The sequence below is a fragment of the Leptinotarsa decemlineata genome, unplaced genomic scaffold, assembly GCF_025532065.1.
Source record: "Leptinotarsa decemlineata unplaced genomic scaffold, Ldec_3_MD MMD2_tig00026307_RagTag_RagTag, whole genome shotgun sequence".
NCBI classification, from domain to species: Eukaryota; Metazoa; Arthropoda; class Insecta; order Coleoptera; family Chrysomelidae; genus Leptinotarsa; species Leptinotarsa decemlineata.
In genome coordinates this window covers 8,716,041-8,836,407 of record NW_027412681.1, presented here as the reverse complement: position 1 = coordinate 8,836,407, position 120,367 = coordinate 8,716,041, and the positions used below count along the sequence as shown (strand labels likewise).

The window sequence follows — 120,367 nt, the reverse complement described above, 5'->3', positions numbered from 1 at the left end:
TATCATTCGCGACAGCTCATCAAAGTACCAAATAAAATTCCGAGGAAAGATGAAATACAAAGTTTTTTAATGGATAATAATTCGTATTTTGAAGAATACCTTACCAAAAACCAACTACTTGAAATTTTACAGACAAAAACATTTGAAAACGTGTCTGTCCTTGAGAGTAATGCTGATAAGTATGGACACTCCATACTGAGACTTTCCACCTATTTTTGTGTTTTCAATCCCATCAAGTTGATTTGGGGAGAATTGAAACAAAGCATGAGGCGTAAAAATAATTTTCCAAAATTTGATAAGAAGGTAATAGAGCTAGGTAAAGAAGAAGTATCTAATATTACCGAAAAAGACTGACAGAAAAGGATTAAAAAAGTAATTTTAGTTGAAAAAGACTATATTTATGGAGATTGGACATTTCCATATTAATGGTGGAAATAAATTCATTATTGATTTAAATGACAACAGTGATGGTGAAACAGAGAATATTGACGAGGAATTATCAGAAGCTTTCGAAGAAAGTTAGTGAAGTGTTTTTGAAGCGATCGATTGTATATATATGTATATATATATATATATATATATATATATATATATATATATATATATATATATATATATATATATATATATATATATATATATATATGATGTGTTGTTTTTCCGGGTGTTCATCCGTTGTGTACTATTCGATAGTCGACGTTTCGCCATCATCTCAGATGGCATTATCAAGACGAGTTACTGCTTCGCTTCGAGAGGTGTAACTCTGCTACACACCTGCTACACCTCTCGAAGCGAAGCAGTAACTCGTCTTGATAATGCCATCTGAGATGATGGCGAAACGTCGACTATCGAATAGTACACAACGGATGAACACCCGGAAAAACAACACATCATATTCTACCATCCGTGAAAACCTACATTGTAATGTATATATATATAGTAAAATGGTTTAACAGGGTCTCTCAGTCAAAAAATCAAAAATTAAACTCTGCTTTACTTTGCCAAGCTTTCGCTTACAATGGGAAGCTTCTTCAGGGCAGTAAAAATGAGTGAAAAACAATAAATTGAAGATATGAATTGACGTGAAAGTTAACATGTATACGATTTTTTTTGTGGGTTTGACAAATGTCATACCATTATCCAATTCAAATATATATAAATATATATATATATATATATATATATATATATATATATATATATATATATATGTATATAAATATTATATTATATAGTTATTGTGATTCTTATATATATAATATATTATTAAAGGGGAGCTGTTGGAAGGTAGGTTGCACTATATCGTTTACTTGAACTATACCATGAGGCAGCTTTAGCTACTTGCGCAACCAAGTAGCGCTAATGAGGTAGAAACACCTGTCTATGGTTTGAATATCTTTTGCTTAAATTTTCCCTGTTGAAAAAAGATATATATAGTGCTTAATTGAAAATATATCTTATGAATCTAACGAATCTGTGAACAGCTACAAAGGTTTTATTCCAAACAGCCTGTTGTTCTCTCATGCATTAATTACAAATTGTTCTCCAAATTGGCATTTTTCATTACTTTTGTCTATTGCAAACTAGGAAATGTTTCTCCTTTTTGCTATCGACTGAGAAGCGAACGCCACTGGCTATTACAAATCCGCCATTGAAATATCCCACTGGAATATGAAAGCTATAACAAAAGCATAGAATAAAACTGATAAACGCTTCGCCGCCTGGCTATTTAAAAATAAACGCTGCCGCTTTCCAATTAATGTTCAAAAATGGAAAATCCTCCTAAACCATGCACCATTTCACTGAAACCAGAATTCGCAACGAGCCAGACCAATCTTGTATCTCGCACGTGTCTGCTATTTCGACGGATTGTCTGGCCGATTGCAGGGAATGAATTTCAATTTACGCGATTGAGTGATAAGAATTGGGCGCCACCACGTGCCGTTTTATTCTTTCCCGCTGGCAATTATTCTGTTAAGTTCGGATATCTCAGCGGTAATTATGAAATTGATCTGATTTCTATCAGAGACCGGGTCAGCGCTGATAGGTTTCCATAAGTCTACGGGTTGTTAGATAACTTATACGTACTTTAAGTAATTCCTACATTATTCAGAGTGGAATGAATCACATTCATATTTCCTGAAATATTTTATCTGTTGAGTTGAGAGAAAGGAAGTTGGCTTTGGATTTATCCATTTGTCACAGAAGATAACCATACTCATCGTGTTGTTTTTGTGATAGAGCAACTTCTATAGCTTGAAAGTAGTACATGGCTTAACCAATTTGTTTCTTTCACTATACTACCTTGTATATTATACAGGGTGTAACTGAATAAGTGTAAAACATTTAAGGAGGTGATTCCTCATCGAAAAAAAGATAGGATCTTTCATATAAAGAAACTTCATCAGAGCATTCCTTGTTAAGATACAGCCCCTTAAAGGAGGTACATAAAATTTGTATAACAATTTTTTTCATAAGAACTGAAAAAGTTACAATATTGAAATTAACCTGACGTTTTGTACTACCAAAAAGACACTTAGCCAGTAATTTATTTGGTTTACCCCATGGTTGTAAGGGGTGGAAAACGCAACCCCTAAAATTTATTTCCAATGTAACTTTTTGTCTTATTATTTGTTTACCATTTAAAAATTTATTTCCGATAGAATGTTTCATTCTGAACAAAAAATGTCTCTTGAGTTTTTTGCCCAAAATGAACCAGTTCGCAGCAAAAAATTACTTTACGAACAACTACAGAGATACATCGTCATAAATGCGAACTGGATTTATTGTTATTTTGTAGTTAGTACCTGCATTAAACGATTAAAGGGTAATGAACAAAACTAATTTATCAATAACAAAACACACAACATGTAGAAATCATAGTAAATGTTCAATATGTCTACTTTCAGACATTACGCATGCGTCTAGACGTCGGCGCATTGAGCCACGTATTCGCTCAAATATTCCTGGAGTCTCTCTGATTAACCTGCACGCATCGATGATGCGGTTTCTTAAGTCTTCTACATCGCGAACAGGAGTACGATAAACCAAATGCTGTAAATGGCCCCAAATAGAGAAATCGAGAGGATTGAGATCCGGGGATCGAGCGGGCCAGTTCTGTGGTCCTCCTCGACCTATCCACTGATTTGCATATGTTTCAGTTAAATGCTGACGTGCTACTTGACTAAAATGGGCGGAAGCCCCATCATGCATAAAAAAACATGTCCCTTCTGACGCCCAAAGGAACTTCCTCCAGCAGTAATGAATGCACTTCTCTTAAAAATTCAACGTATGACTCACCATTTAATCGAGGAGGTAAAAAATGAGGCCCAATTAAATCATCCCCAATAACTTCGAGCCACACGTTAAGAGAAAACTGTTCTTGATGGTTACTTCCGACAATAGCGTGAGGGTTTTCATCAGCCCATATGTGGTAATTATGAAAATTAATAATCTTGTCCCGAGAAAAACTACATTCGTCTGTGAATTCTATCGTCTTCAGAAAGTCACAATTTCTTCTAATCATTTCCAGCATCCAATTGCAAAATTCAAAATGGTTCGGAAAGTCTCGCGGTAACAGTGCCTGTATTCGTTGCAGATGGTAAGGGTATAAGAGTTGTTCCTTTAAAATTCGAAATATCGTCATTTGATCAACATTTAGCTGGAAAGCAATCTTTCTAGTATTGGTAGTAGGTTGTTCTTCAATCAAATTAAATACTGCTTTCTCAAGCTGTGGTGTTCGTCCTTCTTGATGACGACCACAACCATGCGTTCTTTTGTCGAATGAACCATATTCTCGTAATCGTTGATGAAGTCGAGCAAATATTCTATGTGAAGGATGCTGCCGTTGAGGATACATTTCAGCATATCTTCTAGAAGCTTCTAACTCATTCCCCCGCGACAGATCGTAAACGTAATGCATATCAGCCATTTCCTCATTTGTGTATTCCATTTTAATAACAAGTGAATTATTAAAGTAACAAGTTAAGAACAGAACAACAACACACAATTGGTATTAATTCAATTTCGAAAATTCACAAACTAACAGGCCATAGAAATACATAAACATTAGAATAGTTTCAACCGTTAGAAAGCGAGACATGGGTACCAGAACTTCATAACTCAATAATTGAAGAAGAGTCGGACCAATCGGACATAACAGCAGTCGGTCGTTCGACACCTAGTCCCATTATAAGTACAAACGCACTAGGATCAGGAAACATCGGACACAGGTTGTGAAATCCTACACACCAGAATGGGTCAGTGTATTCATAAGTTGTTTATTTTAATAAAACTTAGCTAAATATCATACGGAGCAACCAGTACCAAGAGGTAACTGAATGGTAATTGAATCTTTTGAAAGAAAAACAGGTGAGTTTTGCAAATTAGGTACAGTTCGCAAGAGTACCAAGAGGATGGAAACCAGTGCTCGTCAAGTACTGATAATGTATACATTACGAGATTTTCATTGTTAATGAGCTCTCTCACCGTCTAGGTAACTAATGAGTGGGAACATATCGATGTGTAGAAAACTCTTCCTACCTTCAACGAGCTACGAGTTTGATAGTTCCACAGCAGTATATCAATTTTTGATTAATCTAAATCTAGCCTAGAACTTGACCTAGCTATTGAGAACACTTTTCCTATACTAGAACAAAAATACTGTCTCTCGACGCGCGATTTGTTAACTACATTTGAACCCAACGACTCTCTTAGTGTTTTTATATGGATCCATATGAACCATCATCTTACATAATAGGAAATATCACAATAACTCCTATAGTATTTTATTTTTGTTTCTAATATTACTTACTACCTGTTTTAATATCTAATCTTGACCTTTTTTCTACTTGTAATTATTTCGTAGGAGACTAACAACGGACTGTCTGAAATAGGAACTTTGTCGCTATTCATAGATTCAATTCCATTCTTAACTTTTCAAGACTTGAAAAATTTGTTGTCACACCTCACACCTTTTTATCAATCCTTCCAGCTTATTTCTCATCTTCTGGGTTGCTAAACACTTGTTTAAACCAATCATGTGATGTAGATATGTATTTTCATGGACGGTATCAAAACAGAGCGAATAATGTTACGTTTCTTCCCGCGGGTTGACCAATAATTGACTACACTGAATAATCAAACTTAACTTTATTTCACTTTAAATACAACAAACACTCAAACTAAAACTTCAACTATTATTTGAATGTCTATCGCCTTACTAGATCACTTCGCGTACCGCACTGTAACGTCCACTTGACTGTGTCGATATCCTCGTGGCTAGCCTTTAAATATTGTAATCGATTGTCGTAGAAATTTTTCCGAAGTTCTGTCGAAGTCGGTAGCATTATTCCCGCTACTTCTCGAGTAGCGGGGAATCATCGTGCATTCGCGCGCTCTTTACAAAAATGATTAACAAAAATAACATATGTACAAAAAGAAAATACTAGAAATTAATTCAATATTATGTGGGGTAACAGTTGGTCTAGATTCATATAAAAACACTACCACCGCCGTAGAAATCAATTTTAGTTATCTCCTGGGAAAGGTAACTCAGCAAAAGGCGCGTCGAGAAACAGTATTTTTGTTCTGGTGTGGGAGAAGTGTTTTCAATAGATTCATTTCACGCCAGAGGTTTCAGTTCTAATTTCCAATTCGACCTAATTGGTGTAAGTCTAGGGACATATCCTTAGTTGAAATGAAAAATTCAACTCGGGTATATTTTCGAATAAGTGGTTTAGCGACATGCTTCCTGTTTTTTCGAAATCACATCAACGAATCAATAAAAATTAGACTGTTCACGATTCTCATAATTTAGTTTGTCGACTGATTAGTTACCTTTGCGAAATCGATAACAACAATCGAGAAGTTAATTGAAGCAATTACAGCAGTAGATTGGGATAATGCAATATTCGATTCAGTAGTTTTACAGAAACTTGATTTGTAACTGCTGAAACATATTTCAATAAAATGTTATGTCAGTACCTGATTTACAACAATATTTATCATCCATAATGAAATAATTAAAATTCATAGTGAGAGAGATATGAGATATCTTATGACAATATGGGAACAACAACAGGAAGTGTCATAACAATCCTTCATTAAAACTTGTAAGTGGATAAGTAATGTTACCGAAAAACCTTCCTTGAAAATGTTGATACCTCCATAGCATGCATAGGTGTATTTTCAGGACATTATTTTGGTAAATATAAATCATAAAATTATAAAACAACAAAAATTAATTGATTCCAGTGGCTCATTTTCTTTTTCAGCTGCAGGAAAACCCGGAAAAACCTGCAGCACCACATTTTATTTTATCGGGAAAGGAAGGTTTTGGCTTTCTACTTCGCCATCTTTATACAAAAAATGTGGGAATCTTCCAAAAAAGGAAAGGAAACAATCAATTCAAAAAATAGCTCTATATAAAGGTGTGTAGATCGTGCAAAAAAGTAACTTTCAGACACAAACTGGAAGAAAAGCGCACAGCTACTTTCATATAAAGATTTAATTACACGAAAAGAAAATATTTTCGAAACAAATAATTTTATATGAATACTGAGTTATACAAAAAACACTTTTCTATTCAGTTTTCAGGTAGGTAAGTCTAAAGTGCGACCCGAGAGCTTCTACTTTTTGGACGAGAATTTGGCAGCCGACATCTCTGAATGAGCTTGTTTTATGAATTTTGGTTTATAGTTCACTTGTTACTAATTTTGAATTGAAAAACAGTGCACTTTGTTTCATCTCTCTAAGTACCGTAGTTTTCCCGTAACTAATTATTAAAAATCGAATGTAGTAGGGTGATGACGTCACGCCCCTATTCCCGCTTCTTGTTCGATTGACCAATAGGAACAATAGAAATAATCAACATTGCCAAATCGTAAAATTTAGGAGGCCTATAATTATCAATTTAATTATGGAAGTGTACATGAACCCGTTAACGTTTCAATTGATGAAAAATTCTCCACATAGAATGAAATGTTCACGAAAAATCATGTTTTTCTATATCTAAAATCAGTACACAAAGTCGATAAATCACAAAATATTTACCTAAACTGTGATTTTATGCATTATTTAATAATATACAGTTATGAAAATCAAAAAATATATCAAACTGGATTGAAGAATCATTTCAAATATTCAATTTATTCTTCAACCCTCGATCTGTACAACTGCAATTTATTAGAAAAAAAACGATTCCTATATACATACGTCTTTCTAATATAGCTACTAAATTCAAGCGTTATAGGCTCGCTTGGGTAATCTGTTGAATCTTCCAAAACCTGAGAGGAAGGTTGAATGAGGTCAAGTATAGACAGAATTGATTGTACTCGAACTGATCCAACAAAAGCTTCCGAGGTAATAATACCATTAATCATATGATAAAATTAATTAAAATTTTCTGTAATTATTCATTCATTTCTTTTGAGAATAAAGCCAGCAAACTAATAAATATACAATAATAAGATCACTCGAATCCACGAATTAAGCATAAAAATGAAGAATAATATTCACCTTGATAACTGATATAGAACAAGTTATATCAGAATATAATTCTAAATAGAATTAAACGAGCTGTATTTTCAAAGGTTTTCGAATGCTCATGAACCCTAATAAAATAAATCAATTATGCATTCATGCCACCCACCAAAAAATAAGAAATTCAATGTTACTGGTATATTAGCCATATTGTCATTCAGTCAGACAGCACCCTCTGTATTGTATGCGACAATGTGCTCTTTTTAATGTCAATGGTTTCCACAAACTTCGTATTTTTGGTCAAATAATTTCAAAATGAATGTTGAGCCTAGTTTTGTTAAAGCTGACTCCCGACAACTTACCAAGAGTCGATTTTGAAATGATCGATGAATTTTACTTGAAAAATTTGCAATACTTTGGTATCGAAATTAAGAATGAAAAATTGTAATGGTAGGTGGTATATTTAGTAGGTCCCTTTTATTTATATATTTTAATTCAGACTTTGTCTTTTATCGAAGGATGGAAAGTTTTGATTCCATTTTTATTTTATCTCGGCCAAAGAGCAGTATGGTGACTGAAGAGAAAAGCAAAAATATGTACAGTGAAATGTAAAATTACTCCAGAACATATCAATCCAAAAATAACCTGAAAAATTATTTTTCGGAATGTAAACTAATGACACGGAATATGCAGTAAAATAGGTACCCGCTGAGACCTACCTTTTACAAAAAAACATTTTGTAATGTTACACATTCATGTATAGAGTTTCAAATTGATTACTTCCTTCCTTTCTTTGGAAGATTCTCTCATCCCTTTTTTTTGTATCAGATGGAGTAGTAGAAAGCCAAAAACTTTCTTTCACAAAAAATTAATCACTCCTAAAAATATAACCCCTTCAATTCAAATAACTTTCTTTCATTTTTGCCGACAAAGAAATCAAACTAAAAGTCTGTCAAAACCTAACGACAATTCCTGACCCTGATCAAATTTCTATAATCATTGATTAATATCATTCAGGAAAAATAAATTTACACCGTGGCAATAATGAAACCATCAGAAGAGTGAAATATAAATACAACTAGCACTTTTTCCAACCAATAGTGAAGACGCCAATTTGGTTGGTGAAACTCGTGTCGGAAAGAGTATTGCATCAGTGGCACCTACGGCCTGATGACTTCAACGATTGCGGAACTAGCCAAACGTCACACCCATGGTCAATCCCTGAAGAGATGGGATGGAATCAAAGGATGCAATCTTGCCAGGGTCACTCTGGGCGATCCTGGGAAGCTAGCGCTGAAGAAATATCTGGCGATGACCAGGAAAAATCTACGCTTAACAGTAGGATTTCTGACTGGGCACTGTCAACTAAGGAAACACCTCCATAATATGGGGCTAGTGGACACACCTCTATGCAGGATGTGTGAACAGGAAGATGAAACTGTCAGGCATGTCCTATGCGAATGTCCAGGGTTATCGTCAATGAGAGAGTATGTACCTGCACGTCGTCTTGATTTCAAACAGGTTGGTGCCTAGCTCCCTTACCCTTTGGACTGATGTTTGCCAGAAGGACAAACGGGTCATAACTGATGGTGAGTGTTGATGGTATGGTGGCATGAATGTCCTCAGGCATCAGTGCCGCCCTTCACGGTGTACCCCTACCTGGCTGGGGTGGGTTGGATGAAAGATTTGTTCATCTTTTTAACGGAGGACATAGGGGCCTCATTCGATAGAGTGTCGGGGCCTTCTATATCGGGAGGGGTCGTCTACAGTATAATCCATAGCTTCCCTGACTAATGGTTTTTCATGAGTTTCTGCACAATCAAAAACTCTCCGATTTCTCGACTGAATGGACTGCCGAATGGAAGGTAGCTGCAAATATCTGCGGATGGCTTCATTCCGCACGAACCAAGGAGCATTCACAATTATCAAAAAGATAAATAATATCTCCAGAGTGGAGATATTATATTTCGCCTCTTGTCCCCAGACGCCTGAAGCATACATTATGACAGGCTTGAACATCGTATTATAGATGGTAATCTTGTTCTTCAGACTCATTTTAGATCTTCTGTTGATCAGAGGTTATAGACGTGCTATCCGACCCTCGACCTTTGATTTAACGCACATTATGTGCGGGTTCCAAGTCGGTCTATTAGAAGGCCAAGGTACTTTACCCGCGCTTGCCAGTCAATCTCCCTTCCAGAGATTCTCACTTTTCCGGCCGGAGAAGATAGAAATCTTCCCATGGTTATCGCCTGAATCTTGTCAGGGTTCACTCGGACCAGCGCTCGAGGTCGTCCAATGCATGTTGCATGTAGATGACGCCGAGCTCCCGACCCATGGAAGACGAGAGGAGAGCCGTGTCATCGGCGTACAGAGATATCTTCACACGCTCGTGCCTTTGAAGATCACTGGTGTAAAGAGAATACAGCGTCGGAGAGAGCACAGCTCCCTGTGGCACTCCAGCGAGGATCTCTCTGTTATCAGACAGAGAGCCCTCTACTCTAACCTGAAAAGTTCTGTCTTTCAGGAAAGACCCGATCCACCGGATCAGGCCTCGAGGCAGGTCGAACGCGTTCAATTTGTGAAGAAGGCATTCGTGCCAAACACCGTCGAAGGCCTTCGAGATATCTAATAGCACAATATGCACTTTCTTGTTGTTGTTGAGCTCTTGGATGGTGTTTTCGACCAGCCTTAGAGCCTGTAACTCAGTGGAATGATCTCTCCTGAATCCAAATTGTTCATCAGGCAGAACATTTTGGTCCTCAACTTCTTCGTTGAGCCTTTGGAGCACAACTCTTTCAGCCAGCTCAGCCGCCGACGAGAGCAGACTGATCGGGCGATAGTTCTGTGGGAAAAGCGGGTTCTGACCCTGTTTTGGGATCATGACGACGATCGCGTGCTTCCACCTTCTGGGGAAGTGTCTGAGGACCAACGAACTGTTGATTATGTGTAAAAAGCATTCAACGCAGTTGTCCGGGAGCCTCTTCAATAACTTGTTGGTTATTGAATCGACCCCCGGAGCTTTCTTGGCCATTGCGGCCCTGATGTAACCCTTCAGCTCTTCCACAGAAGCTGGACGAATATCGTCGTCGTCATCTTCCCTGAAGATTCGGTGAACCCGGTCTTCCAACAGCATATCGCAGTCGATGTCGTCGTTGTCGTCAACGTTAAGCTGAAACTGACGTTCCATCGTGTCAGCAAAGGCTAACGTTTTGTCGGCGGGGGAGTAGCACACTCCGCGCTCTCCATGAATGGGTGAGACAGTCTTCTTTCCCTTGAGCTTCCCCTATTTGCCGCAATTTTGTCCCCTATGAAAAGGGTTGAGAGAGTATGTGTTTGGCGAATCTTGGCCTACACCTGCCGATATAAAGGAGATGTCTCCCAGAGACCTGTCCACCTTCCTAGAAAGGGCAGGATGGACGATGACCTAGGAGGACAACTCCTTGGGAGGATGTATAATGGGTCACATGTGGCCTAAGTGCTGTGGGCCTACACTCACCCTCCCTACACTATAGATACAGAAGTGTATTGCATTTCTGGTGTTTATCAGAAATCTAGAAAATCATATCGATTTTCTCGCGAAATTTTAAATTCACTAATAAATGAGATCATACTTTTTGTTATTATTGCATCAACAATTTTGACGTGTAGTTCTATGGATTTTTATATCCGTCTCGTCACTATTAATAATAATAATAAAGTTTATTCATCCTGCCAATTTACATGAATTATATAAGATTTATGTATGAATAAACAAGAAATCACAGAAGCTCTAAACGTGCTTGTTAGTGATAAAATAGTACTAAAACAGAAAATATATATAATGAAAGACGAAAGACAAAAAAGACGAAGACAATATCGATAAAATTACATTGGAGAAATATAAACTTATACCTATTACCTATAATTTAATGTTGTAATACATTAGGTTATATACTAGCGAGTAGTGAATGAGAGGAGAGATTAATGAGTATAAAAAGTACTTATCATCCGAGTCGACCAACAATGACTTCAACGAAATTTTTTCCGGGGTTCTTTATGTATGAAAGATTTTAATTTTTTTTTGAAGCGATGTGGATTCATAATCAATTTGATTTCATGTGGAAGACTGTTGTATAATTTTGGAGCAAGGTATTTATATGAGCGTTGGGATATTAGTTTTTGCATTTGTGGTGTGATATGTTGAGTTCCTTGACGTGTGTCATATTCATGTGTGGGTAATTCAAATTTTTGTTTTTGGTGGTAATACATATTTATTTTCAGGAAAGAGAGTTGCTAGATGTGTTATCATTTTCCACACTATGAATTCTATTTACAAGCTTCATTTACATACTTATTTACAATGATATACAGGATTAATCTTATATTTTACAGTTCATCATTTTCATGCACAACGTGCCTAGTTTCACCAAACGAAGCCAACATCTCCGTTTTTCCGTCAGTGTCAACTGTCATTTCATAGTACATATTTTAGCGACACCACTAACAACCGGACAGTACTATGCACATATACTACAGTAGACATCAAATACATGAGATTCCGCATAGAGAGCATCAGATGGAAAAGTGGGTTCTTTTTTTAAGATAATTTTAAAAAACCGTCTTTGGAGGACCTCTATAAGATATAAATGAGTTTTTAGGGCACCACCCCATACTAATAAGCCGTATCGAAGATGGCTCTCAACTAGGGCACAATACAGTGTTTTTACTTAGTGGTAGTGTGGCTGCCAGGACTTTAAACTTGTGGAGAATGAATCTCAGCTTTTGGCATAGAGATTGAATATGAATGTTCCACTTGAGATGCGTATCTATGTGTACTCCCAAATATTTTGACAACGAACTGTTCTGTTGGAATATTAACTTAAATTTTATCGAATTTTTCATGAAAAGGCTTCATTTTGAATATCCCACAGTTCATAGTATTGAAAACCATGAATAATAAATAAACTAATATAGGAATGTTGGCTTTCACGGCTGGCGTTAGTGTTTTGGTTGGTCTCTGGGTTTTCCATGATCTACTTTGGTTGAATCTCCAAACGTACTCTTCTTGACGTATCAACTGAACGAATTAATTTTGGTGACGCCATTAAAGATGGCTGCCGCAGTTGTAGTTAAAACTTTTGGAGGTTGTAACCAAAATAGACCATGGCAAAACCCGGAAACCAATCAAAACAATAAATGAACTTTTGAAATGAACTAAATTCTGGTAACTTCCTAAATATGCAGGAAATGGTGGGTTTAGGTGATCTTATGTTTAATTCCACACCATCTATGGATTTCTTGGCTTCTTAACATTATATTACCGTATTTACCATAATTGAAATCAACTGAAAAAAACATCATCACATAAAAACTTGCTAATGACTTCCTAACGAAAACAAACACCGTTGATTGTTATTGCAAGCAAAAAGTAAGAGAATAAATAAGTCATTAAAAGAAACACAAGACATACCCGCATACTCATGTGGATATAAGGAAAGTGACGTCTAATTATTGAAAATTCAAGTCCGATGTCAAAGAGCGATAGCAAATCGATGGCAGCAGTTATAAATTAGGTGTCACAGGAATAAGGGTATATTAAGAAAAATATCAATTTATTACATTGTTGAAGGTTGCTGTTGATTAGCTGTAATTTGTCGTTCATAATGGTATGTTGAAAAGTTGGTATTAATCGTAGACATAGACAAAATAGTTGAAAGAATTGATATATTGGATTTCTGAAAAGCACCTGATCAATTTGGTATCATACTACTGGTGGAAATTAAATTATATGCATACCTGCTTTACCATCCTCAGCTAAGATATATATACCATAGATACCATCGTGGACTTTTTTGTAGACAATAAAAAAAACAACCGTATGCAATGAATTGTTTTGACGTGTCTCCAAGAGATTAAGCGGCGTTTTCGATGAAAACTCGAAGGGTAGTACCACCGTCTTGACTTCTTTACGATAACATCGTCATATTTCAACCAGTTCGCATAAAACATACATGGCTTTCAACGAAAACTTGCCCCCCCCTGTAACCTTATGGTACTTACTTGACAGATGTTGCTTCTACAAGATGGCCGTTATCAATTGTCAAAGTTCGAAAGTCCCTGTGGAAAGACCTTTTATATACCATTCTCATCTAATGGGATGCAGAATGATATTTCAGTACCTTTCAACTTTTTTCCTGAATTTGTACGTCAATTATGCAGGGCATTCCAACGGAAATTTCAAAAATAACTTCAATTTTCATTTCTAGGGGGACTAATTCTGATATGGATATCATGCCCGAAACTTCACCCTCTTCGGTCAGCAACTACCCCTTCTATTTCCCCTTCAATGCCATATGGGGTCAAAGGATACATGGTTTGAAAGGCCTTTTGCCCCTCTGTTATCTCTGTAATTTTTTTCTGGATTGGTTCATTCGTTATTGAGAAATTAAATGTTGAACGTTTTATTTTAGAAAAATTTTCTGTCGTTCATTTTAATGAGGAAATCAACAACAAATAATATCAGTGGGAATAAAATCAACGGATAAATTGTTCAAAATGACCTCCACTTAGTTCCATACAATAATACAGTCTACTCTCGAATGCGTTCCGTACAGTATTCAAGATGTCCGCAGTCAACAATCGGCATTTCTGAAGAAATTTCTGTCGCAGGTCGTCTAGATTTATAGGCTCAGAGTACTCTTTCGACTTCAAGTGTTCCTATAGAAATAAGTCTATCGGTGTGAGATCAGGTGACCTAGCTGGCCACTCCACTGGACTGTCCCTCATAAAATATTTAATTCGCGTAGGTACCCACCATGGTTTACAAATTATACGATGAAGCAAATTAAATCAAAGAATGTGCTAGTAAAAAATACAGAAAACATGAAACAAGTTTTTATCTATCTCAGTTTAATTATTTCAGATCCGAGGTCAAAAAAAGTGTACACAAAGACTATCGTGAATTTATCTCAGAAGCTGAAAATGATATAAGTAACGATCCGAATCAGTTTTGGAATTTTATACGTAACAGAAAGGAAACCAGCAGAATCCCTGGCGTAATGAAGGATGTTGATTGTATACTATTAGACACGTAAGATGTTGTAAACGCTTTTGGGAAATATTTCTCCAGTGTATATCGAGTGGTCCAACGAAAAGTATGCACCTTGCTTTTCTCCTTTTTTTGTAACTAAACGCAAAAATGCTTGGACAGGTCAATTTTGCTTCTGAAGGGGACACATTTTAGATGTATTTTCCTACCTGTGCCTTCAACCCCCTAGCGAGGGTGAGTAACAACCCTAAAATTTTAAATGGAAAGGAGGGTCGAGTGATATATCATATATCATTTGAAAGGGCACAAAATTATCTTTCCAATGATACCTAATTTGTTGTATTTACTTGAATAGTTATAAAAAAAGCAAGAACATTTACTCGATATTTTTGGTGTTAATGAAAATGCGGAAAAAACGGCATTTTTATCACTACTACATTCCTCAATTTCTCTGCGTTTTTTGGTTCAAATAACAACAGCAGATAAGTGTACAAAAAGAATTTAGTTCATTGATTCAGTTCGGTTGCTTTTGAAATTATTTCAACTTTACTGTAAAAATGGTTTATTCCATTCCTGAACGAGTTGAAATTGTTAAACTTCATTATCAACATAATAGTGCTAGACTTACTACTCGCCTCTTTAATAACAGTTATCCCGGGAAAATGTGAATGATTCGTACGATGTCAAGTTAGTCCAAAAGTTTGTCGATACCGGATCTGTCTGTAATGTGAAACACCAGCCACGGAAACCGATCAGAAATGAAGCAGTGGAAGTCGCTGTTTTGGGACATGTTGAATTGGATCATACTCAAAGTACCCGTCAGCTTGCTGCAGCCTCAGGTGTCTCCCGTTCGTCCATAATACGGATATAAAAAGCCTATAAATTTCATCCGTACAAAATTAAATTAGTACAGGAACTCAATGAAGATGATCCTGATAGAAGGCTACAATTTTGTGAACAACTAAGCCAGCTACTAATTGATGATCCGCACCTATCATTCAACACGTGCTTTTCCGATGAGAGTATATTTTTTTTTAATGGAGCTGTGAATAGGCATAATTGCCGTTACTGGGATGCCAGTAACCCACACTTATTCCGAGAGGTCCATACCCAGTACCTTCAAAAAATCAATGTCTGGTGTGGCATATTAGGTAGTCATATCGTAGGGCCACTTTTTATTCCTGGGAATTTAACTGGTGAGGTCTACCTGAACATGCTTGAAGATACAATTGATCCTCTTATAACAGAAATAATTGAAAATGACCAATATCATAATGATGATCGGCTTCATTTCCAGCAAGATGGAGCACCTTCTCACTATGTTGCTCCGGTAAGAGAGTTTTTAGATGACCGGTTTCCTGGACGGTGGATTGGACGGAGAGGCCCCATCGAATGGCCTGCCAAGTCACCTGATTTATCGCCTTTAGACTTTTTCCTTTGAGGACACTTGAAAAATGAATGTTTTGCTACGCAGCCCGAGTCCATAGAAGATCTTCGCCAACGAATTACAGCAGTGTGCAGAAGTATAACATCTGATATGCTACAGAATGTTAGGAATAGATTTAAACAAAATCTGTATTATTGTATGGAAGCAAATGGGTCACATTTTCAGCACTTGCTGAAGTAGGATTCTACTAAGTCGATTACACATTTCAAAGTACTGGGTTGTAGTTGTTTTTCTTCATAATACCTACATGTTTGAGTGAAATACAACAAATTAGGTATCATTGGAAAGATAATTTTGTGCCCTTTCAAATGATATATCACTCGACCCCAATTTCCATTCAAAATTTTAGGGTTGTTACTCACCCTCGCTAGGGGGTTGAAGGCACAGGTAGAAAAATACATCTAAAATGTGTCCCCCTCAAAAGCAAAATTAACCTGTCCAAGCATTTTTGCGTTACAAAAAAAGGAGAAAAGCAAGGTGCATACTTTTCGTTGGACCACTCTGTATAGTTTGCCTGATTCCGATTTAGCCGATCGTTTACCGGAAAAATATGCTAATTTGCCCATCATCAGTTTCAATAGCATTATAGAAAATCATGTTATTCAGTCATCCAAACAGCTCAAGAATAAATTGATCTTGGGTCCATATCATATATCGAGTTTCCTAGTTAAGGATTGTATTATCCCATTGTCATAATCTTTGGTATATATTTTCAATTTGATGATCCAAACAAACACATTTCCTAACACGTGGAAACTTGCAAGGATCTCACCAATACTCAAAAAAGGCGATTCGACACAAATATAAAACTATAGACCAATTTCTGTGTAATGTAATTTTGCGAAACTTTTTGAAATGATTCTCTACAAAGTCATATACAATGGCAACAAAGAGTATGCTATCTATTGAACAACACGGTTTTGTTAATAAAAAGTCCTGTGTGACTAAACTCCTTGTATAAATCAATATGTCTGCGGAATTTTGAACCAGAGAGGTCAAGTAGATGTTGTTTATATGGATATACAAAAAGCCTTCGATAGAATTGACCTGAAAATTTTACTGCGAAAGCTTGGTTCTTTAGGATTCTCTTCTGAGCTATTGTATTTAAGTGAGTCATATCTCTTCAGGAGTACCACAGGGTTCTAATATTGGGCCTCTTTTATTCATCCTGTTCATTAATGACCTCACACTGGATCTTCAATGCTCTACTCTATTATATGTTAATGACTTGAAAATTTATCAACGTATTACAACTCAAGATTGCATTTCATTACAGCATGATATCAACACAGTACATGTATGGTGTACTACAAGCCACCTTGAGTTGAACATTAACAAATGTTCAACTGTTACCTTCTCGAAGAAAGAAAATGCATTGATGTTCCCATACAATATCAATAATACAATCTTGAATCATTTGACTCAAATGCGCGACTTTGGCATTTTGTTTGACCAAAAGATGTCATTCAATCCTCATATTCAAAGTACCGTGTCTTCAGCTAATAAAATGTTAGGCTTTATATTAAGGAATGGTAGGGAATTTGCAGATCCAGCAACTCTGTCATTAGTATTCAACTGTTATGTGCGCAGCACATTAATATGGTATCCCCATCATGCAACCCAAATAAGTTCCATAAAACGTTTTCAGAGGAAATTTTTAGAATATTTATATTTGAAAAAAATTTCTATTTACCCAGACCATAACATTGATTACTTTATACTTCTTAATGAAAGCAATTTCATCTCACTGAATACTAGACGTATCATACTAACAATAACGTTCCTTTATAATTTTCTACATAATAACATAAGCTGTGAATTCCTGCTAGCAAAAATTCCGTTTACTGTACCTCGACTAAATAGTAGGCACGCAAAGGTATTTTACTGTGATCGTGCTAGAAGAGACATATTAAAGAGATCGCCTGTTTCATTCATTTGTAATAATTTCAATCTGATATGTGGTTCATGTGATATTAATATATCTCCATTATCTATTATAATAAATTGTATTGTGACATTTACTTGCAATATGTAACATTTTTTCTCTCTTTTGTAGTATCAAATCCTGCTAACACTCACATGTGAATGTACATTTTCATCTAAAACATTCATTTTCTTTTTTTTTATATGTATATACATTTATCCAGTTTATACATTTTCTGTTATTGGGTGTACTTATACCTGTTGGAAATAAAGAACTATCTATATATCTATCTATCTATCTCACCCGAACGTCAAAATGTGTGAGTGCACCATCCTGCTAAAATGTTATTTCATTTTCTACTAAAGTGTCATTATTTTCTTAAATTTTTGTAATAATAGGATCTACATACTCTTGTAATAGATTTAAGTATGTGTCTCCATTGAGATTACCTTCAATGAAGAATGGTCCAACGATATGATTACCAAGACATTCAATTTCTGTGGAGTTTGTGAATGTGCTTTCATCACCAAATGAGGATTCACATTGCTCCAGTAACGACAATTATGTCTATTCACTTCACCATTCAACATGGAAGAACTTTCGTCTGAAAAACATGTATTGTATAATAGGTTTGGGTTATTGGTCAATTTCTCGCTTAACACCTCATAAAACTGAAGTCGACGATCAAAAGTATTTTCGTTTAATTCCTGAACTAGCCTTACTTTGAAAGGATGTAATTTGTCGGCTTTTAAAATCCGAAAAATACTAGTAGCTGATACAACAGATGCTCTAGCTACTTGTCTGATAGATTGTCGTTTATCTATTTGTACATGTCCTAAAACTGCAACTTCAACTCTGTCATTTCTGACAGGACGGGATACTTCATATTTTCTGTTGTGAACAGAACCTGAAGTTCAAAACTTATCCAATAACTGTGCAACGTATTGATGGCTCACGTTGTGGTCTGGATGATTCGTATTATGAATTCTTGCAGCAGCTTTAGCACATTCGTGCTAAAGCTACAAAATAAAAATGCATAAACAGCACTGTAATAATCAAAATACTTGCGACTGTCAGACCATAGAACAAGCCACATCTGTAAAATACCTCGGAGTTATTTAAGATTAGCATCTAAAATGGACGGAACATATCAACTTTGTAACAAAAAGGCTCCGAGTATTGATGCACAATTTTTATGAACTACGTGACGTACTGTCAAAAAAAAATCTTATGATACTCTATACCTCTCTTGTCGAATCTATAATAAAATATTGTATTCCTGCTTGGGGTGCAACTTTCAAAAATGCTATTAGCCCATTACAAATCGCTCAAAACATTTCATTAAAAATTATCTTAAAAAAAATAGACTTTTTTCAACAAGAGAGTTATATCAAAAAACTAACATGTTGAATATTCAATCACTATAGATTTATCATTGCCTAATAAGAATGTCCAATAAACGAGCAGATTTCGCGCAGAAACATTCAAGAGATACTAGATCAAAAATGAACCAGGACGTAAAAATTGAATTATTTAATAAAACGGTCACCCATAATTCTTTTTCATTTTATGGTCCAAAAATATTCAACGTCTTACCTAAAAATTTGAAAGATATAACATCCTTCAAACTATTCAAAAAAGAGGCGAAAAAGTATGTACATAATCACTCAGAAAAATTTCCAACTTCATACTTAAATAAATACTTATGATTTGTATATATTGTGTATATAAGTACTACACATACACTACCGAATTTTAACAATAATACGACAATAAGCGCTTATACCCCAATCGAAATGATTCAAATTATCCAATCTCATTTGAACCCCAATTATAAATTCTCTCTTTTATCGTCTTTCTATAAAAAATGTAAGAAAGCTTCACTAACCATATTAATACAATTATACATAAGACATACAATTGTACAAATGCCACGCTGATTTAGACATCACAAAACAGGTTATATTTGCCTAGCGTGAGTCTACTTCAGTGAGTCATTTGAAAAAAAAAACTCAAACAACTAATTAATATCCATTATTTTATTTATATTATTTATTTTCACATTATTGATTGTGTTGATATTAATGATTGTATGTAAAATGGTTCTGAAAATAAAATTGAATTGAATTGAGTTGCTGACCGCAGGGGGGTGAAGTTTCGGGTATGATTTCCATATCAGAATTAGTCCCCCTAGAAATAAAAATTGACGTGTTCTGTGGGGGGGGGTCAAGTTTTCGTTGTAACGCTCTGTATACATATGAACCTTCCTCTTGAATAACTCCGTTCATTTGTGAAAACTGTATGCAAATTCTCTTTTGAGTTTATTACTTTGAGTCAGTCAAACACTCAAGCAGTATGAGGACTTTGCTTCATAATATTCATAGATTCAAGTTTCTTTTTATATTCATTTTTCTGGTTCACGTCGTTTGCTATAGCTGTTGTCTGTTGCTTTATGCAACAAACATTTTTATTGAGAGGTTCATGTGTATGAATCATTGATGTTTTGAGTACGAGATTTTTTATAAGAAACCTCTTGATAGCTGTTTTTTTGGTTTAACAATCGAGCCAATTCTCTAACGTACAAACCCTCTCTAAATTATATTTCTTAACGATTATCATCAACTTTAGTACCATGCCAATCATACTTAATTTACATTCATTTTGCATCGTTTCATATTACATACTTAAGGTTGGTTAACGAAATCTCCTTGTTAAAAACTAGTTTGTTCTTCTATTTTTGCAAGGTGCTTACCTAAATTACTTTCCGAAAGTAATTTCGGCCAATTTTGAATCGGTTATTTTTTGTGTCGGACTGTCTCAGTCCCTACTGATTTGACTATCAGATTATAATGAAATTACTGCATGTTTTAATTGGAAAATGAAAGGCACGAGCCATGATCACGAGCGTACTCTGGATACCTACGCAAAAAATGAAAAAGTCGTTAATCGGCATATCTATACTGACTAGCGTGAGATGAAAGGATGGCCAGACAAGCATTTTATGGGGTCATTAATATACAGAGTGTGTGAGAAAACTTCTACAGGAGCTACTGGAATAATGCGTCATAGGCGATAATTAAAAAAGTATTGCATAAAAAATATTGGTAAGGAAGTGATCAGTTAACTGTAAATCGCACGTTGAGAGGTAAGGCCACGTAAATCCTTAGCTTGCACAATTTTTTTGGGGTTAGGTTAGTTTTGGTTAGGTCCAAAGTGAGTGGGTCTATTCGACCCTCCACCGCAACCCGCAAGGGTTTATTGTGGTTCACGCCTATTCACACTCGATCAAATAAACCCAGCTCAACGAAGCCAATTAGTTTGTAAGGTGAGGGGTCTTTCAGGTCAGATGGTAAGAGTACGGCTCTGGCAAACTCTAAAAACCTTATTCGGTCTTCAGCGGAGCAGGCACAAAGTATGTGCTCTGCTGTTTCATCATTATCCAAACAGAGGCGACACACACTGTCTTCCGACAGTTCGAGTCTCTGCATATGATGATTCAAATGACAGTGACCTGTAAGAAGGCCTGTTAGACATCGTAGTTCATCCCTACTGAAGTCCATCAACTGTTTGGCATCAAGCTTCGAAGGGTGAATAAACGCCTTGTAGTGAGTCAATTCTGGAAGATTCTACCAAAAGTCCATAAATCTTCTTGCCATCCAGGTATTGAATATTTGTTCAGCAAAGCCTAAATCGATGCCAATGACAGGTTCTGCTCCGATGAAACAGCTTGCAGCATATATGGGGACAACTAGTTAATTTATCGAATTTTGCTTCATGTTGCAGAACCTAGTAACTTCTTCACTCTACTAAGTATTTTGTTCGGTGGTGGAAGTTTCAAAATAGAAGATGAAAACAGAAATTTTATTCAATCATACCAAAAGCCTTATGTTACAGATGAAAGTTTTGAATTCGAGTTTTTTATATTTCTCATTTTGACTAGTATAAGTAGTATTTTTCAAAATATCTTGAAGTAGGGTTAGACAGTAACGGGAGTCGAGAAATCTAAATCAAAATCAAAATAGAAAAGACAACAGAAACGTACTATGCAATGAAGTAGAATTAACCCTGGAATATATTGAAAAGAAACAACTAGCGGATGGGGACATTTACAAAAAATGAATAACACAAGACCGACTGAATAGATATGAGAAGCAAAAACACAAAAAACGAAGTAGAGAGAAAGAACAAGAAAGACGTGAGACAGAGTCATGGGTGAAATATTGCAGAAAGAAGGATCAACATGAAGAGAGGCAGAAAAACAGCTAGAAATAAGAAAGACTGGGTTAATTTTGTACATAAAAGAAATATAATGAAAAATTGCAATGCAATAAACATGTATTATTCAAATTGTGATTACTTCCATAAAGGCCTGTGATCTGTGCTATGAAAATATTTTTATCTCTGCGTTTTTGCCGCATCTCTATGTATTAGGTATCAACTAGAAAATTTCAAATGAAACACCCTGAATTTAAGAATTTGGCTTCAAAATCGAAATCACTTTCGTGAAGCTTGCCCTATATCATCTCCAACCGTTCTTCAGATGTGATTTATTTTGTATTTGTATTTGACCAAAACAAGATAAAGTGAGTGAAAATTCCAAGTTGGTAATACACCGACGTGAAATTAATATTATGCCTTCACAGAAAACAGGATATTCTCCATTCGTGTCTTTGATGAACGACCATAATTATTTTTTTCAAATGAAACACCCTGTATATTATCCAATTTTTGAATTTGAACAATTACTGTGATTTTGATTTTGAAAAAAAAAATTCAGGAGATATTACTAGTTAAGAGGGAAATTATTGCCTTTTTACCCATTCATTATTAAAAAAGTGAAAACTTGTTAGTATGTGAAGATAACAAAGGTGCTTGTTTTATATATGAATTGAAGAAAAAAATTCTTCCGGAACAACTAGTTTCATACGAACATTGAATTTCACGAAAGAAAAAATTCCTTCCGAAACATCTACTTTCATATAAACATTCAATCACAGTTTGTTTGAAGGTGATTGACAATGTTTCATGATGAATTTCACTAGTTCGGACTTCCATTGTCTACTATATAAAATGATTTGAAATCCCTGAAACAACTAAAAAAGAAGAATTGAAAATGAATAGCTGAAAATAACAATTATATTAACCAGAATGAAACCTGAAATGAAATAATAGTGAAATAAAATACAAGTAAAAATAGAACAATTGAATAAATAAAAATAAAGAAATGAAAAAAGGAAAATGAAAATAAAAAATGGAGAGATTCCAAGTCATGTTAGTTCACGACGTTTCGATTGTTAGTATCTACAATCGTCTTCGGGTGATGACTGGACTGATTCCTCCGAGAGATGACTATTTATAGGTCGTTCGAGTACTTTCACTTATCCCCGCTTTCCATTTTCCGCTTCACTAGTTCCGTGGGAGATAACCGTTTTGGCGGGAGTTGGCCATTTTTCGCTTGATGATGGGTTTCCATATGTTGCGTATTTCTACGCTGGCTTGGCTGAATACGTTGTTGGACAACATGTATGAGAGTGTATGGAGTGGTTTGAAACTCTGGCAATTGAAGAAGCCCACAAGAAACCTTGAGTCTGGTTGAGATATGTTGACGATGATGTTCACAATGGAGAAGGAAATCCACAACGAATTGCCATTCCTAGACGTTTTGGTGAAGAGGACCGACACTAAGTGGAAAACATCTGTATACCGAAAACCCACTCATACGGGACAGTATCTGAACCACGAATCCAACAACCATCAATCGACTAAAAGAGGAATCATCAAGACTCTATTAGACCGTGCTTTTGGGCTCTGTAATACGAAGGAAGGTCTCGAGAAGGAACTAGACATCATCAAAAATGATCTTCAACGGAATGGCTACTCCAAAGCGATGGTAGAAAAGACTTTGGCTAGAAGACAGCAGGAGCCTCGCAAGGAAGAGAAGCCGTCACAACCAGTGCTTGCACTTCCCTACATCAGAGGATTATCGGAGAGGATAAGAAGAATTGCTTCCGAATACAACATCAGAACCTGATTCAGATCCGGTAACACTATCCGTAGCAGCCTCACGAAAACCAGGCCACCAAACGCGGACTGCGATTCCAAAAATTGCATTTACCGGATACCCTGTGAGTGCGGAAAATCCTATATTGGTGAAATTAAGAGGCCATTGGATGTTCGCATTGCCGAGCACAAGAAACACACACAGCGAGGGGAGACCAGCAAATCAAGAATAGCAGACCATGTTTGGATCCATCAACACAACATCGAGTGGTCCCAAGCTGAGATCTTGCACAGAGAGGAACATTGGTTTAGGAGAAAATTCAAGGAAGCCGCATACATGTTGTCCAACAACGTATTCAGCCAAGCCAGCGTAGAAATACGCAACATATGGAAACCCATCATCAAGCGAAAAATGGCCAACTCCCGCCAAAACGGTCATCTCCCACGGAACCAGTGAAGCGGAAAATGGAAAGCGGGGATAAGTGAAAGTACTCGAACGACCTATAAATAGTCATCTCTCGGAGGAATCAGTCCAGTCATCACCCGAAGACGATTGTAGATACTAACAATCGAAACGTCGTGAACTAACGTGACTTGGAATCTCTCCATTTTTTATTTTTATTTTCCTTTTTTCATTTCTTCATTTTTATTTATTCAATTGTTCTATTTTTACTTGTATTTTATTTCACTATTATTTCATTTCAGGTTTATTTTGGTTAATATAATTGTTATTTTCAGCTATTCATTTTCAATTCTTCTTTTTTAGTTGTTTCAGGGATTTCAAATCATTTTATATAGTAGACAATGGAAGTCCGAACTAGTGAAATTCATTCAATTACAGCTTTGATCACAGGGTGTTTTAAATCTAGATACCTAGAAAAATAACTGTGTGTAAATAGGTCGTTTTCGGGAAATCCGTTTGATGCGAATGGATTAGAGATATTTTTTTTTAATTTATAAAAAAAAACAAATCAAACTTTGTTGAAATTTCAAGGTGCCCGTCCTTTATGCACCTGTGTGTGTATGCATAGTCACAAAAAAATCATAATATAATCAATAATTCAGAGACGGTCAGGGATAGGTATCGAATATAGGAAAAAAAAATATTCACATTGAATTACATACAAGGTTTCCCAAATTTAAACTTGATAACGTCCGATATATACGAGATATTTGAAAAATGTTATGAAAATGGAAATGAAGCTTCAGGAACACAATGCATAGGGTCTTTCATTGAGCGCTATTTTCAAATTTGAATAAAACGAAGTGTGTGTGAGAAATCATCAAAATTTTTTATTGAATTGAACACCTGCGACTCAAGGAACCCTACAAGAAAAAATCTAACGGTGTCAAATCGCACGATCCCGGTGGCCAGTTCACACCACTTCCACATGAGATGACTATGCCCTCAAATCGCTCGTGCATTGTGTGGCGCTGTGTGGCATATAGCGCCATCCTGTTAAACCACATGTCGTTGGTGTCCATATCATTCAATTCAGGCCAAAAAATTGGTAATCATCGCACCTATAGTGCTCGCCGTTGACAGTGTTGGCCTGGCCAACGTTGTTCTCAAAGAAATAGGGACCGGTGACTCCGCCAGCCCAAAATCCACACCAAACAGTTACATATACCACCCTGATCTAATGGGGTGCAGAATGACATTTTTTTCTGAATTTGTACGCCAATAATATTGGCGTATGTGTGAAAGTGAAGTATGTGTGAAAAACTAAGAAGTAATGAACTAAACTATTCATTGGATTTTTGGTATCTCCCAATTTCCAGTTCAATTTGATGTCGTATGAAGAAAAGTGAAGTAAGTAAACAAAAACAAACTCAAATTAAAAGATTATGACGTAGTGGTAGAATATTTCACCAAAGACGAACACCTGCATGCGGTCATGAACCACAAATTTCAACTAATTATGTAGGTTGAAGATTGAATCAAGGTGGTCTTTAATTATCATCGACAATAATCAAAAGAGCACTGGCAACTGAATTAGGGTGATGATTTTTATCTAATGCATGATTCTTATCCCTAATTCATAGCTTCTTCATCGGTTTATATATTCGAGGTGGCCGAATGTATCGTAGGGTAGAGTTGATGGGGGGAATTTACTAAGTAATGAGTGGTTACGGACAATCAGAAATTAGTTATGCAAGAACATTGGGCTGTCGTATTCATTGACAAATTGTATACCCTATTCAGTTAGATATAAAACAAAACTGAATTACATTGTAGTGCAAGCACAATCTATACTTGCCAGATTACGAGGTATTTTCAAAAAATGATGTTAATTTTCAAATCTCGTGGGCTACGTATATTCGATTAGCGTTGTTTAAATTTTTCTTTATGTTAGTACACTCATCTCGAACATATGTCCACAGTTTCAGCTGGTTTAGCATATTTACTTTGTTGCTGAGAGGCATACCAAAATAATGATTAGACTTAGAAATTATACTACACCGCAATGCCATACAAATGAACTGCCGACGTTCGGTAACTATTTAGTTTTCATGCCATTCGAATTGACTTCGCATATACTATACAAGCTTTTCAAAGAAGGTCGAAAATATTTGACTGACAGGCTCATCCTGGACGCTCCAGCACATCAAAAACCGATAAAAATGTTGAGAAAGTGATGAAAATTTTTATGAAAAATCGTCGAATCAGTATTAAGGAAGTTGCTGAGGATGTCAGTGTATCGGTTGACTCATGCCATGCAATTTTTTCGTAAATTTTGGGCATGAAGCGTGTGGCAGCGAAGTTCTTTTCAAAATTGTTAAATTTTGACCAAAAGAATCGTGGAATGAGCATCACTCAGGAATTGTTGAATGGCGTCAATGGCGATCCAGATTTGCTTGAAAGGGTGTATGGTAATGACACAGAATACTTATATACAGTAATCCCACTTCGGGTGATTTTTGGTTTGAATTTTCTACACCCAGGAGTTGCAGTCTCAGGTCTGCGCAAACGACGTGTTCAAGACAGGCACGCAACCGTTCCATAGTTGTCGAATTTCATGGATTTCACCCAACCTACTGAAAATTTGAAAGGGTATGATGTACTAGTACCGAATACAATAAATCACTATCTTTACCTAGATAGCAATGATTACACGAATCTACAGTTGCCTGAGCAGAATTTTTTCAGTTACATAAGGTGCTATTTTATGAAAAAATTTTTCGAAAAACACAAATGTGACATTTGTATTGAGTATGCTAGAAAAAATAAATTATTAAGTGCAGAAACTTTGTACACGCAGAAAACGATACTTTTGGAAATCTACAAACTCCAAATAATAAGTTTATAGATTATTTGAACTATTATGGAATTATGGAAACTATTTTCAGTGAATATTTTCCAAATTGATCGAATGAAACTGTTGTTGGAAGAAGCATAAAACATAAACTCCAGGAAGTGCCTTTTTCTCATCCATGTTTGCATTTTCCAGCTGATTATTTAATTTCATTATATGTGCGGTTGAGAATTTATTATTCGATTAAGTTTATAAATCGTGGCTTTAAAACTACATCGAAACAAATACATTTGTAAATTTTGTCTAATACTTCTTAAATATCTAGTGTTTATATGTACACCCGACTTATTATACTTTAGCATTAAAAAAATTTGCTTGTTTTCTGAATAAAGTGTATTCAAAGCCTGAGGTGATTTCTTATTTAAGAAAGGTAGAAATAAACTATCGAAAGCTTGACGAAAATAAAGAGTCTTCTTTGACCTAAAAAAAAGCAAATTCAAATACAAGACAGAGTGGATGTAAACATTGACATGCCCTACCCACGTCATTTTGAAAATCCCAAGAATTGGTCAGGGTCGTATTCAGAACCAACATCTTGTTGATCGCAAATGCTATATCATACTTAGGAAAACTTTTTTATAATATCGAGTGAAATGCACAAGTTTCGCAGTTTAACGGGAAAAATGCAGATAATATGTGTAATATAAAAAGATTTTCATTGGATTTTTCACAGCGCACTTAAGCATTATATGAATAATTATTTCTTTATTGATATTTTTTATTTTATGTAAAATCAAAAGGAATAATAATCAAAATTATTCAACTGGATGAATTTTTCTCTTCATCAGTAGTGTCATCCTCACCAATCTGAATTATCAGAGGCTCGATTTGTGCCTCTATTATGTTATCAAACTTCCACATCTTTGTCTCGACTTCCGATATCACATGCCGAACACACTTCTCCCATTTCTCCGCTGTGAGCTTTTCAAAGCCTCATCAAAAAGTACTTTGAGATCTGCAAATTTGAATGTGGCGTTATGCTGAGCTACAAAATTCTTCACATCCGCCTATATTAACTCGATGGGACTGAGCTTGCAGTGGTATGGAGGCAGGCGAAGGACAATTTTGTTTTGGCCTGCTGCCATCTCATCGACTATATATTTTCGGTATTCAAGTGGGCGCTCCTTGACAATTTTTAGTAGCTGTACTCTTTTAGCATTGAGTCTTTAAAGCTAATATTGTCCATTACAATCACAGCATTATCGTCCAGATGGGGTAGAACTTTGGAAAACCACTGTTCGAAAGATTCACCGTTCATTTCTTCGTGATAATCTCCAGTTTTCTTCGACTCGAAACACCACAGACCTTCAGCAACAAACCCATTCTCATTGCCGATGTGACAAATGATAAGCCGTTTTCTTCTACCTGAAATTATGAAGAGGTATGTAAATAAATAAAACAAATACGAGGGTTACTTTTTATATATTGAAATTGAGGCAGGTCTTAATATAAATATAAGTTAACCTGATGGATTTGTTGATCCGGTGGATAGTCCATCTAGAAAGGCCCTACTAGATGAGGTCACAGTTTCATCTACCCATACTTTAGGGGTAGTATGACCAGCATTAACCCAGGTTTCATCCATATGATAAATTGTTCTCTGTTGTTCCCTATAATATTTCCTCTCTATCCAATAATAAACTATTGCGCCTTCGTTTTTTCCATACAAAATTCAAATGTTTCAATACTTTATGGAATGTTGACCGCTTAAAACATCGCAATGAAACATCTTCATTTATTTCTGTGAGTACTTTGTCTATCGTGGGTATTTCATTTCTGAAAAAGTACTCATGCACTTTCCTCCTGATTGCATGTTCATCAGCATCATCTATTGATTTTATAATGGTTTGACGATTCTGATTTGTATTCGGTTTGGAAAATGTATGATTTTGTTTATATTCCCGTAAAACATTGTGAATCGAAGCGCAACACACTCCAATTTTATTGGAAACTTTCGATACGACTTCGTCTACAGTCGATGTCTCAATTTTTTCCATCTCTTACTTGAACACATTTAAAATCACTTCTTTCATCTCAACACTCAAATGTCTTTTTTTGGATCGTTTCCTGGCTGGACTCAGAGGATAGCTCACAGTGTCATCAGCAGTGTCTGTTCTGGACATCTTGGAAAACAATTTCAGACAATATACTATAACGCACGCCACACAAACACGCAAACGACTGATTACAACCCTGTGCTGGTACCGAACTCGTACCAAGAAGGCGAATTCACTAATGAACGCTGCCCTTTCCATCTGACACTGGGCGATCAGGTGAACATCACGCTATCACGCTTCGGTTTTATTTTGTTTTACTCTATCTTGGATTTGGATAGACTTTAGTACCAAAAATGCTGATTGCAACCTCACTAAAGCTTTTGCAGATACACACAAAACAACTACTTCTCGGGCAACTATCCCAACAGATATTGAATTATATCTCGGACATATGTGCAAAGATCCTTTCTTTGAAGGAACAACTCTGCAACAGCTCTCTAGGAGGAATACCGAGTCCCTGTGTGTATACAACCGTGATAGCATGGTCTGCATTGATGAGGAACACTTCAAAACGGTCCGCAGTTGGTTCTTTGTTCGAATCAGGCGAAGTCCCACTATTTGTCCTAAAGAGCTCTTGCAAATTTGTTTCTCCAAAGTGAGAATCTTTGCACTTATGTCTGAAAAGACTTGGATTCCGAATCGTTAATAGTCGTAAGGTATTTTTGGTAGTCAAATTTTACATTATATAAGAAGTTGCTGACTAATAGGACATGTTTCATTTAGAATAACTGTTTTTAATTAACGCAGCAACTTTTTGTGGTTAATTAGACATCTACACTTGTATAGATTCCAATACCAATTGTACATTTTTCAATATATGTCGAGTTATTAGCTGAAGAAGTAGTTGTTTTCTGTCAGAAAACATATATAAAGTTATAGTCATTTAGGCTTGTCAGTGATTTTATTGTCAATTTTTACTTGGGTAAAAACTGAAAACAGTAAAACAATCTATTAATTATCATACGGTGTAAATAATTCATAACTTCAGACTCCGAAAACTCTCACATACATTTATAGTTATATATATATACATACAAAAAAATTATTTCTGTATGATTGAACACTAAATAGTACTACATAGTTAAACTAAATTTCGAAAAATGTGAATTCATTTTTCTGGATAAACAAGACCCTAACATCATCGATCAATTTAACCTAATAGCTCCTGGTAAACGAGTGATTGAAAAACCCAATTGATTTTTTCTTGGTGCCCCATTATCTTGCCTTAAAATATTGTTTGGAAGAAAAATTACAGTGTCAAGACGTTTATCTATTTTACCAACACATGTCGCATTCCATTCATTGAAGAATTCATTGGCCATTCCAAAATTATCGCATATTTTGAAGTGCAGCCTTACTTGGCATGACGAACAGGGATTACAAAATATCGATGACTAATCAAGAAGGATGCTGGAACTCATCACCAATAACCGTATCGAAGACGAAAGTTGGACAGGCATCACTTCCAGTTTCTAGAGAAGGATTAGGGATTCGTTGAGCCACTTCACTCGCCATATTATCATTTCTGTCCTCATTTTGCAGTGTTTCCAATCTAATAGAAATCATGTTACAATACCCAAAGCTATTATCAGATTTTGTTTTTGATCGGGGCAAATCTCTTTGGGAATCTAGAAAAACCAAAGGGCAGGGGTAAACCAATACTACATCAAGCAACTACTATTCTACTAAAGACAGCTTCTGACACTTTAAAAAATAAGACTCGTCGTCTCGCTGTTATTTAAAGAATCTGGTGCTTGGTTAAATACTGTTCCTGTAGCATCACTTGGGACTCTATTGTATGACGACTCTTTCAGACTTGCGATTGGATTTCGACTTGGTTCACCACTGTGTGTTCAACAGTTTTGTAAATGTGGTGCATTTGTAGATGAATCAGGTACTCATGGGTTGAGCTGCCATTTTAGCGCTGGTCGTTTATCTCGCCATTGTTCAATAAATGATCTTATCAAAAGGGCTTCAACTTCAGCAAAAATTTCTGCGATTTTAAAACCCATAGTACAAGTCGAGACGACGGAAAATGGCCGGATGGTATGACACTTGTTTCATGGAAAAACGGTAAATCTGTTATTTGGGACTTTACTTGTATGAATAGATTAGCAACATGTCATCTTCCTGCTACTTTTGCGAAAGACGGTGCTGAAGTTCCAAATTACGGAAATATCAGAATTTGGGAAATTGAAACTTTTTGTGTTTTTGGCTCTGAAGCATTATCTTTCATCAATGAAATTGGGAAAAATGTAACCAATTGAACCCACGAATCAAAATTCACATCTTTTCTCATTCAAAAAATCAGTGTACTCATCCAAAGAGGAAATGCGGCTTCGTTTTTTGGTACTCTTCCTGAGTCTGAAAAACTTGTTGATCCCTTGCTCTGTTGTCACATTCACATACATATAAGACTTGGAAACTTTGTGAACCCTTTTTTTGACTAAGAAGCATGAAGACAACTTCAAAATCTCCACACAGTTTTTAGTCATGAGCTGTATAGTTGATTTTCTCTTAAATGATGGATTTTCGTGAGTTTCCTTCATATGAATTGAATATGCCAAAGGCACTGAAGCATATGTATAACACACCTTTCAAGTTTGTTCGTGATAAGTGAATTAAAAGTCTCCATTCTTTTTTTTTGTATTCAATGTCAAATTTATTCATTAGACTGTCAATATCATGGCAGTAAACCAGACCTTGTCCTGTCGAAAAACTTGAGTGAATTGTTCATCCCTTGTTCTATAATGGCATTATTATGATGTTTCAGGTTCTAATAAATGTTTCTCTTTTTTTTACCATTTCTTCAGATCAAAAATATAACATACTTTGTTAGGAACCCAACACTTGTCTTAATTAATGGTTTCTATACCAAAATATGCGAAGTAAACTTTTTTCACAAAGTCAGTAATGTCCATTTGATGTTTTTTCTATTGAAAAATTACCAAAAATATAGCGTTATAAGAATTTTTACAATCACGTTTAACCGTTTTGATTTTTTAACAAAAAGCACACGGCAATTTGTGATTATATTTATACTAAACGGTGGTAAAATTTATCACAATTACCATCCTTAGAACATTTTATTTCATTGCCAACCCGAATACATTGAAATAATGTTCCAACTTCAAAATATTCAAGTATTTCAAAATGTATCTCACACATTTTGGTACATAAACATTATTTTTACTTAATAGTGCAATGTGGAAAATTGGTGGATGATACAACTTTTTTTTTTTGTAATCACGACACCAAATTACTAAGGAATCAGTTAAAATTATCGTGAAAGTTTTTAGGTTGTTGGCCTGTAATTAGTGAGATAATATGAATATGTTTTAGTATTATTAAATCTTTTTTTTCAGATTGATTCGGTCATTACTTGATGAAGATCTTCAATAATTTCATGAACTACACCTTACGATTTGATGTACACAAACTTTATTTGAGAAAAAGATCACGAGATGTTTCATCAATACAATAGCCTCTTCAACAGTGATTTGAATACTATAAGTTGTTTCTTACGCTAATATTTATATACCACAGGTAACTACAACTGGCAGAACATTTAGGTATCGGATCTAGGAACATCATATGACGTCAGTGATGTAACAATACCTCCTATCTTCCAAAAAATGAAAAATTCAGTTTTCCTAGAAAGTGACTTCTAACGATACTGCGCATGATTCAAAAACCATCTAACTTGCAAAAACTGTACTGTTGACAAATTTCTTCGTAAAAACAATACCTCCTATCTGTTTACGCTCTCATGTATCGGGCTAATACCGCCTATCTTTTTGCGTGTGTGAACCTGAACAGATCGTTCGCTGAGCTCGCATTGTTTTTTGCAAAAATTAAAAGTTTCTTGAGAGAAACTGTTTGTGTAGTGTTGTTCTAATCTGTATTCCACGAAAAAGCCGGTAAGTACATAATTTTTTCAGGTCAGGTTACATTTCATTCGATCAGAAATTTTCAAAACATCATTCGACATCCTTTTCTGAAATGCATGTGCCTATTTTCAAAATGGACGTTTTAAGAAGTTTTCCTAATTTATTTTATTTTCTGTTATTTATTCAATGATTGCTCAGTAAGATGATAGGAATAATTGAAAAAGTCACAAATTCAACCTGTACATAGGAGGTTTTTTTCAGACTGACTACATCATGAGTTCACGTACGTTGAAGAGTCTGAACCTAGTTTCTAAAGGTACGCAAAATAATATTGTACCCGTGCCAGAGCTTCCCAATCAAGAGCTTCCAGTACAAGAGCTTCTCACACAAGAAAATGGTTTCGTGATGAATATCAATGACATTCCTATTGTCTTCGAAGATCAGTTAGTGTCAACAGTTTCTTGTGGAAATATCCAAAGCCATAATCGAACCTCTGATCAAGTTATGGTAGAAAATAACAACCAGAGTTCGAATCATCCTAACGGAAGCATTCCTTATGCAAGTGGGAAAATAATATCCTCAAATTTGAGATCTGAAAATGTAACATTTGAGACTCCTTCCACTTCAGGCATATCTTATACTTCTAAGAGAATAGTAGAAGAAAATAGTGACTCCGAAAGTTGTTCTAGTGGGTCTGTTTATGAGCCGGAACAAAATGGTGAGTCGAGTTCTAGTGCTTCTGAAGAACGGCAGGAAATCAATTTGCCTGGGACTCAGTTGGAGCAGCCCATGTATGGAAATATGGAAGAGGGTCGTAAAAGGAAGAAGAAAGCTATCCAAGCGGAGTGGAAGAAAAAAAGGAATGCAAAATTGCGTGAAAAGGGAAAAGAGTACTTAGGATACAGCAGGAGTAGAGATGGAAGAATTAAACAAGAGAGCATGAGATTTGAAAGAAACACGGGACAAGCATGCAATTCGCGTTTCTGTAGAAAATCTTCCAGAAGACAATGTGGCGCATTTTCCGAGGAAAAAAGAAGAGAACTTTTTGAACACTTCTGGTCGTCATTAAGTTGGGATCAGAAGAAAATGTATGTTTGTTCGCACGTATCACGAGTGGTAACCCACAAACAAACTTACTCTGAATGAGATATCTCGTAGAGAAGGAAGTTTCAATTACACGTTGAGCAATGGTCAAATAAAAGTACCTGTGTGCAGGGAGTTTTTCTCAAGCACATTGGGCCGTCGACCTTTTACTGTACAAAGCTGGGTGAAACGAAGTATAAATGCAATGCGAGAAGAAAAACAACAACAGAACGAAAAAAGAAAGAATAAAAATTACCGTGTCAAGAAGTTTAAAGAACAGAATGAGTATTTGAATGCTTTTTTTTGAAGAATTACCTAAACAACCGTCCCATTATGTAAGGAAAAATACTATTAAGCTGTACCTTGAAGAACATTTTACATCTATGAAGCAGCTGTTTCATAAATACACAAACAAATGTCAAGAAGATGACGTAACACCTTTGGGAAGACACATCTTTGAAAAAATATTTAAGGAAAAAAATCTGTGTTTGTTCTCGCCAAAAAAGGATTGTTGTGATATTTGTATACAGTATGAACATAAAAATGTACCAGATAATAAATGGGAATATCACATCGATAAGAAAGAAAAAGTTTGCAGAGAGAAACAGAACGACGTTAAAGAAGCTGGAGAAAAGAAGTGCATTCTATTAACAATGGATTTGCAGGAAGTGAAAGTAGCTCCTTATTTAAATGCCACCTCTATTTATTTCAAAACAAAATTATCATGTCATAACTTCACTGTATACAATGTTGAAGATCACAAAGTGTTTTGCTACTGGTTCACAGAAATTGATACAAACCTCAATGCTTCTACTTTTGTAACTTGTTTATTAGACTATATCACAAGAAACTGTTTACATCGAAAACTTCCTATTATCATCTATAGCGACGGCTGTACGTTCCAAAATCGGAATGCGATCATGTCTAATGCCCTTCTTAACTTCTCAACTCTTCACAAGGTAACAATTATGCAGAAGTTTTTAGAAAAAGATCACTCACAAATGGAGGTAGACTCAGTACATAGCTGCATAGAGAGAAAATTGAAAAATCGCAAAATTCATTTAGCTAGTGACTATTTAACGGCAACAGAAAATGCACGACCGGAGCCTTATAATGCTATAAAATTAAAATACGATATTTTTAATGATTACTCAAATGTATCAAACTTTCAATATGCGTCTCTAAGGCCCGGATAAAAGTCATCAGATCCTACTGTTACAGACATTGTTGCTATAAAGTACTCAGATGGTGATTTACAGATCAAATTAGATTTCGGTAAGGAATGGGAATCGCTGCCTTTGAGAAGAAAAACTGTAGATCCTGACATAATATACCCTCAAACGCATACTTCCCAATTGCCACTGAAAAAAAAAGTGGTTACACTTGCAAGCATTGAAAAGTGTTATTCCAAAAGACTGCTGGTCTTACTATGATAATCTTTCTTATATAAACGATAGTTAGTTTGATATCTTCGATATCAAATTCATCTTGAAACTTCTCTGCACAAGTGTTACTTAAGTTTTATTGACGGGTATTAAATTCATTTTAATACCTCCTAACTTCAATATTTTCAGACGCAATATCTCCTATGTTAATTATGAATACTGAAAATTTTTAAAATACATGAAAATATAAATTTTCTGAGTTTTATTTCCTTTTTCAATGGTATATTTGCAGAAAATTACTTGAAATCGATATTGTCAGGATAATAAAAACATTTTTATCGATTCCTGTAAAATCATGTCAAAGGAAGATAGAAGGTATTGTCACATCACTGACGATGAGCTATGTGAATAAGAAAACGAGTTCAACATATTCAAATCATCTTTTAGAAGAAAATCATATCTTTAACAAAAAGTTAGAAATTTTACACTTAGAAAATAATGGTTTGAAACTGAATCATTTGGAAGCAATGGAAATAATAAACCTAAAAATTCAAATGAATAACCAACAGGATTTGAATAGATCACCATTATTGAACTTGTTTTCTTAAAAAAACCGAGGAAGTATTATTATTGATGTAAAAGTGAGGTAATATGCTTCAGGTGATCATAATTTCATATACCTCAGGTATATAAAATTTGTAGAGGTTTAGGTCATTTGATGGAGGTAGTCTCAATTATAGTTACCTGTGTTATATAAATATTAGCGTGAGAAGCAACTTGTAGTCATCACTGTTGAAGGAGAAGGAGAAGGTGTCTTAGGGAAACATGTCGTGATATATTTCTCAAATAAAGTTTGTGCAGATCAAATCGTACACTATATTAAAAAAATTGTTTCTAAATCATGCCTACAACAAGTCAAACATCTCTAATACAATCACGATTACCCAACAAAACAACCCTTATCGCAAAACCCAAATCGTCCGAACGCCGTCCCCAATTAGCTCACCCCCTTCGTCGACCACCCGTACGTTACACTCAAAAAACACCCTTAATCCCCCTAATCCCGGCCTGGGAAAGATCGAGTCGAGCAGAAGTCAACCGCAAATGCGAAGTATAGATATCCGTTCAAGTGGAAATCGTGACAAGAGGATGACAACTAGGTGTTATAGAAGGCGTAAATGGGTGTTGAGAGGGTCGCGTGCGGGGGTTGATCCGGTGACAAGGAACGGACGAACGAGCGCTATCTTAGGTGGCCAGGGCGTCCTGGGAATTCGAGGAAGGACACCAAAGATTTTGGGATCTGGGTCGTCGGTGGAGAATTAATGTGAAATTGATAGATAAATTGATGGATGTAGCCATTACTACGTGGTGGGAAGTCATAATGAAGAAAAGAGAAATGAAACTTTCTATGTTTTTTACCACTTTTATTTGTAACTAACGTTACTGCGGTTTCGTCCTATACGGACATTCTCAAACTTATACAATATGTTACGGTTTGGATGGTCCACCCCGTAACTTCAAAAACTAAATTGGTCCGATAAGCCGTTCGCCGTTCGCTCGCAGCTCGTTCAAGTGGAGAATTCGTTCCTTGAAAAGAAAAGGGAAAAAAAAGCGAACAGCTGATCTAGGTTTTGATAAACAAGTTCTCTTCTGGTCGTGTGTATGTGTTGGTATTTTCGAAATTGTACCTTTTTCTCTATTGTGCAATAAGATTTGGAGTAATGTAAACTTATTTACTTGATTTACAAGAATAGGGAAGGGCACTGAAGTGAGAACTCGAGTAGGAACGTTATGTAGGAGTAGAATGTGGCTTATTATAGTTAGTTGAGTGTTTCAACGTTAAGAAGAAATTAATTATCATCGTTGTCTCTGCTCCTGGTTGTGGAAGAGTCTAATATCTGTGTAGTGAAGCATTTCAAAGCGATATTAGGAAGAACTTTTCGCCAATAATATTCACTACAAGGTGGATAAGATACTGTGTAAGCAGTTGGGGCTTTTCCTTTGTTGCTCATTTTGGATACGAGAGGTTTTGTGGACGTAAGGACCCTCAAGAGGTAACTTAATACGTATTCAAGAACAACTGGTGAGTGACTTAATTTTTTTGTGCAATTTATAGGGTTCCAGTGAGGGGGCCACTATTCCCGATTGAACTTGATGTGGAAGTTAATGAAGTAGCCATTTGCTTCTACATGCAATATTGCTGTCTTTGGCAAGCGAAATCAGTAGCTCTCAACTCAATTTCCCGTCTGAATTCTCCGGAGAAAACTGTAGAACTTGTAGTTGTTAGGAGTGCTGACTTATTCAAATTGCAAGTTTTGAAATGGTCTTCCAGCTCTATTGAATTATTAGTCGATACCATTTTATTTAAGCCCTCTGATCCGTTAATTTAAGCAAGAACAATACAAATAAAATAGGGATTTTGAAGAGAATTTCAACGACGTTCTTATTTAAAAAGAAATTGTATTATGTGTTTTGGTCCTAAGGTAACGTGTAAGCGACAACGTGACGTCACTGCGGCGCGTTAACTGAGTTTGTTTTGCCTTTTTGTTGTTGTTATGAGTAAAAATATATTAGATGTTAAGGGGCAGTCCTTCCTTTGTGTGAATTGATTATTTAGTAATTTGTACCGATACGCGTAATCCTGATTATTATTGTAATATAATTGTTAATCATCTTTATATCGTTCCGATTTGTCTGTTCATACCCAGTCACCCTGGGCAGTCTACTAGTTAAGACTGGCTCATTGATAACTAGTGGCGCCCATTAAAATCAACTCAGAAAAATCTAATAAAATTGATCTCGTGGACCCACCCCGACCGACACTTGAGCTTGGGTACGAGTCACGCACCTCAGCTATTGGACAGATGAACAAGGGTACATAATATTATTTGAGTAGTGCGTAACACAATTTTGGCGCCCAACGTGGGGCCCGAAATGAGTTGAGAAGCTACAGGTTTTGTCTTAAATACCTATAGGTCGTATAATAAAAATAATATATATATATATATATATATATTTATTTGTATGTATGTATATATGTCTTTATATGTGTATATATTCGGTTGTGGAAGGTTGTGTCACTATTTTCAATAGAAGATTGGTTATTGTTGAATTGTAATTCACACTAGGGCTCAGAATGGATGTCAATAAACTTTTGAAGGATGAGGTGAAGTATGAATTGCTTGTTAGAGGGTTCTCAGGGCTTCAGGCAGAAACGGTTACATCCATGCGGCGTCAGTTACAAGAAATCATCAGAACAGAAACATTTGGGGATATTGTTACAGATGCTGGCTACAACCCGGTTCCGTTAGATGAAATTGAAATTATTACAAAAAAAAACGGAAAGTTTAGAACAGTTCGTAGATAGTTGGCGTAATAGTGGTAAGGAAAAAGGGGATGAAGTTGTTGATACGAAACTAAAACATTTGTACGGTAGAGTACAACGACTCAAATTAGAAGATAAGCCTGAGAATAGAGTTCTTTGTAGCGCTGTTTCAAACATAATGGCTCGACTTGAAGCCATAGAGGTGGACGCCGATAAAATCCAACAAGCACTTCAGATGGAGTTTTTGGCTCGTAGCAGGGGTAATGCACTCTCGCAACTACCCAGTGAACCTCCTAACTCTAACACTAGTACTATTATAACTAATATTCACAAACATCAATTTGAACCTAGGAAATGGGAAGTTCACTTCACTGGCGAAGGAGGTCTTAGGGTATCTGCTTTTTTGGAGATTGTTGAAGAGAAAAGGCGAGCAAGCAATATCTCCCATGGCGAACTTCTGACTTGTGTTAGCGATCTTTTACAGGGTGTCGCAGCCATTTGGTATCGTTCAGTTCAGAATGGCATTAAGTGTTGGAAGGATTTTGAAAGTTTGTTAAGGGAACAATTTCAACCCTTTAACTATGAACAAGAACTTTGGGCCGAGATCAAAAGTAGAACGCAGGGTCCAGAGGAGCGTGTAGGTATATATTTTGCTGTTATGGATAACCTGTTCAAACGCCTACCTACGATCCCTACAGAAGATCAAAGGCTGAACATTTTGCAGCAAAATATACACCCCTATTTTATTCACAATCTAGGTCTTGCCTCATATAGTACCGTCGAAGAATTATTGAAATTCTGTAAGAAATTGGAGGTGAATCGGGATATGGCGGGTAAATGTGAACCTCCTCCCACTCAACAAGATAATTTACTTGAGCCGGACTTGGCTTATCGGGGTGATTCTTGTATTAGTATCCCTGGTCCTTCTAGGAGGTTGATGGCTGTAGAGCATCGGAGTAAGTGTTGGAATTGTCTAGAAGAAGGACATCGGTTCTCGACCTGTTCTAAAAGTAGAATTAGGAGATTTTGTTTTGGCTGCGGACGTGATGGCGTCATAAGAGCTCAGTGTCCAAGGTGTTCGGGAAACGGTCATGGCGACGAAGCTACCGGACGTCGCTTCACAGGCCAATCCCGGTAGATCTTTCATGGCCGGTTTGGCTGGACACGGTTAAAACCGCTTTTCAAAAACCTAGAGTAGACTATCTTTTAAGTGAAGTATCTGGAGATCCAAGACCGTATGTAGAAGTATATATTTTTGGAGTTCGGTTTGTGTGTTTGTTGGATTCGGGTGCATCCCAGACAGTTATAGGCCGACAGGGTTGGAAAAAACTGCAACAAATGGGCATAATGAATTTGACTAACAAAACATCCGTTTCCGTCATGGTGGCAAATGGAGCTTCATGTAAGGCTATCGGCATGGTGAGTCTACCTATTGACTTGCAGGGTAAAGTGAAGGTCATCAACTGTCTAGTCGTACCAGAGGTGGATATGGGCATTATTTTAGGCATTGATTTTTGGAAATCTATGGGAGTCGTTCCATCCTTCTCTTCAGGATGTTGGGAGTTTGAGCAGTCCGGGTTGCACGGTATTTTAACGAAGGAATTATTATCTCCAGATCAGACGGAGCTTTTGAATCAGTTAGTTAAAGACAGTTTTGAGAAAATGGGTACCGAGTTGGGTTGCGCCAAGGGAGTGGAACATAAAATAGATACGGGAGATCACACTCCGATTAGACAACGGTACTATGCGATATCTCCGTACATGCAGAAGATCATGTATGACGAATTGGATCGTATGTTAGAGTTAGGAGTAGTTCAGCCATCGTCCTCGGCTTGGTCATCACCGGTAGTATTGGTGAAGAAGCCGGATAATAAGTATAGATTTTGTGTGGATCACAGGGCCCTAAATAAAGTAACCAAGAGGGACGCTTATGCAATTCCGTATATTTCAATGATATTAGATCGCCTTCGAGATAGTAAATTTTTGTCATCAATAGATCTCAAGAGTGCATATTGGCAGATAAAGCTTGAGAAAACTAGTAGGGATAAAACTGCCTTTATTGTTCCGGGGCGTGGCTTATTCGAATTTACCAGAATGCCATTTGGGTTACACAATGCGCCTGCAACGTGGCAGAGATTTGCGGAAAATACTCTGGGGCACGATTTGGAACCGTTCTGCTTCATTTACTTGGACGATATTATCATAGCCACCCCTGACTTTGAGACACATGCTATTGTGTTGCGGAAAGTATTTGAGAGGTTGATTAATGCAGGGCTAACGGTCAATCAGGAAAAGTGTGAATTTGTGAAACCTCAACTAAAATATTTAGGTTATGTGGTTGACCAAAATGGTTTGAGAGTAGACCCGGAAAAGGTTGAGGCAGTTGTTAATTTCCCTACCCCTTCTAAGGTAAAAGAAGTGCGTCGGTTCCTCGGACTCACTTCATGGTACCGAAGGTTTGTTCCAAATTTTTCAGCGAGAGTTGCTCCATTAACAGATCTAACTAAGAAAAATAAACGGTTCATATGGAACGAAGAAACTGAGGCAGCTTTTACTGATCTTAAACAATGTTTGGTAACTGCACCTATACTAACTTGTCCCGACTTCGGCCGTCCCTTCATTGTCCAGACGGATGCCAGTCAAAAGGCCTTGGGTGCCGTATTAGTTCAGGAGTTTGAGGAAGGAGAGAAAGTTATTGCTTATGCCAGCAGGACTTTGAACTCTTGCGAAACCAAGTACTGTGCAACAGAGCTGGAATGCTTGGCTGTCATCTGGGCAATAAAAAAGTTTCGCTGTTATTTGGAAGGGGTCCATTTTCAGGTTGTTAGCGACCACGCCAGTCTCAAGTGGCTAGCTAACTTGAAAGAACCATCTGGGAGGCTTGGACGTTGGGTATTGCAACTCCAAGCCTACGATTTTGAAGTGGTGCATAGGAAGGGTAAATATCATCAAGTCCCAGATGCGTTATCGCGAGTAGTTACTCAGTTAGATCTGATCGATGTTAACACTAGGGATCTCGATCCATGGTATTGGCGGCAGCTGGAAAATGTTGAGACCACACCTGATCGGTATCCATTATGGAAAATCGAGTCAGGTAAGCTCTTCAAGTATGTGTCGAGTAGAGGATCTCACTTAGAGGAGACTTTTGAATGGAAACTAGTGGTGCCAAGGACAAAGAGAGAAGAGGTACTCATTGAGTGTCACGATGACGTTACGGCAGGGCACTTAGGTATTTCCAAAACTTCACAGAGAGTTGCCCAAACTTATTATTGGCCGGGTATGAAGAAAGAAGTTGCGAAATATGTTCGAAGTTGCGAAGTTTGTCAAGCTCAGAAACCAGAGCAGAGGGCTCCAGCTGGTGTTATGGGTACAAGGAAGGTGACTCGACCTTGGCAAGTTGTGTGCACTGACATCATGGGACCGTTCCCTTTAACTTCTCACAGAAATAGGTTTTTGTTGGTTGTAGCCGATGTCTTCACGAAATATTCCTTATTATTTCCTCTCAAAACAGCTACGATGGCTGTTATTCAACGCCATATTGAAAATGACGTTTTTATGGTCTACGGGGTTCCCGAATATCTGCTGTGTGATAATGGTAGACAGTATGTAGGTAAATCATTCAGAAGTATGGTTAAGGGATACAACTGTACTATGATTCTCAACCCTCTTTATCATCCGCAGAGTAATCCTACCGAGAGGATAAATCGGGTACTCAAAACTATGATCAGATCCTATGTAGGAGACAATCATAGGAATTGGGACCTACACTTGCCTAAGCTAGGTTTCGCCCTTCGGACCGCAGTCCATGAGGTTACAGGCTATACACCGGCTTATCTCAATTTTGGGAGAGAGTTGAATCTCTCAGGGAAATCTCCACATGATTCAACGCCATTGGAAGGTTCACCGGCATTTGAGGTCGATGAAAGGAGTGCTTTAGCCAAACATGTTGAAGAACTAGAAGGCGTTCGTAATGAGGTGAAAAGTAGATTAAATTTGGCTTATAAGAAAAGCGCGGTCAGGTATAATTTGCGAAGAAGACCTGTGACCTATGGTAGGGGAAACACGGTTATGGTAAGAAATCATGTTTTATCGGATGCAGGTAATTATTTTGCCGCCAAATTGGCACCCAAGTTTATCAAGGCTAGGATTCGTCAGAAAATATCGAACAATGTATATAGATTAGAATCCGTTCATGATCAGAAACTATTGGGCGATTTTCATGTATGTGACATGAAGCCATTCATTGAGAGAAAGTAATGACTCTGACCCTGCGGGACGGGGCTTTATAATACCCTCGCGGTGAGACGCTGCCTTAATGCCCTCTAGTAACGTATTTGTCAAATCAAACTACCTTGAAGTTCCTGTCGGATCCGATGAGGTATTTACTGTAAGAGTGTAATGTGAGAGATTGTCCTAGCTTGGTACCTGGTTAAGTTGAGAGAGAAATAATTGAAGCAGATTAGCTTTTAGTTTTCGTATAGGTAGGTTGCAAGGGTATACTTAACGGAGAATTTTGATACAGTTTTTATTCTACTTATAATATTTTCCATAATTTATAGTAACGTGTTGCTTGATGAATTATTAAGGTGTAGTTGTACAATGGTGCTTAACTGTGTAACTCAGAAGGTATTGATTCTTGTCGAACCTTTGACATGGAGATACCAAATGTTAGTAGTATGGTCAGGGTTATTGTCCTGTACATAGTTAAAGATAGTTGAATTATCGGTTGGGCATAACTGGTAAATTTCATGGAAATTTCTGGAAGTAAGGGGGGAGTGTTACGGTTTGGATGGTCCACCCCGTAACTTCAAAAACTAAATTGGTCCGATAAGCCGTTCGCCGTTCGCTCGCAGCTCGTTCAAGTGGAGAATTCGTTCCTTGAAAAGAAAAGGGAAAAAAAAGCGAACAGCTGATCTAGGTTTTGATAAACAAGTTCTCTTCTGGTCGTGTGTATGTGTTGGTATTTTCGAAATTGTACCTTTTTCTCTATTGTGCAATAAGATTTGGAGTAATGTAAACTTATTTACTTGATTTACAAGAATAGGGAAGGGCACTGAAGTGAGAACTCGAGTAGGAACGTTATGTAGGAGTAGAATGTGGCTTATTATAGTTAGTTGAGTGTTTCAACGTTAAGAAGAAATTAATTATCATCGTTGTCTCTGCTCCTGGTTGTGGAAGAGTCTAATATCTGTGTAGTGAAGCATTTCAAAGCGATATTAGGAAGAACTTTTCGCCAATAATATTCACTACAAGGTGGATAAGATACTGTGTAAGCAGTTGGGGCTTTTCCTTTGTTGCTCATTTTGGATACGAGAGGTTTTGTGGACGTAAGGACCCTCAAGAGGTAACTTAATACGTATTCAAGAACAACTGGTGAGTGACTTAATTTTTTTGTGCAATTTATAGGGTTCCAGTGAGGGGGCCACTATTCCCGATTGAACTTGATGTGGAAGTTAATGAAGTAGCCATTTGCTTCTACATGCAATATTGCTGTCTTTGGCAAACGAAATCAGTAGCTCTCAACTCAATTTCCCGTCTGAATTCTCCGGAGAAAACTGTAGAACTTGTAGTTGTTAGGAGTGCTGACTTATTCAAATTGCAAGTTTTGAAATGGTCTTCCAGCTCTATTGAATTATTAGTCGATACCATTTTATTTAAGCCCTCTGATCCGTTAATTTAAGCAAGAACAATACAAATAAAATAGGGATTTTGAAGAGAATTTCAACGACGTTCTTATTTAAAAAGAAATTGTATTATGTGTTTTGGTCCTAAGGTAACGTGTAAGCGACAACGTGACGTCACTGCGGCGCGTTAACTGAGTTTGTTTTGCCTTTTTGTTGTTGTTATGAGTAAAAATATATTAGATGTTAAGGGGCAGTCCTTCCTTTGTGTGAATTGATTATTTAGTAATTTGTACCGATACGCGTAATCCTGATTATTATTGTAATATAATTGTTAATCATCTTTATATCGTTCCGATTTGTCTGTTCATACCCAGTCACCCTGGGCAGTCTACTAGTTAAGACTGGCTCATTGATAACTAGTGGCGCCCATTAAAATCAACTCAGAAAAATCTAATAAAATTGATCTCGTGGACCCACCCCGACCGACACTTGAGCTTGGGTACGAGTCACGCACCTCAGCTATTGGACAGATGAACAAGGGTACATAATATTATTTGAGTAGTGCGTAACAAATAAACTAACAATTTTCGTCCACATAGAAAATTTACCGTTGTACTTGTCAATATTTAGTTATTTGTTCTAAGTATTATGCAATTCCAGTATTCTTCTGCCTTCCATAACTGCTTGATGAAATCTAGCACACAACAGCTCACGTTATGGCCGGAACTATTCAATTTCTTCGTTTTTATTTCAGTTGTAGGAATCTCATTGCTTTCGTAACAGTCGTATATTGTTTTTTTTTCAATGATTTTATTAGATGAACATCTAAAGATTTTGGTAATCCTGTATCACATCGCGTCTTGCGTTCATAAGGTTTGTTTTTGACTATTTTACGTACAGTTGAGAACGGAATTTCGGTCAAATCTGATGTTGCTTGTAATAATAGTTTGTTTCCATCGAAACCAAACTCGAGATGTAGATTCTTATATACATTGAAACATAATCTCTGTGTTTAAATATTTAAATGCATGCGAATCTTATTCACTGGTATCTCTTTTTTGCATTGTTCACCATCGCTATTGGAATCACTACACTGGAAAAAGTCTGCGTTATTATCACGCCACTTTTCAAACAGATAACAAAAATTCTAAGTAACTATAACTGCACCAATACCCATGGGTTGGGCTGCCTATCGGGCGCGTCCCCAGGTGGTGGATAGGCGAACAGCCAGGGGATTGGAGGCCATGTCCGGAAAGCCAATGTGGTCTTACGGAAGGGGTCGCCTGACTCCTGGTCAGTGGCAGAAATGAGTAGGGTGAGGAGAACTAAAACTCCCTAGAAGCCTTTGCAAAACATGCCACCGTGGACCAGCCTACCCAAGCTAAGGTGCCGATAGTTGAATGGCCGCAGGGTGATATGCGGTTACGAAGATCCCTTTGGGGAACTGGACGAAATCTCATTGTAATCAGCCTACTTCTGGTAATATACTTTTGAGAACATTAAGTAGGTATTTATGTTAAAGGCGTATTGATGAAATTTTGCTCTGTATATGTTTTTATAGGAGGTACCGGATTTTAGCAACATGTTGCTGTTGATATTGGTGTACATCAAAGTAGCACTTCAGAACCCTAGGCGATATACTCATAAAGAAACAACTGGAATAAATTTCGAAACACGTGAATACTCCGTGCAAACAGAAATATCATATAATTTCTGAGTGTTCCACTACTTGAAAAAATAGTAGCCAATAGAATTCGGATCAGCAACATGGCTTCAGAAAAGCTAGATCGGTTGAGAAACCTATTGTTAGTGAATCTGAGCTCATTCCCAATAATGTAGATGAGGTAAAGTATGTGGTATCAATCTAGAGAACGCTTTTGATTCAGTGAATAATAAAGTTATGATCAGTAAATTTTCCTATATTGACAACAATTCTCCATTGAATTAGAAGTTTATGAATTTTTTTTCACAGAAACTCAATACTATCTTGATAGTCACTATCTCGGGTGGTAGTTTTGTGAATTTCCCTGAGCGTAGAAACTCGTTTCTCTTTCATATGAAAATTAATTATCTATTTGCGTGAAATTGCCAGCATCATCTATCACAATTTTGAAATTTTTGATAGATCTCTTTCATTTGTACAGTTCGCACGCAAACCACTTTGGTTTCAGCTACTCGTTCTTGAACCCTTCTAGTTAAAATACAAAATTGGTTACAATTTTACTCATCATTACTATTACTTCTCACCTTTGCGAGAGGAATTCTTCTTCCATCTGCCGCTGCTTCCGTTTGCATGAATCTTAATGCGTTGTTCACAATTTCTCTGATTTGTCCACTGAGAACTTTTTTGTGTAGGTGAGAGAACGGGTTGTCATAGAGCGTTGTTTTGGAAAATTGGGAAATTTCTAGATTGAAGTAGATATTTCAATGTTGTAGTTCCTACTCCAACAGTGTAGTGTTCTCTGCTCTAGTAGTAGATACTTAAGTATACGCAGAAAATGCTACGTAGTGGGTAAATACTTCTAGAAGCATTAGCATGTACATTTTACGCATACCACCCATTGTCTCAGACCAATACTTTATTCACAGTAACCTTTGTTTGAACCGACACATCAGACGAAAATCATCATAGTCGCTTGAAAACTTTAATAACATCATCACTTGTCTCCGAGAACCCCCATGTGCTCTATTAGACGCAAACAATTTACGGCTTATCAAGATCGAGGCCGCGATTGAAACCATAAAATATCTCTTGGTTTTTCGTCTGGCACGTGTTCGCTGCACCTTTGAATATTCAACGGACTATTAGCACTTCCATAAATAGATATTATTCCTTTATCATAGAGGCAAATTATCAAGTCGCAGGTGTAGTTTTCATGGAGGTGTCCCATTTGCGAAAAGCATATGTAGGTCGACGGGATTGAAACAGTCAATGAAGTCTCGTCGCGAATACTCGCCTGAGGCTCTCAATCGACTGGTAATAGGCAAGCTGCTGAATACGTTTTTGTTTTTTTCTCTTGAAGTTATTTTCCTGAATAGATAGGTTTATATCACACTCAGTAGTAATAATACTAATAATAATAACAACATTGTTGTTCTTCTTCAGCAACATTGAAAACCCAGGCTAATAAAAGCGCCTGACGTTCGCTTTCCTCAGGTCGAGTGGTCTGAAGTCGGAAACTGAGGGGTTCATTATGGCTTGCTAAGGTGGTGTCTTCAACGCCTCAGTCTACCGCAGTCGCGTGATGGGTAAAGTGACCCTAATGCACTTCCTCAGGCTCATATAAGCTAACAGGGCCTGATGTAGATCTTCTCTACCATGAGTGTTAAACGATTTCTTTCATGGAGTTGAGATTTTTTCTCCGAACTCCACAGACTACCCTCTAAAGGTATGTAGTTGTTTCGATTATTGTCGTCCTTGGTGGAATGATGATGATGATAGGTGAAATTGTAAACAATATAAATTCTGAGTCAGACTGGAGTTCAAACAGTTTCGACATAGTAAATTGTAAATTAAATTCTTTTAAACAAATAGACTTGCCGCAGTTGCAAAATATAATATTTTAAATAAATAAAATTAATAGATCTGAGATAATGAACAGTCTATTTCTAAAAGAGACATTAAGTTCAGTTATACTGAACTTAATTAATACGTCTCTTCAAACAGGAAAATTTCCCCAACACTTCAAAATGAGCACAGTAATACCAATACCAAAAATAAATAATACTTATGAAGCATGTTATTTTCGTCCTATCAATACTCTTCCAACCCTAGAAAAAGTATTGGAATTAGCAGTATGTGAGGAACTCAACAAATACTTTGATGAAAACAGGTTACTTTTAGGTTGTCAGTCAGGCTTCAGAAAAAAACATTCGTGTGAGGCTACCTTACAGTTCACAATAACAAATTGGAAAGAAAAAATTAATAAAGGTAATTACGGTGTGTGTATATTCTTAGATTTAAGGAGGGCATTCGAAACAATAGACAGATATATTAATCCAAAAGCTCAAATATTATGGTATTGGTGATGTACTTTTGAAGTGGATGAAAAGTTACCTCAGTTCGCGGAGTCTAATAATAAAAATTAATAGGTGCTACTCACAAGAGTTAGTGAATGATTTTGGAGTTCCACAAGGTAGTGTATTGGGACCTTTACTGTTTCTGATTTATATAAACGATATTAATTACGTAGATGGTGATCATGTGATTAACTTATTTGCAGGTGATACATTAATATATACCTACGATAAAACCTTGCAAGTCGCTATTGAAAAGCGAATTCATTGAAAAATATTGAGTTCTACCTTGGAATAAATAAACTGAAACTTAATATCACTGAAACTAGGGCGATGATCATTACAAAATTGGGAGAAGCACAGTCAAAATTAAAATCAACGAAACTAATGTAGAAATAGTGAGTAAAATTAAGTATCTAGGGTTCATTGTAGATAATACAATTTCATTGAATGATCATGCTGACTATATAATAAGCAAAATATCAAAGAAACTGTATTTTTTTTCTAGAGTGGCATCTGTATTATCAATGTATGCCAAAATAACGTGCTATAATTGCGTAATAAAACCTCATTACGATTTGTGCGGGACTCTCTTATATCTCTTGAATCAGAACAAATCAAATCAATTACAAAAATTAAAAAATCGTGGAATACGAATAATATTACTCTGCAATAAAATGACACCTATACATAATATGCTCTGTAGTTTAAGGTGGCTTAATGTCTCTCAACGATTGTATTATCAAACTATGATATTTATATTTAAAATAATAAATAAATTGCAACCAACATACTTAGTAAACCTTTTAATCACAAATAGTGAAGTACATCATTATGATATAGATCGAACACCAATTTTCACATCCCAAGGACAAATTCACGTAGCAGTATGAACTCGTTATTTTTTAAAGGTCTGGACAGTTTCAATAAACTACCAAATAACATAAAAAACTCTTCTTCTCTTCGTCTATTCAAGAGGGACTTGGTAACATTCATAATGAAAAACTGAATTGAAGCTAATTTATATATAAAAGATAATAATAACTAAGACTTTGTTTTGAATGAATATATAAGTAAATATGTAAACGTGTATCCTATATAGAATATGTGCGATATAGTTTTTTTATTTTTTGTAATTTTCTGTTATTTGGTTACAATAGACTAATTTATTTTGATTTTTATGTATTATATTCAGATAAAGTACATTAATTATGTTTATATTAGGCTTGCCTATCTGAAAATAAAGTTCTTCTTCTTCTTCTTCTTCTTCTTCTTCTTCTCTACTCTCTGATCTCAAGATCATGCCGACTCGCCGCACTAAAGAAATCTTGGCAGGACAAATACAGAAGGCTATCATTCTTGGCTCATTACGTCTGCTCAGGGCGCATGATTCTTGAACCCAAAGATCACTCACCCCACGATGTGGGGAGTGGTCATTGGTCAAGGATTTTGACGCGTCTTTCAGAATGTGTCGGAGCTTCGGGGATAGGACCGGCCAGCTCGCCCTTCGGTGAAACAGAACATAAATTGCCTTCATTGAATGTGATGGAGTTTATCATCAGCTACTATTTCACTCAACCACAATACATATATGTACGATAATGTGTAGATTACATTCAACAACATTATCAAATAACAACTAAAAGTTGGAATAGCGTTCCGAAACACAAATTATTGATAATGACATAATAGTATAAAATTTCAGGGTATTATATTCACTATCTACTGCGTGAATAATTCTTTTTTTTTTAGCAACGGTAGTGACAATAATTTATCTGTCCTACTAAAATATAATGCTTTCAGCACGACAGACACGCGGTAACTGCATGATAGGTGAATGCTCTCTTAAAAATGAAACTATTTAATAATAATAATAATAATATACTTATTGTAATTGAGAATAAATCTTGTGGACAAAGCTTGTGAAAAATAAATACAAATGTAAATATAGAAATATAAAATGTGAATATAAAAACACATAGAAAAAAGTAAAATTAGAACATACACTAAAGTTAAACTCCTAAATTTTGTATCAACATGGTTGTGTACATACTTGTTAAAAAATATTATCAACACTTATATATTACATAAATAAACACGCCCATTGCACTAGACAATCAAACATTTATATTCAAACAAGAATATAAACAAAAATCTCATATAACCCGTCTATCAGCCAAAAATGTTTTTACTGTTATTCTAAACATTTTGTTGGTCAATTTTTGCCTGTCATATATCTGAGGGCAAGTGATCAAATATTTTGACCCCATAGAAATAAATAGAATTCCTGACCAATTTTGTTGAAGGAATTGGCAATTTCAACTCGGTGGAACGGGTGCTATAAGAATGGCATGAAGCCTCAAATAGGGAGATATTTTTGTAAATGAGGCAAACCGATTCCAAAATGAACAAAGCACATGTCTGCAGGAATCATGAGGTTCAATCTTAGACATATACCTGATAGCCCGTTTCTGCAGTACTAATACAGACAGAAGTGCTGATGAATTGCATACTCCCCAAAACGGTATTCCATAACGTAGGTGCGATTCAACGAGAACGTTTTACACCGTTCTGGTAGTTTTGATTCCCAAATTTATTGAAGTTACTCTCACTGCATAACATCCAGAACAAATTTTACTTTTAACTTGTTTGATATGTTCAATAAATTTAAGCTTATTGTCAATGTGAATACTAGAAATTTAGATTGGGTTTCGTTCTTGATCACTAAGTTATCACTAAATGACCGGTCATCAAGAGCACATCTGAATGATAAAATGTTTGTTTTAGTGATATTGAAGAATAGCAAATTAGCATTACACCACTCCTTGATTTTTTTCATATCAGTAGATATTGCATTGTGTTTTTTGTTGTTCCACAATATCGTCGTGTCATCAGAAAAGAGGAGGAAAAAAGAGAAATTCTCAAATTTGCAATGTCATCGACATGTTATAAGAATAATATGGGTCCTGAAAGTGATCCTTTTGGAACACAACACGTAACCTTTTTTTTCTGAAAGTCCTGTTATCCTTACCATTTGATTCCTTCCTAAAAGGTAAGATTCAAAACATTTGAGCATCATATCTCTGCAACCGTATTGGTGAATTTTTCTTAGCAAGATCTTGTAATCAACGCAATCGAAGGCCTTAGAAAGATCACAAAAGACCGCAGCTGCTACATTACCAGAATTATATTTTGAATAAATATCATAAAGAAATGAAAAGATGGCATCGTGCGTATTTTTATTGATTTGAAAACCAAACTGGCTTTATATATTCGACGGACAACGGATGTTTTCAGAAAATCAGGAAAAATTCCATCGTGGAAAGAGGTGTTAACTTGAGATACCAATGTTTGCAGTGCCTCAATTGGATGATTTTGAATAATTTTTATGGAGATTACATCATATCCAGTTGCAGTTTTATTCTTTATATTTCTCGAGAGCTCAAAATTGTTTATATTTCGGAGATTTCTTGGAAGAATAAATGAATTAGTTATTTTCAATAACTTAAGAATGGAACGAGTGGAGTGGAATTATCTTCTGTTATGTATTTTCAGTGGCCAATTCATTGATGATCGTTGTCAAATGGTCCACGAATCCTAGTATGGAAACAGATCTAACTCACAAATTCTGAATGTTATGTAATCGATAGACAATATTGTTCTGAATCGTGCCCCGAAGAAAGTAACGCCGGCCGCCTCTGTTAACCATAATTCAATTGTGACGTGACCAAGATCACGCCTAACTCGACGTGCGCTAGCGGCCGTTCCAGACGTAGTGTTGGTTCGAGAATAATGCTCCCGATGTTTCGCGGATGTTCGACGTCCGCGTCGCTTCGATAGAATTCCGAAGAATTTTCCAGCATTTTCGATTGCCAAATATAAGCGCCATCTATTCGTCTATCGAGACAGTCACGTTTCGTGGACAGTGTCGTACGGAGTGATCTTATAAGGCGATAGATTTCTATGTGAGTATATCAATATGGTCAACAGGTTCAGACAAGAATCCATTTGGAGTCCGGCATTTATTAACGATATATAACAGAATTGGGATGAGAAATAGCAACAAGAGATGTAGGTAGATATATTATTTTGATGGAGACTTTATCCGATCCGATCGAAATTTATCAGTATCTATTTGATTAAAATCAACACACAAATCTCCTTCAAAACGTAAATCTGTTACGAGTTGCAATATCGGCTCGCAATCATCGTATTGAAAGCTCACTAATTTTTTTGAACCGTTTTATACAGCTTGCCCTGTTTGTTTGTTTGGGCCAAATTTAGTTATTTCAATTTTCACAACTACCTCAATATGGGTATCAAATGAGAGGGCCTGACTGGTAGAATAATAGTACACTTTGAAAAAGATGCAAATTGAGATGGCCGCAACTACAAAATGGCGGATTACACACTGTTTCACAACTACCCCAATATGGATATCAAATGACAGGACCTGACTGGTAGAATAATAGTACACTTTGAAAAAGATGTAAATCGAAATGGCCGCAACTACAAAATGGCGGATTACACACTGTTTCATAACTACCTCAATATGGGTATCAAATGACAGGACCTGACTGGTAGAATAGTAATACACTTTGAAAAACATGCAAATTGAGATGGCCCTAGCTACAAAACGGCGGATTACATACATTTTTACAACTATCTCAATATGGGTATCAAATGACCGGGCGTGACTAGTAGAATAGTAGTACACTTTGAAAAAATTGCAAATTCAAGATGGCCGCAGCTACAAAATGGCGGATTACATATACAATTTGGAATACTATACTACAATTGGGAATACTATAAGCAACTCAGAAATTCTACTTCATCAGCAATCAAAAGAGAGAAAAAATTTCGTGGTTGTAATACCAAGGAAAAAAGGAATGTGCTCAAAAAACTTGATATCATCAACGAAATTAATAAGTATTTTGCGAATCAGTCACAAGATAATCGAATACCTCCTAGTAACATTCTTGAATACTATTTTGACAATACAATGGATTCTGTTACTACAATACTTGAATTCTCTCTTACTACAGAGGAAGAAGTTTTGACAATTTTGCACAAAATAAAATCAAAGGCTTACGGATGTGACAATTTGAATATACAACTAATTTTTCTCTGTTGCCCTCATATTGTACCACATTTAACACATATATTCAATGAATGCATTACACATCATTATTTTTCAAAAAGTTGGAAACATGCTTTCGTGTTACCACTACCGAAAATTTCCCGACCCACAGAATTGTCACACTTGAGAAGTGTGTAAAAAATAATTAAAAAACAAATGAGAAAGCATATAGAAATCAATAAAATATTACCATCCAATCAGTCTGGTTTCAGATCTAATTACAGCTATTCAACAGCTTCAGCAACTATAACAGATGATACTTTGTATGCCTTGGATAAAAATGAGGTGAGTGTTTTGGTATCGATTGACTATTCTAGGGCATTTAACACGTTGGATCATCAAATATTAACTGCAATTTTACATTGTATTGGGTTGAGTAATTCTGCTTGTTCTTTTCCCAAATCATATTTATGAAACCGAACTCAGTGCGTTAAAATAGAGAACGAAATATCAAATATCATAGTGCTTTACCAAGGGGTTCCACAAGGTAGTGTATTGGGACCACTTTTATATACCTTGTATACTTCTAATTTTCATAATCATCTGATATTGCAATTACCAAATGATTGCTGATGACACGCAAATTTATTGTTCATTTAAATTGGAAAATATGAGGGAAGCTAATATAAAAATCATTCGTGATTTAGAAATCCTCCTTAATTTTTCTAATGATCATCTTTTATCTATAAATTGTAACAAATCTGTATTATTTGGTAGCGATACTCAGAAACATGAAGCTTTGAGTGACATGCAAATAAACTTAGGGGCTGATATGCTTACTTTCAGAGAAAGCTGCAAAAATTTAGGTTTACTCATAGATTCTAAATTACGTTTTAAAGCACATGTTACGGAAAAACTTCGATAGGCCTACGCGTCTTTGAAGTTGGTATATCAGCAGAGAATGTATTTAAGTTTGGAAGTGAAGAAAATGTTGAGCGATACTATTATATTGTCCCATTTCAATCACTGTGACATTGTGTATGGTTCATGTATAGATTGTAGTGACATACGTCGAATCCAAAAAGTTCAAAATTGTTGTTTTCGAATGATGTATCACATTAGGAGGAGAGAAAGAATTTCCCATAAGCTGAAAGACGCGGGATGGTTGAGTATGTATAACACACGCAAATTACACGCTCTCACTTTTTACTATAGAATACTTAAATTAAAAAATCCTGAATATTCATATAGAAAAGTTATGTATAAGACAGATGTGCATAACGTCAATCTTCGGAGGAAAAATATGATCCATATTCCTGCACACAATAAAGAAATTTATAAAAGGTCATTTACCTACCAGATATCTCTTCACGGCAATCTCCTGGATGTTCCCGAGTTCTCTAAATCAATTCATACTTTCAAAAAAATGCAAAAAAAACATTTGTTTGAGAAACAATGAAACCAGATTTTTTTTAGAATATTTCCTCAATTATATTTGACTTCAATTCATATCCTGGTGTATCTGTAGTTAGAAAATTATTATTTATTTTCGTTCTGGTTCATATGGTTTTAAGACCTATAGTCTATTTCAAAAGAGTGTAGAGTAATAAATCATGAAGTGTCATAAAATTTGCCTGAATTTCGTTGTCGTCCATGGGCGTAGGCAAATCTTAGGATTATTGAACTTAATAATTAAAGTAAATTAAAAATTACAGACATAGATAATAATAAAAGGTCATTTTTGGGAAGTAATTTGGTCTAAAACTAAGTACCTACATGTATTTAGGTAAGTAAAATTTCTTAAAAAAAGATTAAGATTAATTTTAGTGGTTCTTGTAAACTTATTTAATATGCAATTTGGGTTCATATACTTGAGCATGATTTCTCAAAAAAGGGTTAACACTTAGTTCCGAGGTGCCATGTCATTATAATAATCCCTTTTTGACCCTGCCCACCAATCATGCAATACCTATTAAACCCAGGTAATTAAGAAAAAGGGTTTAAATATATTGTAATGGTGTCTTAAACATTCGAGTTATAATAGTAATTGTTACTACACCAATTAAACGTACAGTGATATTGTGATATAGAAATAGTGAAAAAGTTATAAAATGGGGACATTTACTCCAAAGAAAAGAAGTGTAAAAAATTCTCCGCTATCTGTTTGCGAAAAAGTTATAATTTTAAATGTATATGATTGCATAAAACACGATCACCCTAGTTTGTCTGTGCAAGAAAGTGTTGAGCGATGTGCCCGAATGACTGGAATTGGACAGTCCACGATTTTTAAATTATTGCGAGAAAGAAAGATATCAGGCCAGGTAAGTCCATGCAAGAGAAAATCAGGAAGACCAATAAAAATCTTAGGTGAAGACACCAAATGTGACATTCGAAGAAAAGTTCATTCGTTTTATTTTAAAAAGGAAATACCCACTCTTGAAAAAATATTTATCGAGATAAGCCAAGATAACGATATTCCTTTGATATCCAGAAAACTTTTATGGAAAACTTTAAAAAGTATGAATTTTGCCTGGGAAAAGCACAATCGAAAGGCACTATTACTGGAAAGTGATGAAATTGTTTGCTGGAGACGAAAATATTTGACAACTATAAAGCAGTACCGCAGAGAGCAAAAGAAAATTTTTTATCTTGATGAGACGTGGATAAACGAAGGTTATATAGTCAAAAAAATGTGGCAAGATAAAAATATAACAAGTTCTCGCCAAGCTTTCATAGAAGGCCTTTCGACGGGTATTAAAGTGCCTTCGGGAAAAGGGAAGAGGCTTATAATTGCTCACATTGGAAGCGAAGACGGATTTTTAAAAGAAGGTTTGTTAAGCTTTGAGTCGTGCCGGACGGGAGATTATCATGAGGACATGAATTCGGATGTCTTCGAAGACTACTTCGGGGAAATGTTAAAATTTCTTTCAGCTGATTCGGTCGTGGTTATGGATAATGCAAGCTACCATTCAAGGCGCTTAGAGAAGGTACCAACTTCAGCTTGGAGAAAGCAAGAAATTATTAACTGGCTGTCAAATAAAGGTATTCAGTTTGAGACGAATTCAGTAAAGAAGGAACTACTAGCCATAGTAAAACAACATAAATCTCGCTTCATGAAATATGCCGTAGAAGATGTAGCAGAAAATTATAAAGTAACTGTGCTGCGCCTACCGCCATATCATTGCGAATTAAATCCTATAGAACTTATATGGGCACAAGTTAAAGGATATGTTGCAAGGCACAATACCACATTTAAAATGAAAGATGTCAAGGTATTGTTTGATCAAGCCATTATGGAAATCACATCAGAAAACTGGCAAAAAGCAATCCAGCATGTTTTAAAAGAGGAAGATAAAATGTGGGAACTGGACAACTTGGTCGATCAGGTGGTTGACCCTATAATTATAACACCAGGGGATGATGACAGTTCTTCGGATGAAGATGTAGATACTGATGATACTGATGTAGAATAATTTAATTGAATTGTAAATATACTGTAGCGGGATAAGCAATCTGGACAGAGACCAGTGTATCAGTGACAGTGACACTTTTGCTTAGGTTAGGGTTTAGAATTAAGGGTAGTCTGAATAATTATTTTCTCGGAAGGTTCTCGAAAATTGTACCTAGTAATCTCTAGAACATTCAATTAGGGTATAAATAGAGTGTTGTTAAACGTTAAGGGAAGTTCACAGTTTTAGTATTGTTCAAGTGTCAAATTGTAATAACGTATCCAGTAAAGTTCTTGTCGTTTTTGTGAATAAATTGATTTAAAGTCCCCACAAGTGTTTCAATACGTAAAGTTCGTTCGTGTGTGTTTGTGAGTATTTCCCGATTTCGGTTCGTATATATTTTATTGTTACATTTTATATTTTTTTAATAACACTGTTCTGCTGTATTAAATTTTTATTTCCTTTAATATAATTTTTATGAATGCATATTCTTTTGGCAATTATCCCACTAGCGCGCCTCTGGCTCAGTATTTATCCGTCGATAACAATGGACAAATCCCTTAAAACAGGGTGATACCTACCTGCTCTTTATGAAACGACATAATTTTGCAATGCGGACTAGGGAAGTGACAGAATTTATTGACGGATCACCCTGTAGCGCGTTTGAATACTTAATGAGATTTTATTACTCTACACTCTTTTGAAATAGACTATAACATAATCCATTTATTCACCTCATTATGTGATCTGAATAATATTTTATGTTATGGTAAATAATAAATCATTATTATTATCATTATTATATTACCATGTAATATTGAGGTACTAAATGAACTAAACAGAATAAAAAAAATTTAGTAAAAAAAATAGAAACTGAAAACTTGAAAATTTGATATATCTTGAACGGTTTTATTACAAAAAAATAATAATAATGATGTAGACAATGTACTAAAAAAATAATTCGGAAGATCCGAGGGATCAGGTATCAGTCACCACACCATTCTCCTCAGCAATCTACGGTATTATTCACACGAAAAAATAATAAAATCGCTGGGCGTACTATTTACATATTTACTCAGGTTACGCTACGCCCAACGATTTTACTATTTTTTATCTGATCAATACCGTAGATTATTGCTGAGGAGAGTGATGTGATGTATGGTTTGTACTACTACTAAAGATTTACAATTATGGAATTTGAGGCAAAGTTTATGACTGGATTTCGACATTCATAAAAAATAGGAAACAATATGTGAGCATTCAATTTGAAGAGAACGGTGAAATAAATAATATCAATTCGGAACCATTGAACTATCTCACTGGCGTACCACAAGGGTCGGCGTTGGGTCAAGTTTTATTTATATTATATATCAATGAAATCGATAAGCTGATGAAGCATTTTTGTCACTTATGCTGATGACACATCCTTATTGATTTCTGAAAAAAACGATTATATTCTCACCTCGCAATTTGCCATTGTTGTGGAAGCCATATCAGGTTGATATGGGTCAAATGATCTGTTCTTCAATAATAAAAAAGCACAATTGATTCGTTTCCATCATCGGCAAAATATTTGCTCGCGAATTGAGATACATGTCAATGACTCAATTTACAAAAAAACTGAAAAGTTCCTTGGAATCACTATAAATGAGAACCTCGACTCGAGAAGTCACTCTCAAAGCATCATAAGCAAAATTAATTCTCTAGGATATATGTTTAGAACTCTATGATCAGTTCTAAAACGTCCTGAAATATTAATTTTGTATCATACCTTAGCAGCTTCTACTATGAAATATGCTATATGTTTGTGGGGCAACTCAACAATGTTCAATGATGTATTCTTCACACAGAAGATGCTGATTAGAATAATTGCTGGGAAGAAAAGAAAAATCATGCAGATCAATTTAGGCAAACAAATTACTACTATGAGCCCATTTGTAAATACAAAGTGATAACCAATGCTCCTTCACATCCAGGCCTGAAACTATTCAATAAACTTCCCTGTGATATAAAACACAAATCAGTCAACACAGTTAAATACAAAAAAAAACTGGAGAATATTTTATTAGAAAAGTGCTTTTACTCAAAAGCTGTAGTTAATGTATCAACGATGTGTATTTGGAGTTGTTATTTGTACATACTTTTTTGTAATTTTGTATTTTCTGTATTTTTTTTATTATTATATTTTTTCAATTTTTTTCATGATTTAGGATAAGCATGACTATTCTTATACAAATTTTGAATTTATCAAAAATAAAATAAATCTTACTACTACTACTACATGGAGCCAAGTCAAGATAAAAGAAAGGACCAGAGTTATGGAGGGATACCATAATAGTCAAACCAAGGGATACTTCAGAAAACGCATATGTAGATCTACTCAAAAAAATGAAAAAGGAGATAGACGTAGATAAAATGGAAGTTAAAGTCAAATTTCTTGAAAAAACTAAATCAGGACACGTTAGAATAAATATTACCTCGAAAACAGAGCAAGTAACACCCTAAAAGAAGAGATAGGACGAATAGTGGAGGACAAAGCTGCAACAGAGATAGCGACAGTAAAAAAGGCACTACTGATAGGAAACCTGGATGAGGTAACAACAGAAGAAGAGGTGAAAGAGGCAGTGAAAAATGTAATACCAAAGATAGAAAACGAGCAGCTCACTGTGTATCTCAATAGAGGAAATGAAAATCGAAGAGCCCGCACAGCCACACTACTGGTCCCCAGAACAACAGCAGACAATATTGATAGACATGGGCAGAATAAAAGTGGGATGGACAGACTGTAGTATCATGGAAAAGATCAGGCCTACAAGATGCTATATATGCCTCAAATACGGACATGTAGCGAGAGTGTGCAAGGAGCAAAACCCCAAGCCCAGAGAGGAAACTACTATGAAGGGAAAATGCCTGAACTGCTGCAAGATGAGGCATCTAGCAAATGTATGTACGGAAGATCCACATTGCCTTGTCTGCGAAGTAGACGGCCACAGAGCGAATTCCATGAAGTGTCCAAGATATAGAGAGGCAGTGGAAAAAATAAAGGCTCGAGTAAGGAGAAGTCCGAAAAATAAGAAACAGGCAGAGGGAGAAAAAATGGGTCAACATAAAAATACTACAAGGAAATCTTATGAGAAGGAGGGTAGCCATGGACATAATGTTCAAAATATGTGAAGAGGAGGGAGTAGACCTAGTGATTATGTCAGAACCAAACAAAAAGAAGGTAGCCGAGGGTGGATGGCTGGTAGACACCAAAACAGACGTGCTGATCAAAGTCATAAACAACAAAATGAAAGTTCGCAAAACAGGAGTGGGACCAGGCTATGTCTGGATAGAACTAGACTCACTGGTCCTATACTCATGCTATATAGCCCCAAATATAGACATGGTAAGTTTTCAGACCTACCTCAATACGCTCAGGAGCGATATGAAGAAACATGTCAAACAAATAGTCGTTGGAGGGGACTTCAACTCAAAATCCTACCTATGGGGATCAAATGTGGAAGACAAGAGAGGACAAGCTCTGTCTGAATGGATGGCCGAAGACGATTTAAAGGTGCATAATACAGGGGAGGAACCTACTTTTGTGCGCGGAAGAGCGGAATCGCACATTGATGTCACCTTCAGTGCAAAAACATACAGAACTGGAGAGTTCTAGAGGAAGAGAACTTGAGCGATCACCGCCACATACTATTCAAAATAATTGACCAAACCAGGAAAAAAGACTCTAATGAACCAACAACAAAAGGCTGGAAAATAATAGAAGGGAAAATGGAGATAGTGTACCAGGAAGTGGGTAAAAAACTAAAAGAGGAAATCAACCCGCTAACACCGAAAAAACTCACAAAAATACTTACAGACTCCTGCGATAAAGTATTTCCAAGAAAAAAACAACACAACTATAGGAAACCAGTATATAGGTATAGGAGAACTCAGGAAAAACTGCCTTGGAAAAAAAGGAGCCATGGTGAGAGCAAATAAAAAAACGACGAGAGTCAAAAATCAGGTGCCATGAGGAATATGCTGGCTGCAGGAAATCTCCCAACAAAGCAATATGGGAGGCAAAGAATAGGAGTTGGAAGGTGCTCCAGAATGAAGTAGATGCAGATAGATGGGGAAAATGATACCAGATAGTGACGAAAAAAATCACAACCCCACAAACGATAACGATGACAGACAATGAACAGAGAGAAATAGCCAAAACCCTTTTCCCAGAGCATTCAGTAACAGAATGGAAAAAACCCATAGTGCACCAAAATGTCCTCAAATTTAGTATAGAGGAATTGTTGGCAGCAGTAAAAAAGACTAAGGTAAAGAAGGCTCCTGGTACGGACAGCAGAAGTGGTCAGAGCAGCAGCACAAAAGTACCTGGATAAAGTGCTGGAGACTATGAACGCAGCACTGATGGAGGGTAACTTTCCGAAGGAATGAAAAACCGCGAGGCTGGTACTAATCGAGAAAGAAAGTAAAGCAGGAAGCACAAACAAGGCGTTCCGACCCATATGTGTGTTGAATGTCCTGGGAAAGCTGCTAGAAAAAATGCTACTGGGAGGACTGAAGATAGAAATATAGAGAAATATCAGATGAACAGTTTGGCTTCCGAGAGGGACGATCTACAACGGACGCACTGGAGAGGGTAATGGAAACAGCGGAGAAAGCCAGAGACGGTCCATACCATAAGAGGAAGTTGTACACTCTTATAACCATCGATGTGCAGAACGCATTCAACACAGCACCGTGGAACAGAATACTGGAGGAGGTGCACAGGAGAAAGATCACCCCGTACCTCCTTGAAATGTTAATCAGCTACTTCGAAGAGAGATGGCTAATGATAGGAGTGGAAACAAAAATGAAAGTAACCTGTGGAGTTCCTCAGGGATCCGTATTAGGACCTACTCTATAGAACCTCTACTATGACAGCATCTTCAGTATCCAAACCCCGGATGGAGTCAGGCTAGTAGACTTTGCCGATGATGTGGGGATTGTAGTTACAGCCAAAACGAAGGAAAACCTGAAATGATAGCAAATCAGACTCTACAAAATAGTGCAGAATGGCTCCATCAGAAGCGATTGAGACTAGCCCCACAGAAAACGGAAGCAGTCCTCTTGGTAGCAGGAAGAAAAATCAAGACCATCAGCCTAGAAATTGAGGAAACCGTGGTGGAGAGCCGGGAAAAGGTGAGATATCTAGGTATGCTGTTGGATAAAAACATGACAATGGGGGCTCATGTAAGGAGAACAGCGGAAAAAGCTAACAAAGCCCTAGCGGCGATAGGAAGGCTGATTCCCAAAGCTAGAGGTCCGAGAGAGGCCACAAGAAAAATCCTGTGCTCAGTGGTGCATTCAATTATGCTCTGTGCAGCACCAATCTGGCACAAGGCTCTACAGAGAGAGGTCAACCGAAAAGTCTTGCTAAGCACTCAATGCCGGACGGCTATCTATATAACTGAAGCATACAGAACCGCGTCCACTAGGCCACTTTTAGTAGTAGCACGGATTCCCCTCATACACATATGGGCTAGACAAAGAATGGAAGAGAGGTCAACTGAGAAGACCAACGCTAACACGACTATGTTCGAAAGATGGCAGGAATGGTGGCAAGGAGAAACAGACACAGAACAGTGGACGCGCAGACTTATCCCGGATATAGCTCCCTGGTTTTCGAGGAAACATGGTGATACCACGTACCACCTGACACAGCTACTAACAGGGCACGGGTGCTTCCAGATTTACCGCAAACGCTTCCATGTAAGCAATAGCGACTCATGCATATACTGCGAGGCAGGTGACACCGTCGTTCATACATTTTTCACCTGTATGAGATGGCATCAAAAAAACAAGAAGTGGAAACGGTCACAGGTCAACTAACTCCAGACAACATAATCAACAAGATGCTGGAGGATGCAGAAATTTGGACTAAGATAAGCTCCCTGGCCAAATATATAATTGACACGAAGGAGAGAGATATCAGGGTGTGAGAAAATAGACAGCGATGAGGAAAAAAAAAACTAAGAACAATAAGCATCCTCTTTCTGAAGTGATGCCCTAAAGCAGTTCCAGAAAGAGCCACTTGAATGCTGAAGAGGGGTTTTAGTGGGTAGGCTATGACAGAGTCATGGAGTCCCACACTTCGAGCTGAAGCGTTTCCCTCTAGAAACGCTAGAGCTACCCTGGAGTAAAAAACAACTACTACTACTACTACTACTACTACTACTACTACTACTACTACTACTACTACTACTACTACTACTACTACTACTACTACTACTACTACTACTACTACTACTACTACTACTACTACTACTACTACTACTACTACTACTACTACTACTACTACTACTACTACTACTACTACTACTACTACTACTACTACTACTACTACTACTACTACTACTACTACTACTACTACTACTACTACTACTACTACTACTACTACTACTACTACTACTACTACTACTACTACTACTACTACTACTACTACTACTACTACTACTACTACTACTACTACTACTACTACTACTACTACTACTACTACTACTACTACTACTACTACTACTACTACTACTACTAATACATTATCTACTTCATTTTTGTCTTTTTTTTTTCAATAAAACCGTTTAAAATTTTTTATTACTTATTTCATCCTTTGCTCGGGTCACCCAGATTTCCACCTAAATATTGGTGAAATGTGGATTTTTTTCGTTTTTCCTATTTTTGAAAATGTTCCGTTCTTCTCGAGATCCAAAATATTCATTATAATATAGATACATATCATCTTCAGCTTTTTGAGTGGAATATTATTTAAATCGGTATATAAATATTATTGAGTGAAAGCATTCGAACAAAAATCAACAATTTTCATTGCCACAAATAATAGCGACAAATCGCCAAAGCACCAAGCGTCATATGGTAGATCAGTATAATAATTATAATTTGTAAGCAGCTCCGCAATCAGTTCCAGATGAATGATGTTGTACGCCATCATTATCATCGTCACTTTCACCTCTATAATGAGAGCATAAGGCATACGCGGTAGTATAACGAACTGAATTTCCTTGCAGAGGCCATAGATTTCTATATGAATTTAGAAACTGCGACTGATCCTTGTCGAACAGGTTTGATAAAATGAAACGTTTAACTTGTTAGTTTTGATATTTTGCATAATATTTACAAGAATACTTGTGGACATGTACTCGTTTTACTGAAGAGTCACATCTGCTACAAAAATCCCCATTCTGTTAGGACTCCAGCCAATTATCTACTTGTAAGTATCATTGAAATATCATTTCACTTTTTTGGTACTACCTGACTTGTATCCTGTACTGGTTCATGCAGGTTCATTGTTGGATGCCTACTGTTGGATTCAAAATGTATGTTTTTATTATTCCCTCTGTATATAGATTTTTTATTTATTTTATGTGATGTCTGATAATATTTTTAGTTAAATCAAGTTTGTTAGTAGAAAGAAGATGTTGATGACAGTTGTCAAATAAATAGAATTTAAAATACGTCAGTAAGACTTTATTTGATAATAAAATTATATCCATCCCATATTTAAAATAGTGGCGACCGTGACAGGACTAAATTATTGACGATGGATATTATGCAGAAAGAAAGAGAGCAGCTGCGAAGACATTTTCGCAATACTAGCAGCGACCTAGATGTAGCCTTGAGTACGAAGCAAACTAGTAAGGCACAAATACTATCACTCTTGAGACAATTGGAAGACAAGAGTGATAGAATATTCACTATTGATGAGAACTTCAAGGAGCAGTTATTTTCCGGAAAGTTTAACGATGCCGAAGTTCAACAAGAGTTCGACGATATGGAGTTTTATAGAGCTGAAGTAATCAAATATAAATCTGAATGCGAAATCCGATTGGCAGATAACCAAATGCGAGCAGATTGTGGAACCAGTTCACAAATTTCTTACGGTGAAAAAATCAATCGAAAATTCAGATTGCCAAAGTTAGAACTGATCAAATTCGACGGAAATGTGAAAAGCTGGATCGGGTTCTGGGGACAGTTTAAAAAGATAGACCAGGATGAAGACATCGATTTAGAAGACAAGTTTCAGTATTTGGTGCAGGCAATGGAACAAGGATCACCAGCACGGGAACTTGTGGAAAGTTTTCCTCCATCCGGCGCAAACTACAAAAAAGCACTTGACCAGTTGAAAGTACGGTTCGCTAGAGACGAATTTCTGATTGAGGTTTATGTGAGAGAGTTGCTGAACCTAGTTCTTCACCAGGTAAACAAAAATAAGTCAGGTATGTCATTATCATCTTTATACGATAGATTGGAGACTCAATTACGAGCGTTGGAGTCATTAGGTGTGACAACTGAAAAGTATGCTGCAATGCTTTTCCCATTGGTTGAATCCGCACTTCCGAGTGAGTTACTCAAGATTTGGGAAAGACATCGTAGTTCGAAGGTGAAAATACATACTAAAAATGAAAAAGATAATTTTGCTTCTGATAACTATCTCACAATGTTGTTAGATTTCTTGAGAACCGAGGTGGAATCAGAAGAAAGAATAAATTTGGCAAAAACAAGTTTTGGAATTGAAAAGGAGCAGCCGAAACATAATAGTAAGGGAAAACGTTTACTGCAAGGTGAGCCTGAACTCTATTCTGCTGCAGCATTGTATACAGTTAATACAAAAGATTCCTTCAAAGGTAAGAAACCTAACTGTATATTTTGTAATAATAGTACCCATGCAAGTCAAGATTGTTTTGCTGCACAAAAACTTTCTTTGGAAGAGAGAAAAGCAAAAGTTGTGGAAAAGAAAGGTTGCTTTTCTTGTTTGAGAACCAATCATATCAGCAAAAATTGCAAAGCGTTTATAAGATGTTTAATGTGCGCACGGAAACATTTTCCAATAATGTGTTGTGATTTAGATTCGAAGAAGGTTCAACCAGATGAAAATTCCAAACAAAAATTGGAAAATGTTTTGACAAGTAATTTTTCAACTGACACACTCTTACAAACTGTCATTGTCAAAGTGACAAATAATCATAAACATAAACTTGTCAGGGCTTTGCTGGATTCCGGTTCTCAAAGATCATATGTTTCATCGAAATGTGCAAAAGATTTGAATTTTAAGCCATCAGGAAAGGAAAATATTATACAAGGTGTTTTTGGTGGTTTTCAGTCATCTCCTAATCTCCATAATATATACGATATCGCAATAAGTAATATTAAAGATGAGTTCTCTTGCAAATTATCAGTATTGGAACAGAAAAAGATATGTAATTATATACCTAGATTGCGAGATTTAGCTGTTATAGGTTATTTGAAGAATAAAAACATTATTTTAAGTGATATTGGTATAAATAATCCTCCACAAGAAATCGAATTGTTGCTAGGGGCAGATATTTTTGGAAATTTAATAACAGGGCATATTGAAACTTTGAATAATGGACTTGTTGCCATAGAAACGTATCTTGGATGGACTATAATGGGACAACAAGTCCATAACACAAGTAACAATCCTATTTTTTCCGGTTTTACTGATTTTTCTATTGCTGACTTGTGGGAATTAGATGTTTTGGGTATAAAAGAGCCCGCAAATACCACACCAAAAGAAATTATTGATTTTAAAACGGAAAAGTATTTTAAAGAAACGGTTTTGCAGACAGATGATGGTAGATATCAAGTAAATCTTCCTTGGAAAGAAGGTCATCCAAAACTTTCTAACAATAAAGAAATAGCTGAAGCAAGATTATTGTCTTCAACAAAAAAGTTAATCAGATTAGGAAAATTTGAAGACTATAGTAAGGTTTTTGCAGAATGGGAATCATTAGGTATTATAGAAGAAGTTAGGGGAGATTCAATTAATATGCCAAGTCACTATTTACCTCATCGTGCCGTTATTAAAGAAAATAGTATTACTACTAAAATTAGGCCAGTATTCGACGCATCAACAAAGGATAATAACGGAAATTCACTAAATACGTGTTTAGAAAAAGGTCCTAATCTGTTAGAATTGATCCCTTCATTGTTGATAAAATTCAGAATAGGACTAATAGGAGTTACATCTGATATAGAAAAAGCATTTTTGCAAATTGGTGTTAATCCCAATGAAAGGGACAATTTGAGGTTTCTTTGGTGGGTAGATGAATCAAAAACCGAAAAGAAAAATTTTAGGCACTGTCGAGTGGTTTTTGGTTTGCGGCCTAGCCCTTTCTTGTTAGGTGCAACTATCAGTCATCATTTAGATAGGGCACCAATTCATTTGAAAAACACTGCTGATAAATTGAAAACATCGTTTTACGTTGACAACTGTGTCACCAGTGTCAACAATATTGAAGAATTGGACACTTTTATTAGTCAATCAGAAGAGTTAATGTCGATTGGAAAATTCAACCTCACACAATGGGTATATAATTCATCGGATAATTTTGCTGGCGATTTTTCCAATGAAAGAAACGTGTCTGTTTTAGGTATTTCATGGGATTCCAAAAGAGATATTCTACATTGTGATTTATCCAGTCTCATTAATTTGAATATTACACCTAAAACGAAACGAGGTTTATTGTCAATAGCTCAAAAGATCTTTGATCCCATTGGTTTCACATGTCCAGTAACGTTGATTCCGAAACTGTTATTACAGTTAACATGGACACTAAAAATTGGTTGGGATGAAGAATTACCTAGTGACATAATCGATAAATTTGAAGAGTGGATGAAACAATTACATTTCCTTAATGTATGTAAAATCCCTAGATCGCTTAATAATTTAAATCATTTCATTCAGGAAAATGTTTCTATTCATGTATTTTGCGATGCCAGCAAAGCGGCATATGCATCTTGTGTATTTTTAAGAACAGAAACAGATAAGGAAGTCGTTCTACAACTCATTCAGGCTAAATCTAGAATAGCACCAAAAAACACCACAATACCAAGACTTGAGTTATTAAGTACAGTCATTGGAGTAAGATTATGTCAATCCATTAAGAGAGTGGAAGAGATGAAACACTTGAAAACATTTTATTGGAGTGATTCCATGGTAGCCCTAACATGGATAAAAACCAAAGGGTCCTGGAATACATTTGTGGGGAATCGCGTGAAAGAAATAAATTCGTGCAGTAGTATTGATGATTGGTATCATGTACCAGGGGACCTAAATCCGGCAGATATTGCATCACGAGGATGCACTGCGAATATACTGATTAAATTAAAGTGGTGGGAAGGTCCTCAGTGGTTAAAACAGAGTCCAGAAAATTGGCCCCATACAGAAATAATTTGTTCAACGGAGGATATAAATATTGAACAGAGAAAAACGACTTCTGTTAACTTCGCACAAAATGAAGATTTTTCCAGACATTTCGGATACTTCTCCAAATATACGAAAATTGTGAGAATGATGGGTTATATTTTGAGATTTTATAATAACTGTTCAAAGAAAAATCAAATAAGAACCGGTGAATTAACTTTCGATGAAAAGGAAATGGCAGAACTTCGTATTTTAAAACTTATACAGAGAGAAAGTTTTGGTTTGGATAAAAAGTCGATTGGAAATCTTCATTTGATGATAGACAAAAACAATATTATACGTGTACAAACTAAACTTATACTAGGTGATGATAGTAATGATTTCAAGTATCCTGTTGTTTTACCATATAAACATGATATTGTTAGAAAATTGATCGAGGAACAACATAAAATACATCTTCACGCAGGGACTCAAACACTTCTTGGAATACTTCGTGAAAGATTTTGGATACTGAAAGGAAGAAAATTTGTTAAAGAAGTGATAGAAAAATGTGTTCAGTGCAAACGATTCAGAAGTAAATGCATAAATACGCCTTTTGCTCCACTACCGAAAGATAGGATAAACAATGTGTCCGCTTTTGAGATAACGGGAGTAGATTTAGCTGGACCATTGTACTTGAAAGGGGGAGACAAGTCCTGGATCGTACTGTTTACCTGTGCAGTATATCGAGCAGTGCATCTGGAACTGGTGAAATCTCTATCAACAGACGCATTTTTATCATCACTGAGGCGATTTATAGCGAGAAGAGGAAGAGTTTCAGTTATATATTCTGACAACGGAACAAATTTTATTGGAGCAAAAAACTACTTGAAGAAGATAGACTGGAATGAAGTTATGGACTACTCTACAGTTAGAAAAATCAAATGGCATCAGAATCCTCCAACAGCCGCTTGGTGGGGCGGTTGGTGGGAACGCATGGTCAGAGTAATTAAGGAATTACTTCGTAGAAACTTAGGGAAAGCAACTTTAACTTATGAAGAATTGATGACGACTTTATGCGATTGTGAAGCCATAATTAATGCAAGGCCTTTAACTTATATTTCGGAAGAAGATAATTTAAAACCGCTCAGCCCTTCTATGTTTATTTCGGATATATCTACCAGTGAAACTCCAGATTTCGATATCATAGACAGACATCATTTAGTGAAACGACATAGATACCTGCAAAAGATAAGAGATGGACTCCGAAGCCGATTCAGAAAGGAATATCTAGCGGAACTCGTACATACTGGTAAAAGGAAAATAGGTAGTTTAAAAATTGGAGATGTTGTTCTTGTCAGCAGCGACAATGTAAAGCGAATAAACTGGCCTATAGGAAAAGTATTGGAAATTTATCCTGGAAAAGATGACGTACCCAGGGTAGCGAAAATAAAAGTGAACAGTGGGGAACTTATTCGACCGTTTCAGCGTTTACATCCTTTAGAAGTGACGACGGAAGAGGACAGTAACAATTTTCTTCAAATTGAAAAGAAAATGAATGCAGTCAAAGGTGAAACTGATGAGGACTACATAACAGAAGAGCAAGGCATCAAAAAGAAAACTAAAGAGATAGTCACAAGAAGGGGGCGAAAAGTCAGAGCTCCGCATCGTTATGGTTTCGAGTGAAATTTATAATGTAATTTTGAAATTTCTCTTTTGTTTTTTATTTCAATTTCAAAATGGGGGAGAATGTTGGATTCAAAATGTATGTTTTTATTATTCCCTCTGTATATAGATTTTTTATTTATTTTATGTGATGTCTGATAATATTTTTAGTTAAATCAAGTTTGTTAGTAGAAAGAAGATGTTGATGACAGTTGTCAAATAAATAGAATTTAAAATACGTCAGTAAGACTTTATTTGATAATAAAATTATATCCATCCCATATTTAAAACCTACCTTCATGTTTCTTATTAACCTATTCTGATTCTAATTTTGTAATAATGATTTTTGTAACACCAGAGCCGGTTCCGGACTGGTTCCAGATCAATCTTCATGTCACTCTGAGATTCATCAATATTTATCATCCACCCTTTTCAGTTTGCTATCTCGAAATTTTGGTTGTCTGATCTCTGGTGGCTGAGTGAAAGGTTTGCTTTCTACTTCTCCATCTATGAATAGTTATAGTAAAGTTATAAGAAGTACAGTGAATATACTCAACTATGTTTCTAACGCTGCTGTTGGTATGGTTTTCACCACTTCTGTTATTCCCAAACAACCAAACATTTGCAACCTATCTATATTATTTTATCACTGGCCCGTGCTGAATCAAATTATCAATATGTTTGAAGGTGATTGACAGTGATTTGTGATTGACAAATCATTAGTTCGGGCTTCCATTGTCTAATATTATATAGAATGATTTGAAATTCCTGATAGAATCAATAAAAAAAATTAAAAAGAATAGCTGGAAATGACAATTATATTAAGCAAAAAAAAATTTGAAATGGAATCGCAATGAAATAAAATACAAATAAAAATACAACAATTGAACAAAAAATTGAAAAAAGTAAAATAAAAAATTGAAAGATTCCAAACCACGTTACGTCACGACGTTTCAATTGTTAGTATCCACAATCGTCTTCGGGTAAAGACTGGACTAATTCCTTCGAGAGATGACTATTTATGGGTCATTCGAGTACTTTCACTTATCTCTGCTTTCTTATTACCGCTTCACCGGTTTAGCAGGAGATGACCGTTTGCCGGGAGTTGGCCATTTTTCGCTTGATTATGGGTTTCCATATGTTGCGTATCTCTACGCTAGATTGGCTGGATACATTGTTGGACAACATGTATAAGGCTTCTTTGAATCTTCTCCTAAAGTAATGTTCCTCCCTGTGTATGATCTCAGATTGGGACCACTTGATGTTATGTTGTTGGTTCGAAACATGCTCTGCTATTCCTGATTTGCTGGTTTCCCCTCGCTGTGTGTGTTTCTTGTGCTCGGCAAGGCAAACTTTCGATGTCCTCTTAGTTTCACCAATACAGGATTTTCCTCATTTACATGGTGTCCGGTAAATGCAATTCTTGGAATCGGAGTCCGCGTTTGGTGGCCTGGTTTTCGTAGGGATGCTACGTATAGTATTCAGAAGCATCTGAAGCAGGTTCTGATGCTGTACTTGGACCCAATTCTTCTTATCCTTTCCGATATTCCTTTGATGTAGGGAAGTGCAAGCACTGGTTGTGACGGCTTCAATTCCTTGGGAGGCTCCTGCTGTCTTTTAGCCAAAATCTTTTCTACCATCGCTCTGGAGTAGCCATTCCATTGAAGATCAATTTTTGTATTGTCCAGTTCCTTGTCGAAACCTTCCTTCGTATTGAAGAGCCCGGAAGCACGGTCTAATAGTCTTGATGATTCCTCGTTTAGTCGATTGATGGTGGTTGGATTCGTGGTTCAGATACTGTCCTGTCTGAGTGGGTTTCCGGTATACAGATGTTTCCCACTTAGTGTCGGTTCTCTTCATCAATACGTCTAGAATAGCAATTCGTTGTAGACTTTCTTCTCCATTGTGAAAGTGATGGAAGATCCTATGCTGTTGATGTGTTTCAGGAAGGCGTCTAGTTCATGGTTCCATATTATGAAGGTGTCGTCAACGTATATCAACCAGACTCTGGGTTTCTTGTGGGCTTCATCAATGTCCAGAGTTTCAAACCACTCCATATATATGTTGGCTATCACTGGCGAAAGTGGCGATCCCATTGATAGTCCCTCATATTGTGTAAAGAATTTGTCCTTCACTTGGAAATAACAGTTTCGTACACAGCAACCTAGTAGTTCCATAATTACTTCTATAGTTATGATCTGGAGTGCTTCTTTGACCGAAAAGTTGGTGTAAAGACTTTTCACGTCGAAACTAATTGATCTTGTTCTGTGACTTCGATTGCCCCTAGTAATTCGACAAAATACCGTAATTTCTACAAAAAAGATGATGATAAGGGAACTGTTGGATTCCACTGCAGTAATTATCCCCAAAGTTGACGCAATGACAAAGTTCAAACCTTTTCTTAACAAGTATCCTTCTATTCCATTGAGCGGGACATCATCAAAAGGATGGTGGAACAGACTTTGACTAAAAGACAGCAGGAACTTCACAATGAAGAGAAGCCGTCACGACCAGTGCTTGCCCTTACCTACATCAGAGGATTATCGGAAAGGATAAGAAGAAATACAACATCAGAACCTGCTTCAGAAAACCTGCACGAAAACTACGCCACCAAACGCGGACTGCGATTCCAAGAATTGTATTTACCTGATACTCTGTGAATGCGGAAAATCTTATATCGGTGAAACTAAAAGGCCATTGAAAGTTCGCATTGCCGAGCACAATAAACACACACAGCAAGGGAAAACCAGAAAATCAGGAATAGCAGAGCGTGTTTGGACCCATCATCAAAATATCGAGTGGTCCCAAGCTGAGATCATATACAGGGAGGAACATTGGCTTAGGAGGAAATTCAAAGAAGCCGCATACATGTCCAACAATGTATTCAGCCAAGCTAACGTAGAGATACGCAACATATAACCCAAAATCAAGCAAACAATGGCCAACTCCCAGCAAACCGTCATCTCCCGCTAAACCGGTGAAGCGGAAAGAGGAAAAACTCAAATGACCCATAAATAGTCATCTCTCAGAGGAATTAGTCCAGTCGTGAAGTAGCTTCATCATTATTGCACGGACAGCTGTCGGATATATTCCAATGCCCTTCGTGCTATTAGCCAGGGGAGTAGTTGTTTTCTGATAGGTGGTGTCAGTACATCAACCTACAGTGTAGGAAGTTGCGACTGGCCTAAACAAATTGTTTTTTCAGATGATTTAATTTATAGGCTGTCTTTAAGTATGCCCTCTGACTATATGTGAAAATGAAATATAAACATTACGATATTTCTGCTGTCTTGCTTTCTCACTGGTTATGGCAGCAACACCTGCTTTTTTTTGGCCTTCCAACTAAATGAGAGGGAGTCAATATGTCCTCACACATGAAATCCAGGAAACAAGGGTCATTCCATCAGGACGTTTGCCATCATTACGTATAGTACCTAGTGGTTCTAGGATAGAGGGAATTATTGATTGAGATATAGAGCTACAAAAACATATGACATTAAAATGGACAAACATTTTGAAACAATTCGATATATTAGTGGATATTACATTTTTATCGAATTTATTATATTTCTGAGGAATGTAGTATAAAACTAAAATTTTCTATTTACCAAAACTGCTAGTTATAGGTTGAGATAATCGTCATCCATTTCAGATGGTTGTGAGAGATTTTCTTATTCCAAAAATTAACGAACACTGGTATTCTGAATTATTCAATGAATGATTTTGATTGTAAATATATCTTAACTTTTTCGTCTTCAGGTGGGTGGAAAAATCAGAGAGAAATCTGAAAGATTATTAACTTTCAATTTGTTCTGCTAGACAGAATTCCATACATTACCTAAAGATCTGAGTAGTTAGTTTAAGCCGATTTCAGAACCTCCCCCCACCACTTTCAACCTTGAAATGACCTCTACGTCACACGAAGTTGCGAAGGTGACTTTGAGGAGGTGTTATGAGTTTGTCCTTGAACGACCTTGACATGCGTCATACGGCAACGCAGACAAGGTGACTTTGAGGTGCTGTTTTGGGTTTAACCTTGAATGACCTTCATTCTTTTCCCATATTTTCGACAGGGTGACTTTGACTTCCAATGAATTCGAGCCAGTTTGGCACCCACACGATCTAACATAACCAAGGTGACTTTGAACGATTGTTTTGAGTTTGTCCTTGAACGACCTTGATCAACGTCACTCAACGCAGACAAGGTGACTTTGATGAGGCAGTGTTTTGGGTTTGACTTTGAATGACTTTCATTCACTTCCCATATTTTCAACAAGGCTTTCTTGAAGTTTTGAACCTACACAACACAACATAGCCAAGGTGACTTTGAAGGAGTGTTTTGAATGACCTGCAACTACGTCACGCGATAAAGACAATATTATTTTGGAGTAGTGTTTTCGGACACCCAGCTTGTGGTGAAGAAGTACCCCCTCTTCTTCAGCCACGTTCTATAAATGTTCGGAGGATCACCATTTCACATTCAGTTTGAATAACCCAACGTACTCGAATAGATGAGTGAAAGTAGTGCTGCAAAGTGACAGAGAGTATTACGTCAGGAGTATACACAGCAATCCAGGTGAACATATTTTATATTTGTATACCATAATTCCACTATATTCGAAATGGATCATTTGAAATTTAATATCGAAAAGATCAATTCTGCAATAATTCAACAAACTGTGGCTATGGAGCAGAAGCCTTTAATATCTTTGACTATCGATAAAGGTTATAAAATTGAAAAGATGTCGATGCTATCCACACGATATGGTAAATCCATTCAAGTAGTTTTGTTGGACGAGGAAAATAATACTTCTTTTAAATCATGGCTTCCAAAACGTGTCTCAGAACATTTTACGGAAGAAATGATTCACGAAGTGAATTCATCCAAAGCCAAATTCATTTTTACATATATCGGTCAAAGTTCTCAGGATTATCCTGGTGCTAAAACACGCTCACTAGTCAAATTCGATATTTTAGATTGAATATAACTTCAATATCTTTGTAAATAGTAGAAATATGGTATATTAATGTAAAATATGGATTAGCTCCCGCGCTTCAAACATGATAAAATTTCAAGTGAGTGTTTTTTTGCAGCATAATTTCCAAACTAATGAATGCATTTTGTGTATTTTCAGAGTACAAGCATGTGGATGCAATATTCAGCCGAAGAGTGGCCGGAAGCAGCCAATTTGGATTCTGCAATAAGGAGGTTGGCTTGGGAATTAGCCGACTTGAGTTTTGACGCTCTTCACTCATCAAACTATGATTTAAGTGTATGTTATGATGCTGAAGAGGTACGAAAACTTTTGGAGCTCAGTGAGAAATATGAACTTGGTGTGGCACTGTGCCATAAATATTCGTATGGAAGCGGAAATTTGGATGAGTTCTGTGAGCTAATGATTGAAGCAGACTTGAAGCATTTCCTTCACAGCATATCCGTTTACCTACCACAGAATATCATAGAGAAATATCAATTGGAGCCACAGAATCCCAACCCACAACCGGAAGAATCTTCAAATAATGGTGTTGTGAATATTTGAAATCTATTGTATACATTATAAAATCATGTTTCAATCCATGCTTGTCTATATCTGATTGTTTGGTAAATAAAAGGCAGAAGATAATTATTGAGTGTTTTATTATTTATCAATATCGAATACTCCATGGTGAATTACATGTCAATCTTATTACAATCCAGTCTGAACAGAGCCATTTAGGGCATTATAGGACAAAACAGCATCGTGTAGGATGAGTGCATATACTTTGGTGTTTGCTGGAAACTTCACCTTGCGTGTTTCGAATTCTATTTTGATGTCGACAGTAGATGACTTCATAGCATCGGGTTGGTGAGAGCAGTCGATGATAAATAGTGGATTGTTGCGAAAGCTACCAATATCCATCATGGGCTCACTCATAGCTTTATCGTAGTAGCTGCGTTGGAAGTTTTCATATGCATAGTAGGCTGACGAGTCTAACTTTTTGTCAAAATCTAGATTCCAACGCTCATATGGGTATACTTCAGAGTTTAGAGATAGTCGAATATTATTAATATTCGCATGTATGAATTTCGTCACATCTTTTGATATATTTTCAGATTGGTCGGTGCTTTGAAAGCCGATGATGATGTATCGAGGTCTTTCGAGGCTGTTGGTTGTCTTCACGGCCCAAATATCTGAGGATGTATCACGAAGTGTGGGTAATTCATAAAGGTCCCATATACGATAAGCCACCTTTACTTTTGCATTATTCGCATTTTTATTGATGCGGTTCAATAGCTTCAGTTTCTGACGATCTTCCGGCACGATGTGTCTGATTCTCCATTCTATTTTGTTGATTTCCAAATGAGCATCGACTTCTCCAATAAACGAATTTTTGAATGAGCGTGCAATAATCAAAATGAGCTCTTGCTTGACATTCAATACTCCTCTGTTGTAATCTTCAGCAAAACCCATGAGATACTTCAAGGGTAATTTACCGCTGATTACATTGCTGACGGAATCCAATATATCTTGTTTGTTCACATCAAGACCCCATCCTATTGGTAGTAGGGAATTTGCATGTGTTTGTCCAAATGATATCATCGTTTTCATTGTGGTAGTTATGCCGGGTTTTCGAACAACGGCCACTTGCTCTCCACCCATTTCATAGCGAATTTCGTCGAAGAGGAAGGCGAGGGCGTTATTGGATAGGAAGCACTGCTTCGTGTCATCAGATGGTGTGAACTTCCCCTCGATATAAATGTAACTGTCTGCAATATCGAGTATAAGGTCTTGAAAATTGATTGGAATTCGGATTTCATCTGAATTTTTGTAATATGGTGATCCATACGGTTTATATGTATGCTCGTGAAGGCTGATTAGGGAATGATCAAAGATGGGCTCCTCGAATACCTCCAGCTTATCACTTGTGGTTATGGTCGCCATGTTATTACTATTTTTTATATCGCACCTTCAAGCCAATAGATTTGAGAAAGTGTAAACTACTAGCGCTTAGTCTATATCTTGACCGTTTGGCGGGCATACGTGGAATGAATCGACTTTTAGATTTTCTCTTCTTTAAATGCACATTATCATAGTCTCCACCTGATACATTACGCTGATTCAACTGCTGCCGCTGCTGTAATCGCTGGCTTTTAAAGCACAACCCCATTTTTTAGAAAAAATTATGGTGAAATCAATAGCCTTATCAATTATAATCATCTGCTCAGCGTTATGAAATGATAAATACTGAGTTAAAATTTCTTCAGCTCCTGCTTTATACTGATTTTTTTCACAGATGATCATCGCTCACCATCGTTTTTGCTCAATTGTTTGAATGCTTATCGAGGGTTGTTTTTTCATATCAGATTGCATCGATTTGATATCCTTCTTCATATGTTCACACTTTTTTACAATTTCCACTAATTTCAGCCCAAGCGTAATGAGATCTTCCCTGACTGATGCGGAATATTTTTCTACTCCATCTAATCTCAAATTGATTTTATCAATATCAGAATCTAATTCTCCTCTGATCTTTGAGATGTAAAAACCAACATATTCTCGATTAACACAATCCGTACTCTCTTTAGGCTCGGCTACATTTTTCAAACGTTTATTTTCCATATCAAAGTTTCCATCGGAAGTCAATTTGAAACCAACTCCAGGTTGTCCTCGCAAAACAGTATTTGAAACTGCCTTACTTCTACGACCAAACTTATCGATGCTTCCACCACTCATTTTTGTGATACACTTATGACGGTCGTCGATGTTGTGAATCAACATATGAGAAATGATGATCGTTATATCCTAATCAATTCCAATTTAACTATTATTTTTTCACCATTGAAATTGATTAGATTACCATTATCATCCAATATGCGTAAAGTGATATTGTCGAGGTACTTACGACCGCCAGGCTGGATTGGCATATAAATAATATTTTGCGGTTCCTTGGTGAGTTTGTAACCGGGCTCTACATCAATATCAAATTCAAAGATGCTATGGATTTCATCACCATTTGAATATGCTCCAGCTGTGACATTACAATCCACACGAATAATTCTCACCTTATTGATATTTACGGGCAATGTTGATTCATGAGTTTCATCGATGCCAAACACATCGGCTTCGAACCCTAAAAGTTCGGCAATAGTGTTTTCATGTTTGAGATGGATGTAATATTTCGACCTCATTTCACATTTCAGAGTGTTGTTGTTTGCGTGTAGGAGAAATACTCCATCGATATTCTCCTCAGCTCCATTTTCCAATTGCATTTCTTTGGATTTGATGAATTTTTGAATCACCTTATTGATTTCATCAATTTCATATGCTCCAGGTGGAATTTTTATAATGATAGGAGGTGAGTTAGCTTCTTTAGAATAGGCGATAATATTATTTTTCACATCCACATTGAATATGGAGTTGTAGGAATAGAAACCGTGTAAGCCCAGACCATAATTAGCGCCACTATCCAATTCGATGGGTGGGTAGAAGTTGGCGCTCAACTCGCTAGAGTGTCCCGACAATGAAAACGTGCGTGACATGACTGATGAATTTTCACTGACTCATGTCAATTTATTGCTGGCAGCAGAAATTGTGGAGTAATCGTCGTTTTTTAGGTGGTCTGTCCAGATGATCCATCCCATTATGTGTGACTACATTCACATCATTCACTTTACAATAACAACAGAAAATTTTTCTTGTAGGTGGCCCATCATTCACATCGGAATTATTGCTGTTGCCGCTGGAATCATTCTGATGGTCTTGGCAGTACTGATACTTTAAGACATCAATATCATTTTGTAGATTTTGTGGTAACTTATCCCATACAGATGCAATTTCATGCGATGCACACCCAATCAACACCTCTTTCGGCATATTAGCGAGTTGTTCTTTACTCATTTCTCGTAAAGTGCGTACTCTGGAATATGCGATCAATGAATTACTCATCCTCTTGATACTTTCCCTGTCCTGCGCTGGTGTTATCTCCATGTCTTGCTCTGTAGAAATTCCAAACACAAATGACCACACCATACTGTGTTGAATTGTTGTTTACGCTCATAGTTATATGTGATAATAGTGGTAGGATTTGAACCCCTATGAAAATAGTGAATCAATTCTTTTGGAGGGGGTAAATCACCGAAACTATCGAAATATTTCACAGAAGTGCTGCTTTTTCTGTATGCTACCCAATGCGTCCCTTGACCATGTCGACTATCCAAATTTACTACGGCAGATTCATATCGGAGTGGTCCCGATTTTGGCAAATCGTCACGCATATATACCCCCCGAAAATATGGAATCATCATTTTCTTAGCATGATAGTTGAGGTCGATGTTGGAGAGAGCTCTTTGAGGTAGCAAATCTATGAGTTTTTTGAAATTTGAGGTTTCAAATAGACTCCTAATCCTTTACGGTAAGGCTTCAAATAGATACCGCTTCCTCGTTTACCTAGAGCGATTGCCTCCATATTTTTATTATGTCGATTGGCCTCACTCAATTGTTCCCTACTCGCTTTCGCTGCTTGTACTGCTTTTGTTATGCCAGCTGTAGCACCAGCTAAACTACCTAGCGCCGATAAACCAGCAAAAATTGGAATGAGTGGTAGTATTCCACCAATTTTAGGAATTGGTATGATTCGCGGTGTGCGAATTTTCTTTTTCCCACCCGCAGCCCTCGTATATTTGCGTGCTGCTTTTAGTGCAATTTCAGCTGCTCTTTTAGAATTTTTGACAACAAATTCACTTCCGCCCGCTTTGTGTAGAACATCACGCACTTTCTTAACGATTCCAGAACCAAAAGCTGTCACCTTAGAATCTTTCAATAGTTTTTTTGATTTTTTTTTCTTGGTAGGACCCTTTTTTTTCTGTATTCGTGACTGCTTGGCTGCTAATTCGCAACCCATACCAAATCGTCGTTTTTCCTTCATTATATTCGTAATTAGCCAAGCGGCTCCTTTCTCTCCAATAGATGCGTCTTTTGCCTTGAATCGATTCCAAGCACTTTCTGCAAGCTCTTGATCTGCTCTGTGTCTAGCTGGAAGATTGTTAGGATCCTGTGAATATGCAATATCGTGTTTTCGGCATGCAGAATCCAGTTGATTCACACCCGGATCACCTCTCGCCAATCTTTTCTGCAATTTGGTGCCAGGGCCGCAATACTGATAGCCAGGTAAATGTAATTCGAAAGGTAGACTATTGATGAGGGAATTGACCAATCCCGTACCAGCTTTATTTGAATGCCGCTTAGGAGATCTGCATCGTCTCATAACCCCCATTTAAATAAAGGAATCGATTTGGAGACGTGCTTATATAGTCTCCAACTGTCATACAATGCGCATACTAAAGCAGAAGCACCAATTTTCCATCGATAATTTCGATGAAAAAGTGGGTAGCGGATCTGAAAGCGGTGTGAAACAGCGTCATGGATCCTTACTTCCACTATCCATTCGCGGTCTGATTATCGGACCTTCCAATTGCGGCAAGACAAATGTTATGATTTCTCTACTGACTCACCCTCTAGGATTACGATTTGCAAATGTTTATCTTTATTCAAAGTCCCTTTATCAACCCAAATATGAGTATTTACGTGAAGTATTAGCTCCAATTGAAGGGTTGGGATTTTACACTTTCGCCAATAATGCAACTGAAATAGTAGAGCCTTCGGATGCCAGAACCGATTCAATATTCATTTTCGATGATGTGATGTGTGAGAAACAGGATGTTATACGATCATATTTCAGTATGGGACGTCATAAAAATGTGGATTGCTTCTATCTAGCCCAAACATATTCACGAGTCCCGAAACAATTGATTCGAGATAATGCAAATTTTATTGTGCTGTTTAAACAAGATGATATGAATCTCAATCATATTTTTTCTGACCACGTGTCACCAGATGTGACATACAAGCAATTTAAAGATATGTGTGCGAGATGTTGGGAGAATAAATATGGATTTTTAGTAATTGATAAGGATCGAGAGGTGCTAGATGGACGTTATCGAAAAGGATTTGATGCTTTCATATATCCTTGACGTTCTTGAAACAATTGAATCATTCGAGTGCTAGATAGTGTGGACGACACTTCATTGCACACACATTTGAAGTGAATACATTATGGAGAGAAAAAATGATGATGAAATGTGTTTGAAAAGAAAGTTGATAGAAGCAACAGATGCCGTTCGGAAGAAATTTAATTATATCAAGAATAGTCGCTTAGGTGATCAATCAGCACTCGAAAGAATATATGAGCCAATAATAACTCCTTTGAAAGCAATATCTGCCAATACTGAAGGAGCATCTCAAATAAATCAGGTGATACAGACAACAAAGAGTGCTACACCATTCACCGCCAAAAATATAGTTAAAAGTGAGCTAAAACCGAAATTTGAAGAGGCTTTTTCGAAGGATCTTCAAGCTTCTTTATCGACAACTTCAGATTTAGAATCATCTAATGTGCTTGATAATGGTGATGAGGTACAAAAGCACATACAAAAGTTACTATCAGGAAATCCCTCATACGATACCGTCTTTGGAGTACACATGAACACTGAAACGGGAAATTTACAAATGGGTGTAGCTGATGTGGAGTTCATCAATGAGAAAATTGTGTTCAAGAAAAATGGTAAAACTATTGCCACTTATCAGGGTACCCCAAAACTATATAAATTATTATTCATGAAAGTACCGTCGGGAAATATCCCCTCTTCCGATATGATCACTTATGGTGATATACTCAAATTAACGAAGGCAGCATATAAATACAATGAAAGAAAACAGGGTCTATTATCAAATAATTGGAAGAAATATCGAGAAATAATCCTACCACTATTATCCAATGGAGACCCACTGCAGAACCCCAGTAGAGAAGGTGCCGGCATAATAAAAATACCCACTCAAAAGAAATATATCAGAAATAAGCATATAGATTATGTTTATTGGAATAAACTCGAAGAACTGGTTGATCGCCTTCGATTGCTTTGGAGTTCACGAATGGCTGGTCATACCGGGCACGATAATGAAATATTGGCCATAATTGAGGAGTTACGTGAAGAAGGATTAGTCTATTGACCGTAATATAATGAACACAATGTATGAAGCTGACTCAGTTACTCACAGACGATCTAACTATGCATACCACAATTGATAAATTTGGGCGTAGAAGGGGTGGTGTTGGTAAACCACTTGTTGGAAGATCGGGTGTTGGATTCATTCTCACACCACATGGTGATTATGACATTCAGAATAAGCGGCTACAGAATATTGGTGAACCTGTAGACGATGAAGACTCTGTCACTAAAAGATATGTTGACAATCACATTAAAGAAGCCAAGGAATCAACCCTGAACTATTTCCAAGAATTCATTTCACCAGCGCTACGATACGTCAGAAAAAACATTGATTCAAAAAATACCGAACTGCGAATCATCATTGACAAAAATGCACTCATCACTTCAGCATTAGCTGATCGGTTGAGTAATGTGGAAAAGCGAATTGGTGTTGTAACCGAGTTGGTTGATACTTTTACTGAGCGAGTTATTGAAGTTGAACAGTCAGTCGTTAAACCTGCACGTGAACAGTAGCGAACTGAATCCTCAACTTCATCATTTCGAAGAAGCCATACAACAGTAGTATGAGTGATGCAAAATGGCAGGTTGTGAAGGAAATACATAAGTCGGCGCGTCGAAATTTTCCCCGTCGAATGACAATAATAAAGGGATTTTATGACTTGTGGCAGATGGATCTGATGGAAATGCAACCATATGCTAAAGAAAATAATGGTTATAGGTACATCCTCATAGTAATCAACTGTTACTCAAAGTATGTATGGTCAAGACCGCTGAGAAATAAAACAGCTGATTCAGTTACTGCAGCTATGGCGAGTGTGTTGAAAGATGCGAAGTATGTCCCAAGGAACTTACAATCTGATCACGGTACCGAGTTTTATAATTCAAAATTTTCATCGCTAATGAGAGAGCACCGTATCAATCATTACTCAACATTTAGTACAAAAAAAGCTGCAATTGCGGAAAGAGTCATCAGGACGTTGAAAAGTTGGCTTCATAGACAATTTTCACTTCAAGGCAATTACAGTTGGTTGAATATTCTTCCTATAATTACCAGTCAATATAACAACAAAGTTCATCGTACCATTGGCATGAAGCCTGCAGACGTAAAACCATCCACAAAATTGACAGTTTATGCAAGATCAAAGAAGCAGCGTGGAAAACGCGAAAAAAAAGAATTTAAAATTGGAGATATGGTGCGAATCAGTAAGTTTAAAGGCGTATTCGAAAAAGGTTATACGGCAAACTTTACAACTGAGCTTTTCGAAGTTGTAAAAGTAAATAGAACGTATCCTATAACTTATGCGCTCGAAGATGTGAACGGACAGCCAATTAAAGGCTCCTTCTATGGTATGGAATTGAATAAAACCCATGATCCCAATACATATTTGGTGGAGCGAGTTTTGAAACGAAAAGGACGTCGTTTATATGTAAAATGGCTCGGATTCTCCGAAAATCACAACTCGTGGATCAATGAAAATTCATTAGTTTAATAGCATTATTATTGTACTTGATGAAAAATAAAGTGGAATGTAATAAATTTGAATTTCATTATACATTTTCTAAAACTGTGGAATCTTTTATTCTTCGCTGTATAAATAGTTTCGAAATACCAAAAATTATACAAGTAATATTGTAGCAATGGATTTATTTATTTTATAAATCAACATACACTAAAATGATTTACATGAACAAAATGGAGTTTAAATCAACAGGTCTGCCCAGGGCCTATCTGGGTGTATGTCGATGTACGATTACCATGGATTCCTCGTCTCCTGATCTGCACCTCTCGTGAATTCGACTGGGCTGCCATATGCCCCTCTCTTAATCGTATAGAGCAAGAAGTGGGAGTAGTGTGGGGGGCGCTACTACGACCACAACCGAATCATATAAAAGTCGAGTCCCGATCCTGAACCTCACTCAGTATATGAGAGCATATCGAGATGAATTCCGAAAAAATTGCCGCTGTATTAGCTAGGATATCACTTGATGATGAGAATAATTGGACGGATGAAGAGTCATTGAATGGGGATGAAATGGCTCCCAACATAGAGGGAATTGTAGAAGAGGAAGTTGAAATTATTGGAGGCGAGGCAAATATTGTAGTCGACGAAGATGCTAATGATTTGGAGCACGAGGAGATTGTTGAAGGGGATGTCATCGAGGATGACCTGAGTGATGAAGGTATTGTGGCTGATTCATCTGAAGATGATGGTGCCTTAATGATCGGCGTCCGATGGCTCAACGTCACCGACACATTAGAAGATCGACTGGATCTGTATTGTGTGACAGATGCCCACGTAAATATCAGAACGATCGATGGCGGTATCCAGAAGTTATGTTGGTGCTGTTTTCGATTTTACTCGATACGTAACAATAACGGTGGCTGGTATCAACATGTAAACACCCATGATACGGTCTCTATGATGCAGCTGGGTCAGTATTGGTGTGAGGCATGTGAAAGGCCGCTCACAAATTTCACAAGAGTATCAGCATGCATAATATGCAATAGTGTCAAACCTGTGACACACTAACCGTGGGCCTTCTGGTCAAAAAAAAAACAGCCCTTTTCAGGGCTACATTATTCATACAAACAGTAGTAGTAGTAGTACACCGGGGAATATCGTCTCGCGACATGAGATTCTTCTTCTCAGGTCTGAAAGTTGGAAAATTTCCACTTAGTAGTAGAATATGAAACTGGTTTACAGCTGAAAATATACATTTTCATTGAATAACTAGTATATTTTCGATTTTACACGGAAAAAAGTTATGACGAAAGTTGTATGAAATTGGATTTTTTACAATTGAGAATGAATATCAACTACACCCTGCCCCAAATATCATGATCTGCGTAGCAAATTACACGGCTGCCACTGAAATAATGAAGCAGCAACCGCGAATCAACGGCTGTGACAGAATAAATAAATTGATCCACGGATTAATCGCCACTGTCGCGGGCCCGCGAATAGTAAGCGGATCCATGATAATCCGCGGAATAGATGAAAGTTTACGATGTAGGTGAGAAATTAAATACACTCTGTTTTAAAGTTATGACGCGGTTTCAACCGCGGATCCGCGACTGCGGCGGAATGAATCACGACTCAATCCGTTGAATGAATCATAATTCGCGGGATGAAGATAGGAAACAGATGTGGTCCGCTTCGCTCCGCTTCGCTCCGCTCCGCTTCAAAAATTTTTCGACACGCGAATTGAATTAATTCGTGACCGCCGTTGAAATTATTCTGCGGATTAAATCGCGGATTCGCGGTCACGGTCGCGGATCCGCGGATAATTCGCAGATAAAACCGCGGATCCGCGGCCATGGCCGCGGATTCGCGGTTTTATCCGCGGATTATCCGCGGATTCGCGGCCGCGGCCGCGAATCCGCGATTTAATCCGCGGATTATTTTAATTCGCGGCCGCGAATTAATTTAATTCGCGGGTCGAAAAATTTTCAACGGTCAACCGCTCAGTTAACAATACCTTAGAAGTTGAGGATATGTAGTTTATTCCCAGATATCATAGCTTGAAGCCCAACCGCTCAATTGTAGGTGCCTTAGAAGTTGGAGATATAAAGATTACTCCTAACTTGAGATTACTACTCAGATTCTATCATCACGCATTAGTATTATCACTCTCAGATATCATCCGTCACATATATATAAAGTGAAATACACTATAATTGCAAGTCTATCTTCTCTATGAACCATCATCAATTGGTTCTCTTTGCAGGCAACTCAGGAGGAAAATTTTGCTTTGATCAGCTAACCACATAAATGTGCGTTCTACTATAATTGAAAGGTGAATACCTGATAGGTATTTCATTTCAAACAGACTAATTTGTAGTTATGTCAGCATAATAGTTGGAAAAAAACAGGAGCAGAATTTTTTTTGTCAGAATTTATTTTTTAAATTAGAAAAAACAAACAAACAAATTATTATTATTTTCATTACATTTTCAAATACAGATATAACATTTCGAAATCAATTTTAAACTATAAATATAATTTATTCTACATATTGAATATGACTAGAACATGATTGGATTGGAAGTATAAATGCTGCCACAACCCGTATATAGCAACCAGAGTATATATTTTCAAATAAAGCAAAATATTTACAACAATTTTGAATAGGCTTCAGTATGTATACTTCAAGAGAATGAGCGATGAAGATAGGATGACCATCGTCTGTGTGATTGTACAATTATTTGTGAATGATGAGATTTAGGGAAGAGTAGACACTGCCCCAACCACGCAGTGCCCTGTGTACACCAACCAACAGTATGTGTACTCCTAGGAAAGGAATAGGAATGAGGAATAGAAATTAGGATTATTCTATAAGGATAGGGGATGGTGGTGGACTATCCTCGATGGGGATTGGTGGGTCAGGAGGAATATCTTCATCGTCCGAATCAGAATCATCCGTCTCCCTAGGAAATAGGTCCCACATCACTGATGGCGCGTCATAGTCCACCTCGTCGTCATCCCACAGGCCATCATACAGGTCAGCGTCAGAATCAGTATCCACGTTGGGATCCAGGAACTCGTTTTCGGAGACGTCCGCATCATCGGTGCTGGTAACTTGCATCACCTGCAGTCTGGTATCGTGCCATGCTCCGGGCTGCTCGTAGTGATGATGCCCTGTGGTGGAATGTACCTCACCTTCTTCGACGGTCCAGTTGTCAGGTGACCTTCTGGGCTCCAAAAATGCGTGTGGCTCGGTGGTGGAATCCGCTTGTTGATAAGTAACTGCCATGTTGAAGATAGCTTAGCAACTGAATGTTCCATCGGAGACTCCCTACTTTTATACTTTCGAGAGGGAGTGGGAAGGAGTGGGAGAGGAGTGGGGATGATGTGGAATGAAGCGTTCATAAGATATTTTTTCCGGGATGAAAAGAAGAGAGGGAAGTGGACACTGCCCCAACCACGCAGTGCCCTGTGTACACCAACCAACTCACGTGTACTCCATGAAAAAAAAAAGGATCTAGGGAAAGGAAATAGATGGAGGTTATGTCCCAACAACGTCAACTTTCTTCCTGATCCGCTCCCTGAGAGCCTTAACACGCTCGGCCATTTCGTCGACCTCCATGCGGTACCGATTTGTTGAATCTGCCTCAACACGGTACTCCTCATCGACCCCATTGATGCTGATTTCCACCTCAGCAACTTCAGCCAACAAACGCCGTTTCTGTTCGACTAGCTGCGCCTGTCGAACTTCAAATCGTCGTTTACGTGATGCAATTTCCGCCAATTTTGCATCGCTGCCCTGGATCGTCACCAGCTTCACCTTCCTCTCTTGGCATATTCTGTCAAGCTCAAGCACGTCCTCGACTAAGCTAGAGGTTCTCTGCGATGACGGTAACTCCAGGTGGCGGCCAGAGGGTTGGGCAGAAGTTACCTGCTGAACACTTGGCGTCGGTGGCGGAGGTGCTATGGGGCCGGCTGGTGGCTGATGAGATGGCTCGGTCGTGGCCTCCGAAGATGCCGTGATGGCTGGCTCAATGTCGCCCGCAGCAGTTAACATCTGCGGAGCCGTCGGTGACTGCTTTCTCGTCTTGGTCGCCTTAGACGTCGAGATGGTAGTATCTGACGTGGAAGGGGCCCGCCAGAGGGTCGAGGTCATAGGCGGCCGTCGATAGGGGTTGGACTCGTCCCACATCTTCATGTACTTCTGCAGCTCCGTCTGCTTTGGCTTCACCGACGACGCCACCTGTTTTGGCTTAGCGGAGGGCCTCCTCTTCTTAACGGGTTCGGGAGCAGCAAAGTCCTCATCACTACCGCTCGGAGCCGCTCTCTTACCGACAATCTTCGACCCCTTCTTCGCAACTTTGGCGGTGCTCTTCGTTTCAGAAGAAGGGGTGGTCGAAGGAACATCCTCCATCCAGCTGCTTCCGGGTCTTGGATCCGCCGTTACCAACACAACTTCTTCTGGAAGGGGGCTAAGTGGAGGTCCAAGTTGGAATTCAGTCAAGAAGTCCACTATATCCTGTGGTAGCTCCGATTGCTGCACCACCACGTCCTGCAGGATGTTGACCTTACCCTCCACGGATTTATCAGCGTCAATGATTGAAGACATACTGCACACTAGAAATTCACAAAATATTAGAATAAAGCATAATAATCAACATTACTTATATACTCACAGTTTTTATTCGAAGAAGATGAACACAGCTAGAGACCCAACTAAATTCGGTAGATATTCGAAGGCTAGAAGAAGCAGTTCGAATGATGAGTGCTCCTGAGCAGTCCCGCTTTTGTTACCTAAGCCACTCCTCCTCAACCCCCCTCCACTTACCACCTCCACTTTATCTAATACGGGGACTAAATGATGAGTCTGGCAACACTGTTATATTATATTCTCGCAGATTATGTGGATAGCTTGATATTATATATTCCAATATTATGAAAAATAGTTTATACCTCTTCAATACTTTGTGTTGGAATTGTAATGAAACAAGATGTATCACTGATATATTTTATTTCATAATCTATATCATAATTGATATTTACAATGGGAATAATATATATTATAATTTCAGAGCTTCGTAGGTATAGATTTACCACATTGAACTAACTAATTATCTGATTGTTACTCCAATAATCTTATGAGTTGATCCAATTTTTCATCAGAATCCGCCTCATGATTAGGCACAGTTTTGAGGGCGTCGATAAGGAATTTGAAATTTACCTCAGGGCTGGTTTGGTAGAACTCAATATCCTTATGCCCCCACGGTAATGTTTTTGTGGTATTGGGGATGATGAATCGCTTATCATCCTTGTATGATAGCGCAACTTTATTACACATTAGAGTATACACATCGTGTAACTCACTTCGAAAAGTGCTCATCTTACGCAATATGGTACCACCTGATTCGACTATTTTCCTATAATCGTCAAGTGACATTTGATTTTTTATGACCGACTTTTTTATCCCTTTTGCCTTCTTCAATTCATCACTAACGGACTTGACATGATATGCTTTTGCGCCGGTACCATAAAAACTGATAATTGGATCATTAGGAAATTCGTCTTTCATATTTCCCAATATTGGTTCAGTTATAGGCATAGCAAACTGATTTTCAACTTTGTAGTTGGATGTATCGAATTTCTCTACATTGTCCCTCATGAAATCATAAAAGTTCTCCGTGAAAATTTTAAGAATGAGAGAGTCGGTATCGGTGTAGAGGAGAGAAGCATTTGACCCATAATGTTTTTTTATGAATTTATAAAAAAACTCATACATAACTGTTTTAGATAAATCAAGAATACTGAATCCAAGATATAGCGGTTTATTGTAATTTATTTTCACTTTACCCATATGAATGGCGACAAAGTCCTCTGAGAAAATTGAAAGCGTTTTAAAATTTGGCCGAGCGATGAGAGCATTTGCACCAGTTGCACGCTTTATAGACTCCCAATGAGTCACAAGCCGAATGTCATTTCTATTATCAACGTTTTCCATTGTTTTTCCAAAGACAGCATTTGTTCTTGTCTTGAAAATATTTTTATGATAAACATTTGTAGCTTGATTTCTCATTAGGGTATTAAGGTCTACATATTTCTTCAACCATGGTGATTGATTGAATGAGAGAACTCTGTGAGTCCTCATCACTATCAGTCCATTTTCAATTGCCTGCCTCAAAGCCCTATAATGAACAATGTATTTTCTCTTATCATTCAGATTAGGTATTAATTTGGGTATTTTTGAATTTGAACCGGGTGGAATTACGCTCTCTACAAGGAATGGCAGATCCGAATGTGCATCGTGAAGTTCTTCAGGGTAATGGACATCTACTTCCAGAACATAACCCTTAGGACCATCGTCTGGAACACCCATGATATCTAGTTGAAGAATTTCTTGTTCGGATAGCCATGTAAACCCATCTGTCGGTAATGGTTGGGACATACTGTGACCATAGAGGTTCGTAGCGTCCAAATAAGTGATGAATGATGATGCTTCATTTTCATCATAATCGGGTAGAAAACGATTATTAGCAACATGCTTTCTTTCAGAACACTGACTAATACCCCCACGAATACCCTTTTGGAAAAAAGTTATCATGTCAATATCCGTAAGCAATTCCAGCTCTACACCGGTGTATTTGAGCATGGCATCCCAAGAATGGCCAGGAGAAGTAAAATAGTGGGCTGGATCTAATTTATATTTATCCAGACATATATTACGGAAATTTTCGAAAATATCACATAAAATCAATACATCTGATTTCAAATACAAATCTGAATAGTCTCCTAACGTTTCACACTCGAACAAGGACCATACACGTTTTGCCCTCTCATAATCATCCTCAGATATGTGTTTCTCGTTCAATTGATCATAAAAATCGGATTTTGATGGTAGCTCAGTACAATCTAACGTGGTCAAATTTTTAACAAAACTGTAGGGAAAAACTCCTTTCTGTCTCATCAAAAGAAATTTTTCATTTTCCGGAAAACACTTTCGTGTTTCATAACATTGCTCATCTGACAAGCTCTCCCCTAACTGCTGCAGTGATAACGCCATGAATCTAAAGCTATCGATAAATCTCAGCTTTAGGAATTGTTTTTTCAATTTACCAAATTTATCTATTGTGGTACCCATCAATAGATGCTTAGTGAAAGAAATGTAATTTTCCTTTGTTTGACCGATAACCTCCACCTTGTTCTTATTAGTGCATAACTCTTTTATGAACAAGTGGCAGTCATAGCCGCTCAAGTTATGGAAAATTATTGGAACGAAATTCGGTAACTTGTAATTCAAATTACATCGAGAATGTGCAGCTCCATATCTTTTCTTTCCCGTCAAGTGACAATGATCTCTCACTTTGACGTCACCCAATTCGAAGGGTTTCTCACAAATACCGCAACTATCAGCAGTTAAAAATTCATTCTCCTCTGATGCTGTTAATGGCTTCATTGGCACGATACGATTCAAATATGTATAGTAGATGGCCCTCAGGTCAGACTCCAGCCTGGCTACAAATACTTTGGCAGCGTCCTCCCCACGATAAAGAACAAATTTGGAGGCTGAATCATCGAAAGAACAACGAATTCGGTATGAGAATGAGTATGGCTCGTGAATAAATGATTTATTTGTGAAGGAACGTATTGGATCCGGTTCATTTGTATGTATAGGCTTCAGAATTGATTCAAAATCAGCGTATACCACGAAGGGGACTTTCAACTGCCTTTCAAAATTTTCAAATTTTAATATATTTTCCGGTATGGCCCTACCACATTTATCAATTTTGATTTGCGTTGTGGGAATGGTGGTACAAATAAAATTGCAATCATTCAACTGATGTCGTAATAATTTGCGTTCGTCTGAAAAATACATCAAACAACCATCACAAAAATACATTCTATGCCCGTGGGATGAAATTTGTGATGAAACTAACCTTGATAGATCATTTATCCAGCAATAGTGGCTATTACTAGATTCATCGGTGATGTTCAATAAATTTACATGGCGACCGAGTTTCCGCCGTGCGTAATAAAGAGGACCCACAATTTCATATTTCGGTTTGTTGTTTTCAAAAGTTGTTTCTAACCCATAAACATTGACTGAACAATCATTCATATTCTCAAATTGTGGAATATCACGTAATTTCATGGGAAAATCTATACCTTCAACATTAAGTACATCTCTGAAGTCTGGATATGAGCCTACTTCAGAAGTTCTAGTTTGCGCTGGTCGCAGAGCTGATGTCACCGCCCAAGCGAAGCAAAAATGGTCTTCATTTCTCACATTAACTACTGCCCTCTTCAAAGCGATGAATTCTGGAAGCTTGATGTAGGAGGATCCACTGAGAGGACTATATTTGTTGATGTTTACTTCGATAAAAACAACTTTCTCCAGAGTCCAACCTGTAAACACATTATTCGTTTAATGACTGAAATCTTTCATATTTATGTAGATAATATACCTGAGTCGCGTTCTTGAAATTCCACAGCTTTTGCAGACAACGTGTCGACGAATGTCCTATGAACCTCTTCAAGGTTGTTTGATTGATCAACAATTTGGTTTTGGCTGTTGAAAGACTTCACCTCTAATATTTCCTGCGTCTGAAGTATGTACCTCCCAAACAACTCCATGTTCACTTTCAAGGTGTTATGAACTTGCACCATTCGATCAATCAAAGTCACAACTTTATGCCTCACTTCATTAAAGAAAGATTGATAGTCTGAATGTGGATTCTTACTTTCGACCCTGTAGCTAACAATCCTATATTTAAATGCGCTGTTGATGATTTTCACACCATCCTCAAATTCCGTACAGGAATTTGTTCTATGCTCCAATGTTTTGAGGTGTGAATTCATCCTATTCACAGGTACCATTCTATTGCAATAGTTGCACAATTCCTGAACTGCACTTGGTTGGGCAGAATCCACTCTGGGCCGTTTTGCTGGAGGACCTGCATCATTATCCGGCCTGCAGGACTGCATTTGATGACGACGCATGTTATCTTTACGGCTGAAACTTTTACCACACCTATCACAGTGAAACATATTTGTAGATATATTCAATACGCGCGATATCAAACTAACTCCTGTGAATGAGTAGCACCTCTTTTATATGTTCATTCAAAAAGTGGGGGAGGGAAGGAGAATACACGAGCGCCCTCAAATTTACATCAACAAAGACACATGATATTGTAGAAGGTCACTCAAAGTCAAACTGAAAACGCACTCCAAAAGTCTCTTCGTCCATGCGGCTGAAGGTCGTTCAAAGTCGAATATTCTAAATAACAACGTGGATCAATTAAGGTCGTTCAAGGTCAAACTTGAAACATTACCTCAAAGTCACCTTGCTTTTGTCGCGTGATGTGTGTCAGGGTCGTTCAAAGGCACTGCCTCAAAGTCACCTTGCCTGCCTTGTGTAACGTTGATCAAGGTCGTTCAAGGGCAAACTCAAAACAATCGTTCAAAGTCACCTTGGTTGCGTTAAATCGTGTAGGTGCAAAACTGGCTCGAATTCATTGGAAGTCAAAGTCACCTTGTCGAAAATATGGGAAAAGAATGAAGGTCATTCAAGGTTAAACCCAAAACAGCACCTCAAAGTCACCTTGTCTGCGTTGCCGTATGACGCATGCCAAGGTCGTTCAAGGTCAAACTCATAACACCTCCTCAAAGTCACCTTCGCAACTTCGTGTGACGTAGAGGTCATTTCAAGGTTGAAAGTGGTGGGGGGAGGTTCTGAAATCGGCTTAAACTAACTACTGATCTGGGTGCGAAACAATTAACAATAAAAACAATAATACAATTATCAAATTTGAGAAATATGTGTGTAGATTCTTGTATGAAACTACTTTCAAACGCATTCTCCCATTACAGCAATCCTCAAACACATTTGAACTGTTTCTGATCTGTAAAATATTTTTCATCTTGTTTAACATAAAAGAGGTATATTTTTGTGAGTGAATGATGTTTTAAACTCGTAACACGATATATTGTGTAACAATCCTGTTAATGAATTGATGGATGTAGCCGTTACTACGTGGTAGGAAATCATAATGAAGAAAAAAGAATTGAAACTATGTTGTTTACCACTTTTATTTGTATCTAACGTTACTGCAGTTTCGTCCTACAAGGACATTTTCAAACTTATACATTAAACTTTAATGTTCAATGTATAAGTTTGAAAATTGTTAGTTTATTGTATAAGTTTGAGAATGTCCGTTTCAATTATCTTTCCTTCATTAATCCTGTGAATTATATCTGATTCAATTCCAGTACAAATTGAATAGAAAAAAGTGTTTTTGTATAATTCAATGTTCATATGAAAGTAGTAAGAGGGCTTTCTCTTCCTGTTTCTGTCTGAAAGAAACTTCTATGCATGATCAACACATCTTTTTGAGTTTATTTTTGTATGAATGTGTAGAAGTCAAAACCCAGAACATGTCTTTCATAAAAAAATTCCATTTAATTTTTCATCTTCAGCCTAACCAGGATCTGGCCTATAATTCTATATTGTATGGGTACCCCACGTATGGACATTTACCTAACCCACTACAATTTATGATGAAAAGGAAATATTGATGGATGAAATTTACCATGAAATTGAAAAAAAGTAACTCTGTAGATCACAAACTATTGTGAAGATCGAATTTTTTCTAATCAAAGACTTTCAGCTGGTCAAAAAACTTGTCTTATCGGCATAAGAAGCCAAAATGAAAGTTATCTTTTGTTCATTTATAAGTCATATTCGATGAAAATTGTTTGTGACAAAATGCAATATTTTCATTACTCATAATAGTCAAGAACTTATATGGTGAACTTCAAAGGTTCTCCCTCATCACATCTTTAGTATCTTCATTCAATTCATTCAAATCATGGAAGATTTGACAAAAAGTTTTATTGAAAATCATCCCTCCCAAATATTTGTTGAAGGCTAGATGTAATTCAAGTTCTTTCACAAATAGTGACAGTAAAAGTTAGAAAAGGAAAGTACTTCTATGTAATTGTTCAAAACTTTTTGAAAAAAATCAACTGCCGCTTGTAATTGAATAATTGACCTTTAAATTCAGCTGTATTTATTTAATTTTTAAAATATCACCTCTAGTATGTTATAATGATGAGTATGTAAATCATTTTTTGAAATTTGCAGATTGTTCATTGGTAAAATTTGATGAATATAAGTTTCTGATAGAATATATTGTTTTCTCAATAACTTACCTGGGTGGGCTTTTGAGGCTTTTCGCTATCACCCTTAAAACTTCTTTCATCCAAAGCTATCACATTATTCGTTCAATATCGTTAATATTCCAGAAAAAGAACTGTATCTCGTAATTTCAACATTCTAATAAAACTATCAATTACTTCTGCAATTATTCAATTCATGTCCCTGTTATTGCGTAAACTCAATCAATTTGAGTCTATCTAATGGTTATATTAATTAACCAATCAATATATTGAAAAGGAGGCCAAAGGAGATTCATTACAACATAATATTATTTCATATATACTTGTAAAAAAGAGTGACCTGAGTTTTCACAAGTAAATCTGAAGTATACAGTTTTGAACAAAGCGAAAGGTCTCGAGGTAGGTAAATTATTTGCTGAGAATTGCGTCATTTGTTGATTTATTAAATCGAGCTCGAGCTTAATTACTGTCTCTCAGTTCATATGTAGATCAGTTAATTTGCTTAATTGTCCCATTTCTTTCTAATACTCTCTGTGAATGCACTTAAAAAATTCGTTGCAAATCCTTTTTTTCCGCTCTAGTGAAACTGGAATCCAGCCATTGCTCAACGCAAGAGAATTAGACATGTATACAGAAATGATTTATTATTAGAGTAGATAAATATACTAATCAACACAGTTTTCTAAGTAATAATACTGCTTTCTTCCTGGTTTCATTTAAGGAAATGACAATCAAACGCAGATGTCGAAATAGAGTATTTGTTCACCTTTAACAGCGAATTACATTACATAACAATTACAAAGATCTATCAACAACTAGTGGTGGTACCCATGCCCACCACCATATCCGCCACCGATATCATGATGTTCGTGTACATGCACTGGTACCGCAACCGGAACCTTGACGGGATATGGAACTTCTTTCTCCACTGGGTAAGGTACTTCCTTGATAACTGGGTAAGGCTTGTCGACGTGCACCTTGACTGGTACCGGGACGGGTTTCTCAATCTCCACTGGAACTTTCCTCACGACGGTGTAGGGTTGTGGTACCGGTACTTTGACTGGGTAAGGCACAGGTTTTGGTACTGAGACGGGGTACGGCCTATCGATTGGTACTTTCACTTCGTATGGTACTGGCTTGTCTACTGGGTATGGTACGTGCTTCTCTACGGTGACGTGGTAGGGTTTGGGTACATGAACGGTGTAAGGTCTGTCTACTGGTACTTTGACTTCGTAAGGTACTTTCTTTTCTACGGTGTATGGTTGTGGTACTGGTACTTCTACTTTGACTGGGTATGGTACTTTCTTGTAAACTGTGTAGGGCTGAGGAACTGGCACTTTGACTGGTACTGGGATTTTCTTTTCGACGGTGTAAGGCTGGGGAACGTGAACTTTAACTTCGTACGGTCTTGGTACTGGTACTTTTACTTCGTAAGGTACTTTCTTGATAACTTCATAGGGTTGTGGTACTATGTAGGGTACTTTGATATACTCCTTGACTGGTACTGGAACTTTCTTCACCACCTCGTACGGTTGGGGTACTGGTACCTTGACTTCGTATGGTACTTTCTTCTCTACGGTGTAAGGAACGTGTTTAACCACTTCGTAGGGGGTTGGAATTTTCTTTTCGACAACGATTGTTTTGACGTGTTCGTGGTGGCCGCCGTCGTAACCGCCCCCGTAACCGCCCCCATAACCTCCTCCGTAACCGCCCCCGTAACCGCCCCCGTATCCACCACCCGAACCGCCGCCTAAATCATGACCACCAAAGTCTCCTCCTCCTCCTCCAAAATTGCCTCCGTGGTCTCCAAGGCCGAATATTCCTCGTTTCTCCTGTTTTTTACTCTCCTCCGCAACCTCTTTTTTCTCCGGTTCGGCAGCTAGAGCTACGCAAAAGTAAACGACGCTTACGACAACCTAAAACAATTGAAAATGTTTAGAAACTTGTCAATTTGATATTTCCTCTTTGTTCATTCGGGAGGATATTGTAGTTCGAAAAGTGACAAAAGTTGTGGAAGTTCAATTGATTAATCGCTTTTCATTTACCCTTGCAGAACCATTTTTCTTCTAGCATAACAAAACAGGCTTTGTATTCCCAAATACCAACGTAAAATGAACGTAGTACTTTCTATTTTGGGCGCCTGAAAGGAATGAACTAACTTTGTACCTACTCTAGAGCTTCTATAATGTAAGTGGATATTGAAGCATTTTGAGGTGTTTCAAAAACCAATTTATCCACGAATACTTCATGCTATTTTTCATTGATACGGTTTGAAATCATCATCTGAGAATCTGAATAATAATCATTACTGTAAAATATTTGAATCCGTGATATGACATCGATATTATGAACAATATAGTTCGTTGATGTTTTTATATTAACAGTTTTATCATTCATGAATGTGTTGATGAGTATCTTATTGAGTATTTCAGACTCCTCTCTTTTCATAAAATTTCAACTGAAACTTAGAAAACTATGTCACCACATTGGATGTTACGTGACCTGCTAGTTCTGAACAGTTGGCGAATAATCTGTCGAAATGAACTTTCATTAGCGATAAAAATCTCGAGCATAACATAACATGAAAAAATTCGGTTCTCCTCAATCTCGGAAAAAATGAAAATAAAGAACAAATCAGTCGACCACATTTTCTGAAGACGTCTTTTTAACAAAAAAAATTGAAGCTGAATCAATTGAGGGAGCAAACCTAGTGATACATTGGAAATCTGAACCTGACGATCTTCCTTCATATCAAATTTAAAAAACACGTATCCAGTTAAAAAACAGTTTTCTAGTGAGAAGTAATCAAGTCAGTGTTACTAGGTATTCGTTATAATAATAATAATTGTGTATAAAACGTGGTTCTAGTAATTTTGAATGGAACCTTGAGATTTGTTTTTCGATTATAAACCATTATTTCTTCATTCATTAGAATATTGTTATTTCTACTGTCATTCATAAAAATAATCAGTGGATAATGTGAAAAATGGTAAAAATGTTCATAAACTTTTTCGAAAAGAAATTTTAAAGATACTCGAGTTTGATTACACTTCAGTGAAGTCCTGATGTTATGTAAATTATGAAGATATATGCATGTTGGTAACGGAAAATGAAAACATACGGGTATCATGGAACTTGAATAGTTATGACATGAAATTTGATATAAATGCTTTCACTACTTTCACATCGATCAATGTTTGACTACAGACATAGGGCAATGCTGTTAAATATCCGTTAGAATTCTTCAAGGGCGGTGAAATATTTTTCATAGTGTTTCAATTCAAACTGATATCTATACTTTGAATGATATTTTTCAAAATGAACAAAATATTCAAACAAAAGTGAAAATGACTAACAAAGTTCAAATCCACTAGAGTACAGACTATCTGCATTTGAAAAAAATATGAACAAGTTGAATGTATAGGTAATTAATGAAATATACTCATTTCAGATACTAGATATATTAGCAACCAATACTTTATCTACGAATACCTTTTGTCAGGCTGTTTGTGACAGAATCAAATGAATTCAAAAGATTGTAAATAAATGTGTTCAGTTCAGTCGAAAACTCAACAATTTTTCGTTAGATTAACTATTTTTTTAATAATTTGATTCGTTCTTGGATCATTTTTGATGAATTCTGTTTATTTCTATAAATTCAAATTCATGCTGGAAACCTTCTCATCTCAAAATAATTTTATATTGAGAAATACAATATCCGATATCAGCTGCAGCCTATTTCTTGATATTGAATGATTTGATCTTCCCTGCAAGTAGGTGACTTTTAAAAATATTGATATGTGTTAGTGATCTTTGAATTCTATTATCTCCTTTTATACACCATGACTACATCACTGAATGAAAGTATAATAATATTATCATGAAATAATCTGGAACTTTTTTTTGTTTGGTATCAAAAAATCCAATAACATTGAGACAAAAATTGTTCATCAATTGAGTTCTAGAAAATTTGAAGACAGTTTCATAATTTTCACTGCCTGTGAAATATTTTCTGGTTTGAATCTGTTACCAGCACAGAGAGAAATATACTAAAATTTTTTGTTAGCCATTACTTGGTAATTATAGCTTTGAAAATCAAATCGAAACTCCTTAAAACAAATCAATTTCTCTCTGTGCCCACTTTGAGCGTTTCATATACTCCGACGTTTGGAAAAATGCACTTCGATCACTGTCATTCTTCAGCATCCACCGACGCGGAAAACCACTAAAATCACTTCTGTCGAAAAACCACAACCACACATTGAAAATCTGACTACTCACCAATGCCTTCATGATTGTACGATGATATGGAAGGCTTTGTGAGTCGGTAATTCTTTGCCGTGTTTTATATATCGGCCACAGGCTGACTTTCTATGAACAGTCGTTCACCACTACGCCGTTTTGTATTTCACTATTCACTTCCACATCCTCTTCTTATGCAATTTCGAGCATCGTACCGTGGATGAGGCGCGTATTCAAGAGCACGCTTTGGATTTAGATCGGAGATACTTCAAGGCCGAATGGATTTTTTTGATACAAATGAGTGTCAATGGAACTGGATAAATTCGAGCAAATAAATAATTCTACACTCTTTATGGTAACGATGAAATCGAAGTTATTAATTTTTCATGAAATGCATGTGTTTGTAAAACGGCCTTTGGAAGTTTATTTCGTAAGGATGCCGTTTTCTAAACAAAACAGTTCTTGAAAACTGCCTTCTGAAAATTTCACATCAACAGTTTTTGGCCAATGGAATCCATGTTTTATCTTCCTTTTCCAAGTTTACGCTAATCCAGAGATGATAATTTTAATTTTTTTCCATTGGCTGAGAATAATACTTGGACATAATACGTGTCTCATCCACTTTGTAATAATAAAATATAAAGCTTCTAACTAATAAATCTAAAGAAATTAACTTTAAACGTTCAAGACAGTCTCAGATATACCTACCTACAGAGAAGGTTGAATGGACTGACGCCTATCAGAAAACAACTACTCCCCTGGCTAATACCACGAAGGGCGTTGGATTATATCCGACAAGCGTCAGTGCAGGAATCTTCACAGAAAATTTCCTGCATATGCAATTGGCAATACAACTGAAAGAGTCGACCTGAAAAGATTTCAAAAAAGCTATATTTCTTCACTAGAATTTCGAAACACCTTTCTACAAATGCGAAAATAACCGTATATAATACAATAATACAGTCCCATTTTGATTATTGCAGTACGCTGTTATACAGTTTTGACCAAAATAAAATTATGTCGCTGCAAAAGTTACAGAACAGAGGAATGAGGGTGGTTATTGGATGTAATCGTTATGCAAGTATATGCTTTAAGCTGAGTGCATTACAGTGGATGTCTATTCGTGAAAGATATTACAGGTCAGCAATGATATTTATTTTTAAGATAACCAATCATATGCTACCTTCTTATTTCGAAGAATTTATCATTTATAGAAATTCCACTCACAATTACACTACTAGACAAAATGACAATTTTCACCTGCCACGATGTAGTTTATCAAACTCCATGAAAATTTTATTATATAAAGGCCTCATTGAATATAACAAACTTCCCCAAAATGTGGAGAATAATAAAAACCTGTTTCAATTCAAAAAAGATTTGACTGATTATATGAAAGGTATCACAATAGAATAGTATTAGTATTATATCCTTACTATGTGTGTCTATATAACATGAAATATTATGTATATTATGTTTGTGTATTAGGACCTTCCTACCAATAAATCATTCATTCATTCAACAATTTTGGAACGGGCCACTCATCAGTGCAAGATAGTGGCCATCATCGACCTAAAATCAATGAAATTCCATAATTGGAAATCGAAATTCTTTCAGAATTTCGATTTCCAAGAAAGATTTTCGAAGAAAAAAAGAAAGCAATTGAGCTTAGAGCAAAGTTTTTACGGAGATTTGTAGACCATGCATAAAGGTTACTTTCAAATACAAACTGGAAGAAAAAGACCTCCTAAAACAACTACTTCCATATGAATTATGCGAAAAGAACGTTTTTCTGTTTGTACTCCAAACAAGCGTTATGCAATTGAATGAGTAGTTCTTTCGGAGGGAGAGTGGTCGCTCATTTCTTCTAGTTTGTATCTGGAAATAATTTTCATGCACGATCTACACATCTTTGTGAATAGTTTATTCTTTCATCCTTCGGAAGTAGAAAAAAAAATTTGTTTAGCGAAAACTAATCTCGCCTAAAAATATAATCCTCTCAATGAAAACAAAATTCATTTGGCTTCCTTGCCATGCTTACATGTTGTCCAACAACGTATTCAGCCAAGCCAGCGTAGAAATACGCAACATATGGAAACCCATCATCAAGGGAAAAATGGCCAACTCCCGCCAAACGGTCATCTCCCACGGAAACAGTGAAGCGGAAAATGGAAAGCGGGGATAAGTGAAAGTACTCGAACGACCTATAAATAGTCATCTCTCGGAGGAATCAGTCCAGTCATCACCCGAAGACGATTGTAGATACTAACCATCGAAACGTCGTGACCTAACGTGACTTGGAATCTCTCAACTTTTTATTTTCATTTTCTTTCTTCATTTCTTTATTTTAATTTATTTTTGTTCAATTGTTCTATTTTACTTGTATTTTATTATTCTAATTCAACTCAACAAAAACTTTTTAGAATACAAACTGAAACATAATTCATGATTAAAAGGTTTATATAAAAGTAGTTGTTTCGAAAGTGATTGAACACTTTCCGTAGTTGTATCTATAAAAAAGAGACAAATTTCTAAGTTTTCTTCCATGTTCCAGACCTTTGAGGTTGCAAGTGATATTCGCGTCTCCAAACAGGTGGATGGCTCTTTTCTGGATGCAATCCAGCAGATTCAGGGTATGCTTAGGAGCGGAGCTCCATACACGAGAATAATTCTCCAAAGAAAGTTTGATCTGAGCTTCATAAAGCATCAAAAGTTACTGAGGTGTGTACAGTATTCTGGTACAAAACAATGTTCCAAGCTTTCAAGGAGCAGCCTTTGTAATACCAGCGACATGATTGTGCTAAGACATATTGGTGGAACCACTTTTCATCATACGTGAAGATCCAATCCAAAAAAAGATTGTTTTGGTTGCGCAAAAGCAAAGAAGAACAGACCTCGTCCTGGATTACAGTAGGTTGTTCATTAATATTATCAATGTCAAATGCCTGGTTGATTTTTTGGGCAACACTTTGGTTCAATTTGAATTCGTAGAGAAAATTTGCCGGAAATCGCTCAACGACATCATACAGTAATGAGTTTCGAAAAAGAAAAGAACAGCATCAATGAATAGAGTACAAAATTCTCTATAGATCAGTAATGCCACGACACAGTAGAATAAATATTTATTGAGATATGGAGCTTCAAAGACAAAAAACGTAAAAACGGACGAAACTTTTGAAATAGCCCAATGAATCTACGGTTTTTCTCAGATTCATCACCTCCATCAAAAACAATATCAAGGTTAATGCCATAGTTAGTACGTTAACATCTAATATAGTATTGTTATACTGACTGAAATATGAAGCATTTTTCCAATGCAACTGAGGTTCTCATATAAATATAATACATATTGCTGATAAAACACAAAAGAATATTGTAGTTGCTTCGAAACGTTTCTGTTTCCAACGATTTGGAAAAATGTCATCAAATTGGAGCTGTTTCTTAGGATTTCCGAAGAAGTTGATTCGACTAATGACCTTCATTGTTTGAGAGGTCTACCTACATGTCACTGTAGTCTGAATTATCATATGAAGAGACTTGGATATGGAACTTTCACATCGTTTGAAATGCCTTGTAACTTATGTAGTTCAGAAAATTCAAATACAAATCAAAGATATGTTATTCGGCCCACTCATCCAGTTCATCAGAAGTCGAGACGAAAGAGATTCTATGTTTTGAATCACAATTTTTCACAAGCTAAAGACCTCTTGAGTATTTTCTGAATATACCTTCGCTGACCAGGAAATGCGATTTTGAAGAATTCAAATAATTTCAAAATTCATTACGGTGGCTTGTTCCAAAATGAAAGCGTGACACATATATTACAAATTATCGGTTTCTCAGTCGTAAACAGTTAATCTAATGGTCTTCGCGCTATGCGAGCACATTTAATGATTCCAAATAGGCTTGCGATCCTTCTTTGAAAATATGACCACTTCCTCATCACCAGTTACATATTCAAGACCGAACCGTTCCAGTCTGATGGAAACTAGTGTGTTCTGCATACATTTGCACATTCCGCAGTTTTTTAACCTTATATGGAGATTCAACGTAAAACTTTCGTTTCGGTTCCTTCTTCTTCAATTTTCAAATTGGTATGTGTAAGACTAGCCCACAGTCGTGCGTACAGAAAATAGAATAGATTAGAATAGAATAGTTTATTGGCTATATACATTTGAACAAATATTTGTAGCAAGTCGAAACAAAACTCATAAATATATCATTATATATACAAATAATATACAAATCTCACAATGCTTTTATAACAGAACAATGTTCACAATAACAAATACAATAAAACATCAAACAACTAATGTTGGAAATGAGAACAATCGTTACTCGAAGTAACACGAATCATCTATGTTATAAAACATATATTCATCTGTGGAATAATGACAGTGATTCAAAAAAATGACTTCAGTTTTTGCTTGAAACGGTAGAAACTGAGTTGTTTTATGTGACATGGTAATTTATTCAATTCAATGAATTTTTTTGTGAGGTGTTCAGTCTGAATCTCTCAGTTTTTATCAGATTTCCTGATCTCGTTGGATATATATGTTGTTGCGATTGTAAAATGTAGTTGGATCTATTTTTATGAATTTCAATCAATGTTTCATGTATAAAGGCTGAAGGAAGCGGTATAATTTTAATTTGATTAAAAAGTGGACGACAATGATCTCTTAAGTTGGCATTAGATATCAGACGTATAACTATTTTTGCAATATATTTTTTTTTGGAATGATAAAAATCCCCCCACAACACTATGCCGTATATCATGTGACAATGGAAGAGTCCGAAGTAAGAAGATTTTATTGATTGATACCGGCGAATTCTTTTAGTCTACGAATCATAAATATGACACTTGATAATTTCTTGGTCAGTTTGTCAACATGACATGACCAGTTTAATCTGTCGTCTATATGGATCCCAAGTAGCTTAACACATTTACCCGAGGTTACATTTGTATTTGTGAAAATAATAAGATTTTGATTTTTACCCTCGTTGAGGAGAAGCCTATTTCAAACAAACCAGTTTGAAAAAAATCTGTTTTCCGTTAATCAGCTGTCGCCCCCATACGAAGGACAAATTTCAGAAGTTGAGAAACTTGTGCGAGCTAAAGATTAATGAGATCTTACCTTTCAACGTGTGATTTGGAATACCGTTCTCATGTATAGAGCTCGGCCCCTAAGCATATCCTGAAGCTGCTGGATTATATCCAGTAGCTCATTGACTCTTTTTTGATAAATCACTTCACCTTTCTCATAAACTTTATCATTACCAGTTGCCAATTTCCAAAATGTTGGAAGAATGAATTGGTTATCCCTCTGGCTAAGTGTAACTCACCTAGTGTCCTTCCTGACCTAAGACCAATTACAATTCTACCGTTTCTCTCTGAAGTAGTGAAATCGATTCTGAAAAATCAGAATAATGAGTACGTCAATGAAAATCATATTATAACATATGTACAATCAGGATTCAGACCTCAGCATAATACCACCACGGCTCTTCTGTCAATTACTGACGATATTTTTCAAGCTGCAGATGAACAAAATTTGACCTGTTTAATACTTCTAGATTACAGCAAGGCATTTGACACTCTAGATCATGAGATATTGTGTGACAAACTTGTCTACTTCGGAAAAGCAGTGTCTGTCTTAGAAAACTATCTGAAGAATCGTACTCAAAGAGTTGTTGTGGATGAAGTTATGTCAGATGCTCTGCCGGTATTGAAGGGAACGCCACAAGGATCTAACCTTGGGCCCTTGCTTTTTGGTTTGTATATTTGTGACTGTTATCTGTCCGTGAAAAAATTCAATATACATCACTATACAGACGACACGCAGTTATACTTATCTTTTTCTCCTGGCGAGTCTACATCTGCTCTGTCGCATATTAATAACGATCTCCAAGCCATCTTTGACATTTCTACCGCACATAAACTCTACCTTTCAAGTTCGCATCGAAAACGATATACTTCCCTCCGTGAACTAGATGAAAAATTTAGGATTGTGGTTTGATCTGGATCTTCGCTTTACTAAACATGTCAGCTCTCTGAACCAATCTTTTTATAACGTTCTCCGACAGCTTTTTCCTAATCATAATTTGCTCAACACAAACTTAAAACTTAGACTATGCGAGTCTCTGATTATGTCAAAAATTTCCTATTGCGACAGAATTTATGGACCTGCTTTAAAACAATCAGCTGCTCTCCGATTACAGCGTATTAAGAATAGCTGTCTACGTTTCTCGTTTGGTATTCGGAAATATGACCATATATCCCCAGCAATGCAAGAATCAGGATGGTTAAATATTGAGAAACTCAGAACTCTACACCTTCTTACCAACACACATAAAGTTTTGATAACTCGACAACTTGATTACTTACTGAAGAAGCTTAAAATATTCTCTACGATTAACAGGTTTACTACAAGGAACAGTTCAGTTCTAGTCATCCTCAAACACAAATCCGCCATTTTCACCTGCTGCTTCTCGTATAATGCACCCAAATATTACAATCAACTACCCTGCGAATTTCGATCATACACCATCGTAAACTTTAAGAAAAAACTGAAGACTTATTTATCTCATTAGCCTCATGTCCGTTCCCGACCTTGGCATTTCTAAAATCAATTTTCTAAAGTAAATCAATAACTAAAATTTTTTGATATTTTTAACTTGACTTGTGTTCATATTATTTATTTATAGTTTCTCCCAGGTTGAGTTGAAAAATAGCCTTGGCTGATACTCCGCCTATTCACCATATACTGGAAGGTTTTTTCTTTGTTTTTGTTATTGTTCCTGTATACTGTTTTATTTTATTTTTGTCCATTCCATTTGTATTTTCATGGTGAATAAAGACGGAGTAATATTATTATTATTATTATAAGTATATGAAAATATAGGTCATTTATATATAGAATGAACAAAATTGGCCCCAGTACAGAACCTTGGAGTACACCATGTTTGACAGATTTCACATTCGATTCAATCCCATGTAATGATACACACTGTGATCTATCGTGCACATAGGATTCAGATAATAATAAAATAGATCACTGAGTTTCAAATAAATATTTCTTAAATCTACTTTGGAATCTACTTGGGAATTGATTGCACCAACTTGATTAACACAGATAGATTCGACGGTTGTACAGATCGACACGACAGATAGCACGACGGGTCCATACCGATACACATACAGAGATGTCTATTTTGATAAAATCGATGTGGAATGAACGAAAAGACAACCAAAATACAGAAAAATATTTGTTTATATTTGTCCCACTTCTATTCTATTCCCTATGGTGGTTTACGACTTTCTCCATGAGTTTTGATATCATTGATAACCTATTCCCAAAAAAGGCAAGAAAAATCTTCCAAATAGCTATAGACAAGTCGCTCTGCTATCAGTGATATCAAAAATCATGGAGAAAGTCGTAAACCACCAAATCCTCAAAAATTTGGAAAGCTTCAACATCTTGAGCGATCATCAAAATAGCTTTCGGAAACAGAGATCAACAGACGACCTTCTATCGTATGTCTACCATATTTGGAATAACGCAATTGAGAAACATAAAGAATCAAGAGCTGTTGCGCTTTGTGGCATGAGGGTTTGCTAGCCAAACTTTGATGCTATGGCTTGTCGGATCATTACTGTGGATGGCTCTTCAGCTTCCTGAAAGAACGTACCCTTCCAGTGGCCGTCGATAGATATCTGTCGAATACGTTCACCATCAACGCTGGTGTTCCCGGGGATCCATAGTGTCTCCAACCTTCTTTTTATTGTATATCAACGACTCATTGGAAAAAACCAAGAATCCAATATGTTGCTTTACTGACGACAGCATACTTCCTCGTCATTCTATTTGAATTCCAGGACATCGGCTACGGAGGCCCATCTTCACCGGCAGCAGGAGATTGCAGATCTTAATAGGGATCTAGAAGTGATTTCGAATTGGGATGAAAGTAACCAAATTCAATTCAATGCCACAAAAACCCAGGCATCGGTTTTCTCCAAAAAGATAAATGTCTCCGAACCGGATATAATAATGTCAGGTAAGACAATTCCGCTTTCTGCTTCGATAAGTTTGTTAGGGGTTAAAATGAATACCAATATGTCTTGGCACAATCATATCGCTGGAATTGCAAAGGCTGCCTCTCAAAAGTTTAGAACACTGTTCCGAACCAGAAAACTGTACATACCTTAGCAACCTTTGCTCAGATCAGACCCCAAACATACCCTGAAGTCGCCATCCAGAAAAGAGCAATCCGCCTGACTGAAGACACGTGTAACCTTGATAGCCTGGAACATCGACGATAGGTTGGAGATTTGTCTCTCTTCTATAGATATTTTCACGGGAGATGTTCAAGTGACTTGGCACATTTGATTCCACCAAGAGCGGTACATATCAGAAATACGCGACGGACTGTGGCCGCTCATAGTTTTGAGGTTCAACTCAGTATACCTCGAACTTCACTGTTCAAGAAATCTTTCATCTGAAGAACTGCGTTTATGTGGAATAAACTTCCTGAGAACGTTTTTCCAAATGTATTCAATCTCCAGTGATTCAAATCCAATGTGAATCGGTACTTTCGCACAGACACCGCTCTGAGAACGCCTTAAGAATTTTCCTGTAGTGCTTGTGTTTTGCTATTACAAAAAAAATGTTGAGAAACTTCTGAAAGTGTGATTGAAAATGAAAATGATATACTCCACAAATTGATGAAATGTATACTCTTAGAATTTAAGTGACCTAAAGGAACAGAGGCCGACTATTTTGCTGTATTTCATTCGTACTCTGCCCTTTCGCCATTAGTATTGGTCATGGAAAAAACGTATGCAACCATGGTTCTTTCTGATTCCTACGTAAAATTCAAACGTTAACCGGGCCCTATTTTTGATTCAGGTTTTGATTTAGGGATGATAAGAGCCGCTATTATCCTTTTCTTCATGATATTTTTCTGATAATTTTTGCTGGTGTAGAAACATTTCTAAATGCGAAAAATTAGTTTATGAAAAACAAAGAAAATTATTTCGAGTCAGATAGTTCGATAGTTCAATAGCAAACTGAAACTCCTGCTTCCTGTTTTACATATTTCGAATTGGTTCTAAAAATATACCCTTTTAGTTCTGTACACTGTAATTATAGTAATAAAAGAGATAATAATCTGACGCAAGCCTTCGGATTTCGTAGTTTCTTGCAATTTTTACTACGTGTTAATTCACACAAAGTTATGAAGAATTGGGAAACTCGCGGAATTATTGTTATTATACATCATTATACAACTGCTGGAAAGGTTAGATTTCTTCCATTGCGACAAGGAATCTGTTATTTCGTGAAGGATGTTTTGGTTGGGTAGATCATCATTATGAGGATAAGTAAAAAAAATTCTGACGCAAACAAGTCTAGCGGAATTTTCACATTCACAAAATTTGCTCATGTGAAAACAAACTTCTGAAACTGGCAGTAAACTCATTAATTTCAGAAAAGTTATAGTTTCGATATATGAGAAAAGTTCTAAACACTGTACAATAATCCATCCTCACAAACTTCTTTCCTGAAGAGACAACATTATTGCAACAATAACTGTTGAAAATTTGACAAGTAAATCAACAACTTGACACTACCATAGCATGCATTTTGTTTGTGAAGACCTACTTAAAAATTTTATTCAACGTGATTAAACATCCTCACCGCCCTAGTTAGTGTTTATAAATAATCTGTAAATACTGAATATTGAAATTTTAATGTAATTTTAACTCTAGTTATTTTATTAATACTTATTGCAGTTTTTGAGTAGTGTCTGCTTTTTCAAAATTGAAGGTACTGACATTTGTTTAAGAAAATAGCCAAGTGATTGAAAATTTCCACCAGTCATGTTAAAAATTTTATAGCACATTTTTAATTTCTCTCTAAAAATGTCCGTATAAGTAAAAACTTATCGGAAAAGTTAAACTCCATGATGAGTTTGTTATGCATACATGAATTGATTACAATTAACCGAACTTGTTTTTTAAAATAAAGGGGATATCTGTCAAAAATAAGCAAAACATTAACTTTATCCTAGTTGCATAAAATTTGGCATAAGGATACAAAATTGCCGTAGACACAACTTTTTCATGTAACTTTTTGTTAAATTCCATCTAGAAATGCACTTTTTCAATTTTTTTCAAAAAAAAATTTAATTTCACAAACACTGAACGTCAGTGGGTCGTAGTTGATCAGATCATTTCAAGTTAAATTTAAAGCACAAACAAGTGCCGAAGTTAAACTTCATTGAAACTTTTCGAAAAAAAAAGTTTCCCATATGGTGCGCACTTTAATGGTGATCCTCTTTTTGTTCATTTTAGTTTTCGTTGTTTATGGTTGAGTATTGTGAATATAATTTTATATGGTCCTGTAAATGGGTAACTATTGAACAATAAAGCTAGTATCATTATTATTATTATAGGACCATAATAATATTTACAGGGTGAGTCAACAAGATTTCCTCGGTCCTTTGCTATCAGAGAAAACAATTTTTCGATCTACTCAATTTTTTGCAGTCACATCAATAAATACCATCAAAATTATTTTCTCCCATAATGGGTGATTCAGCCGGGCGTGGCCAACCAAAGTTATATTTTTTTCGAAAGAACAGCCAGTTTTTGAATACGTCACCGGATTCCATATTTTTTAAAGCTCTCTAAGGAATTTTTGTTACGGAATTTTCATTGCGGCTTGGCCAAGTTAATCCAGAAAAACCTATTTTGCAGGCAATATTTTTTTAATTCACCACCCGCAGGTCTACAGCAATTAAGTGGATTTTTTTAGGAATAGTTAGACAACATCACTATGATAATTTCTGGAATCTCAACTTTCGGAAACAATATATAGGGTGAAACCGGTCAAGTTTCATTCATTTTCAAACAGACATAATTCAACTTTCTGAAAGGAACAAACACCCTGTATTTTTTCATTTGTATGAAATGTTTCAACATTTCACTACATTTTTATCGAAGGTATACTGTACGAAAAACTGATATTTTACTAATTATACCAAGTTTTAGTAATTGTTGTAACCACAAGAAAATTTATTTTCTTACGTACACTTACTCAAAAACCGATGCCTGGGATTTCGTTACATCGAATTGAACCTGGTTACTTTCACCCCGATTCGAAATCACCTCTAGATCCTTATTCAGGTATGCAACCTTCTGCTGTCGTTGAAGATGTGCCTCCGTAGCCGATGTCCTGGTATCCAAAAGGAATGACGAGATAAATGTGCTGTCCTCAGAAAGGCAATATATTGGAATCTTCGTTTTTTCCAATGAGTCATTGATATACAATAAAAAGAGAGTTAGACACAATATGCATCCCTGAAAAACATTAGCCTTGATGTTGAAAGTATTCGTGAGATATCCATTGACGGCCACTTGCAGGGAATTTTCTTTCAGGAAGCTGAAGAGCCATACACAAAAATGATCCGACAAGCCATAGCATCGAAGTTTGGCTAGCAAACTCTCATGCCACATACGGTCGAAGGCTTTAGAAATATTGAGCGCAACAGCTCATGACTCTCCATACTTCTTGATTGCGTTATTCCAAATATAGGTGACATGCGATAGAAGGTCGTCTCTTGATCTTCGTTTCCGAAAGCCATATTGATGATTGCTGAAGATGTTAAAGCCTTCCAAATATTTAAGGGTGTGGTGGTTCACGGCTTCTTCAATGATTTTTGATATTACTATTACCAAAGCGACTGATCTACTCGTATAGTTATTTGTAAGATTTTTCATGGCCTTTTTGTAAATAGGTTGAACGCGAGCAATTTTCCAATAAGAAGGAAACATTTCTTCCTTTCAAGACAGGTTGAATAGTCTGCAAAATACGGGTGCGGGTTCATTAGCGCACTCTTTTAAGTACGATGACGGGTAATTAATTGAAACGTAAAATCAAATAAGTTTCATGAAATTATAAAACAACAACAAAAATTGATTGGCGCTCCGGGGCGACTTCATTGATTCCAGTGGTGAATTGCAGTGGCAGGAAAACCGGAAAAACCTGCAACAATACATCATCTGAAGATATTGATCTGCCAATGTCCTCCCTCTCATAAAACAAAATGTAGGGTGTCTCCAGAGGCTTCAACAGATTCAATACATCGCCAGAACACTTAGTGACACGACCATTGTCAAACCTAAACCATTCCGTTTCATCTTTGACCAAGTCTTAATAATGACCAGATTCAACGCCAGAACCACAGTGAACAATGACTGCATGAATATTATAATAGTGGTTTGCTAGATTGAAGTGTTCATCTATGTTGAACCTTCGTAAGAGTTTGGTGCTTCCTTCAGAGGTTGAGTGATGTTTGAAGATCATCAGTGTTATTATTAGATTGACTGGTGCCTCAGAAATACTTGTTTCCTTATAACAGTCAGTTAGTTTGGCGAATATTTGGCAATAAAGTCGATCATCATCTGTTAAAAGTTCCATTTTCAGATGATTTAACAATAAGCTTTGCATGGACTGGTTATTAGTCATATTAGGAAACGCCAGTTGAAGTTCCAGAAATTCACATACGTTTTTGCTACCTCTTGAACATTTACCACAAAGTAAACAAGTGAGGATTTTTCCAGCAAAAATTTACAAACACAAGACGAGATAGACTGTACGGAATCATTCAATCCAGAGCGATCAGAAGTGCTGATTTTACTATTTTTTGCTCATGAAAAGTATTCAACAAGAACCCCAAGAATTCGGAAAAATCCTCTTGTTGTCCTAACGAGTATCTAGTGGACTTCAAAGAGTCTAAGAAATCGGTTGAAGGGAAAGATGATACATTCGTTATATTACATGAAGCATTAATTAGGAAGTATGTCAGTTAGTATGAACATACCTGAGGAAGCTCTTGTATAGTGAAACACATATTGCTGTTATAGAGTTTTCACTGTATTTATCAGTGACGAAACTAGTTTTTAGGTTTTCCGTTACATCGGTTCCTTCGATTTCCAAGTAAAATAAAAGTGTTATTTATAACGCTTCAAACTTGGCCCTACTGAATTCCATACAGGTGACATTATGGCCTCTAAATGTCCAAAGGCCACTCGACAATGCCCTTATCTTTATCGATTTGTTCGAATCCACCACGTAAATCAATTTTAACAAAGCCTTAGCGCCAAATTACCAGAGATCTTTCGAAATATACAAGCGAACGAGATTACCGCTGATAGCAAACGAAAAGTTTTTTTTAGTTAACGATGCACATTCCTAGGCAATTTCGCAGGTAAAACGAGTGTAAACGAGCGAAGGCTGCACCTGTCCGAATACGCAATAATGAAAGGACGTCCAATCAAGAAGATCGTGAATCTCGGTCGCTGGACAGGATTCAGAACATTGAAGAAGCACGAACTTTTCTTGATAAGTGATCAATTGCTCCAGTTACTGTTGTAGTTTGGTTCTGATCAATTTTTAGCTGTGCAAAATGTAGGTATTTTTTTTAAAGTATTTTTTTTAAGTTCGCCTTTGAAACTGATACACATCTGCATGTGTTCAAACCAATTCTCGAAACAAATTTTCCACTCCAAGGTTGACAATTAGGAGACCATGTTTCTTATTGATTTTGAGTGTATAACCTTCAACAATCTGAAAAGTAAACAAAGTAGAATCAATAGAGATCTTGCTGAAGTGTAATAAAGGACCAACTGAAAAAGTCACCCCGAAAAGTTACAGCTTAATATAAATCACTCAGGAGTCCAATTAGTCAGTACTTTGTCGTCATGAAATTGCATATAAACTAATTATTCAATTGAAAACATATGAATTGTTATACCTGGCTTTCTTCAGATGGTCGACGTTTCGATAAATAATACTTTTTTCGTTTTCAAAACCAATAATTTACATGAATATAACGCCTCAAAAGCTATATTTTCTTTTACACATGTCAAAATAATGAAATGAAAACCGAAATATGAACCTGAACAGAATTATCATAAATCATTATGTATATTCATGTATACTATCGCATATGATATTACATTCTCTTGACATGTGTCGAAGGAAATGTAGTGTTTACAATGGAGGCATTTCAAGCTGATTTTGGAATTGGAAAATGGAAAAGGAATATTTTCCGAAACGTCGACCATCCAAAGAAAGCTATGTATAGAAATTTCATTATTTTCAATTGATTATTTAATTTGTAGGCCAAATTTGTGAATACAGTTATACTGGCTAATTGCACTTTTCAGTGATTTATATTACGCAGTAACTTTTCGGGGTGCACTTTTCAGTTTGCCGTGATCTATTGATTTATCTTTGTTAATTTTTCAGTGGTGATACACCCAAAAAACAGTAAGAAACATTGACTCTTCCACAAAAAGTAAAAAAATCTATAGAGTAGGAAGGGAGAGTGTAGGCCCATAGCACTTAGGCTACATGTGACCCATTGTACATCCTCCCGAGGAGATGTCCTCCTAGGTCACCGTCCATTCTGTCCTTTGCGGGAAGGTGGACAGGTCACTAGGAGACATCTCCTTTATATCGGCAGGTGTAGGCCAAGACTCGCCGAACACACACTCTCTTATTGACGATAACACCGAACATTCTAGGACATATCTGACAGTTTCATCTTCCTGTTCACACATCCTGCATAAAGGTGTGTCCACTTGCTCCATATTTTGGATGTGTTTCCTCAGTTGACAGTGGTCAGTCAGTTAAGCGTAGGTTACTCCTGGTCATTACCAGATATTTCTTCAGCGCCAGCTTCCCAGGGTTGCTCAGAGTGAACCTGGAAAGACTTTGATACCATCTAATCTCTTTAGGGATTGAGCAACGGTGTGACGTTTGGCTAGTTCCGTAATTGTCGAAGTCATCAGGCCATAGGTGACACTGGATCCTAAAATTCTTACTCCAACTGCTTCCATTGCTAAAGGGTCGGCAACGCGATTATCTTTCCTTCTGTCGTGCTCTTCAACCTACCTCAGGATGATGTTATTATCTACCGAGGCTTTGGCTAAATCTTGGTGGCACTCTAGTACTAGCCCTGAGGTAACACATTGTCTGTTCGAGGCTAATAGGACTTGCTAGTATCAGTGCAGATTGTTATGTTTTTGCCAGAACACTCCACATCCTGAGCCGTCTTTAGTTTTTGAGTCGTCTGTAAATATGCGTATTGCATTTATAGAATCTGACTCTGTGTTCTGTTATATTGTAGGGTTTATTATATACGAACCTGGGTTCAATTGCATTACGGGCTGCCGCAGCTGAGGTTGTGCAGTAAGATCTTCTCGCCATAGGCCTAGCCTCAATTGACCCATTCCTACTTCAAGGTTTACAACAGACGTGCGCAATTGTAACATGATCATCAATAATAACAATAATAAACTTTTTTTCCTGGTGAAAAGGGCCATCCCAGTCTTCTTGGGATGGATCGACAGTGAGTGTTCCTTACATTATATTTCATAAATTAAGCCCATCATTCGTCATAGGTAGCATCAGACTGAACCACAAATGTAATATTGTACTCAACTATCATTATAGGACAAACCTGAGGAAGTAATGGCGATGGCATCTCTCCGCATGAAGACGTCATTTATGATATTTTCGTATACGTTAACTGCGAAGACTAAGATCATACCTCGGTGATGATTCATCATTCGTTGCTGGGACTTCGAGATATAATGCCTATCCTCGCAGTCCTTGCTGAGACTTTAAGGTATAACCTTAGTCCTCGCTATCCACTCATATATCACTGATGATACTACGTTTTCCATTCGAAGAATGATACTACGTTTTCCATTCGAAGACAGCCTCATAGCCCGGAATTTGTGTTCTGAACTATTGAAACATTTGAAAAATTAAGGGAAAAAACAAATATTGAAAAAATTTACGACGTTTGGTTTGTTAGTCATATTGTACTGGAATGAATAATTGTTATATCATAATAAAATCAAAGTCATTATTATCTATATATGTCTTATTAACAATGCCGAGAGCAAGTAAATCGATTGTATTTCAACGCAGCCGTAATGTAAAAAAACGCGGAATATTGCGATTCAATTCACTAGAGTTGAAGAAATCATAAGAGGATGAGCAACGTGTTCAATGTTGTCAGTTGTACTATTTTTTCAGTAGATTTCTTTTTTGGTTTTTGAACTACTATTCTACAGTTTGAGAGTTGAAACCTACTCAATTGATTTACTTTCTATAATGATTATTGAATGATTGTAAGTAGTGTGAATTACCATGTATGCAGTATGTGTCTGCGAATATATTTTCTATTGATTTTTTTAGCAATCTCACACGAGAATATAGTGCTCAGTTGCTTGAAAATAAGCTGAATGATTCTTCTCAATCAAAGTATGTTTTGTAAAGCTCATATGTGTGAATTGAAAGGGCTCTATTTTTAGGAAAGTTTACTTTTTGGGAAAGAAAGGTTTTGGTTCTACTTTTTCATCTTTGTACAAAAAAATGTAGGAATCTTCCAAAGAAAGGAAGAAATATGTGTGTTCATGAAGTTTTGAAAAATAGCCTAGAGCTCCATCCGGCTACAATTTGGGATGATATTTTGTTTACTACAACATGAACGGGTAAATGAATCTGTGTTCACCATAGGTTTGTTCTGGTTCTCAGTTTGAACTGTTTCGAATCGTCTAAAATCAGTTAGTCATTTGTGGAGTGAAAATGACTAACTGACAAAATGTTCAGTATTCAGGTGGGTGACTGTTTTCTGACTGTTAGGAACAGTTCCGGCAGAGAACCAGAACAAGCCCCAATGTCACAATATGAAAATCACCATGTAAAGTATCTTCTCAGAAGAAAAGAAAAAGTACATAGAAATGAGCGTACACAAAAAAGTCCGAAGAAATCAAACCAAGACGAATTGATACAGTCCAGAAAGATCAGTTCATTATCATAAAGTGATTGAACTGATCATGCATGAGTCTCGGTAAACAGATACACGAAGTGTACTACTTACGGTAGAAACCAGATCGCACATATATCAGCCGAAGGAAAGTGAATTAGATGAAAGTGAATGTGAATACGTTATGTGGGTAATAAACTAATACAAATTCAATATTATAAAACTCGTTATGTGATATGTTTTACCCGAAATAGGTTTCATGTAAAAGATGCCTCCTCACTTACGCAATATAAAAGATTGAGAAATACCTGCATTGCGAAAAGGTGAAGGGGCCATCAACATAAATATGATTTGTTGAAAACATACGAGATCGCTCGATGAAGACTCTTCGAACCAGCTTTGAATATGCTTTTGACAATAGACAGAAACTTGCAACCTTTCATACAAAGTAATAGAAGGGGTCTACTCACAAAAGGTCCAGCAGTTCTGAATTTTTGATATATTGTCTGAGATTGTTAGTGAATACTCGAAATGCAGAATTTGCCACTGTAGAAGCCTTCTACACACATACAAAATGTTTATCAGACCATTTCTAGATTACGAAGTCACGATCTACTGTACGCTCCTCCCGGGACTATTCTACCGCATCTTAACAACCGAGAGAATATCCACGTACTATCCACAACCTCCGTTATCGCCATCCTTTTGAAACCTTATACAACTTAGTAAACACTACGCCAATAAACCTACGATTTCAGGAACTCCAAGGACGATATGCAACAAGAACGATGAGCAGCAACAACACCCGAACCTATGTAAAAACTGACCACCGCAACGAACCCGGATCACCCCAACGGAACTACGGAAAACAAACTAAATACAGCCGAAGACAACACACTCACAATCTCCTAACCCTGAAGAGGCATAAACCTATAGCAGGGCTAATAATTTTTTTCAAATCAATCTTAATGAATGTTAGCTATAAAAGAGAACTATTCGGTGATGAAAAACGGTAATTTTCTACAAATTTCCACAGAAAAAAATTGCAATTTCCTGAAATTTGTCAAACTGGTGACGATATTCGAAGTTCAATTCATGTAGTTTGTCATATGCGATTGTATTTTTTTTTTTCTCAGGATATTCGATAAATATTACATGACGCACAACCCAAAATACCAATAAACTCTAAGGACCAATACTCTTAAAAAGTAAATGTATGGTTTGTTATTTTAGGCGACAGCATAATTGGACCGTTTTTCTTCAGTAATACCATTAACGCTGAACGACTATTGCATTTTTTTGATAATGAATTATGGAAACTTATTAAAAATCTACCTCTCGATGTGCGACAAGAGATGTACTTCCAGCTAGACAGAGCCTCCGTTCATAATTTTCTGATGCTTCAAGAGTGGCCAAACGAACATTTTTCCATTACGGTGGATTGGTAGAAATAGCCCATATGAACAATGGCCTCCTGGCTCTCCTGACATGACTTCAATATATTTTTATTTCTGGGGAACTGTCAAGAATAAAATTCACAAGACTAAATCAGGAAATCGACAAGAACTTTGTGATAGAATACGGCAAGCCTGCCGTGAAATAAGTATTCCAGAAAAAATTAAAAAATTTATCAGAATTGAGAACGGGTCAGTTGAAAGAGACAATATTTTGAACTGACTTCTGATATTAGGGTTTGTTTCATTTTTCTATTGAATTCGCATCTTTAAATGTCATTTAATTTCGATCGATATCTCTGTGGCTTTTTAGTAAGTAACTAATAGGTACCTACTCGAAATTAAATTTTTTTTATACTGAATATTAGGTTTATCATTCTTATTCCTACATTATAATTAATTCATTAGTTTCGTAGCTTCTTATTCAGAACCATCAATTGAAAATCGGAATATGGAAATCTCAGAAAAAAATATCAAAATTTGAATTTTGGATTGAAATTCGGTATGTAGAGTCAAAATCAATTTCTAACTAACTTTTCCAAATAACTTACTTCGAAATCTCCAACGCAAAGCAAAATAGTGCGAATTTGCCCTATCCGCAGGAACCCAGTAGGCTGTCACCTAGGGCTAAGTATTGCGAAAAGTGCGATCCCTGAAGGTCTATGCCTATACCGAAAATCAAATATCTTCTTTTAAAAATGACTAAAATACAAGTAACCTCTGGTGAAAGTCCATTATATCTCAAAGTCGTCTCCACAATTTAATGTCACCATCAGATGTTAGAGCGGTAAAACCATCAATCAGTAGATGTTTCGAACCTATATAGGTTCATCATCAGCTAATATTTGAAATTCTACGATAAAAGAAGAATAACGTAACAATAGTTAATACAATGCAGTAAAAATATTTACATGGAGAAAAAAATATTTTACTTTATTTTATAACGGAGAAGAGAAAATTAATTCATTAGTAATGAAACAAATAGTCACCATGACATATTAATAATGAAAAAATATTGTTCATATAGTAGAGAAAAGGAGAAATTTATCACATCATATTTCTCAGTAATTGAACTATGGGTGGCTTGAAGCCTTTATACCCACTCATTAACATCAAAATCATCAACTGGCATATGAAAACGACTTATAAAGAAAATATCCGAAATGAATTGAATGAGAAAGGGAAATTAACTGTCAAAATTATATCGAGAGATGAAATCGAGATGACATGGAACAATGACTAGAGATCCACAAACATAGAACACAACAAGAGGAGAAACACCAGATACCTACAAATCTACTCGTGTTCTGAGCAAACAAATCCCCTACCATCTTACGTTACAAAATTGAGGGTTTATGGAAGATTAAGGAAGAGGAAATTTAGTTGAAATTAAGAGAATTGAAAAACGTTTGGCAATCGAACTATAATTGTTCATTGAGAGATATCACATTAGGGTTATTAATAGCAGAATTAATTTAAAAAATTTCAAGTAAATTAAGTAAAGTTCCTTTTTGGCAAACATGTAAAATATCCAAATCAGAATCAATATCAAAACTATGGTTGTAATTAAGAATGTGGTTATAGAATGAACTTTTAGTGTTATAATCATCTAAGTTCAGGTTTCTGAAATTGTCAATTGATTTAATATGTTCAGGAACTATTAATTTTCCTGCTACTTTATCCAACATACTGAGCATAACAATTTGGTTGTCAACACGAAATTCTGTAGACGCCTGATTTATGTGAGATTAGTACTTTATCTTTAGTATTGACTAACAAGTGTCTCACACTGTATATTAAGATCAAATGTTATTTCCCTTTTCATAATGTAGCTCATTACTATTATTATCTGATTATCGTCAAATCTCAAAGTGGCCAAGGTGTATGACCCTCAAAAATCGAATGAATTTTATCACACTGAGTGTTTATATTTGTGATCCGCCTACTCAGAATCTATATATTTTCGTATGTATGCTTTACATTAATTGCGAAAACATTCTCAGCTTTTAATTCTAGAAGCGCTTTTTCAAGATAACATTGATGATAACATAAAAACCACATGACTAACAAACCTATTCCATTATCGTAAAATTTTTTATTGCTCGATACTCAGTTTCATATATCGCAGGTGTAAATTTCAAATGAAATTGACGACCCGAAACCTGAGGTCTCTCTGTGGGCCTAATGGTTCAATTCCAAAGATTAATTCACGTTTGATTAGGTACGACTGGAGGAAGGTATGAAAAATGTTCGAATTATTTTTGGGTAAATATTCGCATTTAGAACTCGCAGGTGTGCGATTTTTCAATTTTTAAGACATTGTGATATTTTTCTTGAAACCTTCACTCTGAAAGAGATAAATATGGAACAGAAACCATTGACGTGAATACCAAATTTTTCTAGATAAATTGAACGGTGAAATGAGGAGAATTATTTCAGTTAGGGTTCTTTTTCGAGAAGTCTGCAAGTAAATATTCTCACACGTCAAATGAGAGCTTCTCAATATTGTTACCAAAAAGGGAAAACCTGAAAAGTCAATTCAGAAATAAATCCGAAATATTCTCAAAAACTTTTTGGCATTCTACGTCTCTAGTCTTTATAAAAAGTGGAAAACTTGCGAAGGAATAAATTAATCACTCAAATTCAAAGTAAACTCTTCACAAAGATGTGTAGAATATGCATGGAAGTTACTTGTTACTCCCAGTACAAACTGGGAGATAAAACAATCTCGAAACAACTACTTTCACACAAACAATGAATTACACGAAAAAACACTTTCGAAACTTCTTCCTATTCAGTTTGTACAGAAGGGGCTTCTATGACTTCTGAGGGTTGTCGATCGTAGTGGGACGATAGCTGGCTAAAAGAAAAACGTATTTTGATAGAATTCAGTGAAATAATTTCAATGGTCTCTTTTAGTTTGCATGAACATGGTGAATTAATGAATTAATTAGTAGTAGTAGTAGTAGTTTATTAATCACTAAATTACATGTATTTATGAAAGCATACAATAGAAAAAATGGACAATTAATATAGATATAAGAATGGTTTGTCAAAACGAGTCTTATTATTGAATTTTTATCAGAGGAAACATATAGGTATTGATGATTCACTTAAGTTTTTGGAAAACTTGTCTGCGTAACATCAATATCGTAATTCTTTCCTTTGAA

General features: G+C 36.5%; 5 protein-coding genes and 2 long non-coding RNA genes across 8 annotated transcripts; 4 read left to right on the top strand and 3 right to left on the bottom strand.

Annotated features, from left to right (window-relative positions):
• The first annotated feature begins 37,108 nt into the window (after positions 1-37,108).
• On the top strand, positions 37,109-38,293 carry LOC141485113 (uncharacterized). The gene is made up of 2 exons (XR_012467013.1): positions 37,109-37,669; positions 37,732-38,293. It is a non-coding gene; the product is annotated as an uncharacterized lncRNA (long non-coding RNA).
• Positions 38,294-60,258: 21,965 nt separating this feature from the next.
• On the top strand, positions 60,259-60,768 carry LOC141485096 (uncharacterized). The gene has a single exon (XM_074181105.1). It carries the CDS (start codon positions 60,259-60,261, stop codon positions 60,766-60,768), a length of 510 nt encoding a protein of 169 aa, XP_074037206.1.
• A 1,358-nt stretch (positions 60,769-62,126) lies between these two features.
• On the top strand, positions 62,127-63,088 carry LOC111507931 (uncharacterized). The gene is made up of 2 exons (XM_023163319.2): positions 62,127-62,858; positions 62,933-63,088. The coding sequence occupies exons 1-2, from the start codon at positions 62,127-62,129 to the stop codon at positions 63,086-63,088; spliced, it is 888 nt and encodes a 295-aa protein (XP_023019087.2).
• A 1,155-nt stretch (positions 63,089-64,243) lies between these two features.
• Positions 64,244-70,673, bottom strand: LOC141485015 (uncharacterized). 2 transcript variants are annotated; one of them, XR_012466955.1, is made up of 3 exons: positions 70,530-70,673; positions 70,264-70,479; positions 64,244-64,461 (listed from the first exon to the last, which is right to left on the bottom strand). It is a non-coding gene; the product is annotated as an uncharacterized lncRNA (long non-coding RNA). The 2 variants fall into 2 exon arrangements; XR_012466954.1 differs by having other exon boundaries at positions 70,264-70,673.
• Positions 70,674-74,349: 3,676 nt separating this feature from the next.
• Positions 74,350-76,364, top strand: LOC141485179 (uncharacterized). The gene is made up of 2 exons (XM_074181402.1): positions 74,350-75,048; positions 75,108-76,364. The coding sequence occupies exons 1-2, from the start codon at positions 75,034-75,036 to the stop codon at positions 75,510-75,512; spliced, it is 420 nt and encodes a 139-aa protein (XP_074037503.1). The 5' UTR covers positions 74,350-75,033; the 3' UTR covers positions 75,513-76,364.
• Positions 76,365-86,248: 9,884 nt separating this feature from the next.
• Positions 86,249-90,523, bottom strand: LOC141485178 (uncharacterized). Its single transcript, XM_074181401.1, has 2 exons — positions 88,161-90,523; positions 86,249-88,101 (listed from the first exon to the last, which is right to left on the bottom strand). Exon 2 carries the CDS (start codon positions 88,091-88,093, stop codon positions 87,026-87,028), a length of 1,068 nt encoding a protein of 355 aa, XP_074037502.1. The 5' UTR covers positions 88,094-88,101; positions 88,161-90,523; the 3' UTR covers positions 86,249-87,025.
• Positions 90,524-95,283: 4,760 nt separating this feature from the next.
• On the bottom strand, positions 95,284-99,092 carry LOC111507930 (uncharacterized). Its single transcript, XM_023163318.2, has 2 exons — positions 98,938-99,092; positions 95,284-96,572 (listed from the first exon to the last, which is right to left on the bottom strand). The coding sequence occupies exons 1-2, from the start codon at positions 98,947-98,949 to the stop codon at positions 95,472-95,474; spliced, it is 1,113 nt and encodes a 370-aa protein (XP_023019086.2). The 5' UTR covers positions 98,950-99,092; the 3' UTR covers positions 95,284-95,471.
• Between the last annotated feature and the right edge of the window lie 21,275 nt (positions 99,093-120,367).

What these genes read in the sequence shown, in the direction of transcription:
- LOC111507931 (XM_023163319.2), top strand. Translation starts at nt 62,127, where the DNA reads ATGATAGCAAATCAGACTCTACAAAATAGTGCAGAATGGCTCCATCAG. An exon ending in TTTACCGCAAACGCTTCCAT is followed by an intron (nt 62,859 to 62,932) that starts GTAAGCAATAGC and finishes CACCTGTATGAG; the next exon opens with ATGGCATCAAAAAAACAAGA.
- LOC141485178 (XM_074181401.1), bottom strand. Translation starts at nt 88,093, where the DNA reads ATGTCTTCAATCATTGACGCTGATAAATCCGTGGAGGGTAAGGTCAAC.
- LOC141485096 (XM_074181105.1), top strand. Translation starts at nt 60,259, where the DNA reads ATGGACATAATGTTCAAAATATGTGAAGAGGAGGGAGTAGACCTAGTG.